This window comes from Denticeps clupeoides, chromosome 3 (genome assembly GCF_900700375.1).
Source record: "Denticeps clupeoides chromosome 3, fDenClu1.1, whole genome shotgun sequence".
NCBI classification, from domain to species: Eukaryota; Metazoa; Chordata; class Actinopteri; order Clupeiformes; family Denticipitidae; genus Denticeps; species Denticeps clupeoides.
In genome coordinates this window covers 15,629,640-15,734,158 of record NC_041709.1, presented here as the reverse complement: position 1 = coordinate 15,734,158, position 104,519 = coordinate 15,629,640, and the positions used below count along the sequence as shown (strand labels likewise).

The following is a 104,519-nucleotide window of genomic DNA, read 5'->3' as shown; positions in this document are numbered from 1 at the left end:
TGTTCTCCCCTTTGTTTCCCCTGTTTGTGACCCTCGTGCCTGTTTGAGTTGTGTTTAAATAAATCATATTTCCCAGTATGTCTCGCCTCTGTGCTTCCTGACAGCTTGCTGACGTGACAATGATAAAAATATATATTAAAATTAAAAAAAAATTCACCAGCTTTTCTATAAGTGAGCCTAGTGCAACTCTGTCAGTAAGGGCTAAATAAAGGCTAAATAAGGAGGCCTAGAGACCGGTGGCCTGGTGGAGCATGGGGAGTGGAGGCTCTGGAGCAGGTTGCTTAATATCATCCATCATCTCAGTTTTATTTTAAAAGCCAGTGAAGAATGCATCTGCAGGTTCGACAATTTTGTCTTTCACAACTTGAAATATTGCTTGTGTTTAGCAAGAACGTGACAAATATGATGCGATGCATTGTAGCCTAGGTTTTGGAGTTTGGCTTGCTCAAGATTGACTGCTGTGCTTCAAAATTTTTAGTTATAGCACATATTGAGTATGGCTGTTTTAGCAGAGAAATCTGTGTCATAGCTTTTGTGCTTTGTTCTGAAATGCCGCTCCAAATTATTGGGTAAAGCCACACTGAAATTGTCTATAAGTGTCAACGTCGTGACTTATGGGCACACATCCATGTGCCAGGCCAGAGCTTTCTGGTGTCAGTGTTGTGCTCAACACACACCCGTGTGCAAGCGAATGCTTCTGACAATTGAAAATTACTTTGTGATTGGCTGGTTGGGCATCGCTGCTTCAACCCTTCAGTTGCGGCTTTCAGCAGCAGGATACAGCATGCAGACAGTCCAGCTCCCAACATATAGGCATGACAATTTTACTAAAATTGTAATCAGGACTCTTTCACTAAGTAACTGAAATTGAATTACATATTTTCTCCAGTAACTGTAATGGATTACAATAAAAATATGTAATTAAATTACGTAAAGCCATTAACATGTAACTTGTTACTCCCAATACTGAAAGATGATTACCACACATTTGCTTCGTGGCAGGCAGAGCAGTGAGCAGGAAAAGAGGAATTGGTAAAAGGTGATGAGGAAAGCAGGACATATAAAGACATGTCTCTTGTGACACAGGTTGGGGACTCACAGAGATTGGGGGGACAATCTAAGCCTTTGTGATCTCACTCTATGCCAGTTCTGTTCCAGTGAAGGAAATCTGTGCCTTTATTTCTGTCTATTTGTATCCTCACTTAGATGCTTGGCTCAAAGGCCACGTTTGGGGGGAATATTTACAACGTGGGCTGCAGTACTAATATGTGAGTCATAATGAGGCACAGATTACAAAATCACACGTCTCTCTCTTTTAGGTCTCCTACGCACCTCTGCACCCTCTCCAGCAGTGGCAGGTATTTATACAGCAGCCACTGAGTCACACATGCCACAATTATATATTAAAAAGTTGTGAACACAACCTACTTTACTAACTTTGCTTTACTAACCTAATTTACTAGAATCTTCTAATGTGGCAGCTGTGGCTTCCAGCGGGCAATTAATTGTCATGTATTACATGCCACAGCACAGAGGTCTTTGTAATGCTGCATTGGGTGAAGGAGGCACAAGTGAACGACATGATGAAATGGAGTAGAAGTTTACTGAAGTTCAAAAGAAATGGCATGTGGGCCAAAAACACAAACCCATTTATACATGGCACACATTAATCTGTGCATATCACTGTGTGATTTTTCCAGTAGTTTCCTGTCATTTGGTAAACGCCCAGCTCAAATTTTATGGCTAAATTGTATGTGATGAAAAGGCAAAGATCACTATTTAAACGGCGGCCTGTATGGCTTCAGTGGTTAAGAAAGGGAAGGGTCACAAGATATAACTTTTCTATCTGTAGTACCGGTCATTATAAGTGACTGAGACTGCGCTGTCACATCTTAACAAGCCAAGCCTCCATGTGACGTTCGATCACCATATGCACCATATGACGTTTGGCCAAATTTCAAACAGGTTCGATTTTCTCACAGTTAGCCAATTGCCAGTCAGGAACTTGGTTGGGAGGAGTGAATCAGTACTCATACACTTTACACCGCACAATCAAGCTGTGATTTGGAGAATCACATGTTGTAAATTATCAAATGAGTGAAAAATCAGCTTCAAAGGTCCCCTATTATGAAATTTTTACTCTGTGACATTATTTGAAAGTGAAGTGATTGTCAATGTGATACAATGCAGCACAGCACACAGTGTACACAGTGAAATGTGTCCTCTACTTTTAACCATGACAGGCGATTCTTAATTCTGAAGAGCCAGTGGGTTAATAATTTTTTTTTTCTGGAAAGACATCACTCTCCACGAATGCCTGCTTAATTCTATAGGCCGCTCTCCTCTTCGTCCTGCCTCTCTCCTCCTCGTTTGCATTTAAAGATATACACACCGCCACATTCTTGGGAAATTTCATTTTGTGACTGGATGAGAGTGGCTGTAATTGTGCACCATGGGTGAATTTCGGAAAGAGACTTCTGGTATATTATTAGGGGACCACTAAGATCTATATAAAGGCCAAAGTTTTAAAAAAAGATTTACCTTCATAAAACCCTGCCGTCCATTTGTGCCACCTGTTAGCAATGCTTCTTATGAAAGCTAATGTAATACTGAAATCAGACCGTTTTAAATCTGAAACGATCAGGTCATTTGGACTTTAATCATTGTCTAGGGCTAAAAACAATTGCATCATGACACTGAGCTTTGTTAACTCTACTGCTTTCTGTCACCTTAGCCTGCTAAGGAACAGGACTACATTCTGTCATGACATGGCTGGGTGAAAAGGGAGAGTTTTTTTAGTATTTCAAAGTAAATGTAAACAGTGCCGTTGTAAAAGTTTCAGTACTTCAGGAGTACATTTTTTTGTTGGTATCGTTCCTTGCTATTCTCTTTCTTTGCACTATAACAAGCTAGCAAGTCTATATTTTCATGCATCTGTTGGAAACACATTGGTGCATGTCTCTGTAGACATTAAAACATTACATTTTGTCAGATGGATAGACATAATCGACCAACAAAGTTCATTGCAAGGAGCAAGCTAATAATTTGTCAATCAATACCATTTTTTGGCTATTATGGAATCCATCCATCCCGAATTGGGGTGTTTGATGTCTTACCTAATTTAATCACGCACTAGTTTACCCAACTTTGCATTATTTCATTAACTATCATTAAATTGCACTGTGCCCAATTCGAAATTCAAATTGCATACTAGACTCCCATAGCAACAACCTGCTCAGAACTACATTATCTAGTCACCAGTCTGTTCAATTGCCATCTGAATGAAATCTCAGAGTGGAGATTCCATCCTTTTTATACAAATACTTAACCAGGCAGAAGACATAATGAGACTGTTCGACGTGATGGGCAGGAGCATGCTTATAAATTATTCATCTGGTTTAGAACACAAATATGGAGAACAGTTGGAAGAGGGAGCTGAGGGGCGAAAAACATGAAGAGAAGTTGGTGCAAGAAAGTGGGTGTTCTGGAGAGACAGGAGGAGAGGAATAAAGATGGGGGATAGAATTAAGAGTGGACAGCTGCAAGTGCACAGAGGGGAAATTAGGCCCCACCTCCCATACCTCTGCCTAGTCAAGAGAGAAAAGGCAATTAATGTCACTGTCAAAATCCATCTATTATCCCCCGTGCTAATGTGAGATGACAAGTTCTGGAAAGTTGTGTGGAACACTGCAGCAACACAACTCGGCGATGTGATGCACCCTGACAGCCAACACTGCATTACTGGCCCAGACGTTTCACCCTGCAAAAGTTCTGCCACACATCAGCCACATGAACAGCAGGACACACCTTCACCTGCATTCCATTCCTCATATCCATGCCTCACATACTTTGCTTTTACTCTCTGTATACTTGGACTGGATTTATGACTATGATACAACACAAATTAACACAATTTCATTTCATTCATTCATGCAGGATTTGTCAATGGGCGCCTTCTCATTTGTATCATAGTGCAAACACCATAATGCAATATACGTGTGTTTAATGTCAATATATCCCATTATACTGATATTACTGCCACATAATAGATTCTAAAATTCAGTCATTGAGGGAACACTCTGAACGTTGTTAACAGCACCGCTTTCTATTATCTTAGTATGCTAAGGAATGTATTCAGAGTACTATAACTTATGCCTAGTACCAATTAGACGGAAGAAATATAGTGGAAAACAACACCTGAAAGCATCAAAATAAAACCTTTAAATGTCAAATAAACATTGTTTTAACGTCTAATTTTTTTGTGTATTGTTTTAAATACCAAATCATTCTTCAACAAATACTTCTGCTACTTTTTGCTGCTATGTTTTTTATATATATTTTTTACTGCATCCTTGACCCGGGCCTATGAAAATATGACAATAAAAGTGATTAATTATGAACCAGTAACAGGAACAGAAGTAAGTGACATCACAGTCATGCAGTTGCCCCTCCACTCCTGTGCTTTGATGGAGTGTGCATTGCATGACATGTGACTCCACTGACGCTGCCTCGGGATGCCCTCAGTATAGCTTTGCCACTCACAATTCTGGCTTTGTTCCTGTGGGTTAGCAGTATTGCGATAAGTGCTTCCTCTCTGTCTGCCTGCAGCCAATCAGTGAGTAGGGCAGTAAAAAGGCTCAAGCTCCTGGGGCAATCTGAGGGTGAATCATCATCATTTGGTGATAAAAACGAATCAGTAAATCAATAGGTCTCATCATAATTGCTCATACAAAGCTAGTTCCACATGCTCTCTTGTTCTCTGTCTCAGTGCCTTTTCAGGCTCTTTCATATATATTTAAAAAAAAACGCTCTCTTTGTCATGGTGTTCTGAAGATAAAAGACCCAGAGCAGTGGATCTGCAAATTTTAATAATTCATGTGGTAGTTGCACAGTAATGCTAAGGCCATATGAAATCTGAATGTCCTCCCCCTGGATATTTCCAATAATGTAACAATACAAGAAACAAAACTATGTCAGTGCCATGTTATTATAGAATAACACAAATAATCCATTTTTATTTGATACATTTTTAGATTAGATTAGATTAGATTAGATTAGATTCAACTTTATTGTCATTACACATGTACAAGCACACGGCAACGAAATGTAGTTTAGGTCTAACCAGAAGTGCAATAAGCAGCAAGTGCAGGATACAGGTCAAATAAGTTATGTATATATATAAAGTGATATGTGCAGGAGATGGAAAATAAGTATGAACATATTCACAGTAAAAACGTCAGTGCAATGATTATGTGCAAAAATGGGTAGTACAGTGATTATCAGGAGTGTATGGGGGGTGGGCAGAGGAGTTCATCTGAGCTTCTGCAAAGGGGAAATGCAATTAAAAGATTTTACACATCACAATGGTTGGTTCAAGAAATTAAACACTGGGTTTGAAGAGACAGATAAATTTACTCTGCCACTGGTGGTGAAAACCTACATCACCATTTCAGAAATAACTCCAGTTCCTTGTTTGTTTTGGGTCACAGCTTACATAAGACCTCCTTCTCAGAGACACTGGGGAACATTTTGGCATTTGCAGACAAAAGTGCCCATTCTCTCTTGTTTGCTTGTTGACTCAAACTGAAAAAATGATTCGCTTTCAAGGTCTTAACAGCAAAGGTTCTTTTTCAAATTCAATGAGAATACTTTTGATGCCTGTGATTGAAATAATGAGGTGATCTTAACAGTATTTCTGAATGATGCATTCGAGTGATATCAATTTTAAACACAAGCCCGCTCCTTGAATAATTGTGATTTATCACTGTCACAGCCTGGCTAGGGAGCTCCTCCCCACATTCACTCCCCTTCCATATTTGGACCGATTCTTTCTGTCCTTGTTTGTCCTGTTATTGTTGGCTAATCCCTGTGAGTGGTCCCTTTGTTGTTTAGCCCTGGTTTATTACTATATAAAATTTCCTTCCCACGATGTTTCTTGAATATTACTATATTCAGTTTGCTATATTAACATCTGGAATAATCTGAGGGTACAGTAGTTATATGTTAAATGGCAATGGAACATGTTGATTCTGTATGTGGTTTGTATATATAACGGCTAAATGTTATCAGCAGATAAAGCAAGTAAATGATTAGCAGTGATTGATCAGTGTTAAATGACAGCACACACAAAGGTACTGCTCACAGAATCATGTTTGAGCCCCATCAAACCCATATTTCAGACGTGATATTTACAACCAATAATTATGGTCAGAATTCAGGACTATCTAAAAGGAAGTTTACTTTCTTGATGGCCATTTAAGTGACATGGAGGGCCTTTTAGAGACAGATGGACTAGTGGAATATAGCAACTGGACTCAAAATGCAGAGCATGATGATGCCCAAATATATCAAATACGGTACAAACAAAAAAAACAGTTGCAAATTATTTATATTTTATTAAAGGGCATAATAAAGACTAAAGATACAGATTTTCTGTCCATTATTTCTTGGTTTAGGCATTAAAGGGTTAAATCAATTTTTGTGCTGGAATGTTTTGAGAGCAATGCATTTTACATAATTTTTTAAAGCTGACCCAGAACAGAATGTGTATCACTTGGGTATTCAGTTTTGCAAAAATAAATATTAACCTGGTACAAGCTTTCAAATATCACATTGATTTGCGAGCACATGCCTCATGATCTAATGTGCATTCATTTTTGCAGGCCTTTGAAAACAACCTACTCTGCCCCAAAAGCCGTTCTAGCTGAACGTTATTTAGTTGCAAACTACATCACTCGCATAAATATCATAAATAGCTCATTCATCCCCAGGAAAGCAAATAGAATAGAAGTGCTGGTTTTTCTTTCAGCATTTTCAAGATGTCTGTTGCAAACTTTTAATAGCATTTGTGGTTTGAATAATGCATTAGGGAGAGTCCTCCTAAAGGACTGGCTGCTCCAGTGTAAACAGATTCCTCATTAGCATCTCTCTGCAAGGGTGCACGAGCAGGAAAAGCCAACGCTTACAAAAGTCGGATGGAAAAAATGGACATCGAGATTAAATAAACGACCAGCACTTGACTTTGTTGCACCATTGCCGCATTTTCGCCTGAAATCTTTCTCTTCTCCGAGCTCTCTGTTTTTCTGTGTGTTTCCAGGGCTGGAGGAAAGGAATGATGAAAACAACGAACACGGCAGCGGGGGCCCCGAGCCACACACCTCCGTTCCTCTGTTCTAAGTGACAGATGGGTGTTAAAATATCCAGAAGAAAAGTTGCGATTCTGCTGCTGCTTTTCTCGACTTGACGGGCCAGACGGGTTCGGTAAACACCGCAGAAGTTGACTTTCATGCATTTCAGCTGCATTCCCAGAATTCATTAAAGACCAACGTCACCGACCTCCAACGCCGCCCCCCTTCTTCACCCTCTCCCCATCCTCCACCCTCGCACCCTCCCCCGTCTTCAGCTTCCTTCATGCTCCATCTTGCTTCCTTCTGTCCTCTCCTCTTCTATGACCCTCAACCTTTTGTGTAAAGAGATGTAATTAACCTTGTTGTGACCTACTGCTTTTACCCAGAGTGCCAATTTTCTTTCTGTTCAGAGTGACGTCATCGCCCCAACGTTGCCTTCTGCTGCCCTGTTGAAAAGAAGAGAAGCATAACTTTTGCTTTTTGCCCCGTGGCTACTGCCAGACACAATGGCTTAGCATGTGAGTGTGGAATTTTATCCTTAAGAAACTGGCGATTTCTTATTTTTTTAAATGGGCCTAATTACTTTTTTTCTCTGTAGTTTGATTACACATTTGTGTGAGTGTGTGTGTGTGAGTGGGGGGTGACACAATGATGCATTTGTGCAATAGTATACGCAAAATACACATACACAACATGTTAAGTGTGTATGTAAATCTGTGAAATGTGTGATTACAGGGAGGAACAATGGCGTCCATGTTATCAATCTTCTCTGTTTGGTGCTGATTTGCATAAAATTATGCATTCACTGAGCCATGTAATTAGAAATCTATTAAATTCATGCTGATGAGGTGAGGTGACAATATCATCTAAACATGTTCCACAAAAGACATCAAGTAGTTAACATCATGCAGTTGTTGCACTCTTTAAGACTCATGATTCCTGGCTGTCGTAAAGGAGCAAAATGGAACTTGTCAATCAGTGGAAAGCGAGACGCTCACTGTGGCATTTGGCTAGAGGTTTCCCAGTGGAAGGTGAAGATGATGACGATGCCCCAATCCATGGAAGAGAAGTATCTCAGAATGGTGGATGAGAGCGATTCTGATACAAAGTTGATAGAAACCCAGCTGAACTACTAGAGAAAATGCTGAGCTGACGCCACCACCATGAATACACCAATAGAGGGATTATTCTTTGGAAGCACGGTCTCCATCCCTGCCGCAGAGTAACACGTGGTTTAATGCATTCAAGTTTATTTAAGGGGGTTAGACTTTATGCACCTGGTTTTGAAATACAGCATGCACGAGGTGTGCATGAATATCTTTTTTGGCAAAGTGACAGGTAGACGGACGTGTGATGATGCTGCAAAAACTCTCTTGGGGCATGGAAGGGTGGTAGAAGCCTAGTGGGTAACACACTCGCCTATGAACCAGAAGACCCGGGTTCGAACTCCACTTACTACCATTGTGTCCCTGAGCAAGACACTTAACCCTGAGTGTCTCCAGGGGGGGACTGTCCCTGTAACTACTGATTGTAAGTCTGATAAATGCTGTAAATGTAAATGGAAGCTTTCCAGCTGAAATGATCAAATTTTATCATGATCATGTTTTTGTTATACTTCTAACACAAATATTGTATGTTGTTGCGAGTGAAACACGTTCTTCTCCAGGTCTATTCACTGACCAGGCATCCCTGCAGGAGTACTGTAACAGTGTGTGGCAGACGACTGAGCGTTAATCAGATCAGTCCCAGCTCTCTTTTATTACTAATGGAAGAGCACCGAGATGCACCAGCTGTCCAGGGGGGACGGGTTCCAGCATTAAACCCCTCACAGTCTTCAGATTCCTTACTGCCAGAGCAATTATAGAGGGAGTAGAGAGCCATTGAGAACACACTCAGCCATGTGTGTGTGTGTGTGTGTGTGTGTGTGTGTTCGTGTGTGTGAAATCACTACAAGGCTCAATTGAAACATCTGCTGGTGGATCCAAATACTAAATTAAATGCATTTTTATTTGAATTTGGGAAAATAAGGAGGAACTTCCAGACTTCCTTCCTCACATTTAATGGTTCCCCTTAGAGGACAGCTTGTTTGCATCCTAGTGAGAAGATGACCTTTTGGTAGAATGCTTTATGTTTCCAAATCTATTTTCAGCCTGAAAACCTTCAGTGACACATGCGCACAGACTGACCCTCAGCTGGTACACACAGATGCACACCTTACATTTTCACAAGGACACCTTAAATTAGAAATAATGCATATAAAGCATCAAAAAGGAATTTGTTCCACACAATGTGCTGTATTTAAAGAGTATGTCACAATCCGAAACCTTCAATGAACATTTTGACATTCACATCAGTGTAAAGTTTACTGCTGCACGAAGCGGCCCCATAATCAGAAGGTTGCCGGTTTGAATCCTGGTCCACCAAGTGTTCTACAATGACAATCACTTGTCATTTCATTTCATTTGTTCCTTTCTAAGTCATAAATACGAAACACACCAGATGATAGACGCTTTCTTTTGGAGAAATGTTATTTCTTTAGTGCTTTGTGCAAAAAGCCACTGGAAGGAGCAGCCCGCGTCCTGTCCAAGCTGGCTTGCCTGGAAACCAGGGAAATGGGGTTTCAGCACCACGGCCAGCAGCCCCCCCATCAGCACAGAATCCCCCCATCAGTACAGACTCCCCCCCATCAGTGCAGAACCCCCCCATCAGTACAGACCCCCCCATCAGTGCACAATCCCCCCCCCCATCAGTACAGAATCCCCCCATCAGTGCAGATTCCCCCCCATCAGTACAGACCCCCCCCATCAGCACAGAAACCCCCCCCCATCAGTGCAGAATCCCCCCATCAGTGCAGAACCCCCCCATCAGTACAGATTCCCCCCCATTAGCACAGAATCCCCCCATCAGCGCAGAACCCCCCCATCAGTACAGGACCCCCCCCCCCCCCACACCAGTGCAGAATCCCCCCATCAGCGCAGAACCCCCCCATCAGTACAGACCCCCCTCCCCATCAGCGCAGAATCCCCCCCATCAGTACGTTCCGCTTCTGCACTGCGCATTCTACCCACGATACACGACACGACAAAAAAAAAAGTTGCAGGGATTCGTGACAGCCCGGAGAGCGTGGTGGCGTGTCGTGCGTGAGAGGAACTTTCCTCCCCCGCACCTCGGCATCGCTGGCCACCTCTCTTCCTGGGGACTGACCTCGGGCTCCCCCCTCACCTCCTCTCCTCCTCCTCCTCCTCCTCCTGCTGCTGCTGAAAGTGCTGCAGCAGCGGCGGAAGCGGCGCGTCGCGACGCGGGAACGGCCGGGACAGCGGCGGGATAAGCGGGAAACTGCGATGGCCGCTCCGCAGTAGGAGAAGAAAGCAAGAAAAGGTCGGAACGGTGAGTAGTTTTCTAGTTTTGGGAGGAGGAGGAGGAGGAGGAAGGGTTTCTTGGTGCCGTTCCGCTGCACAAACAGCGCAAACGGAACATCCGCAGCAACGCATGTGTCGAGCCGAACCCGACACGAACGGATTGAGGAACAGTGGCCATGTTGTACGCGGCGGGAGCCGCAGTTCGTGCGCGCGTTACTGTCGTAACGTGACTCCGTGTTTTATGGGCGGAGCCGGCGTGACTTTTTCCTCTTACAGCGTCGCTAATAAACTTTTTTTTTTTCTCTTTTCGTAGTTTTAGCGACTCGCGTTGTCCTGCTCTGTGGTTTCAAGCTTTCGAGATTTACACATTTATTTCTAGTCCGTCCGAGCGAAGCCCCTGGTGCTTCCCCGTGGTCCCATCAATCAATCAGAGAGAGAGAGAGAGAGAGAGAGAGGGAGTGAGAGAGAGAGAGAGAGAGAGATAGACAGAGAGAGGTAGACAGACAGACACAGAGAGAGAGAGAGAGAGATAGACAGACAGACACAGAGAGAGAGAGAGAGAGATAGACAGACAGACAGAGAGAGAGAGAGATAGACAGAGAGAGAGAGAGATAGAGAGAGAGAGAGGCGGGGTACCGACTCCGGCGCCGTGCGTCAGTCCCGACGAGTCCCGGCTTCCCCCGGTGCCGCTCGCCGGGTGATTCCGCGGCTGGAGCGGAATACAGAACGGTTCTCTACACGCCAGGGATAATAACTATTGGATAAAGTAATGAAGTATCGTATGTCATGAATTTACAGGCGCGTTAAAACGTGAACAGGTTTACATATTTACACACGCCAGTGTAGTACCGCACAGATTGCTTTTTTTTATTCGATCACATTACCCTTAATCTATTGCATCCTTGCTTTACTTGCAACGTATTGTATTATGTATTATCCTTTCTAGTTATTATGCTCTTAACACTGATGTGTCTATTCTTAAAGTCTGTTTTCAGCCCATCAGTCGTGAGCATCCTGTCTAATGAACGCTGTCAGGGTTTAAATCTGAAAACGGTGGCAATCAGGATCCGAAATCGTCTGACCTGCAGCAAGTTCTCACACTTGTTTGCGTGGCCTCTTGTCAGGATGGTGCACGAAGTGCTCACCTGCACGGAGAACCTTCTGGATGTTAATTTGGTCGCCTTTGGCTGCTGTAGTCAGTAACCTTGGGCCGTCCAAAATCTGTCCGAATGGAGCCAAAGACAGTAGAGTCGCCTTAAATGGAACTTTTGACCCTTGTCCTTCACGCCCTGCGCCATTGGGCAGCGGCGGGAATGCAGAGGAACACGTTGTCGCATTGATTACATCATCACCGGGATGATGTCACAGATGCGCAACTGCCATAAAGAAACTCCGAACTGCGTTGCGGTGTTCGCCAGATCCTGACGAACCCAGAGCCTTCTGGTGTTGCCGTGCCGCCAGCTTCATTTGTTTACTTGCTTGTTGATGGCGGTAAGACGGGCGCTGGTGCAACGTTGGCGGCGCCACGGAGATCTCATTTCAGAGCTTGTTTCTCACCAAATTCAATTTGAATTCTAATGCCGGTCCTTAGCCTGCGTTCGCACTGCGGTGTGAAATGAGCCCCACTTGTGAGTAATGGTGCTGCTGGAGGCACGTCGGCGGCCCATGACGGGGCGACTGTTAAAAAAACATTCGTTTTTTTTCCCCGCCCACTGCTATCGCCGCTAACTGAACCAAGCTATTTATTTTAGTGGCGTTCTAACAGTCACACAAGGCATCTCTACACTGCAGATTAATTAAGAGCGTTTATTATGCGTTCGGCACGTGTCAGGGTTCAGTGGAGCCGTGCTTTTGGGCTCCGGTGAAGGAAGTTTGGCTGCCTTACGTTATCTCCAACACACAGTGTGCTCAGTGGCGTATAAATGTCAGAGTTAATGTTGGTGGGCCATATCTGACAGATGTCCAGAGGAAGTGGATGGTGGCTGTGGAATGAAATGTCACTGGGGAGAAAGGCGGCCTTCCAGGCTCAGCCGGCTGTAAAACGGGAGGGAACGGAAAGGGTCCTGTTTACCAGCGGAGGATGAAGCAGTGTGATACAAGTGAGCCATCAGAATGGCGGATTTACACGCGTGCACAGATCCTGTCAGTTCAGCCGCTGCTGCATTGCACCAAGGCCCCAGGTGTAGATCAGAAGGATGGAGCATTGGGCATTTTCTCTTGTAAGGATGCACCATAGCCTGGAAAGGCCTGGTAAAAAAAATGTACTCATCAAAAAAAAAATTATAGAGTCACAAGACAACCAGGGAAAAAAAATTCACCTCAAAACTGACCGGTAACACACATGTTGCCTCTGTACTCTCTGTTTTGTTCTCCTCTTTCCCTGTCTCTCTGACACACTCACACACTCACATAAGCACAGGCGGCATTGTGTAGCTGCTGACCTGGCGTTGGCCTGTGTTTTGGATAGTAAGACCCTTCGTGGCCGCTGGCAGTGGGCCACAGTGTCGGCCCCAAGCGCAGGCACTGACATCAGAGTAGCTGAAAATGGAGCAGTGGTATGCACCATGATCACTGCCGAGAAGGGGACCGTTAGACCGGCGAATTGTGAAGATAAGCTTAAATCTGCGACTAGACAACATCCTCACTTGTTGCAATAATACTACTTGTTCTAAGCGTAATTGCAGTGACACAAAAGAATTGTCACTGTTGCTGTAATGCTGCGTAAGCATGGTACATGGTTTCTTGCAACACGTTGTGCACAGTTCTGCTACATTCCTACTGCAGTGTCAGCTGACAATGAAGAAAAATCATCATATTGATTTTAGATGATCACAGCTGATCTACTTTAGTTTTTTTTTTCCAAATTCAAGCTAAAAAGAAGAGTAAAACGAGGGAAAGCTAATAAAAGACAGGATCTGTAATCACTTTCTGCACTGATACATAATGTACTGTACAGGCCAAAAGTTTAGACGCACCTTCTCAATTCAATGTGTTTTCTTTATTTCCATGACCATGTACGTTGGTAGATTCTCACTGAAGGCATCAAAACTATGAATGAACACATGTGGAGTTATGTACTTAACAAAAAGTGGACACCTGACCTCCACAGTCACTGGACCTGAACCCAATCGAGATGGTTTGGGGTGAGCTGCACCGCAGAGTGAAGGCAAAGGGGCCAACAAGTGCTAAACACCTCTGGGAACTCCTTCAAGACTGTTGGAAAAGCATTTCAGGTGACGACCTCTTGAAGCTCATCCAGAGAATGCCAAGAGTGTGCAAAGCAGGAATCAGATATTTTGAAGAAACTAGAATATAAAACATGTTTTCAGTTATTTCACTTTTTTTTGTTAAGTACATAACTCCACATGTGTTCATTCATAGTTTTGATGCCTTCAGTGAGAATTTACCAACGTAAATGGTCATGAAAATAAAGAAAACACATTGAATGAGAAGGTGCATCCAAACCTTTTCCCTGTACTGTATATTGCTTTCACGTCCTTCACAGATGAAGAATATGTGAGGGGTTTTGTGCTGCAGTGAAATATTCGCTGCCGCTGTGAGTAAATGAGCAAGACGGTGTGTATTTTCAGAATTCGCAGAATCTACACGGTTTAATGTTAGGAATGCTCATTAGGATAGCATAATCATTAATTATTAAACATGAAACATGGTCATTTCCATTCTGAATGTTGTGCTTTTGGGTTGACCAGCAGTGATTAAATTGTCTGGCCGGTGCTGTATTCATGCAATCACCTCTTATCTCACCTCATAGACGGTCCTTGTGTCTGTACTGAATTCTTTTCCACCAAACCGCAGGTGCAAGAACATTAGAGGTGATCCTGGAAATAGCTGAGTAAAGAAAACGCTACATTTATTAAACGAGTCGCCAAAAAGCAATATCAGCATATAAAGCATATGTACCGGGAGCGTGGACTAGTGCTCGACATCTTTAACCTGAGTTCACCTGCATTTCGCAATCCACTCCCACACAATAGTTTACCCTCCCGTCATAATGCCAAGCTCTGTTTGGTACGCCACGCTTCAGTTATGGATTGCGTCCACATTATGCTGCATAGCATTGTTGTACTAATTTGTATTACAAATTCAGATCAGAGTTCCTGGAGCCGGCTGTGTGTAAGCGGCAGTCAGTGAACCACGTGTGGTACAGTGGGAGTGAGGGGGAATGAAAAAGCAAGAACACACGAAGAGCCGTGTGTCCTAATTAATAGTCGCTGTGAATAAATAGTAAAGTGTTTGGTCTTCCTTTGATCGTCCAACGTGAGCCCTCCCGTGGCCGGCTTAGTCCTTTTTCATTTGCATTCTCACGTTTGATCCGTCATTTTTTTGTAATCTCTGGGTTTCCTTTTTTCTTTTTTAGAGCCTGCGCGTGCGGGTGGTGGCCATCTGTTCCTGTGGATGGGACGAATCACACCTTTTGTTCTTGTTACGCCAGCCATTGCAGACAGCTCTGCTGAAGTTGTCCAACTGAACCGTCGGCAGTCCTGCCCTCGCCCTGGACGATTTTAATCCTCATCACAGTCTGCTGCGATTGTGGTCTGCTTAGTCCCTGCATAGTAAAGCTATGATGGAGGACCCGTATCGAGAACAAGCTTCCCTGGTAAAGGGGGCCAAGGACATTGCGAAGGAGGCCAAGCGTCACGCCGCCAAGAAGGTTAACAAAGTGGTGGACCGGGCCTCAGACGAATACGCCAGCCGTTCCTACAGCCGCTTCCAGAACAATGAGGATGAGGAGGACAACGGGGAAGACACCTATTACCGGCAGCAGGATGGTGACGTCCCCCGAGGACATAACCACGACGAGGATGACGAAGGCTCTAGCGAGGCCACCGAGGGCCACGACGATGAGGATGAAATCTATGAGGGAGAGTACCAAGGCGTGCCTGTGGCGGGAGATGGTTTTGGCCAGGAGGGGCGGGTGGCCCTGGGGCAGCCAGTGTCGGATGGGATGAAGGACCGGAAGGAACTGGAGAACGAGCGGCAGGCCGAGGAGGAGGAGTTGGCGCAGCAGTACGAGCTCATAATACAGGAGTGCGGCCATGGCCGCTTCCAGTGGCAGCTGTTCTTCGTGCTGGGACTGGCGCTCATGTCCGACGGCGTAGAGGTGTTTGTGGTGGGCTTCGTCCTGCCCAGTGCTGAGACCGACATGTGTGTTCCCAACTCTGGTGCTGGCTGGTTGGGTAAGAGTAGCATGAATATTACAATGTTTCCCCATCTTTCTCACTTTCATAATTTTTCTTTTATATATATATATTTTTTTTTAGATATAGGGAAAAGTCAGACTTACTTCAGGCACTTGTTTACCTCTGAAACATCACCAGAAAGTAAAGGGGCAAATAAATAAATAAATAATTATTTCAATTCATGTGTAATTGAAATGAATTTAATTAATTAAAATATAGTTAAATAAAGATAATTAGATAATTTCACTGGATGCTTAAGTCTGTGATCTCTAGATTTCAATTCCAATGAAGTAGCATGGTGCTCTTGGTGATATGTTTAATCCGGAATTCATTCCATTGATTTCATTCCTGTTCCTGGTGCCGTGGTTTTCAGGTCTGAATGAGATTTTTTTTTTTACTGTAATCTCATTCAGTGTGAGGGTTGTCCCGGCGCATGCCCGAGCCATTATGACAAGGAGCCTGCGTGTTTTATTGTTAGTATGACAATTCGACAATTAGATGAATCAGCAGGTGTTTTTTTACTCATTATGGGTAGTTGTGTGGCTGTAATATATATTTCATTCAACTTCAGCTTTTAATCAGAGGCAGAAATAGGGATGTCCTAACTAGTTCTTCTTGGTGGTGGCAACTACTCAAAGATTCATACACACTAAAACACACCATTGATTGAAGCAGTGATTGCTCTTCCTCATCATGGCCCTTTTATGAAGGTCAGCTCACAGTGACAACTTGAAGTGTTTCTAATTTTGTTCCCATAAGGAAGAGTGTGTGTGTGCATTTTTTTTGCATGTTGTTGCTGCATTATCCTTGTCTTTGTGTGTGCATTTTGACATTTTACATATACAAATATTTGTATTCACATAAAAAAAAAAAGAATCTTTACCTAGCATTCTGATAGTGAGGCTGCAATGTCCTCACAAAGATAGTATGACTTCGTATTTCAGTAATAGAAATGAAACATATTGATATATTTTAATACATCCTTTAAAATATATAAAATCAGATGTGCATGCACGCACCAGGCCGGTTTAACACTAGAGCTGGGTAAGAAATAAATGCAGGTCTGGCAGATGTCTCGCTGACCTTATTAACTTGTAAGAGTGTGTGGAGGTGGTGTGCACACAGTTCACCTTTCTACTCTCTCCCTCATTATTTATGTGCTGTGTGGGGTGTTAATGTATCAAAAGATTGTCATATGATCAGCAAAATATCAATAAGATACCAGATTGAGGGGGAACTTCTCTCTTGTAATCGAGTAATGTAACATGATAAAATAGCCTAGTAGACCACAAAGTCTCAGGTTCAAACCCCACTTACTACCATTGTGTCCCTGAGCAAGACACTTAACCCTGAGTGTCTCGAGGGGGACTGTCCCTGTAGCTACTGAGTGTAAGTCACTCTGGATAAGAGTGTCAGCTAAATCCCATAAATTATTGAACAGTATACTCATATTCTGTCTATAAAACAGGATCACGATAAAAAAAGAACAGTTTCACCATGCATGTCACTGATCATTCTGCACTCATTTCTCTCCCACACTGTTTGTTTTTTTACAAACAGTGAACACATTTTCAGTAGCACATCAGAGCTGCTGGAGAGGCTTCTTCGAATAAGGAAATTACTGCGGTGATCTTGTTGCAGGGAGTTTATAATATTATTTTAGCCCAGCTTGCTTTAATGTCTTCATCCATTTCCTTTTCACACCCTGTCTCTGTCCCCCCCCTTCATGGTCTGTCTAAGTGCTGAATATGGTAGATAGGCTGTGTTGGTGGATTGGCTGTGTTGTGCTGGCAACAGAGAAAGAATCACACCGTACACTGTATACGGTAGAGCAAGCTTACTACATACTGATACACACACACACCATGCATGGACACACACCCCCTCTATCATGCATACAACACACAATGGACAATGATGCAGATATTTCACATATGCTCAGAGCATGCTAATGAGAGCATCCCTTTTCACAGTCAAGTCTTCTGTTTCTCCATCTTTCCGCTCCTTCCTCCTCCGCTTCCTCTTGTTTGCGTCCATCTGCCACACGTCGTGCTGCTCTGCTTTGTTACACCATCCTCTTGTTCTCTGTAACAATCATTACAGAGAATTGCTTTGTAGTTGAAATGTACAAACCCCATGTCCCATGTCATCTGCCTTTCTCTCATGCACACTCTCACACTGCAGGTTATTGCTAATGCTGCACAATATGACTGATGTGTGCGTGTGTGACTGATGACTATGTGTTTCAGACAGGGAGCTTATATTAAAAAGGACTGTTTCCATCAGGACTGCTGTTACCTGTATGTTTTGCAGTCTTCTTTGCAGACTTTTCATGCTACCTCACCTGCATGTTAGTGTAAGTATCCCAGCTTGGTGTATTAATAATAATTCTGTATCTTCATCCACCTGTGAGTTGGTCAGCATGGTAGTTAGAAACAGAGACAGAAACAGACCATCAGGTAGCAGTAGCCACAGCTTGACTGGACCAGAGATGTGAGTCACCAGAAGGAAATGGTGCCATGGCTCAGCATGTCACTGTGTCTGTGAAACGTGTGTGTGTGTGTGTGTGTGTGTGTGTGCCCATCTCAACTGTAGAAATCAAATTGACAGTTGAGTCTAAACACACTCAGGCCTTGGCTCTTGTAATTAAAGTATCCAGGAAACAGGACACCTGCACCAGCCCCTGCTGCCTCCCCAGCCCCGGCCTGTCAGTAAAAGAGAATTCACCTTTCCTTGAGCCAAACCATGACCAGTCGTTGTCTTTCATTCTAAATCAAATTTCATGCACAGAATTCAACATAATTACTGCATGCACTGATATTCTGACAATTAGCTTAATCAAAGATATGGATCTGTTCTTTTTAGCTAGGTCTACAAATGTGTGAAATTATTAATAATAGTCTATTATAAAGTCATGGAATAATGATAGGTATCCACCTTTGCATGCTGTTTATATGACAATGCGCACCCTGGTACCAGGGACACAGCTGGTCAATATTTATTTGTCTTCTGTAATCCCTCTGTGCAGATCATATTGGGTGTCTGTGGAGTGTCAATAACCTGCTGTAATGTGATAATGACTTTGTCATTCTTTAGAAGCTCATGGGCCCATGACTAATGACCATGCCGCAGAACAGACGAGGACTGTAGTACATGACAATCTTATTCATGTCCTATTCTTCTTATCAAAAGGGGGCATTTTAAATTAAATCTGAAATGTCAGATTACGTTTTTGATACTGTATTATACTTATACAGTACAGGCCAAACATTTGGACACACCTTCTCATTCAATGTGTTTTCTTTATTTTCATGACCATTTACATTGGTAGATTCTCACTGAAGGCATCAAAACTATGAATGAACACATGTGGAGTTATGTACTTAACAAAAAAAGGTGAACTAACTGAAAACATGTTTTATATTCTAGTTTCTTCAAAATAGCCGCCTTTTGCTCTGATTACTGCTTTGCACACTCTTGGCATTCTCTGGATGAGCTTCAAGAGGTCGTCACCTGAAATGCTTTTCCAACAGTCTTGAAGGAGTTCCCAGAGGTGTTTAGCACTTGTTGGCCCCTTTGCCTTCACTCTGCGGTCCAGCTCACCCCAAACCATCTCGATTGGGTTCAGATCTGGTGACTGTGGAGGCCAGGTCTCCACTTTTTTGTTAAGTACATAACTCCACATGTGTTCATTCATAGTTTTGATGCCTTCAGTGAGAATCTACCAACGTAAATGGTCATGAAAATAAAGGAAACACATTGAATGAGAAGGTGTGGCCAAACATTTGGCCTGTACTGTATATACATTTGTATCTTCACCTACAAATTGCTTCCCTGAAAGCAGTGTGTGCAGTAATCCATGCAGAGTGTCTATTTATATTATCCCAGAAGACCACAATCGTCCTTCGGGAATAACATAGAATTCTCTACATGGGCACAATGGATTAAAAAAGCAGAAACTCATAAGCATAGACTCAGTCAGAGAGATGGTGGACAGACAGGGCACATGAACACAGATGAAAGTAGGGCCTTATGAAAACCATTTTATTTTTCACCAAATTATGCTTGATTTTTTTTTCTAAATTCAATTTTTTCCATTTTAATTCTCCTGAAGTCTTCTGAATTTTAATTGTTCTGAATAAACATATCTATTTACCTAAACTGTGTGATTATGCAGTTGATGTGGAAAAACAAATGCAATATGAAAAATAACATTTAAATTCCTGCTTGTGCATTTACTGTTTTGCGTTTGTAAACCATTTACGTGTAAATAATATGTGCATTTCATGCAAAGAACCATTTCACAATATTACACACTTTTAGTTGTAGACTAAAAGTGCTTCACGTTTGAGCTCAACATAAAAAAATGTGCATGACCAAGAATTTGCTGAACTGCACGGAGTTTGCTGAGTTTGCGCGTAATCGGGCAAGTGGTCTGGATTCGACACTGACAGCCTCTTTGCTATCGCTGACCGCGCATTTACATTACGCTGGTGTGTGTGTGAACGTCCTGTCTCAACAGGAAACTTGTATAGTGTGCTGCAGTGACCAGAAATGTGAATTATATGCAATTTCATTTTATTTGTTGTAGTCCGCTATTCCGTCCGGAAGTTTTTCTCCTGGAAGACGGTGTGTACGTGTCCACTCATTGTCTGATTTTAAGGACAGGGAGTCTGAATGCTGTTGGTTACTACCCGGTGGACTCTACAGTCTAGTGATATTACACTCAGCGCTACATTAAGAATTTTTAGACCCCATATGAGGATTACATGAATGCCATTTTCATCTGAATGTGATATTAATGGAACTGCTTCTGGTCAACCAAATAATCAGCCCAGGCAAGCACTCGAGAGCATTCACTGGCCTAATGAGCTAGCTAATGAATTTATCATACATACTCCCTCGAGACTGTTACAGCCTATATAGCTAACCGTGGATTATTTAATATTATACCACATCACTTCATGATGTCACTTCATTTATTTACTTCACTCCAAACTGTGAGTTCAGGGTGTGTGGAAGCCATTGCAGATCACAGTACTTCTTGATCGGACACATTAATGGCACCTTATATTGCTGGCACATAAACACTGTAGAAATACACCCAATTTTGTATCTTAGCAACCAGACATAAAATATGCATAGTCCTCTGACACAGTGGTTCTCCATGTGGAATTGTACTCCCTGCATTCATGTGTATTTACCCACAACTTTGGAGATGGATAACAGGAAATTTCATATGTGGTGATATATTGACAGCTATGGTTTTGAAGAAACCGATAATGGATGGTTTTTTTTGTGCATGTAACTTTTGCAAAATATGGGTGACTTGGGAAAAGCTGACAGGTGGAAATGCATTACAAGCCCAACTCATCACGTCTGAACACCGTGATAAGTGTAACTACCTTTGGCTTCATCCACGCAATCTGTTTGAGGTGAGCTGGACAAGGCAGGAGAGATAGTTTCCTGGTTGTAGGGGTTGTGGATGGCCACCAAACTGCTTCCCCCTCTGCCTGGATTAGCATTTTTAGCATATCCTGGCTTGGGCGAGTTAAATGGATTTACTGTGCGTCTGTTGTCTTGGGGACACAATGAGTGATGGCTTTGGCATCCCCCAGGCGAACTCACACGGGTCTGCGGAGGAGGGGCGAGGGGAGTCGCTTCCTTGTGTCATGAATGATGAAGCCACAGCTGAAGCAATGGCCACATGTCAAAATAACATGTCACTACAGATAGCGTAAGACTAGGGGCCTTGTTGCTAGAGGTGTTAAAATTAATCGTAAAATCGATGCATCGCAATGCAAACGTGCACGATTCTGCATCGATGTAGTGCAGAACATAATCGATTACATCATAATGGCATTACTTGGTGATTTTCTGCCCCTGGCATAAAAATTATTGTTAAAAAGTAGCACTGGTAGTGACTGTGGCTGCCTAATCTGAGTACAGTAGGAGTTTCACGCTGCGCATGTCTGCGTGTCCAGAGATCTACAATACGTCATTATCATCACACAGGGAGTTTAGAAAAACACGCATAATTTTTTCATGCTGAACCCCCCGGCACGCATGGTGAGTGCCGAGTTCGTTCTGAAAGCAGCTTTAGATTTTCTTCAATGAGTCCGCGCTCACCAGACGCTATATATAAAGTAAAGTGAAGTGATTGTCACATGTGATACACAGCAGCACAGCACATGGTGCACACAGTGAAATTTGTTCTCTGCATTTAACCCATCACCCTGAGTGAGCAGTGGGCAGCCATGACAGGCGCCCAGGGAGCAGTGTGTGGGGACGGTGCTTTGCTCAGTGGCACCTCAGTAGCACCTTGGCGGATCAGGATTCGAACCAGCAACCTTCTGATTACGGGGCCGCTTCCTTAACCACTTGGCCACCACTGCCCCAAATGTCTGTCTGAACCAGGAGCTTTTTTGGTGTTTCTGGCTTCAGTTGTAACAGGTTTGGGTAGTGGAGGAAATTTGTGTAGTGGAGGAAACTCTGGTGAAGCATGCAGAGAAAGGAGGCCTCTGGGAAGAAAGAGATTATGCTGCTGCTGGGGTTTCCATCACACTCTCTATTTATTATGTTTACAGCACGTCATTTCCCCCACACCCGGGTAAATGTCGGTAAGCACTTGTACATGAGAAGGGGACATTACACGCACCAAATGTTACGGCTTTTATGTAATACGAAAACAGATGACACAGGACCAGTGTTACAAGGTGTCGAGATTTTTTCTGCTCATTGGAGCAAATTGTAGCATCCAGACAGTGTACAAGACACTCTTGTATTTTGAAAACATCACTTGACCATGTAGAACATTTACGGCATGCATCGTGATGCACCGATATTGAGGCACTGATAACCGTAATCGAACCGAATCGCGAGACCAGTGAAGGTTCACACCTCAACTTGGTACTGTGGGTTGAATACAGTCACAGACTCTTTACAACCTCCTGGTAAAAACTCCTCACAGTTTTTGCCTAGCGGATAAGGAAGTGGATTCATAACCAAAAGGTTGCCTGTTCAAATTCTGAACTATCAAGGGGCCACTGTGGTCCCCTTGAGCAAGGTATACTGTCCCCACACACTGCTCCCCTGGCACATTCATGGCTGCACACTGCTCACTAAAGGTTAAATGCAGAGGACACATTTTGTTGTGTGTTGCGCTGCAGTGTAATTACAATGAAAAATCAATCACTATCAATTTGAATTGTAATAATCTGTTACTGGACCAGATGGGTCTTGTCTCAGCTGCGAAGGAACTGAACAAGGACTTCCCTTTTTAATTTAAATAAATGGATCATTCATTTTGTATTTGTAAAAGCATGCCATCTTTGCCCTTTCACTTCATTTGAATGTAGTTTCCCCTAGGGATGACACATGCTATGATCCCTCTCTCTGTCTTTCTTTCTCTCTAGGTAGTATAGTTTACCTGGGCATGATGGTGGGGGCATTTTTCTGGGGGGGTCTCTCAGACAAGGTTGGCCGACGACAGTGCCTGCTGGTCTGCATGTCTGTGAATGGGTTCTTCGCCTTCCTCTCTGCCTTCGTGCAGGGGTACAGCATGTTCCTGTTCTGCCGAATGCTCTCTGGATTTGGGTGAGTGAGCATTTCTATCTATCAGGGCTCTTCTGTTTCCAACCTTCTCTGTAGAAATCAAATCATCTTCCATGGAGCTTTTAAATGCCCTGTTTAAGGAATATATTGCCGGTTATCATGTCTCTGAATAACATCTCTCTGCAAATCAATGAGGCATCTGTTATTTCTGGAAAGCCTTTTTAGGAGTTAATGGGTTCACAATTGTTACACAGATTGACCCCTGTTTGACCTGCAGAACTGAAGCTCTTTTGTAGCGAGTCTCTTCCCTGAGTCAGTGGGGACTTCCCTGAGTCAATCGCTCATAGCTCATAGACTCCCCCAGGTCGTCCATAATTTTCTGTTTTACATTGCAATAACAGCCCTTGTGTCAATGTTTTGGCCTTTACATTTCTCACCTTGCATTATAGCTCCAAATAGGGTGGACACTGAAAAAACAATGGTCTTTTGTGCTCATTTTTACACCCAATCACTCAGCAACTGCAATACTTTGTATATTTTCAAGCCATGAAGTTCTTTTTTTTTACGATGAAGTCCTTTTTTTATGGGAGGGGTGGGAAATTCTCTGGGCAGACAAAGCATGAGAAACAGGTTACCTTTCCCCTTATTATGATATTTTCCATTTCTAGCCACTGTAGGACCATAGACAGGCTTGGAGAACTCATACTAACGTTAAATAATCTAACAAAGTGAGATTTCCACAATAGGGGGCCTTTAAAAAAATTACCGAAATTGGAAATTTGTGTTTCTGTGTCATTTCCAGGCTGCATTCTGTCTGATATGAGCAAGAGCCTCCATGGTTACAGGCTCCAGAGCTCGATGCAATATTGATTTCATCTCTTTTGAGAGTGGAAGGATTGCCTCAGAAACATCTGCTGAGCCAACCAGATTTCTGAATTCTGAAAATAAATGTGTCATGACTCACATAGGCCTCATTTTGTTGGCCTTCTTTCCTACCTTCCTTAACCCCTTCTGTAGATTCATTGCATGTAGATTTGCAGAAACTATTGCACATCCCTGCCAAGAAGACCCTGATTTGCAAGTGGTCACCTCCTTCCCCAGTTGATTTTTTTGCATTGCCTTGTCACTAAGCTTCCTTATTTGCACTGGATTGCCTTTCCTGTTGTAGTCTTGCCACTTATGATGTGTAAAACTCATTCTAAAAGTGTTTGTTGATCTTGCTGTGTGCTATGTCCCTTTTTTTCTGGCCAATCCCCTTGTTTTTGGCCAATGTGCCATGTTTATTTTTGTTTATTAAAAATGACAATTTCTCCATGTTGTGCACCTCTGTCTCCTCCTTCACCCGATGTGGCATTACCGAAGAAATTACCGGAAAAAGAGGAGCAGCCTACATGCCATGGGCGGGTTCTGTCTCACCACCACCAGAGGTGTTAGTCCCTCAGAGTTCTGCCAGTAAGGGGTAGTTGATCAGCGTGACATGGACATTGCTGAGGATAGGCCGTACTTCTGCACTGACCCCCATAAAGACAAAGGCAAGCCCTGGGAGGAGTTTTGAGAGCTGTCAGATGACAGCAAAGAGGAGGAAGACTCGGGGGGTCATGACACGGAAACAGTGCTCTCACCAGCACCTGGAAAGCGGCAAAAAAGTTTACAGGCCTTTGGGGTATCCTGAGTCTTGGCTGCTGCAAGAGGAGGACTTTGACACTGCTGTGTCAAAAGTCCATGTTGTGCACCTCTTTGGTGGCTTAGGATTCGAATTGATAACTGGTCCGTTTCCTTGCCCGCTAGGCTACCACTGTCCCATAAATGTGTCCTCTCACCCTTAGTGAGCAGTGGGCAGCCATGAAAGGCGCCCAGGGAGCAGTGTTCGGGATTCGAACCGGCAACCTTACGATTACGGGTCCACTGTCTTACCCACTTACTTGGTGCGCCCTTAGAGGGGGACGGGGGATTATGTGATGCCACAGGTGGCAGCAGGCCCACCAATGCACTGTTCTGTTTTTGGCTTGATTTGCCACAAGTGTTTCTTGTTTGTTAACCTTTGTCATTCGTTTATCCTGCTGTATGATACATAATTGTTTTTCTTTTCTGTGTTTTTGGCCAACATGTCATGTTTGTTTTTGTTTATTAAAAATTTAAATCACCATTTTGCCTCCTCCTTTACCCAACATGGCCTTACAGGTTCCTTAAGTACTCATCACTTTGGAAGAAATGCATCATAGTTTCATGACTGTTTATCATCCACAATTGCCTTGAGGCCAAAAATAGAAGGCTTAAATTGTGAAATGGACAGAGAAACATACAGATTTGTGGCCGGAATACGTAAACATAGGGTCAAGTGGGATAATAGAGAAAGAGAAGAATTGAGGCAGGAGTGAGCATCTCTCTTGAAGCTGGCATGGCTGGCAGGATCTATGTGTTATGTTAGAAATAGAGACTGCAGGGGGCAGAATATGAGGGAGAGATCATGGGACAGGAAGTGTATAGGAAACAGATGTGGTATCAGTGACAGGACCAGGATCCATAGCCATTGTCTTAATTAGCCCTTCTTGGTTGATTCATGTGGATTAGCAAGATTTGATGCAGTTAAGGGTTCTAGCCAGCTAATGCTCAAAGTTTAAATATTGAGTAGGGAACATTGTCACTATGACAGAAAACATATTGGAGTTTGAAAAGTGGATCAGTTTTATTAGACGAGTGAGTTTGCACTGACTATGGAATTGGCTTGATGAAAGACAAGATACTGACATATAAACATTACGCAATATATATATACAGTTCGGAATGAAAGTGTTAAAAAATAAAGCAGAAAATCTTACATTGTAAAAAAACTAATACATAAAATCACATACTAGCAGACTAGATGGTGGGCAAACCTGTACCAGACACAAAAAATGGTTGGAAACAGTCAGGAGAGAAAGGGAATACATTGCATCTAAAAGCTTGTCTAATGGCAAAGTAAATTTCTCTATAAATGTAAAATGTTGATATTTGTCTCCCATGCTTGCATCTGTTTTCTCAACAGGATTGGCGGTGCAGTACCCATTGTGTTCTCATTCTTTTCGGAGGTGTTGGCACGGGAAAAGCGAGGCGAGCATCTGAGCTGGCTCTGCATGTTCTGGATGATTGGGGGCATCTATGCCTCAGCCATGGCCTGGGCCATCATCCCCCACTATGGTGAGCAATTCTGTTTTTAACTTACACAGTCACCGTAAACCATTTCTAACACTGTCACTGTAAGAGGAACTCTAATATTACCACATTCCTTACTAGAACAGTACCAAGCAGGTTCGGGCAGAATTGTTTGCATTTCAAATATAAAGGGCTCCAAAAATGCCATTCATGGTAAGTGCAACACATTTCTCATTATTCCACACATTCAAAGAACTAATTTTCTAAGAAATCAGGGCTGAGCAGTCATTTGTAAAGCACTGCTTCCCTTGTGGTCACATTGCTGTGTAATGAGCTACAGAGCCAAACCTTCATTTAATTTACCTTGCAGTGCCTTTATGGAAAATGTAAACAAACTGAGAAATGAGAATGGAGAATATATGCATGTAAAAGAGGACAATGTCACATGGGTGGAGTATGTAGGGGCAAAGGAGAGAGGTTGGGAGGGAATAAGGAAGGATTTGGTGCAAATTAGAGTAGCCCAGCTTTGAAATAAGACGACCAAGTGCAATCTGGTATAATAGAGGTGGATTCAGGCAAGGAGGTTCACTGAAAATGATTAATGTATTCTGTGGCAGGGATATTTAAAGGATGAAGGCACACAATGCATAGAGAGAGGAAATGGGTGAAGAGATAGAGAGAGAAGGCAGGAGAGGGGCAGACAGGGAAAGCGATAGTGTCCTGTAATTTATCACCAACCCAGCAAAGGAAATAAGCAGTAAAAAAAGATAAAACCTTAATGGTGACTTCAGAGCATGCAGTCTGTTTCAGCCACAGCCACGTGTTTCTAATCCTCTTGATCAGGCTTAATGAGGTTTTCTCCTTTGGCAAAATAAAAGTGCTGAGGTCTGGTACGATTTAAAGAAGGCTGTGTCACCCTGAAAGGTTTTATCAAATCATGGACACTCTCCTTTCATTACCACTGTCACCATGGATGTACACATCTATAATGCCTGACATGACCTATATGCAGGTGTTGTGTTTGTACATACTATATTAGTGCAATTATATATAAATACAAACGGCTCAGTTACCTGTATGCTGCTCTTTGAGTGAGCCAGTATTGTATCACCATGGAACACATCCTGAAAGGAGATGCAAACAGGAAGATATCTAATAAGATAACAAGCAAGGTCTTGTCAATAAGAATTTGGCATGAAGGACGTCAAACTCTAATCAAACTACCAAGAGGTCCCAGTTGGAGACAGATGAGTATGACAGAATTATGAAAAGAAATACTCAGGAAATGTTGAATGGCACAAGGGTCACTTTTACAGGACACCTTACCAAGGTATGTATCTGACCTTACTGATCTGACAGACCAGACAGCTTTGACCAACTAAAGAAAATCAAATCTGTGTTATGACGTTCTTATTGCATTGCAACCATGTTTTCCTTATGTTGTGTCACCACAACATGAATATTCATGAACAGGGTGAGGTTTGGTGACATCATCTCAAGATTGCTAAAATGTAAGTGTAGCCTCTGTGTGGAGTCCACAATGGCCTCCACTGTCCCCATGGGTTCCTCAGGTAGTGTAATACGCTGATTACTCTCGCGTTGGGTGCTTGGTCTCATATTTATGTCGGAACATAAATAAATTATAGGCTATATTAGCATAGTATATTAGTATTTTAGTAGGTTAAAATTGTATAAATATCTCAATTTGTATGTTATTTGATCATTAAATTAAATTTTCCTCGAAATTGGAAAAGTTCACCTACCACCAACACAAGAATTTGACAGTTTTTCTGTGCTCATTTTGTGTACATCTAATTAATAACTTATTTTTTTTTTATCAATTCTGTCAAAGAATTGCCCGAAACGAAAAAACAAATAACATTATGAAATGAATGCATTTTACTCAAGAGAAGAGTCCTTTAATTAGGAGTGAATGAGATTGATTTTCCATAAAAGGAGAGTGAACTTGTCATAAAACTCACTCTGCCCTTCTCCTCTCCTCTGCTCTCCTGTTCTCTCTCGCCCAGTCCCATAAAAAATAGGGACCGTAATTGAGGTCAATTGATTGGTGGTTCTTGTTTTAGTACCTTTTTTCTCTGCCTCAAACCAGCAGTGTGAGTGAAATTGGTGCTGCTGCATTGCTCTCCTCATTGACTGCTAGGATAAGGCTGAGTGACTTGCCCGTTAGAGTTTTATTGTGTGTGTGTGTGTGTGTGTGTGTGTGTGTGTGTGTGTGTGTGTGTGTGTGTGACTGGGTGTGCACTGAAAAAAATAATCCTTTGAATTTAATTCATTTGATTGTGTACATTGGCCCTATATGATCAGAATACAGCCAAATGTTCTTTTCTCAATTCATTGTTACTGTTCAAAGCTTAAATATGTAATTCATGTAATATAGTTTTAAAAATCATGTTGAGTCACCATAATATTCAGTTCCTTAATACCAATGCTTTGAATTAGCATCATAGAGAGCTCCTCTTTGTGAGGCTGATAAGTGACTAATTAATGGTAATGCTTTTTATGTGTGAGATTACTTTTTTTTTACCTTTAAGGGTGTCAAATTGTCAAAATATTTTTTACTAAATAGAGGTATTTTCATTGTTACACAATTATTACCATGGTCCTAACAAAGATTTATAATAATTAATAATTAAAGTGTGTGTGCATTTATATATATTGTAGCGGTACTGGTGAGTGGATGGGTAGGTAGGTGTGACAGCAATGTTTGTTAGTGGAGTGTGAAGATGTGTGTGTGCAGGGGTGTCTTGGTAAGTGGGCGTGTGCTCAGAGTCAATACATAAATCTCGGGGGCTGCTGAGTCAGTCAGCCATACGCTCCAGTCCATTATATACATAATACGAGTAATGAGATTTTCAATGGCACAGGCTAAACATGGGCCCATGGGGCTCAACCACACTGCAACAAAAAAGGCAATTACAGGGGATCGTCTGTGTGTCACAGCACCCAGTCCTGACTCATAGCCTCTTGCATACACACACAAAATGCTAGACTATATGCATTCCTGGGTGCCCTTCTTGGGTGCTGTACTCTATCCGCCTCTACTGAATACTTCACCAACATCCCAGATCACTGAGAGATGAATGTTGCCAGGGTGGTAGTAGCCTAGTGGGTAACACACTCGCCTATGAACCAGAAGACCCGGGTTCGAGTCCCACTTACTACCAGTGTGTCCCTGAGCAAGACACTTAACCCTAAATTGCTCCGGGGAGACTGTCCCTGTAACTACTGATTGTAAGTCGCTCTGGATAAGGGCGTCTGATAAATGCTGTAAATGGGTGAAAATGAGTTTTATCCTGCTCTTCCACTGACAGCATTAGGCCAGATCGGGTGCTTTACACTCACTGGAGAGATAACCAGTACCGCTCAAAAATGTGAGAAGTCATTCAGAGATAATCAAACATGCATTGCTGCCAAGTGCAACATTTTCACCTTCCAAAACCCTTAGCTCTGGAAGAAAATGTTCTAGCTCGTAAGCAGGCAGAACAAAAGGCAGCTCTGCCAGATCCTGCCTTTGCTCCCTGAGGAAACAGAGAGAACGCACTGGCTGATCCAAACTAATAGTTTATGTGCTAAATTAGTGTTTCCAAATTGATGACTGTACACCCCTTACACTGGTGAGGTGGAGCATCTGGAACTGACTCCAACATGACATCAACATCAGCACTGACAATGCCGAGACATCATTGTTTGCAGATGTTTATTTGTGACAGGCAGTGGATTTTGCGTTACTAATCTAGTGTGGCCTGATATCGTTTTGTTTTACCCCAGAACTCTTGGCTGTCTTCTTCTTCCCAAATCCAACAGGATAGGGTGGTAGTAGCCTAGTGGGTAAGACTCTCGCCTGTGAACCAGAAGCCCCGGGTTCAAATCCTGCTTACTACCATTGTGTCCCTGAGCAAGACACTTAACCTTAAGTTGCTCCAGGGAGACTGTCCCTGTAATACTGATTGTAAGTCGCTCTGGATAAGGGCGTCTGATAAATGCTGTAAATGTAAATGGATAGAATGTTGGTAACGTAAAGCACTCCTCACTCACTCAGAGGAACAGGCCGCATTCCCTCATCACTGAAGCTAACTGATAGATTTGCTGTGATAAGCTGAATGGTCGTTCTTGTGTGTGTGTCTGTTTCTGTGTGTTCCCAGATCAGCGAACAGTTCTGTTCCCTCTTGTACCAAACGAAGAATGGGTAAAAATTGTAGTAGCAAAGCTGGTGGAAACTTAGACTTTCCACTGCCCCTACCACTGTATAAGGAATCAGAAGGTTGCCGGATCAAATCCCGATCTGTCATGGCTGCCCACTGCTCAATCAGGGTGATGGGTGAAATGCAGAGGACAAATTTCACTGAGTGCACCGTGTGCTGTGCTGCTGTGTATCACATGTGACAATCACTTCACTTTACTTTACTAAAGATGTTTTTTTCTGGGGGCTGAACACAAATGCATAGTTTTTATGTGTAAAATTGAACACCATGTATAATTTTCCTTCCGCTTGACAATTATGCACTACTTTGTGTAAAATCCCAATGAAATACATTAAGGGTTGTGGTTGTAACAATGTGGAAAAGCTGAAATGTTTTATGCAATGTTCATTTGCATAATCTTGCCAATGAACATGCTTAGCGCCCAATTCTGCCTACCCTGGTCTGGCTTCTGTGCAAATACAAGTTGTGCGTTTGCTTCCAAGTCTCTAGCTTATCCCCTCAGTCGTGACACCACCCTAGGGCCCTTCTGTCTCCTTGCATTATACAAGTCCATTATTTCAAAGAATAAAATGAATTTTGCTGCTCTTGGCCAATGTCTGCATACATGATAATATTTTACATGTTCTGCCTGAATTTCTGCAGAATCACATCAGTTAACCCCATACGTTCTGATGGGTTTGCATGGGGACACATATCGCTCGGTGCCAGTTACTCTTTAATGGCTGCCCACCCCAAGGAGAAATGCATCCCACAGCTTCACTGTTGTGAGCCTGAGAACGGAGCTAAATGGCCTGGATCACTGCAGCATTTTGCATGCTTGGAGTGTACCGTTACTTTAGCTTATCCACAGGAGAGAAAGCCTCAGAATCATTTCTCAGTCTGCTGAAACAACAAAATCCGTAGAGTTTTCATTAGTCCATGTTAAAAAACATCTGTCCTTTAAATGCCTCCAATGAGCTGTGCAAAGCAACTTTCAAAAATATTTCTTCCAAACGAAAGGAAAAAAAAAACGTCATTTAGCTTCTGACACCATATGGCACTGTTTTGCCATCACTGGCATGAGCAGTCTCACCATGCACCATGGAAAAATGCTGAGAGTTGCTATCATGGTTTCATGTAAATTGAGACTGGGGTGAATAGAATGCACCAGCTACTAGTCAGCCACTGGATATGTGCTAAATACGGTTCCTGTAGTGAAATGCATTTTAACACATTTCTTTCTTTTCAAATATTGATCAAATGTTGATCATATGAACTTGAATTCCTGTGAATATTTGGTCTGGGCCAATGTTGTAGCTCGAGTTACCTTCTGCACATTTTTGTAATTAGAGGACTGTGCAGATCCTGGTGGTGCTGGCAATATAAATAGGCAAGCCAATCCAAGAGATCGATTTGGTTTCCAAATCTATGCTGATGTATTGAACTTATATTAACCTTTGTCTAATGTCTTTGACAGTAGAATTGTCTAAGCTTCCCAGGAGTCCTGGTCCCTGATTGGCTGCTGCTCTATCTGCAGGCTGGAGTTTCAGCATGGGCTCTGCGTACCAGTTCCACAGCTGGAGAGTGTTTGTGGTCGTCTGCGCCCTGCCATGTGTCTGTGCGGTTGTAGCCCTCACAGTCATGCCAGAGAGTCCACGCTTCTTCCTAGAGGTGGGATCAAGCAAACCGCATACACAAACGCACATTTATGGATGTGATTTTTTTTAGCATGTGAGCTCTTTGGTAGATGCTTAAGCAGTCTTCCCTCTCTCTGTCTAGGCGGGTAAACACGACGAGGCCTGGATGGTGCTCAAACACATCCACGACACAAACATGCGAGCCCGCGGCCAGCCTGAGAAAGTCTTCACAGTGAGTCTTTCAACACACACACATTTATGTGTACACCATCATCTCCTATTCTAAATTTGAAATCATACAACTGGAAGACAAAGCATGCATATGGATGCACTGGGCAGTGATCAGTCCAGGTGGATGGCTCTCAATTTCTCTGGCACCCCCTAAAGGTGAACCGCATCAAGATTCCCAAGCAGTTGGATGAGCTGGTGGAGATGCAGTCTGAGTCGGCCAACCCTGCGGCCAAAGTTCTCTTCAGAATAAGGATGGAGCTCCGTGGGGTGGGTGCAGCCCCAATTCCCATAGTAATACTGTATTTGCCTTTAAGTAGTATGCAAAGAAAGCAACTGATATTTATGGGTGCTATATAAAATGGGTTTACATCACTTGAGAGCATTTTTTTAATTCCCTTGTAGATCTGGCTGACTTTCCTGAGATGTTTCCATTATCCTGTGAAAGACAACACTATTAAGTTGGCGATTGTGTGGTTCTCTCTGTCCTTCGGGTAAGATATGTGTCCTTCACACATATAGAGATGCTCTCTTCTGACATGTCATGCTCTTCAGCAAATGCCTTGTCTTTATTATTGTGCTCCATAGAACTCTTCAGTGTTTATGTAACAGCATAGCTCCATTCATCATGAATTCAATGGAGACATTTACCAACAGTTTTTTGAAACATATATTTAAAAACGGCAGCCATGATTGAATATGGAGAAACCCTCACCTCAGCAGACTGGTGCTCAATTCAGCTGATTCAGCTCTGATGGGAGCGTTTTTGTGTTTTTTTTGCTCCTGTAATGAAGTGTTGTCTGTTTGTAATTACTGTCGTCACTGGAAGCCTTGGGCTTGGATGGGCCCAGAGGAGGAGCTCTGCCATAGGGCCTATTCCCTCTGTTATTACTTTATACTTTGCCTGTCAGGAGGCTGGATGGACCTGCTGTTGTGTGAGAAAGCTTTCTTCCACGTCCAACACGCTGTCATGCCCACTGCTGTAGACCTGAAGAATTTTTTGCTCAACATGCACCCTCTCATATAAACACGCATTTCAGCTAAGAACACACACACTTACACACAAATACATACAGCTGCACAGAATTAAACACTTAAAACAACAACAGGATAGTCAGAGTATTGTTTGGAGTGTTGCACTTCTTAAATGAAATATATATACAGTGGGGCAAAATCAAGGATTGTGCAAGACGTCCCACTTAGAAATGTCAAAATTTGGCGCACAGCACGAAACTCCTACCCAGAGTAGCACTGTATTCAAATCAGGCAGACAATTTTTAACACAAAATTTATGCTATCAGAAAATCACCAAGCAACGTTTTTATGATATAGTCGATTATATTCTCACAAAGCTGCTTGCCTGTTGTATATTGGCTCATCCCTACTTCTTGACAACTCTCTGCTCTTGACAACTCTCTGCCATGGTGGAGGTTGGAGTCTGACTATGTGAAGGTGTGGACAGGTGTCTTTTATACAGATAACATGTTCAAACAGGCGCCAACAAGTGAAGGTTAGAAGAACTTCTAGAAATGCTTTTTTTTTGGACCATATACAAATAAATTCTTTAAAAATCATACAATGTGATTTCCTGGTTGTTGTTTTTTTGCATTTTGTCTCTCACAGTTAAAGTTTACCTATGATGAAAATTAGCGACCTCTCTAATCTTTTTAAGTTGAACACCTTAAAAAAATTTTAGGTTGTGGCTTTTTTGCCCCACTGTAATACACACATAAATACGCACCAATACACACACACAGTCAGTCCTACCCTGAGGCTGTGTTTCAAAGACTGTTTTGAATAAGAATTAGCCCGGACGCTCATTACCATTCAATCAACCCACCACCCTGAGAAAAGAAATTAATTAAGACCTGCTGTCAGCCTCCTGTGTAAAGGACACATGCACTCACAGGAACAAACACGCACAGGCCATCTTAAAACCTAACCTGAAGGACAAGGTCTTGTGGAGCAGTTGTTTTTTGTCTATATGGTTTTGAATGCTACTCTTTTTTTTTAACTCTAGATAGAATTCTGTTTGCATTTTTCATAATTTTCACCTCTCTGTCCCTTTGTGAAGGTACTATGGTCTGTCCATCTGGTTTCCTGATGTCATTAAGCACCTACAGGCAGATGAGTATGCATCCCGTGTGAAGATCCACACTAATGAGCGCATTGAAGACTTCACCTTCAACTTCACGTTAGAGAACCAAATTCACACCAATGGAGCCTTCATCAATGACAGGTAGGAGGCAAAATGTAGTGGAATGTACATTTTCTCTGTTTTGTTGTGTATTACCAGGTTTGTATCTATCATGTTACCATGTGTGGATATGAATGTTTTTTGTGACATAACTAGACATAACTCTCATTCGTTGCTCCTTCAGCCAGGTAATATGAGCATAGCCTTATAGGAGACACCTATAAATGCAGTGCAAATTGCAATGTAACAAGGACTACAAATACTCACCTCCTCATTTGAAAGTTGGCTTTCCTATGGGGAAAGGTTTAAAAAAAAGTGCAGTCTCAGCCACAGCGCAGACTGCAGACACAGTGCAGACTGCAAGCGCCTCTCAACAATGCCTGGATATAAGACATGGTGGAGCTGAGGTTTGAACTCTGTTGTGCTGCAGTGTAAGCAGAGCCCTCTACTGGTGCAGTTGAGTCAGCGCATCCCTCTCAGGGAGAACTGAGCGCACCTCTACTCCCACAAACCTCTACTCCCACAAACAGCAGGCATCCGGACTTTATCTGCTACAGGAAATTAAACCACATCTCCTCCCATCCTCTGTGGTTATCTTTTCAAACAAGTACTGGTTTCTTTCTGCTATATCTTTCTCTTTCCTTCTGTCCGGTGCTTTTTCTGATTAAATGTTTTGTACCTTCATATTACTCACAAACCAATATGTTGTTTTTCTGAAAACATATTAACAGATTATATCTATGATAATATAGAACAGATTACAAACTACTCTGTCATAATGATACATTTGTATAAAGCAATTGGTTCAAGTCCTTGGATGAGTAAGATAAAGAATAACTCTTAACATAAACATCTATTTTAATCATAGCAAATGTTTATTTCCATTTGCCTTATAGTTTTTTCAACCAAGGGGATAGGAAGAATTCTGCAACACATCTTACGCCTTTTTACAATTTAATGAGTATTTTTTATTCTAGGTTTATTTGTGTAAAATCGTGCCCACTTCATCTACTATGGCTTCTTTTATCCTGGTACATTTAGGAGTGGTAACACTGTTCAAAATGAATAGAAATTATTTATTCTGAGGGAGGGAGAGATTATGATTGAATGACTGTGATCTACTTATGTGAATGTAGATAATTTTAGATTTACGAGTATAGACGGATGTATATAGGTCTAGGAGGCAACACTTTGTGTAACGTTCATTTATAATTCAGATGTATTTTTCTTGGTCAGGTTCATCAGCATGAAGTTCAAGTCTGTCACCTTCATTGATTCCACTTTCCAAAGCTGTTATTTTGAAGATGTCACATCTGTTGGCACCTTCTTTAAAAACTGCACTTTTATTGAGGCCTTTTTCTACAACACAGGTGAGCTGGTGAAAATGAACTTCACGGTTGGAACACTGTGTGTTTTTCTGCATGATTTCCTCCTCACCCTCACGCCCACTTTCACTGAGTCACACTGATCCTACAACCTACAAATCAGTTGTCTGTTGTCATCTCAGTATGTTTTGCAAATGAGAGAAATATTTGCATAGGCAAAAAAAAAATTGTGGTACAAGTCTATTTGTCTTTTTTGTCCAATACAGTTTACCAGATATAGGCCAAAACAATGGTACAGGGATCAGAGGATCTCTGCTATTTTCTCCATATCTGCTCCCACCACTGCCTGCCCACTCTGATTATTCCAACATCAAAGATCTTCTCTTTGTTCTGCACTCAGTGGTTTAAGTAAGATGGTTTAACAGCATCCAGTAAGAGCAACATCAAAAGCTTCAGCCGGACTGATCCAATCAATAACTGGCGAACAACCATGATGCACGATCATGATACATTACAGGCAGAAGAAAGAGGGGCAGACTTTCAGGCTACAGTTGAGCACAGCACTACACACTAATCATGGGGCTTGTTTAAATGTGTAAGGTCAAATGCACCCTAATAAACATATAAAACACAAAATAAATCTTTAATGAGTTTTGCACATGTGACATATTGATTTGCTGGTTGAAAACCAGGAAGTGTTAAAGGTGCATGGCTCTTAATGTTTTCTTTTGTGTCCTAGGTAGACAAAACCTGTGTGCGGCATGTTGCGTGAACGTCAAGCATGATACACTCGGTACAAATGTTTGTGCGCAGTTTGGTCATTTAAAATAATGCTTTGCATTTATCAAAGGCATGTATTGTCATAGGTTGCTGATCTCATGCCAAATAGTCAGTGCAGGTTACAGGCGTATAGTTTCCCAGGATTAAAGGATCAGACAACACTCATTGGAGTTGGAAAACAGGCCTTAAGTGAATACAACCAGAACTGGTTGTACGAAAGGATTCAAAATGCATATCCAGGGTATGGATGACATATAATCACTGGATTTCAAAAATGTCCGACAAAAATTCATGCCACAAGCTCTAACACAGCCAGAATTATCATCAAATTAAAAAAATAGGATACAATGTACAAAAACTATACACTTACTATGGTCGCTGAGAAACTGTAGTTAAGTGCATTTGTGGGTTGTGTGGAGGTAGGTTGGCACTAGACAGGATAAATGGGGAAAGAATTTAGGGCTAACGCGTCAGATGGTACAGGTTTGTGGGTGCTGTAAGACGGAGGTGGGGGTTCACGAAGGAGGTGGCTTTAGGATTAGAATGACTCCTGCTCAGACACCTTTTTTCCTAAATTTTCCCTCTCCATACATATCACATCTGCCCTGCAGCAGACAGTTCAGGGAGTTGAATTGTGTACAAAAATAATTAGCTCCACCTTGATCCAGACCTTTGCCTTTACACAGATATTGATGACTCAAAAATGATTGGCTCGTCAGTCATCAACAGCACGTTCACCCACAACAAGACTGGATGCCAGGTGACGTTTGATGACGACTACAGTGCGTACTGGGTCTACTTTGTCAACTTCCTCGGAACGTTGGCCGTGTTACCAGGCAACATAGTCTCCGCTCTCCTTATGGATAAAATTGGGCGCCTGAGTATGTTAGGTACGTTTACCAATGCTAAAGAACCTCTTAATATTGTATTATTAAAATATTAAGATACTCTTAAACTTAACAGCAAAATCAATTTTTTTATTGTTAGTTTTTACCAGAGAATTTGTTTAGGGGTCCTTGGTTCGTGGTTGTGATGTGATGATGTCATGTGCTCTGTAGGAGGCTCCATGGTCCTGTCAGGGATCAGCTGCTTCTTCTTGTGGTTTGGCACCAGTGAGTCTATGATGATTGGCATGCTGTGCCTCTATAATGGCCTCAGTATATCAGCCTGGAACTCCCTGGATGTTGTCACGGTGGAGCTTTACCCAACAGACAGGAGGTATCTACTACACTCAATACTAAACCGGGTGTTTGATATCAGCCCTGGTGTGATGACCATTGATATTCAGCAGAAGCAAAACTTTGCTGAAGTAGCATTTTGTTTAACACACTTTCTGTTGTCTCCTACTCAGTCTGTTTCATTCTTCTCCAGGGGTACTGGCTTTGGCTTCTGCAATGCCATGTGCAAGCTAGCAGCCGTGCTGGGCAACCTGATCTTTGGCTCTTTGGTGGGCATCACTAAAGCCATTCCCATCCTGCTGGCCTCGGGGGTGCTGGTGAGTGGAGGTCTGGTGGGTCTGAGGCTACCAGACACCCGCTCCAATGTCCTTATGTGACCATCCTCTGTCCGACCTCAGCTCCCCGTGGCAAATCGCAGGGCGCACTCACAGGGCGCACTGCCGGTGGGAAAAAGGCGTAGACCTACTGTGCAACATGTTGAGTTGACGTCTCTCCCTCAGTGTTCATCTAGAATTATTTATGTATTTATTTGCTTACTGTAATACGTCATTATTTTGTTGCTGCAATGGTGTACACTTTTATAAACCTGACTGCAGGCAGCTTTAATAGTTTATCTGATCTGTTTCCATGTTTCTGTGTAGATTTTTAAACCAAGACGTTCAAGCTTTTGCACCCTTTTCTATTGTGAGAATAAAAGGCCATAGAGAACATAATCATTAATACATCAGCCATTACATCTAAAAATACAGTTTAAAAGGTGCAGTTTGCCACATTTTCGGCTTTACAAAGATGCTTAATGAAAGAGTTGCTGTTCTCGTCTTTGTCCCATGTTGATATAAGCTCCTCATTAAGGGCTTCGCTTTCCGTTGCATTGGACCGTGCGCTGCCTCTGCTGACCGTATCACCAAAAATCCTCAGAGCTGCTAAGCAACAGTGTCTCTGCGCCATGCTGCTTCTGTCTCAGCGCAAACCCTCCTCTGAATACTGAATGGCCTTTCTTCTGAAGTGGTGCCTCTCTCCCTGTCAAGCCGCTCCCAGCTTGCTGTAGTTCTGTGATCTGTGTGCCGAGTGTGAAAACGTTCGTTTTGAATGGCTCTGACCAGCCGCTTTGAATGTGTGTGTGGGTCCTTTTGATCGCTTGATGTCTGTCATCATAATTACTTAAATTACACTATTTATTTGACTTTGTGTAATGCGTTTATTTATATATTTATGTGAGTATGTATTTATTTGTTGGTTTATTGCATTCTCGGGCCTCTGTGCTAGTGATGTCTGAAGCAATTCCCAACTCATTGCAATCAAGTGTTAAAGAAAAAGTAAAGTAATTTGATCACTATTATGAATTTCACAGCCATTGGCCAGTGAAAAGGCATAAAAACTAAAAAGCCTGAACATTCTCTTATAATCATCTACGTTGAATCTAGCAAAGAAATTGCTAGATGTTTTAAAAATACTTACACTAAAATAATTACACTTCGCCTCTTTTCTGAAGTTAACCGAATGCTTGACAAATGCTGACAAAATTGTTTTTAAAAATGCTTTCTGCTGTTGAACTTGCTCATTGCAGTACATCGTGCAGTAAACAGTCGATTTGCTCAATGGCATGTTTGGAACTAATGTCACACATATATAAATGTCTGTATTCCAGTGACACAGTAGACCATCTACAAATTGCTGCCATTGGCCAACCAAATCAACAAATGCAAAGTGTCGCCATGTAACGGCACAGAAAGCGAGGAGACATTTCACAGCTTTTCCACTTGTGAGCAACATGTTAGTGACTGGTGATTCTGCTTTGGTTATACTGGTACAAATAGATCTGTTTTAATTTACTCTCATTTTTTAAGTTGCTACACAACTGTATGTCCTGAACAAGCGTGTGTGGTCATCATGGCAGCTTAGGGCATAGGACAGGACACCAGTTCACTGTAGATAATAACGACTTATTATTTTTAATGTGTGTATGTATGTTTGTGCGTTCTTGGTTTTTCATCAATTGTCTTTATCAATGACTGGCTTTGTCATCTTTTGAAATGGCCACAATCAACACTTCACAACATAATTGTAAAAGATGCATGTGTGTTAAGTCTGGTGTCTGTTCTCTGTTCCTCTCTGAAGGAGAAATGTTACTGATTTGAGGTGGAGATGAATGTATCAGTCTTGTTGGACTTTGTGAGTAGGTGTCTCGTCTTACTAAATTGAGTTCTGGGTCATTGTGGAACTGGCATGCACTTTGTGGTGAGATGACAGTGTGGAAAAAAAAATTGTAGAGATGTGTGTAAATCATCTGCCAAAAAATGCTGTGTTATTTTGATGAAGGAAGATTGAAAGTGCTGTTTCAGTTGTATAGAGATAGATTCCAATGGGATTAAAGAGTGCTTAATAAAGAGCTTCATTCTCTACGAGATATTTGTATGATCTCGTTCATTTGTGAAAAAAATTTTTGTATGTTACTGGGAATATAAAAAAAACTTTGTCTGGTTGTTCAAATGACTGAAATAACTCACTCACTCACGTTCCATACACATGAAAAGTCCTGCTCAGGGTCACGGCTGCCAGAGCCAATACCAGGGCACTGGGCACAGGGCAGGGTGCCAGCCCACCACATAGTACATAGCACAGTTGCATGCCTGTGAATTAACCCATAATTTCACATAGTTTAAAGTTTTTTTGTGCACACATTTCTAGACCCTGGACCTGGTGTGATAATCATTCTCAGAAGGATTAAACAGCATCTTTTAGAAATGTGTGGTCAGGCTGAGTTAGCGCCATTATTGCTCTCTGTGTGTGTGTCTCTTTTGAAGCTGTTTACATGTCACCATGATACAGCGCATGTCTGTAGTGACTACAGCGTACACAGACCTGATCGGTAACAGGAAATGATGCAGAACCAGCGTGTGGTTGAAAAAACATGCCGAGACCAGAGAAGCTCCATATGAAGCTCTATGGGTGTATGATGAGATCGCGACAGTAAAAATATGTCTGACACCCAGGATACGGCTTTTATTTGTTTCACATATTTAGGCCAACACTGTTTATTAGTCCGGCATTAGTCCTGCATTCGTTGCACTGTGTACATTAGTCCTGCTGAATTGTTATGTCTGCCACTGTTACAAACTGTTACAAACTAGATGTACTTGTGTCTAGGTCTAAATCCTAGAACAGGTTTAAAATATGTTTGTGCAGCAGAAAATTGGTAGAACCACTGGAACAACTCTAAAAGCGCCACCACAGCCCGAAAAAAACAAGCCAGCAGGAACAAATTCACGTTGAAACGCTCAGCATCTTCCCTTTTCGGTTCATGAAGTAGATTTTAGAGCCGGTGGTCCTTGACATGAGCAGGAAAAAGAACGGGTCCAGGCAGCAGTGCAGACAGCACAAGCACACGGCCACGTTAAAGTACGCGTAGAAGTTCTCCTCACCGCTTGTGTACAGCTTCACGTAGTGCAGGAAGTGGATGCAGTTACTCGGCCCAAAGCACAGGATGAAGATGAAGAAGACCAGGGTGCTGGCCTTTATGTAGAGGCTCCAGTCGTGGTGCGACTTGCCGAGTTGCCAGACAACGCAGGCGTAGCACACCGTTGTGACCAGCAGAGGTAGCAGGAAGCCCAGGCAGGTGAGGACCAGTTTGTAGTGCACCAACAGCTGATAAACGTCCATGTCCAGTGGCAACACATCGTGACACGTAACAATGCCCAGCTGGAGCAGGTGGTAACTCTGTTGCACCATCAGGTCAGGGGTCATGGCGATGGCGAAGACAACCCATATGGCAAGGCTGGTCCAGGCCGTCCTGGAGCGCTTGGGAACACTCTTGTAAAGAAAGGGGTGAACCACCGCCACGTAGCGCTTCATGCTAATGCATGCTAAGGTGTACGCTGAGCAGTAGAGGTTGCCATAGAAACAGGCCGTTGCCACTCGGCAAGCGGTGTCGCCGAAGACCCAGTGGTTGCCGTTGAGGTGGTAATGGGCATTGAGCGCTAAAGTGAAGAGGAGGAGGATGTCTGACACTGCCAGGCTGCAGTACAAGATGGCCGCAGACAGAGCCCTGAACTTCGCACTGAGGCTGAGGAGGACATAGCAGTTCGCTGGGACCCCAACGGCTATGGCTAATATGTAAATAGCCGGAATGGCCCGAGTGCTCAACCAGCCGGTCAGGTACTCCCTGGTGCTGTTGCTAAGCAACAGCAGCGCTGGACGTGGCAGCGTGAAGGATGGGGCTGTTTGTGCATCTGTCCCAGTCGGTGCTGGAAGCAGCTTCACTTCACTAAATCTTCCTCTGAAGCTCCGGGGATTTATAGCGCCGGTGCTGTTTTCATCGTTCCTCTTGGAGTTCTTCCCTCCTGATGAGGAGAAGCTTTTTATTCACAGTCCGGCTCACAAGGACCTGAGATTTAAGTTACTTTTATAGAATAAAAGTATACTACTGTTACTTATCATACACATTTTCCATTACTGTCACAACATTAACTGTAACATCACATATAATCATTTATCATCACAACATCATACAAAATCATAAAAGTAATAAATAATAAACCAAATAGTGATTACCTTTCTTCATTAGTGTTAAACTTTAATACGATTTTCCGATTTACAATTGTGATTTTTGAAGTTCAGGTGTAGAGAATGAAACATTTGTTGATGTAATTATTGTAAATCTAAAAAACCTGTATTCATGTACGCTATAGGCTAGAAGTTTGGGCCCAGACATGGTTTTGAATTGAAGTGAAAGTTTTTGACTTAGTGAATAAAATAGGGTTCAACAACCTTTACATTGAGCCTTTGTGCTTCTACAGATAATGAAATGTTGAAAACCAGGAAGTTCAATTAGTTTAATATATTTCTAATGTTCTCTTGTAATATTTTTTAACACTCCATTATTTAGACTTGTTGTGGTCTCCCTCACACAATTTTATACAACTGAGCTACTTACCTTTTGCCGGAATTGCTTCGTATAACAGGAGAAAGGTTATTAATAAAAAACAGGATAGTTTTCCCATCGTTTTTCCTCAGGGAATGCTGCCGTCTCTTGCTGCCATGTGGATCAGTGAGCTCTTTGTCTCTCCGGCTCTCTGTCGCTCTTTTGCCCTGGAATGAAACACTACGTCAGACAAGTTCCCGCTTATTGCGTAACAGGTCTGGGCGGCTCTCCATTTAGAACAAATATTTCATTTGATTTATTATCTTTTATTTATTACTTTGGGCTTTTTTTTATCAATTTCTCTTGACAGTATTTAGGAGTGGAAAGGCAGGAAAATGTGATCTTCGGGGAGTTGTCTTGTGCTTGAGACCAAGTAGACATCTCAGACAGACCTGTACTGTTTACAGTGTGATGTGGAAATTGTCTATAAGAACTACATCAGCCTATTTACCATACATATAGTGCAGCGTGCACATAAAGCTTGCTAATAATTTATTTAATAAATTGTACATAATCCTGATTAATGTGAGTAATGTATTTAATCATTGTGGGAAGGTAAGTGTGAAATTACAATAATGTCTTGTTTGTTTGAAATAAAACTTCGATCCCATGGGCAGTCTTTCCCAGCGGATGCCTCACGTTTTGGAACAGGGATGGAAGCAGATGTCTCCCCATGAGATGTTTTTATTAGGCCACGTGAGCAACATGAAGTACTTGTCACTTCCTGTTATCCTGTTGCAAGACAGTCCGGTTAATCAGAGCAAAAACAACTCATTAGATTCAACACACTGCACACACAACACTGTACACAGGATGTGTCTGATCTCCACTCTCACAAACCCCAAAAGGATAAAAAAAAAAAACACTACACTAAACAGCTCGCAGGTGCCTGTGGTCCATTGGCACATTTTATAACTCCATTTTTATTGGAGCGAACAACCTATTCATGTTACTTGACTCATTTGGAGTGTAGACATTTAAAGAAAACACTGTTGACCAATCAATCGTTATTTTATTAGCTTTGTTCATTTTATTTTTACAATTTATTTTTTTTACAATGTGACATCAGAACAGCGCTTTAAACTAGCATGGAAGAGAAGTGTGTTTACACAGAGCAGCGCTGTCCCAGTTTTCTCACTGTGACCACTCCTTCTCTTGCACAACCTCCGCAGGCCTTCTCCCTGTAAAACGACGGGAGTGTGACTAGATGAAAGAGGGTGACCAGATGTGTCGAAAAGTCAAGCTCCAGTTGCAAAAGTAAATATAATCTCAGAGATGACCAGAAGAAAACAGCCGTTGTGATTTTTAATGAGGATAAGCTTTAGAGGAGAATTTTGTTCCATTTTTGTACTATATCAGTGTGCTTGACACATCTTGACAGAGCTTCATAATAGTAATGGGGCATGTTCTAGTATGGAAAATGCTGTTCTGCACTCCTCACCAACAACACCTAATTTTGAACACCAGATGGCGCCAGGATTCCATTCTAAACTATTTCAAAATCGGGCCGTCTTGTACTCTACAATACAAATATTACAAAAAATATATATATGGAATTACTGAACATTTAATGAAAGTTAATTCTGGCAGTATTCTGGTTCTTCTCAGATTGAATGGCAATTTCACAGAAAATTAAAACAAATGGGTTTTGAAAAATCTGTCATTTTTTCACATTATACAGTGCGGATATATTTTGGGTCTGTGTGATGACACACAGGGGTGGGATTTTATACTCAATCATAATCTATAAGATGTAGAATCTATAAAAAGTTCCTGCATGAGAGTGTTTCTAATGCGGGTGTGTTTTCAGCAGTCAGGCCAGGACAGACAATAACACGTGACACAGACAAAAGATTCCGTTTCACAGTATATTGCACAAAAATAGGCTGTTCACACACCCAACATTGAAATGATTAATTACATTGCAAAACTCCATGCTCTTAAATTGTGTACTGCTGTAAATTTTTGGTGCTGATGGATGGGACACAATGCTGTATTTAATAAAGTTTCGTTTACACTTTAGCCCCAGTGCGTTGGGTAAATTGTGACATTTGGTTGTTCTGGAGGCTGCAAATCCAATAAACGTCCATAAAAAGGGCAAAGTGCTGAGTGTTTAGAAAGAAACTATATAAAGCAAGATAATGTCCTACAGTTTTCCACACTTGTGCAATCAGTACAGGAGTACACTTCCCAGACAGTAATCTGATCCCTGCAAACAAGTGTATTTGTTTAAGGGTTCCATTGTTTCACCGATTGCACCGAAAATGCAGAAGTTATGTGGGCCAGCAATATTAAATAAAATTTCTGACAAATTTGGTTGTAAGCTGGGTCAGTTTGGGTGGACATGAGATAGTTACTCACCATGGGCCTGTCTATAAATGTATATAAATATAAGTATGAAGTTCTATATGTTTAAGGAAAGGGAGTTAAAGCCCACACACATTATACACTCTTTCTAAACCAATGGCTAAGTGTACATTCTAGTAAAGTGAAAGTGAAGTGATTGTCATTGTGATTCACAGCAAGCACAGCACTCAGTGACACAACAAAATGTGTCCTCTGCTTTTAACCATCACCCTTGGTGAGCAGTGGGCAGCCATGACAGGCGCCCGGGGAGTAGTGTGTGGGGTGCTTTGCTCAGCTCTGAATTCGAACCGGCAACCTTTGCTCAGGTGAAATTGTAGTGGGTGGGATTTGAACCTGTGTCTTCGGATGTTTTACCCACTAGCCTACTACCACCCTGAAGAATCCTAGTTAGGATTCTTATGGCCTATTACATCATAAAACTAGCCTTGTTGTCAAATCATGTTCTAGTTACTCAAACACAGATTTCAGCATCCCTAAGATAACACAAATTAATGTAATTCTTAATAAAAATACAAATGTTTTGCAGAATATTTGTTGCAGTAGTTGTTATGCATAACAGATTAACATGCAAATCATTCAATTCAGTTAGGCCATTGTGTGTTAAGAGTGATTCTGTGATATACAGTATGTGTTTTTAAAAGTAAAAAAGAGCTACAAGAAAAACTTAAGAAAACATTGAATGATGGTAAGAAGTAGAAGTGAACAATGTTAATATATTTTTAATTTGTTAAAAACATGAGAACTTGCTTTATGTATTTGAAACTTACTTATTTAAATGGAAATGGCAGTAACTGAATAATACACTTCTCAAAAAAAATAAAGGGAACACTTAAACAACGCAATGTAACTCCAAGTCAATTACAATTCTGTGAAATCAAGTTTTTGGAAGCAACACTTAGGAAGCAACTCTGACAATCAATTTCACATGAAAGTGAAAATGAAGTGATTGAGCAGTGGGTGGCCATGACAGGTACAGTGTGTGGGGGAGCAGTGTGTGGGGACGGTACTTTGCTCAGTGGCACCTCAGTGGTACCTGACCCGCTCGTTCCCCAGACCTGAATCCAATTGAGCACATCTGGGACATCATGTCTCACTCCATCCACCAACGTTGCACCTTCAGATCATGGGTCCGCTTCCTCATGCGCTAGGCAACCAGTGCCCCACCATACTGTTGTGCAAGTGGAACAGACAACCGGTGGAAATTATAGGCAATTAGCAAGACATCCCCAATAAAGGCGCGGTTCCGCAGGAGGTGACCACAGACCACTTCTCAGTTCCTATGCTTTCTGGCTGATGTTTTGGTCACTTTTGAATGCTGACGATGCTTTCACTCTAGTGGTAGCATGAGTCTACAACTCACACAAGTGGCTCAGGTAGTGCAGCTCATGCAGGATGGCACATCACTGTGAGCTATCCAAAGCATGGAGGCGCTACCAGGAGACAGGCCAGTACATCAGGAGACATCCTCAGATCCCTTGTGAGACCATATATTTGTGCGGTTCCTCCTAACTCAATACAATGCAGGATCTGGAGTGTGTCTTCACAAGAAAATGAAGGCAATACAAAGGCACCTATGCTATGGACTGGCCCGCCAATTCCCCAGACCTGAATCCAACTGAGAACATGTTCCATCCAGCAAGGCCACGTTGCACCACAGACTGTCCAGGAGTTGGCGGATGCTTTAGTCCAGGTCTGGGAGGAGATCCCTCAGGAGACGATTCGCCACCTCATCAGGAGCATGTCCAGGCATTTTAAGGACAGCACATCAAACTTGGATCAGCCTCTAGTGACTTTTTCCACTTTATTTTTGAGTGTGACTCCAAATCCAGACTTCCATGGGTTCATACATTTGATTTCTATCAATAATTTTTGTCTGGTTTTACATTCAGTATACTCAACTATGTAAAGAACACAGTATTTATTTTTGAGGATTGTATATTAAATAAATAAAGTAATTAAATTAAATTAAATAAATGACGTGACATCCTGATAGATTTCACATATTACAAGACAGTTCCTGGATAAAACATGTCTACTTCTTTTTGTCCTTCGACGACCGGGCTGTTAATTAAACGCGGTGACGTCAGCGGGGAGCGCCGCGTCACGTGACGTCCTCACCTGCCTGTCCGCCGCCGGGCTCCTCGCTGCGGCTCTCTGTCCGGCCGAAGGCATGAAGTCCGCCGCGCTGTGGCTCCAGCTCCTCATCCTGCTGCTCAGCCCGAGGCCATCGGCCCTGCAAGGTACCGTTTTATCTCCTGACAACGAGTCTCACTTTGTACAGCGTATTAAACACATTAAAGGTCGTGACCAATGGCACATTTTCATCATTTTTTTAACTGTGAAAAAATCGATATATTTGTCACAAGTTGCCATCTTGTATTTTGTCAGGTCTGTCGTCTAACGCAACTTTAAAAGGCTTCACTGGCAAGGAGAGCCAAGATGGAGTGTGGCTCACCGCCACCTCGAGGGCGGTGCTGGACAGCAAGCTGACCACAGTCTTCCTCCCCGTGGTCTACATCGCCGTGTTCGCGGTCAGCCTTCCCACCAACGCCATGGCCATCTGGGTGTTCCTCTTCCGGACCAAGAAGAAGCATCCTTCCTCCATATACATGGCTAACTTGGCCTTGTGCGACCTGCTGTTCGTCATCTGGATCCCCCTGAAGATCGCGTACCACCTCAACGGCAACGACTGGATCTATGGCGACGCGCTGTGCAAAGTGCTCGTCGGCTTCTTCTACGGCAACATGTACTGCTCCACCATCTTCATCGCCTGCATCAGCGTGCAGCGCTACTGGGCCATCGTTCACCCGCTGTCCCCGAACAAATGCAGCAACGCGGCGGCCGTGGCCGTCTCCGTCGCGGTGTGGCTGGCGGTGTGGCTCCTCACCACCCCTCTCTACTTGTACGACCAGACGGTCAAAGAGCTGAACCTCAACATACTGACCTGCCACGACATCACCAGGCCGAGCCAGTCGGCCATGGCCGCGGGCTACTTCCTGAGCATGGGGGTGGTGGGCTACGTGATCCCCGCCGCCGTCTGCGTCGTGGCGTACTCGCTGATGCTGCGCTCCCTGCGCAACTCCACGACGGACGCCGCCGTCGCCAGGAAGCGGCGCAGGGCCGTGGTGCTGATCGTGACGGTGCTGGTCATGTTCCTGCTGTGCTTCACGCCCAGCAACGCCATGCTCCTGGTGCACTACTCGCTGCTGCTGGCCGAGGCCCCGAGCTCCGAGTACGGCCTCTACGTCAGCTCGCTGTGCCTGTCCAGCCTGAACAGCTGCGTGGACCCGTGCGTCTACTACTTCATCTCCAAGGAGTTCCGGGACCACGTGAAGAACACCCTGCTGTGCCGCAGCCAGCGCTCCGTGGAGAGGATGAAGGTGTCGTTCAGCGCGCTCAAGTACTCCCGGAGGGGGAACGCCTACACGTCCGACACCCAGAGCAACACCCAGAGCAGCTCCTGCTGAGGGAGGAAAACGCCGCTTTATTCACCGGAGCGCTTTTAACGCGGAGGTTTCCACGTTTCGTTTGTCGGGTGGTTTTTAATGTTCTTACTTCTGCCGCTTCCTAATGTGCTCTTGTCATGTTGCACTTTTCCAAATCGTCACGTCGTGTTTGGGGTTTTATTAACGTTGCCACAATTTTCATGCACAACCGATTGGGGAGGACCGAACGTCCGGGAATGTTTAATGTGTTGAAGCGTGTTGAATGTCATTTATTTAAATAAATAGATTTTTTGTATTTTAATTTACTTCATTCTTGATTGGGATGCATTTATCTTTCATTTTGGAAAAAAATATCTGAAATATCTCATTTAGCTGATGCATGGACACATTTGTGCTTTATATTATTTTATATATGTAACGATTTTTTACAGAAAATTCTGAAATGTGTGTACCACACTGAAAATCGTCACGCTTTATTTCTTCTCAATACGTCTCCACAGTTATGATTAATTGGGAATTACTTTGCTGATTACTGATCAGTTGGGAGATTTATCCCTAAGACTGCGTTATATTGCTGGTTTATGTATGTGTATAGGAAGAATTTGAAAGAATACTTTGTTCGGCTATTGTTGTGCCATATTGTTGAAACTTTCTCTCAGTCTTAAACATCTGGGCTTTTTTCAACTTTGGGAGGGACTCCGTTTGAGCACTAGTCTGCTCCCGCAGTTTTAAAATGGACTCTTCCGAAGTTCCGTTGTGACCAGAGCTGTCAGTTCGAGTTTTACAGCCTTAACAAACAGGATCATTTAACCGGGAACCTTGAAGGACACAATGCTGCAAGTGTCAAGGCTGCTGCTGCATGGCCACATTTCTTCGTTCCAAAGGTAACGTTGTTTTCAGGAATCGCACGTTCAGAATTCAGAAATGACTTCTGTCTGCCACTCTCAACAGTCTTGTCCAAAAATCACAATTATTTCATGATACTGGCTGCAGTGTAACCATAAATTAGTTCAATGTTATGCTGCGTGAGCAGGACTCGTGCTGATTCCACCGTTCTTCTAGTTTATTTCTCAAAACAACGTACACTTTAGTTGTACTTCATTACAACTTTCTTATTATGTGATTAATTTGTACATTTGTGAAACAAAACACTGCCATCATGTCAACCTTTTGTGGAGAAAATGAGAGATCCAGAGTTTTCAAGCCCAGGCATGGATGGTGACTAACGGTTGGTGACGTAACACGTGTGTTATTTTCTTACGTCACATGCAGCTTCATTCAGAAAAGACTTCCAACACAGAAACTATAACTACTTGTAATTTACGTTCATTTTGCTGTGCTGTGCTCATAAGTATTTTTATAAAATATTTATAAAAATAAACAATAATGGAAAAAATGTATTCTGTGTGTGTGTGTAAATATATATACAGTAGAGGTCAAAAGTTTGGACACACCTTCTCATTCAATGTGTTTTCTTTATTTTCATGACCATTTACATTGGTAGATTCTCACTGAAGGCATCAAAACTATGAATGAACACATGTGGAGTTATGTACTTAACAAAAAGTGGAGACCTGGCCTCCACAGTCACCGGACCTGAACCCAATCGAGATGGTTTGGGGTGAGCTGGACCGCAGAGTGAAGGCAAAGGGGCCAACAAGTGCTAAACACCTCTGGGAACTCCTTCAAGACTGTTGGAAAAGCATTTCAGGTGACGACCTCTTGAAGATCATCGAGAGAATGCCAAGAGTGTGCAAAGCGGTAATCAGAGCAAAGGGCGGCTATTTTGAAGAAACTAGAATATAAAACATGTTTTCAGTTATTTCACCTTTTTTTTGTTAAGTACATAACTCCACATGTGTTCTTTCATAGTTTTGATGCCTTCAGTGAGAATCTACCAACGTAAATGGTCATGTAGCTCTTATGTGCACTGTATTATTTTTGGTATTATTTGTATAGCAGATAAGTGTATTTTTGTTTCACCATTCGTTTCATTATAATTATAATTATTATTATGTTGTTTAAACTGTACATTTATTTTGCGCTGTCCGATAATAGAGTGGGATAGAGAGCATGTGACAGGAAGAGTCGAAAAAGTAATTTTGGGAGAAGCGACATGAGGCAACGCGGTGGCACGTTTTTTTTTTTTAGTTTTACTGGTGATTTAAGTAGCAAAGCTGGAGTTTGGTTAAGCGCTTTGAGTTAAAAGAGCAAGTGGATGCACATGTATATATGTTTTACTGATTCCGGAGTTGAAATGCATCTTTTCAGCCATGAAGGTGCATAGCGCACGGCTGTAGCAGGTACTACACAGGGCAGAAGTGCTCGGGTGCTGCTGAGGCCTTGGACCACGTGAGCAGCGGGGACTTCTCATGCGTTATGGGTACATTACGAACTGCACAGATGACAGGTTTATGTGGGCAGCGGGTCGTGGGTACAGTGCTGGAGGAAGTTGTGAGTAAACTCAACACACATGTTGTCCACCAGTTTGACCTACACCAAGCGCGCCAACGATAATAAGAAGGTACCTAGACTGTGTGAACATTTAAAACCCGGGTATTTTATTTTTTTGAATGTTTATGTGGTGTGGGTTTTTTCCCCCCAGTATAATGGTTGGGGATGAAATTAAATGTTCAGTTGGTTATATACAGTTATATTGTACCTGTGACTTTATGTGTTGTTCTTATATGTGAATGGTGCTGGTGGTAGTAGCCTAGTGGGTAACACACTCGCATATAAACCAGAAGACCCAGGATCAAACCGCACTTACTACCACTGTGTCCCTGAGCAAGACATTTAACCCTGAGTTAATTCAGGGGGACTGTCCCTGTAACTACTGATTGTAAGTCGCTCTGGATAAGGGCGTCTGTAAATATGGTGCTGTGATATTCACTTCTGAAATATAGTATATGGGCTGTGACTTAAGCTATAATGTTACATGGGGATTGAACAGAATTATACAGTGCAAGGGAGGTGAATTGCATACAGCTATAGCCATTCCAACAGGCTAGCCTGAGCCTCTTTGACACTGTGCGAGATCATAACCCTAGACAAACGTGCTTTGTAACTTCTACTTAAACTCCTCCCTTGTGTGATACACAGGTGACTCTGGTGGTGGGTCTTCTGAATTCTTGTTATAATAAAAGCAAGTTTAGTGGGAGAGTTACAGTCATGAAAGTAAAAAAAACACATTGAATGAGAAGGTGTGTCCAAACCTTTGGCCTGTACACATACTATATAAACTGAAGACTTAAAATGACGAAGTACCCATCATGAGATTATGTAGTCTATTAAAAAAACATTGTGAACAAAGAAAACGTTTCATATTTGAGGCTCTCCGAAGCTCTCTTGTCTCCTCACAACACTTTAATTCTGGAGAATTTAAATCTTGCTCCATGTGTAAACCACAGACAGGAAATAGTTATCTAGTGTTTTTTTATTATGTGAAACAGGCAGCAGAGAGCAGATGGAAGTGTGAATGAGGTTCACTGCAGGGTCCTGTGGTTCTCTCAGCAGTTCAGATGGGCAATGCTTCTTTTTTCCTGACCCCACTGGAGCCAGACTCTCTCAAATTCAAATTTTATTTTGTCATATACATAGTTATACACGGTATGATAGGCAGTGAAATGCTTTGGCGACTGCTACAGACTACAGGATTGCAAATATTGCAAGTATACAATGATTACCAATATGCAAATATTGCAAACATAACCAAATATTACACTTTTATGTCTTTAACATAAAATATGTGTAACAGCAAGGTATAAAGTAAAAAAAAGGAAAGCGTTTACTTTACTTTAGTTTACTTTACTTAGCAGATGCTTTTATCCAAAGCGACTTACAAGAGGAAGACACCATAGATTTTGCGTTTACAAAACTAAGAGCCCTGATAAGGCCTAACTTGTCAGAAAAAGAACATGCTCAGAAATTGTTAAGTGCTAGACGAAGAAAAAAATGTTTTTTATTTATTTTGTGCAGTGTGTGCATGTGCATGTGTAAGTGTTAGATTCGTCTGAAATACTTTTTGAACAAGTGGGTTTTCAACTGCTTCTTAAAGGTGGTGGTAGTCTCGGCTAGTCGAATGGAGCAGGGCAAGTTGTTCCACCAGCCAGGGACAACAACATAGTTGACTGGGATCGGAGACCCCGTGAAGAGGGAATTTTCAGTCTCATTTCGTTTGTCGATCTGAGAGGGCGTGCAGGAGTGTAGCTAGCTAGTAGTGTATTGATATAAGAGGGTGCACTTCCATTTACGGCCCTGTAGGCAAGCATCAAGGATTTAAACTCAATGCGAGCAGCTACCGGGAGCCAGTGGAGAGAGGTGAGAAGAGGCATTACATATTTTGGCTGATTGAAGATGAGGCTGCCACATTTTGGACCATCTGGAGTGGTTTTATGGTGACTGTAGAGGCTCCAGCCAGGAGAGAGTTACAATAGTCAAGTTTAGAGATGACCATTGCCTGGATGAGGAGCTGCATTGCATGTTGTGAAAGAAAAGGCCTAATCTTGCGAATGAACCTGCAGGATCTGGAGATCGCAGCAACGTGATAGTTCAGACTCCATGGGTGTTAACAGTAGCGAGCCAATTTGAATTGAGAGTTTTGCTGAGGGGAGTTCTTGGCCGTAAAGATCAGAATCTCAGTTTTGGATAGGTTCAGTTGGAGGTGTTGCTCAGACATCCATGCCGATATGTCCGAGAGACAGGCCGAGATTTTTGACGCAATGGTGGTATCTTCTGGTGGGAAAGACAAATAGAGCTGGGTGTCATCAGTGTAGGAGTGATAAGAGAAGCCATGTGATTGGATGATGTGACCAAGTGAGTGAGTGTATATTGAGAATAGAAGGGGGCCAAGGACAGAGCCTTGTGGAACCCCTGCCTTGTGGTTACCCTAGAGAGGACAAATGTCTCACCTCCCCATGATACCTTGAAAGACCTATCTTGAAGATAAGAGGTGAACCAATTTAGTATGGTTCCTGTAACTCCTAAATCTGAGAGTGTGGTGAGATTTCATGATTAACTGTGTGAAGGCAGCAGATAGATCAAGTAGGATAAGGACAGATGATCTGCGGACAGCTCTTGCAGCACGAAGGTCATCCATCATTGCTAGGAGGGAGGTTTTAGTTGAATGTCCTTTCCTGAAACTGGACTGAAAAGGGTCGAGAAAATCATGCTCGTGGAGAAATTAGGAAAGTTGAGCCAGGACAGCCCTTTCAAGAATTTTTGAAAGAAAAGGAAGGTTGGAGACTGGGCGGTGGCTATCCGATACAGACGGGTTGTATCGCCAAGACGGGTCCGAAACAATGACAGCCTGTTTAAAAGCAGTGGGAAACGTTCCTGTTGTGAGTGAAGAATTTAAGACATGTGTCAGACCAGATGTTATGGTGGGCTGTATGGATTGAAGGAGTTGTGAAGGGATGGGATCCAGGGAGCAGGTGGTGGGGTGACTAGACTGGAGAAGTTTAGATACGTCCAATTCAGAGAGCGGAGTGAAGGAAGACAGTGTTCTGGTTTCTTCAGAGGTAACAGTGGGATGAGGTCTGGGGTTAGGGGGTAAGAATCGTTTGCTAATCTCAGCCACCTTCTCTGTGAAGAGGCTAGCGAAGTCTTGCTAGAGGGGGGAGTGGTGGAGGATTTAGGAGGCAGTTAAAAGTAGAGAATAGTTTGCGAGAGTCTTTGCAGTTGCTTACCTTGTCCTGGAAGTAACTAGTTTTTGCTGTACTGACAACAGCAGAGAAGGATGTCAGGAGAGACTGATACTTTTAACTGGGCACTTGGATTTCTTCCACTGCCTTTCAGCTGCTCTAAGATGGGTCCTGTGGCGGCGAACCTCATCAGAGATCCACGGTGAGGGTGGAGTCTGCTTTGAGGTGAGAGGGCAGAGTCTCTCGAGGCAAGAGGTTAGTGTGGAGCAGAAGATGTCTGTGGCACAGGTAGGGTCCTGAATAGAGAGGATGTCTAGGGGGAAAGCTCAGAGGAAACAACAGAAGAGAGTCGAGTAAGGGAGAGGAACTAAGGAGATTGCGGCGAAATTGTGTTAAGTGTGAGGTGGGTGTGGTGCGTGCCAGGGGGGATAGTCTGATGCATAGGGGATAGTTTGTGCAAAAGTACTGGGGGTGATTGAGTCCAGAGTGATTGGAAGTGGAAGTGAAAGTTCTGGAGTGTATTGGAGTTCTATGAAGTGATGTTGAGAGCTCAAATAGCCTGCGGGAAGAAGCTCCTCCTCATTCTCTCTGTGTTGGACTTCAGGGAGCGGAAGCGCTTCCCTGATCGCAGCAGAGAGAAGAGTCCATTGTTGGGGTGGCTGAGGTCCTTCACGATCTTCCTGGCCCTGGTCCAGCACCGCTTGCTGTAGATTGATCGAAGGTCAGTGAGCTTGGTACAGATGATGCGTTCAGCTGATCGAACCACCCTCTGTAGGGCTCGCCTGTCCTGTTTGGTGCTGTTCCCGAACCAGGTTGAGACGTTTCCCGTCAGGATGCTCTCTATGGTGCAGGAGTAGAAGTTCCTGAGCACCTTGGAGGGCAGTCCAAAGTGGTAGAGACGCTGCTGGACCTTTTTCACCACAGTGTTGATGTGACAGGACTATGACAGGTCATGCGTGATGTTAACACTGAGGTATCGGAAGCTGTTCATTCTCTCCACTGGGCTCCTGCTTATGACAGGGGTCTGGTAGTTCCTTAGTTCCTCTCCTGCTTGGTAGTAAAAAAGTCCACTCTTAACTCCTTTGTCTTGCTGACATTCAAATGGAGATTGTTCCTCTGCCACCAGTTCTACAGATTTCCAATCTCATCCCGGTAGGCCGTTTCATCATTGTCCGAGATCAGGCCCTCTTGGTGGGTGTCATCAGCAAACCTGATGATGGTGGTGGAATTTGTAGTGGCTACACAGTCGTGGGTGTACAGAGAGTACAGCAGGGGGATCAAAACACAGCCCTGGGGGGCTCCAGTGCTGAGGGTGATGGAGGCTGAGACTTGTCCACCCATCCTTATTGCATGTGGTCTCCCAGTTAGGAAGTTGGAGATCCACTGACAGAGAGATGAGCTGAGTCCCAGGTGCTCCAGCTTGGTGGTGAGTGTGGAAGGAATTATTGTGTTAAATTCTGAACTATAGTCAATGAAAAGCATTTTAACATACTTTCCCTTCCGAGTGTCCAGGTGGATGAGTGCAGTATGGAGGAGATATGAGATGGTGTCATCTGTGGATCGGTTTGGACGGTACGCAAATTGTAGTGGGTCGAGTGTCCCCGGAAGAAAGCCCCACGTTATAGGTTGCGGTGCGAGATTTCAGAGCGTCGTGGATGGTTTTATCCACCCACGGCTTCTGATTGGGAAGCGTTCTGACCATTGTTTTCTGAACTGTATTGTCCGTTAGTTTCCCTATGAAGCTCACAACCGCTTCTGTATAGTCGTTGATGCTTCGGTAACTATTAAGAAACATGGTCCACTCTGCGTTATCCAGTGCGTCCTGAAGAGCGGCCACCGATTGGTCTGTCCAGCGTGCCACCTCCTTCTGAACCAGAACTTCCTGTTTTAGCCTTTGTTTGTATTTAGGCATGAGGAAGATGGCGGCGTGGTCGGATTTACCAAACAGTGGACGAGATTGTGCCCTGTAACCGTCCTTAACTGAAGTGTAGTTGTGGTCTAATGTCCTTTCACCCCGGGTGGGGCAGGTGACATGCTGGTGAAAATTTGGCACAATAAGCGCAGCGTCCCCGTGCCGTGTTTGGTGCTATGTGAGTGCCTCATGCAACTCGCATAGGGCAGTGTCCGTGTCCGTGTCTGCTTTCGGTGGAATGTAAGCGGCGCTGATGATGACCGATGGGAACTCCCAAGGAAGATAAAAAGGATGACATTTGATGGACAATAGTTCCAGGTTTGGTAAGCATGACCGTGAGAGAGGGACAACACTGGGTTCAACCATGTCAACAGCTGGGTTCAGCCATGTCTTGGTGAAGCAGAGGAGGTTGCAGGCCCGGATGTCTCTCTGGAACTTTACCCTGGCCCTGAGGTCATCGAGCTTGTTCTCCAGTGACTGGACGTTGGCCAGCAGGATGCTAGGCAGAGGTGTGCGGTGTGCATGGGCTCTCAGCCGGTTCCTGACGCCGGCTCGTTTCCCCCGGGGCCGCCGCTTCGTGTTGCATCCTCCTATGTCCTTCCTCAGGATCTCAGTCGGCCAGTTAAAATCTTTGAAATGTAAGTGCATTGTATACTAATAGAAACAAGTGTGTCTCTACTGTATTTAATGCACTCAATGGTGGTGGCTTTGCCGGTGAAGGGTTGTTAGAAATAAGTTTAAAAGACAAAAACAAAATAAACGGGGTCGGAGCAGTCGCCTCACTGGCACCATCTTGGTTCGTGCTCCCGTGTCGTGGGGGGGGCGGGGCCTGCGGCGTCCCGGAACTGCGTGGGGTGCAGGGGGGACTTCAGTAGGTCGTTCACGAAACACTTGACGCAGCTCCTAATTTCCACGGAGAGGAACGGTGGGAAGAACGATGTCGCTGCTGTGGACCTCGTGGGGAGTTCTGCTCCTCTCCTGTTTGTTTATTGGACACTCTCAGGGTAGGTTTTTAATCACATTTTTATACAAGAGCTCATTGGAATTCTCACTGTTAACCGGAAAGTTCTTTTTATGCAAACAGTTTGAGTAAATATCACTGTAAAAAATTGTTTTGTTGCATTATATAAACAGTATGAGTATATGAAGAGTGTTTGAGACAGTCATTGGGTGTACTCATATTTTATTTAATTAACTTAAAGTTTAAGCCACAATGCTGCCCTGTTGTAACTCGCTGAAAACTCCAGACAAGTCTTTGCTTGTCCGTTGGAGGATACAGAGAAATTTGTGCCATTTTCTTATCATTACAAAGCAATTTAAGGTCTGTGCACTTTGCACGCTCCTTGGACAATACATTTTCTGTCTACATATGTCTGTTTTTCTCAAGTTTAAAGGAATTTTGCTTGCTGTAACGAGGAAACCATTTTGTGGATGAACAAGGTGAGTTGTTTTCTCTATTCAAATACTACTAATTACATTTACATTTACATTTACAGCATTTATCAGACGCCCTTATCCAGAGCGACTTACAATCAGTATTTACAGGGACAGTCCCCCTGGAGCAACTCAGGGTTAAGTGTCTTGCTCAGGGACACAGTGGTAGGAAGTGGGATTCGAACCCGGGTCTTCTGGTTCATAGGCGAGTGTTTTACCCACTAGGCTACTACCACCCTATGTAATTAGAAACTGCTGGAACATCTGTAGTTTGAAACGTGCATTTGTGTGTAAATTATGAGGTCGTCTTAAGTGAACAGTGAGCATTTGATTCTTGCAGCATTGTGCTTTAAGAGTAGCTCTCTACTTGTGTGCTCTCTACATACAGTTTTGCAAAAGTAATGTAGAATTCAAATTATTTCAATGTAGGTTTGAAAAATGTCTGTGAAGATTCTCAGTCATCCAGGTGAATTTGTCTGAAAGTTGAGTCATGGCAACTTAAGGTAGAGACGTTTCATTCTGCAACCACAGAACTTTGTCAATCTGAGGGAAGTTGGCTTGTGCCCACAAATTTATCCTCCAGGACTATGTTTGAAAAAGTAAAAACACACTTTCAACATATGCCTTTTTTTGCACTGCTAGTTTTGTTTAAAGCCACATTAAAATGCTTTGGAAATGCAAGCACTGCTCTGCCATCTGAGAGAAGAGAGCACAGCTTTTTAAACATTACAGGCTAATACATGGAACTTATGCAAGAACTGAGCCCTTTCCTTGCTTGCATCAGGAATGTATGTGTACATTTAAGTCTCTCAATGCACTCCATAGCCATTTATCCCACTTTCACACCAGAAGGACAGAACTGTGGCTGCTCAAATTAAGTTTTGCTGTTTGTCATGTGAATTTTGGTGGGTTGAAATTACACTTTTCTTGTTGTAAAGGCATTGATGGTTCGTTCAATACACAAACTTGTTCTACCACCTTACTTGTGATATTTCTCTATATGGACAAATAAACTGATATAAGATATATTTCCTTTGTTCTACATTCAAGTGTGTTTTATACCTCTTTGCAGAGCACAGAGCCAACAGCCTTTAGATGCCTTTTCCTGGGTTGACTTCCAATTATTCTTGGAGATTACGCATCTATGTTCTTCAAGAGCAGTTCTGTGTTCTCCATTGGTACCATTCAAATATCAAATTGTGCAATATACCACCTACTGTCACAACATGAAAGACACCTATATATAAAACCACACAAAATGTCTCTAATATCTTGTTTACAGTGCCTTAAATAAAACCACACTGAATTATAAAAATCATAATATTAAATCATTCTATACATCTGATTGTAGACAAATTGCTGTCAACCTGAAAAATCTGTTTTGGTCTTGTTTCTTGCACTATGTAGAGTCTTACTGAGGGAGACTCCATGGACATCCCAGTGGGAATCCTCTGCTATGAGGAGCTTAGAAAAGTTGCAAGTTTGTTTTACCAACTCTGATCCTTACTGCATAGTTGTTCTTAAGGTCGATGTTTTTAATGCCTGCTTTGTTGTATGGCACACAAAGCATACAGTGTGTTTTTCTTTTGCACATGTAGTATATGCTGCTACAGGTCAGTGTTTTTTTTTTTTCAAGCTTAAAAATTGTTCATAAAGCAAACAAATCGTATTTGGATTGAAATTGTTTAATATTTCATTATACATCTTCTATTTTCTGCATTATAAAAATATACTGTACTAAAGTAATATCTGCAGAAAAAACATTAATCACTGTTATTTTGGATTTTCATTTGGTCTTTTGTACAGAGCATCATTGTTAACGTGTGTTTCAATAAAATAAATTAAAAGTGCTGCATTGTGTGGTAATTGACAAAATAATTTAATTGGGATTTTCTTATCCCAAATATTTGAATTTGTATTTTAATTAGACCAGGATTTTAAGTGTATTTGACTTATTATATTAAGTTCTGTCTATTGTACTTTTAAGTAGCCTCCAATTTTCTTTGCTGATTACTTAAAACATAAGTGTATATAACAAATGTTTTTAATTCTGACCATTGTACATTTAAGTTGACCATACTTCCATGTACTGTCAATATTTGAGGCAATCACTTGACGAAAATGGTTCGTACAACCAACTCATCTGGGTTTACAGTGGGAGGGTTGAGGTTGTAAAATGTTCACTGTGTTAACTTGTTATTTTCGCGCAAATGAGTAAAATACAGAGCTGGACAGGTGACGAAATGCATGTAAAAATGTAATTCCTGTGTTTGTGTGTGTTTTATGGAAAATCTCTTCTTAAAAACATTAATCGGTCACAGTGGGGAAAATAAAGAAAAACGGAATATAGAAATATCTACACATATGTGCTAGTTACTTGCATGCATCTATATTGATTTATAAAAACATTACTTTCTATTATTATTCTACTGTTTTATAGCCACTTGGTTCAACCTAATTGAAGTTGGACTGTAATGTTTTTTGCTCATGATGGTTACCATAATTCCACCTATTCATCTTCATGTTCTCCGTTTTTAGTGGAGTCGAGGGGATTATTTGGAGCCCGCAATAAAAAAACGGGGGAAGCTATGATCAACCTGGCAGCCACGGACCTGCTGAAAAGCAACCTGACCACCGTCTTCTTCCCCATCATCTACATCTTCACACTTGCCGTGGGCCTGCCAACAAACGCCATGGCCATTTGGGTGTTCCTCTTCAGGACCAAGAAGAAGCATCCGGCCGCCATCTACATGGCTAACCTGGCCCTGGCGGACTTGCTCTTTGTTATTTGGCTTCCGCTGAAGATCGCCTACCACCTCAACGGGAACAACTGGACTTACGGCGAGGCCATGTGCAAGGTTTTGGTGGGATTCTTCTATGGCAACATGTACTGCTCGGTCCTCTTCATCACTTGCCTGAGTGTTCAGAGGTATTGGGTGGTCGCTCACCCGTTGTCCCAGCAGAGGTGGAACAACCGCTTGTCCATTGTGGTCTCGGTTGCAGTTTGGGCTTTTGTCTGCGTCAGTACGACTCCTCTGTACCTTTATGATCAGACAGTGAAGTTGCAAGACCCCAACGTCACCTCCTGCCATGACGTCAACTTGATCCACAATGTCAAAGAGCCCTTTCAGGACGTCAAACACCCGTACTACTACTTCATGACCATGGCAGGTCTGGTGTGTTTTCTGCCCTCCGTTGTGATCATCGCAGCATATGTCCTGCTCCTCCGTGCCTTGTCCCGCTCAGTGGAGGACAGCAGTTCCGGCAAAAAACGTCGCAAGGTTGTGGTGCTCATCATAATAGTGCTGATCACTTTCCTGGTCTGTTTCATCCCCAGTAACATCATGCTGGTCGTCCACTATGCCCTTCTTAGCTTTGGGGCTGCAAACAGAGCCTACGGCTTCTACATCACCACACTCTGCCTGAGCAGCCTGAACAGCTGCCTGGATCCCATCATCTACTATTACGTGTCCGAGGAATTCCGGGAACACGTGAAGAACACACTGTTGTGCCGCAGCAACCGGACAGTCGAGAGAATGAGGATCCCCTTAAAGTACTCCAAGAAAAGAAACGAATACACGCCCAGCAGGAGTGTTTTGGAGTGTTTTGTTGCAGAGAGACGGTGAGACGCTGCTCTCGGAGGTGTGTCCAGGTATGAAATATACTGCTCTGTTCTTATTTCATACCTGGACACACCTCCGTCAGATGGCTGTGACTTTGGGGTGAGTGTGGGAGTCACATGAACTTTTTTTCTTTTCCTGACTGAACGATTGCAGCTTGTCTTCTTTAAGTTGTGCCATCTGGGACTAAAGAAGACATTTATTCAATCAACTGTGAGTTCATCTTTTAAGTATCTAAGTATCTTTTTTTTATTCATATATTGTTTTGCCTCATTGGACATGTCATGTCTGACATCTTTGTACTAGTTTTTCTGTCTTTTTTGTCGTTTTTGTGGAACCAATCCTTGGCACCATATATATACAGAGAGCAACTTGGCAGGCTAAATTTTATTAGCAGCTTTAGTATTATTATTTTTTTCAGTTTAAAACGTACCCTTGTTTCTACACCTTTGTTACTTTTTTTTTTTATTGGAGTGTATATACAACACTTTTTGTTTATTTACCAAAATTATCCCCAGGATTACCTTTGTGGAATTAAAAGTTTTTGCTGAAAAACGGTCACTTCCTGTGTGATTTCTGTCACGTGCCCCTTGGTGACGTGAGTCACCGTTTTGTAGGAGAGTGGAGACAAGATGTCATCACTCACAAGTGTGTCAGTGTGCAGGACCCACGCTTCTCAGTATCGCTAGAAACTCATTAACTATGTAGAGGCTTTATCCACATGCTTTAACCACACAACCTCCTGGAATTGTAATCTAAATGGCAATTAGTTATTAAAACGTTTAAGAATGTTTCCTTGCACGGTTCCCATGGTAACGGTACTGTGGAATCCCAAATGTTTTAAGGACAGGTTAAAACACAACAGCGAACATAACGAATCTTGGCAGGATAAGAACAACATTCCTCAACCCCACCATTCAGTCAGTTATTTATTTCCTCTATTGCATAGAAATCTTTAAGAGATTTCAGTGATTTGTCAGTGTGAGGCAGTCTCACCGGGCTCTTTTACAATGGTCTTTGTCTCCGTTCAGTCATTACAATGCCTCAGGCGGGGCAGCTCCCGTCCTCTCTGGTGCGTTCGCCTGTAACTACTTTAGTCCTGACCTGCCCAGTCCTCCCTCTATTTTCATTCCTCATGCTGTTCATCTTGTACACTTCAAACAGGCAGGATGTAGGCCGTGAATATTTCTCAGACAGCCAGGAGTCAGCTGGCACCAGCCAGGGGTGCCGTAAACAGTCAGCGGAGGGTCCGGGTCCTCCTCCCTGTGCGATGCAGGGAGAGAAGCTGGTCGCTCTGCCAGCAGGAACGTGCAGCAAGAGGGGCTGCATGTGCCCAGAAGGCACCAGCCAGGGGTGCCGCAGCCAGGGGTTCCGGGACCGCCTCCCTGTGCGGGGCAGGGAACAATGCAGGATGTGTCCAAAGGGGACGTACGGAGACAGGGCTATGCGGGACGACATCTGGGAGCCAGCCGTAGGGTCCAGGTACTCCAAGGGGAGGACACAGCAGGGAAGGAGCCCTGTGGTTGCCGCCCCTCTCCTCGCCTCCTCTGCTGATGGTACTGCTGGTGCTCAGAGGATGTAGCCCTTGGAGGGGGGGGCTCTGTCAGGATTGGCTGCAGCTGGAGACATCACCTGTGCCCAATCCAGACAGTGGACCTGGCAACTGTGGACCTGGCAACTGTTTGGTAGAGTTAAGTGTTGACTTCTGGCAATTGGCACATGCCTGCGGGCTAGTTTTCATTCTCCCCTTTATTTGCCCTGTTTTCGGCCATCTCGCCTTGTTGATTTGTGTATTATTTAATAAATCATTGTTTCCCAGAATGTCCTGTCTCTGCGCTTCCTTCCCTCGTCAGCTCGCCGACGTGACAGGCTCAAATGATATTTTAGAACGTATTTAGAACGTAGTTTTGTTTTTTTATTAGACTCAAAGCTTTTTTAGACTCAAAGCTTAACAACAACTGTTCAATTTTTACACTTTTTCCCTTTGGTCTTGCCCTATTGATTACGGCCATACTAGCCGAAGAACGGCCAATCTCATCTGATCTCGGAAGCTAAGAAGGGTTGGGCCTGGTTAGTACTTGGATGGGAGACTGCCTGGGAATACCAGACGCTGTAAGCTTTTTTTGAGGCTGTGGTGGCCTAGCGGTAAAGGAATAAGATAAGATAAACCTAATAAGATAAACCTTTATTAGTCCCACAAGTGGGAAAATGCATCGTCACGGCAGACAGTGGATAGAACAAAGGTAAGAGCAGCAAAAACGTAATAGGTATATGTAATTATCTACACATGTACAATGGAGTTCTCCATGACTACCAGTAACTCTCCAGTAACTACCATGATGTACTTGATGTGTGTGTTTTTGCGTGTCTGTGTGTGTTTGTTTGTTTGTTTGTGTGTGGCCACCTATGAGGTCTTTTTTTGTACAGTCTGACTCCATACCCTGTCCATACCCTGGATGTTCAGTGGTTGCAGTGGAGAATTTTTGTGCCTGCGGAAGTCTACCACCAGCTCCTTGGTTTTTCCTGTGTTGATGTGGAGGAGGTTCTGTTGGCTCCAGTCCACAAAGTCCTGTGTCAGTTCTGTGTACTCCCTGTCGTCCCCATCAGTGATGAGGCCGAAAATTGCAGAGTCATCAGAGAACTTCTGCAGGAAGCAGTTGGTGGAGTTGTAGGAGAAGTCTGCAGTGTAGATGGTGAAGAGGAACGACACCAGAACCGTTCCCTGCAGGGCCCCCATACTGCAAACTACTCTGACACACAGGCCTGAGGTTGCCAGTTCAAATCCCGATTTGCCAATGACTCACAGATAAGCACCGATCTCATCCTAAAGACTCACGATTTGCTTTTACGTCTGATCTTGTTATAAAGGCTCACAAATTATTTTTGTGGTCTTGGCTCACAGGACCTAAGCCTGTTCTCGCCTCACACGGAGTACTCTATTAAACAAACAAATGGGAAAGCGACACCCCTTTACTTGGATTAAATCAAGCAAATATGCAATTTTCCTATTTATTAACCTTCTAAATTCTCCTGGTTTCATTAAATGTTTAATAGGTGGAGTATTTTAGCTCACCGGGCTTATTGTCCTCAGATGAAAAGGAAGATCCCTGTTCGTGGTGCCAAATGTTGTGGAAATGAGAGGAACTGCAATGAAGAGAAGGTCAACTGATTTAATAGCTAAGTTTATTTAACGTGTGCACGTGGGACCTCGCAATGAGAACTCCAAAGTCTTGAATACAATGCACAAGCATTTATACCACTTTAGGTGATGTAAGGTCGGAAAACAGACCAGTTTGGGCAAAGGTGCCAGAATCTTCCTTATATCAGCTTGTGCGAAGCACAACACATTATGTTAGGAAAACATTTCCAGTCTTGTACGTCAACGAAGTCTGAATTGAGATACAGCTGTCTTCTAACTGTTCCGTGACTAAAGGTGAATGTTAGACCGTATATTTTTCCTTCACAACTGAATGTCCGGAAATGTTTAATGTGTTGAATTGTGTTGAAGGTCATTTATTTACTTTTTTTTTCAAATTAAATTAATTTTATTTCATTCTTGATTGCCCGGTAGTATTTGTATTTCTCCTTCATTTTGATAAAATGTCTTAGGTTTTCAAAACCACTAAATATCTGAAAAAACACTCTGATGCATGGACACATTTGTGGTTTATATTATTTTGTATATGTAATGATTTTTTACCGAAAATTCTGAAATGTGTGTACCACACTGATAATCGTCATGCTATGTTTCTTTTCAATACGTCTCCCCAGTTATGATTAATTGGGAATTACTTTGCTGATTACTGATCAGTTGGGAGATTTATCCCCAAGACTGTTGTGCCATATTGTTAAAACTTTCTCTCAGTCTTAAACATCTGGCCTTTTTTGAACTTTGGGAGGGACTCCGTTTGAGCACGATCATTTAACCGGGAACCTTCAAGGACACAATGCTGCAAGTGATTAAACAAAACAAAACACTGTTTTCATGTCAACCTTTTGTGGAGAAAATGAGAGATCCTTCTTCCAGAATTTTCAAGCCCAGGCATGGATGGTGACTAACGGTTGGTGACGTAGCACGTGTGTTATTTTCTTACGTCACATGCAGCTTCATTCAGAAAAGACTTCCAACGCAGAAACTATAACTACTTGTAATTTACGTTCATTTTGCTGTGCTGTGCTCATAAGTATTTTTATTAAATATTTATAAAAATAAACAATAATGGAAAAAATGTATTCTGTGTGTGTGTGTGTGTGTGTGTGTGTAAATATATATACAGTAGAGGTCAAAAGTTTGGACACACCTTCTCATTCAATGTGTTTTCTTTATTTTCATGACCATTTACATTGGTAGATTCTCACTGAAGGCATCAAAACTCCACGTGTTCATTCATAGTTATGTACTTAACAAAAAGTGGAGACCTGGCCTCCACAGTCAAAGGACCTGAACCCAATCGAGATGATTTGGGGTGAGCTGGACCGCAGTGTGAAGGCAAAGGGGCCAACAAGTGCTAAACACCTCTGGGAACTCCTTCAAGACTGTTGGAAAAGCATTTCAGGTGACGACCTCTTGAAGCTCATTGAGAGAATGCCAAGAATGTGCAAAGCAGGAATCAGAGCAAAGTGTGGCTATTTTGAAGAAACTAGAATGTAAAACATGTTTAAGTTATTTCACCTTTTTTTTAAGTACATAACTCCACATGTGTTCATTCATAGTTTTGATGCCTTCAGTGAGAATCTACCAATGTAAATGGTCATGAAAATAAAGAAAACACATTGAATGAGAAGGTGTGTCCAAATGTTTGGCCTGTACTGTATATACACATACATGCTACAGTCATGTGAGAAAATTAGGACACCCCATTAAATAATCAGCTCTTTATTAAAGTGAAGTGATTGTCACATGTGATACACAGCAGCACAGCACACGGTGCACACAGTGAAATTTGTCCTCTGCATTTAACCCATCACCCTGAGTGAGCAGTGGGCAGCCATGACAAGCGCCCGAGGAGCAGTGTGTGGGGACGGTGCTTTGCTCAGTGACACCTCAGTGGCACCTTGGCGGCTCGGGATTCGAACCGGCAACCTTCTGATTACGGGGCTGCTTCCTTAACCGCTAGGCCACCACTGGAAATATATCAATGTCCAATCATGTTTTTATGTATGTCTGGAAAAGAAAGTGACTTAATTAAACAATAATTTTTTTTAAAAAATGTACACATAAAAAAAAAGATATGAACCAAAATGTGTACACCCTACCCCCTAATAACTAGTGTTGCCCCCTTTGGCTGATATAACTTCGATGAGTCTCCTTAGGTAGCCTTTTACCAGTCTCTGACATCTATTAGAAGAAAGTTTGCCATCTCCTTAATGCAGCTGTGAGTTATTTGAGGGTTTTCTTGCATGTACAGCATGTTTCAAGTCACCCCACAGCATCTCAATGGGATTAAGATCAGGGCTTTGACTTGGTCATTCCAGAACTCTCCACTTCTTAGTTTTTAGCCAGTCCTTGGTGGATTTGCTGGTATGCTTTGGGTCATTGTCATGTTGCAGTATCCAGTTCTGCTTCAGCTTAAATTTTTTTGCAGATGGTTTCACATGTTCTTCAAGCACCCTCTGATACACAGGAGAATTCATGATGGATTCTATGATGGAGAGCTGGCCAGGTCCTGCTGCAGCAAAGCATCCCCAAACCAAGATACTGCCACCTCCATGCTTCACAGTTGGTATGAGGTTCTTTTCTTGGAAGGCTGTATTTGGTTTACGTCAAATGTGTCTTCTGTTCTGGTGTCCAAATATTTCAATTTTAGACTCATCTGTCCAAAGAACATTATTCCAGAAGTCATTGTTTTTCTCTACGCTAGCTCTGGCAAACTTGAGTCTGGCCTTAATGTTTGAAAGTCAAACTTGTGTAGTCTCCTTCTGATCATAGAGTCATGCACTTTCACATTGACAGTAGCTAGAGCCTGCTGTAGTTCCCATGATGACATTTTAAGATTTTTTATGACTTCTTTGATCATCTTACGGTCTGCTCTGGGGGTCGATTTGCTTGGACGGCCAGACCCGTGCATGGTGGCAGTTGTTTTGAATGTCCTCCACTTGTAAACGATTTTTCGAATGGCTGATGTGAAATTATTTTGAGATCTTTTTAAATCCCTTACCAGACTCATAAGAGGCACAATCGTCTTTCTGAGGGCATCAGACAGCTCTTTAGATCTCACCATGGTGCTCACTTCACTAATCTGAGGTTTAACAATGCTGGGTAACGATGTATTGATCATATGCACTTGACGTGATGCAGCTGTGTGGGATTTTAACCATTTTAAGTGGGATAATATGTGGGGGTGTCCTAATTTATTCCTCACCAGAAATTGCATTCTTTTTAAATTACATTTCACAGAAAGTTTTTAAAAGGCTTGAAATATATTTTTGGACAATTTTTAATTGTTTAGTTATATTATTTGGATCCCGAAATATCATTAAAATTGATATTAAATATCCATATGTCCAAATATATTTCAAAATATACAGGCTTCCAAAGGGTGTCCTAATTTTCTCACATGACTGTATATGTTAACTGAAGACTTAAAATGAGGAAGTACCCATCATGAGATTATGTAGTCAATTAAAAAACATTGTGAACAAAGAAAAACGTTTCATATTTGAGGCTCTCCGAAGCTGTGATGACAGAATTTCACTCTCTTGTCTCAACACTTTAATTCTGGATCATTTAAATCTGCAACCCCCCCCCCCCCCCCCCCCCCCCCCCCCCCATGTGGAAAATACGTTTTTTAAACGTGAGAAACGCAGCAGAGAGTAGGTAAAAACGTGAATGCGGTTCGCTGCGGAGTTTTCCCGACCCCACGGGAGCCTGACTCTCTCCTGCGCTCCCGTGTCGTGGAGGGGGCGGGGCCTGCGGCGCAGGTGAAACTCCGGCGTCCCGGAACTGCGTGGGGCGCAGGGTGGGGACCTCAGAAGGTCGTTCACGAAACGCTCGACGCAGCTCCTCATTTCCACGGAGAGGAACGGCGGGAAGAACGATGTCGCTGCGGGGGACCTCGTGGGGACTTCTGTTCCTCTCTTGTGTGGGTATTGGACATGCTCAGGGTAGGTTTTTAATCACGTTTTTGTTGTCTCCATTTAAGGTATTCAGGCGCTCGTTGGATTTCTGGAGGTTTGGGGTTGTAAAATGTTGACTGTTTAAACTTACTATTTTCGCGCAAATGAGTAAAATACAGAGCTGGACAGGTGACGAAATGCATGTAAAAATGTAATTCCTGTGTTTGTGTGTGTTTTATGGAAAATCTCTTCTTAAAAACATTAATCGGTCACAGTGGGGAAAATAAAGAAAAACAGAATATAGAAATATGTACACATATGTGCTAGTTACTTGCATGCATCTATATTGATTTATAAAAACATTACTTTCTATTATTATTCTACTGTTTTAAAGCCACTTGGTTCAACCTAATTGAAATTGGACTGTAATGTTTTTTGCTCATGATGGTTACCATAATTCCACCTATTCATCTTCATGTTCTTTGTTTTTAGTGGGGTCGAGGGGATTTTTTGGAACCACCGATGAAATTACGGGGGAAGCCACGGTCGACCAGGCGGCCAGAGACCTGCTGACAAGCAACCTGACCACCGTCTTCTTCCCCATCATCTACATCTTCACACTTGCCGTGGGCCTGCCAACAAATGCCATGGCCATTTGGGTGTTCCTCTTCAGGACCAAGAAGAAGCATCCGGCCGCCATCTACATGGCTAACCTGGCCCTGGCGGACTTGCTCTTTGTCATTTGGCTTCCGCTGAAGATCGCCTACCACCTCAACGGGAACAACTGGACTTACGGCGAGGCCATGTGCAAGGTTTTGGTGGGGTTCTTCTATGGCAACATGTACTGCTCGGTCCTCTTCATCACTTGCCTGAGTGTTCAGAGGTATTGGGTGGTCGCTCACCCGTTGTCCCAGCAGAGGAGGAACAACCGCTTGTCCATTGTGGTCTCGGTTGCAGTTTGGGCTTTTGTCTGCGTCAGTACGACTCCTCTGTACCTTTATGATCAGACAGTGAAGTTGCAAGACCCCAACGTCACCTCCTGCCATGACGTCAACTGGATCCACAATGTCAAAGAGCCCTTTCAGGACGTCAAACACCCGTACTACTACTTCATGACCATGGCAGGTCTGGTGTGTTTTCTGCCCTCCGTTGTGATCATCGCAGCATATGTCCTGCTCCTCCGTGCCTTGTCCCACTCAGTGGAGGACAGCAGTTCCGGCAAGAAACGTCGCAAGGTTGTGGTGCTCATCATAATAGTGCTGATCACTTTCCTGGTCTGTTTCATCCCCAGTAACATCATGCTGGTCATCCACTATGCCCTTCTTAGCTTTGGGGCTGCAAACAGAGCCTACGGCTTCTACATCACCACACTCTGCCTGAGCAGCCTGAACAGCTGCCTGGATCCCATCATCTACTATTACGTGTCCGAGGAATTCCGGGAACACGTGAAGAACACACTGTTGTGCCGCAGCAACCGGACAGTCGAGAGAATGAGGATCTCCTTCAACTCGCTCACGTACTCCAAGAAAACCAACACCTACACGTCCAGCAGGACGGAGACCAGCACTTGCTGATGTCCTGGAGTGTTTTGTTGCAGAGAGACCGTGAGACGGTGCATCTTTATCCTATGCTGCGCTGTTCTTATTTCATACCTGGACACACCTCCATCACAGATGGCTGTGACTTTGGGGTGAGTGTGGGAGTCACATGAACTTTTTTTCTTTTAATGACTGAACGATTGCAGCTTGTCATCTTTAAGTCGCAGTTGCCATCTTGGACTAAAAAAGACGTCTATTCAATCAACTGTGAGTTAAATTTGATGTTTCTGAGGTCATCTATTTTTTTTATAATTCATTTATTGGTTTGCCTCATTGGATATGTCATGTCTGACATCTTTGTACTAGTTTTTCTGTCTTTTTTTTTTTTTTTTTTGCTGTTTCTGTGGAACCAATCCTTGGCACCATATATATATATACAGAGAGCAACTTGGCAGGCTAAATTTTATTAGCAGCTTTAGTATTATTATTTTTTTCAGTTTAAAACGTACCCTTGATTCTACACCTTTTGTTACTTTTTTTTTTTTTTTTTTTATTGGAGTGTATATACAACACGGGGCACTAAAGAGATTTTGAACTTTTTGTTTATTTACCAAAATTATCCCCAGGATTACCTTTGTGGAATTAAAAGTTTTTGCTGAAAAATGTTTTATTGTCTAAACGGTCACTTCCTGTGTGATTTCTGTCACGTGCCCCTTGGTGACGTGAGTCACCGTTTTGTAGGAGAGTGGAGACAAGATGTCATCGCTCACAAATGTGTCAGTGTGCAGGACCCACGCTTCTCAGTATCGCTAGAAACTCACTAACTATGTAGAGGCTTTATCCACATGCTTTATGAACACAACCGCCTGGAATTGTAATCTAAATGGCAATTAGTTATTAAAACGTTTAAGAATGTTTCCTTGCACGGTTCCCATGGTAACGGTACTGTGGAATCCCAAATGTTTTAAGGACAGGTTAAAACACAACAGCGAACATAACGAATCTTGGCAGGATAAGAACCACATTCCTCAACCCCACCATTCAGGCAGTTATTTATTTCCTCTATTGCATAGAAATCTTTAAGAGATTTCAGTGATTTGTCAGTGTGAGGCAGTCTCACCGGGCTCTTTTACAATGGTCTTTGTCTCCGTTCAGTCATTACAATGCCTCAGGCGGGGCAGCTCCCGTCCTCTCTGGTGCGTTCGCCTGTAACTAGTTTAGTCCTGACCTGCCCAGCCCTCCCTCTTTTTCTCTCCTCTATTTTCATTCCTTGTGTTGTTCATCTCGTACACGTCAAACAGGCAGGACGTAGGCCGTGATAGTTTCTCAGACAGCCAGGAGTCAGCTGGGGTGCTTCACTACGCGTCCACAGATTGGAAACCTCTTCTAACGCGCCTGTTTCATGCATTAGTTGAATATATACATTCACTGGAGGTATAAAGGTGTCGTTTTTGGTCTTTTAACCTGCTGTGAGTTGTAGCCCTGAAAGAAGAGGAGAGCACAGTATGCATGAAGAGCCCCATCCTGAACCCTGAAGTTCTCCATGAAAATCTACGAAGGAATTTTTCAGAAGCACATATTATGAGGGCTGATGACCATTTAGCCTTGAGTAATGTTTAATGCCTTTTGTGCACTTTGCCCTTGGCCAAAGATTAACAGCAGCAACACTGGACTACTGCTGCTCTGCCGTTGGGGGCGAATTAAAGCCTTTCTTGTAAAAAAAATAAAAATAAAATGGTCTCCAGGTTAGTAGGGTCTGGTTAGAATGTTGTGGTTCCTCTGTGTGAACCGGCTGAAACAGGAACAGACAGGCTTTTGTTATCGATAGACGCTTAACTCTATCTTCCTGTCTGTCTCTTGCGGTGACAACACCACTAATGGCCCCACAATAAATTGCAGCTTTTTCTTGTCTCCGAATCCGCGTCGGGCAGCCTGTATGGGAGATAAAGTTAAAAATAGATTATAATGCTGCTTTCATGACAGTACTGCATTACTGTGTCTGTCGAAACTGTGAGACAGCTTTTTTTTTTTAAGAGAGAGAGAGAGAGACTGGGAGGGAATGTGTGAGCCACACTTGTTTCCACACACTTCCACTTTTGACAAAACTTGCACTTGCCTGATACACCACAGCAGCACACGGGTATTCAAAAGGCTGCCGAATGCGCCTAGACAGGCCAAACTGGTTTGTCCACCGGCACTGACAATGAAAACAGGTTCCAAGTAACAGAACAAGAAGGAACTATGATTTCTGTTAATGCTCTACACTGTCTTTATTTTTCTCTCTCGTATTTTTACACTCAGATCTTCAATGTGGTCACGGGCCCACAGTTTCAAAAGATGGGGTGGTAGAAGCTTAGTGGGTAACACACTCGACTGTGAACCAGAAGACCCAGGTTCAAACCCCACTTACTACCATTGTGTCCCTGAGCAAGACACCTAACCCTAAGTTGCTCCAGGGAGACTGTCCCTATAACTACTGAATGTAAGTCGCTCTGGATAAGAGAGTCTGATAAATGCCGTAAATGTAAACTAACACCTCAGTGTGGTGCTGTTATTCTTGAACAAGATGCGTGCATCTGCATGTCTTTATTTTTACCGTTGCTATTAATAAACATACTGAGAATGAACATTCAACATAAGTTTAAAAAGAAAATCAAAGATGAAATATATGGCATTTAATACATCTAAGAACAAGCACGTTCATGTGTTTGTGGTGTTAATATCTGTAGATGACCTACACAGGCCTTAACTGGTATTATTTGCCGTAACATTGCAAATAATACAATTGCAAACAGTGATGGAAAAAAAAAGAAAACACATTCACTTTGAAACGACTGAAAGGTTAATGGTTTGTGGTCTGTTATGTCTATTAATAAACAAATGCAGCAAATTTAAAAGTGAAGTGATTGTCACATGTGATACACAGCAGCACAGCACACGGTGCACACAGTGAAATTTGTCCTCTGCATTTAACCCATCACCCTGAGTGAGCAGTGGGCAGCCATGACAGGCGCCCGGGGAGCAGTGTGTGGGGACGGTGCTTTGCTCAGTGGCACCTCAGTAGCACCTTGGCAGATCGGAATTCGAACCGGCCGCTTCCTTAACCGCAAGGCCACCATTGCCCCAAATAGCACAGTGGTTAGAAAGTGAGCTCTAACGGAAAAAGGAAATACTGACTCGTTTGCATGGCATAAAACTATTGTAAGAATCATCTTACAATAAGTTTTGCATTTCACTGAATATTATACTCTTCCCTCAGCAACTACAAATGTTGATTTTATCACTAAACACCAATATGACCAGTAAGATTTATGATCCAAACTGAAAAGTAAAATGATGTTAAATACTGTTATCCCTAGACTGTAGCTCCTCAGCCCAGATTGTGCTAATGTTCATCTAAAGACTGAAGGGTATCCAGGAGTCGGGAGTCAATTTATAGGATATGTGAGATTAGTGCTGCTTGAATTATCTAATCGCAATCGTAATTGCGATGTCAGTCTGTGCGATTACATGAACGCAAAAAACACGATTTATATGATTAGTACATGGATTGAATCGGCAACATATCACTCATTCTCTCAATGTTTGCGAGCTAACTGAAGTCTCACTTCAGTCGAATGTGACGTCGGCGCCATATTGCGAGAGGCTCTGCTGTGGCGTGAAGCATATACATGTCTATGGAGAGAAGTGCATAAAAATGCCTCACTCTTGTGCTGCTTGGAGCTGTACAAACCGCTGTACGCTCCAAACCAAATCCTGGGGGATTACATTTCATAAGTAAGGCTAGACAATTGTTTTGAATATTTTTGACCATTATAAAATCCCGTTTTATAAGTCTTATCCTTAGCTAAGCTAGGCTAAGCTAGCGAAGCTATGCATTCCTGTGTTCAAGTCAGCCTCCAAACAGCGTTTTGGTTAAACGTAAGAACTATAATACGGGATTTTATAATGGCCAAATATAATCAAAACAGTTATTTAGCCTTACCAGGGTTTATCGTTCGACAGTATGTAAAGAGTTTTTTGTGATTATTTAATTTTGTAGAATATTGCATTTTGAAAGCACTGGGCATTTCAAGTTGTTATAAGTAGTTTCACTTTGAAATTAAACATTTCACTATTAATAATTTCTATGCGACTTTTCATTGATATACAAGCAAGTGCCCTTTATCATATCGCAATCACATATCGCAATATTGATCTCAATAATTGCAATATGTCTTTTTTCCCCAAATCGTTCAGCCCTATGTGAGATCTTCCAAAACAGATGGATTAAAATGATTTTGTTCAATGTCTGTTATTTGTTTCCTTCTCTTCATTGTTGAACTGTGCCACTAGCACATCGGGAGATGGGCCAGCCTGATATCAAGACAAGACCAACAGGCTTTTATACCAGCGCTGAGAATGGCTACCACAGCATGGTTACAAATAAACAAATGTACACTTCACAGAGACAGTTTAAGTAGGTCAAGCAAAGTGTCTCAGTCCCAAACTGCTGTAATAAACCTATAACAGCTATAAACCTATATTTCGGTATAATGTATACATTCTGTATGCATTGTATGTTGTCATCATGTGTGTGAAAAATACCCGAAAGAGTTTGTTTACTCTTTTGACATTTATCATTAAAAAATGATTTACAAGCATAGGACTTGCTTTATGTACTGCTATATGTTCAGTACACAAAATGGTGAATTTTTTTTTATTTACTCCTGACACCTAGTGGTGTAGAAAAACAGCTGCATTTTTTATTATTGTAATTATTGTGTGTAATTATTATGACCTTTAACAGTAAGATGAATATGAACTTTTTTTTACCAGAACCACCACATTCCTAAAGATGATAGATTCCTATCTCTTTTTGTGGTGATAAGAACATGCATAATTCAACATGCACAATATCATTGATCTCTTGTTGCTTTTGCATCTTTAAGATTTTTTGTGACTCTGATTGCATGTGGAATACATTTATCAATGATCAGTTTATTAAAGTTGCTTAAAACACATCATGCATTGCATCCTCGTTTCCAATTTCCCAAAAAGCTCTCTGTTTCTACGCCAAAGAAGGAGGCACTCAGTGCAGAACATGGGGGCGAAAGTTTTCCTTTATGTGTTGCTGATAACATGCTTGCTTTTCAGGAATACCAAGCTGTGTGTCTTATTCACTTGTTTCTTGGTCACCTGCCAGTAGCCGCTCTTCAAAGACCGCTGTCTCTGTTGGGTCTTTGTTTCCTTCCAGATGAAGCTCATTGATTAGTGGAGAGTTTTGTAATAGGAGGGGCATATTTAAGCTTAAATAAGCCTGGGCCAGCCAGCTGGCAGTGCCTTCTTCAGAATGAGATGATGATTAATTAACATTGGCACTGCGCATCACACATACATCCTAAAAACAGTGGGCTGAGATGTCTGGCATGGCTGATGATCTGGGACCAGGCTGCTTTCCCCACATTCTCATTGCTCTTCATGTATAGTCAGACACTGGACTGACTCTGGACCTGGTTCATGTTGCTCTGAAAAACAGATCACATATGTTTGAAATGACATTCGTATCAGAGTGTGCAATGACTTGGAATATCTGCAAACACTGTTTGCAGATATCGATAGTTCATCGATAGTTCAGACCTATTAATTTCGATGTTTAACGTCTATATAACGGTTTATGACACCAGTCCAAACGTCTTTCACACTTTTTCTAGACTGTTCTGTTTTCTAGAAGTTTGTTTTATTGTAACTATTTGGCAACACCATTTTGTTCAAAAGGTGAAAAAACATATATGCATAGATTCATTTATATATATATAATTCTTTATTTCTAATATTGACACAGAAATTCACATGAATGTACATCAATTTGACACAGAAAATATATTAATTCTAATATAATAACAGCAATAAAACAGCATTTACAGAAGCAGAAGAAGCAAAACCTGACGGTCAGAGGTCAGAGTAACTAACCTGAGTCGACCTTTCAAGTCTAGAAGAGTACATATAAAGAACAAGGCAGCTTAAAAATACACATTTTTAAAATCAATCACTGGATAAAGAGCTTGAGGCAAGGCTGCACGTACCGAGAAAGAGAGAGAGGAACCTAGAGAAAGGGAAGGGTGGCAAATGGTGAGAAAAATAGCCACTGGCATTCAAGCGGCTTTGTCTTTCTCGCCTTTAAGTGGCACGGAGAGGGTGGGAGAGAACGATGTGCCCCCCAGCCAGTCCCAGTGAGAGAAAAAGGGAGCAAAGTTTGTACCGGGCTTCTGATGGTGGACATCATGTTTCGGCGCGCCGCCCCACAGACCGAACGGCACAAGGTTGTGCATCGCCCAGGGGAAGTCGTAGCCACAGTGGTCCTCGGTCGACACCCAGATGTTGAAGACCATGAAGCCCCAGGTGGTGAGGCAGTGGCACTGGAGCAGCACGGGGTCCACGGTGGTCCAGAAGCCCACGCTGAAAAGCTCCCAGCCGGACAAGTACTGCGTGACCAGGCTGAAGGACTCGGGGTACTGGTGGTGCACCGCGTGGAAGGTGCGGTACAGCCAGCCCACGCGGTGGTGCAGCAGGTGCCACAGGTAGTACTGGAAGTCGAAGATGATGGTGCAGCCGAGGATGCCGAGCAAGAAGTTGGTGAGAGACGGGGCTTCCCGAGGCATCGGGATCGGGGGTCTCCACAGCCACTGTGCCACCGCTGCTGGGAAGATGTACACCAGGTGGTTGTAGGTGGTGAGACCCAGGGTCTTCCAGATGCTGGCCCACGCGATGGGCTTGTCCGGGCGGATCTTGTACTTGTTAATGCTGGGCCAGGTGGGCGCCAGGATGTCCAGGACGGTGTAGAGAGCCACCAGGATAAGGTAGGTGAGGACAGACAAGACCACCGGGAAGAGAGGCGAGCGCAGCGTGCTCTCGTAGTTTTGGTGCAAGTAATCCCACGCAGGTTGCAAGATTGAGTCCTCTGGCAATTGCAGACTCCCATTAGTCATGTCCCAGACCTTGCACACTACTCGATTCAAGCTGCCAATATTCATAACTACCACGCACATCCTTTCACGACCCGTTTGCCAATTCCGAAGGCTCTGCAACAGATATGAGAAGCTGTCAAGGATTGCAGTGGATGCTTTTAACCTGCAAATGCATTCAGGAATTTCAAATTATCTGGATTTCAATGCACGGCACAGGACTGACAGCTTTTTTTCTTCTCCCTCTTCTCTCCTTAATTAAGTGTAAGCGCCACCTCCTCTTCTGTGTGGCGTTAGGAAGCGGAGAAGACTCTGCCTCTGTGTGTGAAGGCCCCTTTTATCGGCAGAGGCAAGAAGAAACGTAGCCAGCGACAGAGGGCTCCGATCACAGCAGCCTCACATATCTGACCCAAATATGAGATGGGTTGGGTCGGAATGAGGGTACACATACTAAGAAGGAAAATCATACTAACGAGGAAAGTCATTCTCATTCATTTCATGAACAATATCTGTTAAATTAATTCAAATTAATTTAACGGATATTGATTCATGATAAATATCAAAATGAATAAATCATTTATGATGTCTTCCAGAGTTTCAGTGTATAGCTAATTAATTCTATAGTCTTGCACTGACACCAGTTGCATGAGCACAGGAACAGAATGCTTTTACATAAGCGAAGAAAGCCATTGCATACATCATTCAATACAGAACTGAACCTTCCCCTTTCTGTTTTTTTTTTACATGAGCAGCAGATAAAGCAAATGCATTCAAAGGCTTGCCTCAGAAATGAAAGGCATAAAAGCACCAGAAGTGTTATTTTCCCGCACATTTCCTACTGTGTGAGTGTGTGTTGTGGGTTATGTAAATGAATTACATTCTTCCTGCTACCCCCCACTCTTGCACATATGATTCATGTGTAATAAATCATTGGAAGCTGTCAGGGATATGGTGGCTTTCAAAGCTTCTTTTATTATTTTATTCTGATAGAGTTGGCCCACAACACTGGCAGCATGCGAATCAAAAAAGTTATTTGTTTTATTTATTTATTTATTTATTTTTTTTTACACTGTGTAACAAAAGAACAAAGTCATTCACAGGCCGCGTAACCACAGTAATAGCACAGATGACTTACAACAATGTCATTTTTGATCCAAATTATTATTGTACAAGCCACATCAACATGAGTAAAGAGGTCTGAACACAATGGGCAAAATTAGCATAATTCTTATTTCATTCTTTGTGCGGATTATTTTTGATTGTTTAAATAGCACAGTTTTACCATAAGAGGAAGTGCACTAGGGCATGGGGCTTCTTTGCTTTTAAATGCTATTAACAAAAACATAATAAAAAATTATGCTCTTGGTGACATAAATAATTACACAGTAAACAAATTGGGTAGCTGCATCTTCAAGATGCAGGTTGCTACCAAAAACAACCTTACGCTTGTGAACAAGCCCCATGCCTGGCACTGAGCTTAGCACCGGTTCAAAAGTAGTCCCAGAATTGACACGACAATTACAGGTTCACCGAGGACACTGCCAATTCCTCACGAGAGGTCATGAATTCTGTCTGCTCTTTATATGGCACCTTTTGAGCTGGCAGATTTCGCTATTGTCTCCTTTGTTCTTCTAGAGCCTGAAGACAGGCGGGCGACTGACCCACTGCCCACCAACCAATCCCAATGTGAGAAGTAAGGTGCGAAGTTTGTGCTAGGCTTCTGGTGGTGGATGTCGTGTTTTACTGGTCCACCCCATAGTCCTAGAGGCACGAGGTGATGCAGAGCCCAGGGGAAATCGTAGCCGCTGTGGTCATCCACCGAGGCCACAACGTTGAGGACCATGAAGATGTAACCAGTCAGGGGGTGGCAGCATAACAGCACCGGGTCCACTGTGGTCCAGAAGCCCAAGCTGATCAGCTCCCAGGCCGACATGTACTGCGTGACCCAGCTGAAGGGTCGGGAGAACTCGTGGTGCAACGAATGGAACAGGACATACAGCCATTTTGACCTGTGGTGCACCAGGTGCCACAGGAAGTACTGGAAGTCAAAGAGCAACAGACAGCCCAATAAACCCAATAGGAGCTCACTCAGACCTGGCGCGTCCTTCGGCAGAGGCAGAGGGGGTCTCCAGTACCACTGGGCCAGGGAGGCAGGGAACACCAGCACCATGTGATAATACAGGGTAAGTCCCAAGGCCTTCACCACATCGGTCTTCTTGATGGGCCGCTCCGAATGGATACGGTAGCAGTTTGTACCTGGGAACACACTGCTGAGCACATCCACCGCCGAGTAGAAGAGGCAGGAGAGGAAGTAGGTCGAGACAGAGAGGTAAACGGGCAGGAGGGGGGACCGGAGTGTGTCCTGGTGGTTGCTACGGAGATAGTCCCACGCTGGTTGAAGGAGAGAGCGCTCTGGCCCGCCGTACGTCATCCCGACGCCCACATCTTCGCAGTTGTCCCCCAGGGACTTGGCAACATTAAGCCTCTCCATATGAGCTCATGCAGGACATAGGACTCGATCTGATGCTTGATGCTCGCACTCCAGATTAAAGTGGATGGCCAGCCTTTGTATATGAACCCTCTAAAACCCTGCTCTTATGTAATGCTGTTGTGTTTCAGCATTCAACACCAACCCTGAAGAAAGAGCTACTTTACTCAATGCCATTACAACATAACCATATAAGCAAAACAGTTTCTTCCTCTCATTTGCAGAAACCACACCATTTAAGGCTCTGCAGTTTGGATACAGTGTGGAACCTAACAGAAAATCCAGTCTGATCATTAAATATTTATACCTGCCTCAGCACATATGAAAAGTTCCTTTTTGAACCTCTAGGTGTCAGGCAAGTACCACTTCAAAACAGACCAAGGTCAGTGCTGAGGCGTTTTAATTTTCAATATAGTTATTGGAAGATGAGATATTAGTCCTGTGTTATTTCTGTTATTTAGCTTTTCTTATGTGTGTGTGTGTGTGTGTGTGTGTGTGTTACTCTGTATCAAGACTATGTGCATCTATAAAATGCGTTGTATCTGTGTAATACTGAAAAAGTGTAAATCATATGTGCTGTGTTCTAACAACTATATCAAGTAAAAGCATTAAAAGGCATCAGTTGTGCATAATTATGCAATGTGTAATGCATGCTTTTTGCTGAAGGCCCTGTCCATGTGGGTGGTGTACGGATCCACATAACTGTTTAACATGTGTAGGGAGGTCATAAGAAACTTCACTTTGAAGGCGCCTGCCAAGGTTACAGAAAGGGCTTGGAAGGCACTGAAAGGAAGAAATGTTGGCTTGGGCTGTGATTAGGAAATCATAACTGCTGTGCTACAATGGGTTGCTATTGCAACGATGTCTGCTGTCTAACTATCACCATTTTTGGATTTTATTTGAAACGGTAAGGATGTTGTAGCTCATTGGGGTGTGTGTGTTTCTGGCAAGACTGACAGGTGTAGCGTGTGCTTGTGTGAGTGTATTTCATGCACATGAATGCACAAATGTGTTTCCTAATCAATTTTGACCCCCAGCCTGCAATCATGTAGCAAGTGGAAAGTGGGCTGAAAGCAGTGTGTGTGGCTTCACGGGCGGCTGAGCCGGAGATCTCAGCACATCTGGGATCCCGACAGTGCGTTTCAGTGTTGCCTCAGCGTCATGAGGCACAGGCACTACGGTTTCATCATCCTAATGAGTGGAAAGCACTATGTGTCTGGAAGGGGAAGGAGATGGAGGTGGGGGAGGCGGAGACGGGCACACTCCCTCACACACATACACACCTAATGCACACCTGATATCCCTCCCTCAGGTAAAGGCCATGGGCAATAGAGAGACAAATATAGCCGCATTTTCCAGAGAAAGCCTCTGTGCCATAGAACTACATCCTGAGCTAAGAAACCTTGTTATTTTACTCTATGTACAGAGTAGGAGAGTTAAAGTTGACACATTTTAAGCTGGCTGTGAACGCACTGTGAGATGTGGCCTGCCATAGGAGGAGCATTTCAAGTTCAGCTTTAATTGTTCACACATCTGAAAGTGAAGTGATTGTCACATGTGATACACCGCAGCCCAGCACACGGTGCACACAGTGAAATTTGTCCTCTGCATTTAACCCATCACCCTGAGTGAGCAGTAGGCAGCCATGACAGGCGTGGGGACACACACTGCTTTGCTCAGTGGCACCTCAGTGGCACCTCGGCGGATTGGGATTCGAACTGGCAACCTTCTGATTGCGGGGTTGCTTCCTTAACCCCTTAACCCTTAACCCTGCTTCCCTAGACCACCACTCCCCTGTACATCTAGGGGCAAGGCAAAGTTCTAACAAGAGAAAGTGGCCATAAATCTAAGACACATTGAGGATGAATTAAGGAAGGATGATGTCAGATGAGACTTAGAAACAAGTACATGTTAAGAAGCCTAACTGCTGAACTTTGGACTAAATGTAATATGATATACATTTATATTCTTTGTGAGCAAAGCCGAATAATATTTTATATTTTAAATTCAATCTAGGGCTGTATGTCTCGAATAATTTATTTATGCTGTACATAAATTCATAAACTTAAATCATACATATTAAACCAGAACGGGCTGTAAAATTGAAACATTTATGCTTTATGGTTATAGGTGCAATCTATGTAATTATTATTAATGGTTAATCTGCAATGCAGCCTACTGAGACCACGGAAAAATAAGGTCTGATGATGGCACCAGGCCTCGCTCTCCTAGCTGAGACAAATTCATAATCCTGGCCATGCCACATGGGAGCGTAATGCGTAATGTTGCAGGTGCATGTTTTCCACCTCACATTTTGATTAACACAATGTTACCATGGGCCCTTCACCTTGAGGAATTAATTATCATGACGGAGGTAGTAGGATGGCCTTTCGATGCCTCGCGTCTCTTCATAAACAATTAAGCTCACAGGCCTCCAAGCTTCCATATCCGCACAGGTCTCTCATCAGGTAAGTTGTTTCTCCCTGTGTGCTGCAACTTCTAATTTGCTTTACACAAGAGATGTCAGGATCAATTTCTAATTTGCTTTACACAAGAGTAGTCAAGTCTGGTTTGGTCTTGGTTTCTTTGGTATATAGTTCTTAAATATGTTTATTTTGTGAATCATCATTTGTATATGTTTCACTGGATTTTTGGATATTCTGCTAGAAACTGGCAACTGGTATTGAAAACAATCCAATCTTTATTAGGATGCCATTTGTGGTTTAAATGCTTTTACTATAGCCTAATAACCAGAATAAATTGAATTTAGTCAGTGTTATGCAAGTGCGACCCATTTAGACATTTTTAGTTGAATTGGTATGCTGTTTTTACGTCAAATCTCTGTGATGTCCCAGGTTGTCAGTGTCAGTGAACCACAGCCACCATGCCGAGCAAACTGGAGGGAGCAATGGACGCTCTAATTACCGTTTTCCACAACTATTCTGGGAACGAGGGCGACAAATATAAACTGAACAAGGGCGAGCTCAAGGAGCTTCTCAACTGCGAGCTCACCGACTTCCTCATGGTAAGAGTTCCGGAGGTGAACGACTTCGTAACACTAACTACAGCCAAGTTTCAGCTCATCTAGATGCACTGAACTAAAGTTAGATGTCTGCAATTGCAGCTCATTATCATAATTGTTTTCACCAATTCATCCAACCTGAATATTTAGGGCAGGCAAAATAACAATCAGCCTGCCAGATGTTGTTTGCTGCATTTAATCACCAGCACCACCAACATGTCATTTCGTGTGTGTTGGAGTCAACTGAGCTGCCTCTGCATGCCAAGTCTTTAAAGCAGAATTTATGAACTTATTAATCTAACTGACTGCTTTTTGAACCAGTGATAACAGAATGAGACCTCACCATTTTGCAGATCTGAGAAAAGAGATTAGGGACAGTACTTCTGATCAGTGAACTGTGAATAAGTCAACATAATTTTTTGCATTATTATTTAAATGTAAGTGTAAATGTGTTATAAGCATTTGTGTTCATTATGTCTTTATGCTAAGCCATTTTATAGATTGTATATATAATTGATTATATTGAGCTACTTTTTGTGAATGATGGCTTTCATCACTACAGATTCAGTACCTTTCAATGCACAATCACTGATAAAGGCAGGCTTTGGAGTTTCTTTAAAGGCTTAGGCTTCAATTTAAGTTTCAATGTGTTGTTAATGCCATGTTATGGCATTGGCAGACTTATGTAGCACCTTGCAAACATCTGAATCATTCATTCAGCCCCGCTTGGGCTCATTCGTATTCTGCGTTTCAGCTCACGTCATTGGTAGGGCGATAGCGTTCTCACCCTCCTCTGATGTTCTCCTATGGGGGGTGAACACGCTAAACTGTAGAAAGTGCCAGAGTGACAAATTATCTGTGTGTGTACATGAGAATATGGATAGGTAGAGGTGCAGTGTGTGTGTGTGTGTGTGTGTGTGTGTGTGTGTGTGTGTGTAAAAAGCTTCCTCTCAGCAGCTGTGTTTTTATTATCAAGGGAAATTGTTGTTTAGTAGCCTTGCACTTGCTCTTCCCTTCTCTCTCTCTTCCTCTCCTCCTTCTCATACAGTACAGGCCAATAGTTTGGACGCACCTTCTCATTCAATGTGTTTCCTTTTTTTTTCATGACCATTTACATTGGTAGATTCTCACTGAAGGCATCAAAACTATGAATGAACACACGTGGAGTTATGTACTTGAGAATGAGAAGGTGCGTCCAAACTTTTGGCCTGTACTGTATGTGTTTGCTACTTTTTGATCAGTCTCTGTCAGATGTCCAAAACTCTTTACTTTTCCAGCTAAAGCTGGAATTCACACCTTTTCTACTTTTCTAATGCACATGCACCCCATTCCCTTCCACTGAAGCTCAGGTCCATTGAACACATCGCTAACAACATTCAAATCATTGTTTAAATTCCTGCCTGTCACTCAGGGCGATTGGCTCAATTTGCTCGGTGACGTAAATCTCGGATGTACGCCTCTGGGTTCGGGGCTGGTGTCAGAAAAGTCATTAAGACCCAAGGATCAGCTGTGCCATGCAAACCCCAGGGGTTAAACCCCTGGATTATTTTTGTCCGGCTGGCAAGATGAAAGCCCATTACTGGCAGAACTTGTGAGGCCGTGGGATCTGATGGAATTGCGTTCATGGATCATTAGGCACGCGCGTCACTTCGAGCCTCTCCGGACCGCTCGTTACAATCTGCGGGAGGCCGTGCTGGAGGTGGGGTGTCAGTGGGACAGTAAATCTTGGTGGTTGTGTTGTGCTTGGTTTACCACTACAGGCAGTTGTCTGCTTTTCCAAATGGAAGAGGAACTGACTCATAATTGATGTCTACTGACTGGGGGGAACATATTTGTCTTCCTGCCAGAGAGGTCTGATCGATAGGTGACGAGAAGCATGAGTGCAGCCAATCTTCCAGGTCTACGCAAAATGTCCTTCACATACTCAACAAAATAAAAATGTTAGAAGTGCCTCCTGAGACCAGAATAAGTCCATTTTGAAAATAAGTATATCTGTATCACATGCTAAAAATGTTGTACCACTGGAAAGAATTCATTGCGTTTGATGAGTAATATATAGCAGTACCAGCATTCAAGCAAGATGCCATTTCCTTGTAAAGCAATTTCAGTCACAATTCTTTAAAAACTGAGATCAGAGGGGGTTGCCAGAACACGGACATGCCCTAATGAACCCAAATGAATGAAATCCAGGCCTCACGGGTCCTTTGTGATGATTCATGTCATTTCCCATCATCATGCCAACTCTCCGGATCCCCGTCAATTCCCGTCTCCAGCTTGCCTGATTGCCACTGTTGCCACACACAGAAGCTACCCTGCTGTTCCTTGACCTATTCATTTTGTATTGGTAGTGGTTGGGCCTCGTGCCCATGTAAATTTTGCTATGGCATTTCTTAAATGTATATAGAAAATTGTATTACTTCATAATTTTTACATTAATTTACAAGAATAAACATTTTGGGTTTGTCACATGTAAATCTTGTCTGTATTTGTGTGTGTTTCCAGTCTCAGAAGGATCCAATGTTGGTGGAGAAGATTATGAACGATTTAGACTCCAACAAAGACAATGAGGTGGACTTCAATGAGTTTGTGGTTTTGGTGGCGGCGCTTACTGTGGCCTGTAATGACTTTTTCCAGGAACAACAGAAAAAGAAAGCTAAGTAGGCTGTTGCAGAGTCAAAATATGGCAACATGATGAAAATCGTCATAAAATCATTAAACTATTATAGTTAAACTACTGCTCTACAATTCACTTGTCAAATCATTATGTGTCAACCTTCTGACCATATAATTTTTTATTCAATGCAAATTTTGGAATGCAATATTCATATATTTTAGTTGACTGTTTAAAAATATAATACAATATAAAATGTAGAAGAATGTATGCTAGAATACATGTCATTTCCCATCCCATTCCCAAGTAAAATTTACACCAGAAATAGTTTAGCAAGGCAATTCTTAGATTTTATGATTGCAACACACCCTTTTTTTATTATTATTATGTATTTTGAGTGCGTCTATCATGAGATCACTGCTCTTACTATAGAAACATCCTAGTTTTACACTCTGTCCACTGTGCTAGTTTTTTTAACTTTCATTCTTTATTAACTGTACTGTACTGCTGGTACAAGTTCTGTATTAGGGCTAACTCAATGACACTCATTCGGGTCCCTCTGTACATTCAACTTTTATTCCTCTGCACCTCGGTGTGATATTGTCTGTGTGTCTGTCTCGATATGCTCCAGTGTATGCTGTACATGTGTTCACATCCGTTCTGTACCCTGCTATCTCTGTATGTCTGAAATAAACAGCTCCTTTGTGCAAGTGACCAGTCCAGACAGTTTCACCACAAGTCTTAATTTTTGTTCCTTTAGTGTGATTAATCATGAATGGGCAGATAATTTTTCAACAAATGCCAATGACTGGTTCTAATTTTTTCCGATGGCTTGAATTGTATCAATCAGAATCGCATTGTGATTTTATTACATCTCAAGAAAATTATGAATGTCTGGAAATCAATTGATTAGGCTTTTCTGAACCAGTGGAATGAGACTGGTCTGGTTTTGTTTTTAATGACAGTATCATCCTGGCTGTACATTAAATGACATATTTTAGAAAACATGAAGACTGTGCCAGCCTGATAAACTGACATAACCTTGTTATGTTAAAAAAATGATCATTTAACAGGCACCTAAATGTGCACTGAATATTGTGATGTTGTGCATTAAAGTGTGATGAATTTAGTTGTATAAAATGACAATTTCTCGAATTATGTAATGAAAATAAACAACTCAGCAGGAGACTATGTAATTAAATCTTTTTAGAAATTAGCACACCATAAAATATGAGAGATTCTCACTGCATTTTCCTGTTGTGCGCTGGACTGAAAAATAGAATTAATGAATTTGACAGTCTGTTATTTCTGCCGCCAGAGCTCTGCAGTGTGCCAGGGTGACAGCGCACATAAATATCTAATTTCATGACCTTACAGGAAACACAGAGGAAACAGGGTATTTAACATCAAGGGGCTTCAGCACTTGATTGAATATGATCCTTTTTTTTTCATGTGTTTTTTATGGGCAACGTTTCATTTTTCTGTGTGTGTGTGTGTGTGTGTGTGTGTGATGCACAGTGACTCATTCCAAAAACACACCAGTCAAATAACCCCCCCCCCCAACTATGCATGGCAGCCCCCCAGCTGATAAGGTGTTTGTGCATTTGTGTGTATCTCGTTGTGGAAAGATATCCGGAGTCCATTACAGATAATTTAAACGTTGATTGGCTGTAATTGAGTGAGATAATAGCTGCATCTTTCTGTGAATGTCATTCGATAATTATCTGTTTTTGTGCTATTTTTAATTATGCTATTTTAATTATGTTTCTGCTCAAATTCAAAAAGCCTGAATCTCCTGTTACATATTTAAATGTATCATCAATTTAGGAAAGAGTCACAACATCCTCAGTGATATTTCACATTTAAAAATTACCCACTCACACAGTTCTTTCTTTTGTGACATTCCAAATATATGTTCGATTTGTGAGTTTTCATCTATTTGAAACCAACTATTTACATCCATGCTTATATTCAAAAGGAAGCAGTTTCATTGGGGACAAAAGAAAACACTACATGCTGTCCAGACGGGGGTCTGCCATCTCTTTGTAGCCATAATACAAATAATTGGATCGCCCTGAAAAGGGCTTCAGCTCTCCAAGCCTCATCATGAGCCTGGTCTTATCTGTCTGCTTAAATTGCACCAAGCAGATGAGCCATAGGATCACAGTGAGTGATACCAGGCTACAATTTCAGCCCGTTTGAAGAAAACCACCCACCCAACATTAACCCAATCGGTTTACTGGCCTTACGGCTCAATTCATCAGGGAAATAGAAAAAAAAAAAAATTATTCCCCATGTGCTTATCTTCCACATGCTTCCCTTCTCTCCTTCGTCACCAAGTGTATCACACCCACTGTCTACAAGTCCTCATTAGGCCTGAGCGATATGGGTGCATGGTGGGTGAGGACCATTGATCTCTTGGAGCCATCTTTACCGACAGGTAATCCGTTTTATCGCCTGAGTTATGGGCCTCCTGCCCTGGTGCTGTGAAACCTGCCTGGCTATCTGAAGTGGAGCAGGCCCTAGTAAAAGTTGGTGAACAGCTTTTATTGTTCCTGGAATCACAAGAGGAAATCAGATGCTGCTTCACAGACATCATGCTGCAAATGTTTCATTCTGTTGCTTGCTTTGACTTTTTTCTTATGTTGGATCAATTAAAAAAAAACATCTCTACCATAAGTAGCATGACTTATGGTCATGAATATGTTCAATGGTCAAAATATGCTTTGTTATCTAGTTCAATGTTTTCCTAAAGAATAGACATAAAGAATAAGAAACAAAATTCCTCTGCTCTCGAAGAGCTACGACGCTATTCTACTGTATGCGTCACTGCAATTTTCACACTTCTCGGATGCGGTGTGAGATTGTTCGCTTTTATCTTTTCTCCAGGACAGCTTGTGTCTATGTGGTTACCCTGAAAACTCTGTTAAAGGATGATACCCAGAACACAGATGCCCATGTGTCCTTCACTTCCAATCTCCTCTGCTCTAATCTTTGGCTGAAAACGGATGGCTTGTAAAAGGGTTTCTGACTCTGTGTCGCCGTATTGCTTCACATGATTTGTGGCTTTGAGCAGTGGACACACTGACAAACTAACGGTTCATGAGTGTCACAATTCATGATGTCAAAATGCAATATCCGGATGCCAATATCCTGAAAGAAGTTCACAGCAGTGCCGAATGCATTACTGTGCTTGCAGCGATGCAAACTATTTGTACATGAAACATATTGAAATGGCTAAAAGCCTGCACCCTGCTGATAAAAGAAAACTTCTTTTCCCCCATGTTTGCAGATTGTCATTGATCCACCAATATGTGAACGATTTGTTTACGCAAAATGGTGATAAGATTTTGAAGGCTGTGCTCCTTTAGTCCACCAACATAAAAGATATGGAAATGTGAATAGGGAAAAAATGGACTGTACACTTGTGAGATAACCACCGATGAGTAAACACCTGCATTTATCAGCACTCCCGTTTGTATGGATTTGGGTGCATTCTGCATTCTCTCGTGTGTTAATGCATCTTTTAAAGGGTAAACGTTTGAAAATCACAAATATATTTTAGGCATTATGAAAGATTAATATTAGTTTATACCAAACAAATCTAATTAAATCAATGCAAGTGAAATGAAGTGATATGTTACCAGTTAAATAACGGTGTATTTTCTCCATTTATTCGCACAATGCATGCAAAGTTAAAAAAAAAGGTAAATAAACACATAATTTATCAAACAACTTATATATTATTCACTGGATATACAGTTTTTTGTCATGGCCAACGCGCCTCCAGCCTGCTAGAGGGCGCCTCACCAGCCTGGGAGACGACGACCCGGAAGAGGAAATGGAAGCGGGCGGTGGCAAGTATAAAAGTGAGGTAACCCCAAGGAGACACGCCCGCTCTTTGTATGAGTTTACTCGCCAGAGACGCTAGCTCTCTCACCCACGCCCAAGATAATTGTGATCCCTGAAATACGACCTTCGCCTGTACACGACTTCGAGAATTGCCTGATCCCCTGGAAACCACGAAAGAACCCCGACCGGAACTTCCTGGCTACGACCTCAGCCTGCCCCTGGCCTTGAACCTACCTGACCCATCAGTTAAGACGGGATTCCATGCTCCCCTACCTTCCTGCCGCCCAAGACCTACTCCCGTCCAGTCCAAGATCCCGGACCATCCTGAAACCCGCTGTCTTCCGGTTCTCCTCTGCCCCGGTACTTCCCAAAGATCCCGAACTGACTCCCCGCTGCGCTGCAGCGCGTCCATTGTGTCCTCATTCCTCGCCGGCCAGGCGCCCCCGGTCCTCCTGCCCCGCTCGCCCAGTGTCCTCTACCGGTACGACGGCTTATCCCCACGCCCAAAGTATGTCTGCAAGTACGTCATCGAATTCCCCCTGTGACATTTTTAGACAACATTTAGTGATGAGCCTACTTCTCTTGGCAATTAGAAAATATGAATTCTCTACAGAGGTGCCTTTGTAAAAAAAAAAGTGATTGTAATACACTGCAGCACAGCACACGGTGGATACAGTGAAATGTGTCCTCTTGTCACGTCCGCGGGCGGTATGGGCTGAAATCAATTAGGCTTGATGGACCAGGACTCCACCCAGGAGGTGTGGATCCTGACTGCTTTTTGGAGGTCGGTGTTTAAAATGGTGAACCTCACACAGATTTCTGTTTCCTGTTCATCTTTATAGTAAAAGTGAAATATGAAAGGAATCAACATGCCCCCTCCGAACCCAAGCTGCCCCCTCCACCACAACCACAGCAGTAGGAAGAGCAGCTGTGCTTACCTCTCTGGTATCTCCTGTGAGAAATGGAGATGGTTTTTCAATTATACCTCTGAGGCTCTGCAGGGGAGCCGACTTCAACTGGGAAAATGGGATTCCCGACCTTTAATCAAGCAAAGGACAACCGAAGAAAAAGAAAATGTTCATTTTCATTGCAATCAGTAAAGTAATTACACATCATTCAGATGTACTTATCAGCACTTTCCTAAGCACTGGAAAATAGTCAGATCTTATCCTTGGTGTATCCAGTCTGCATGAGGTACATCAGAAAGTGTAAGTACAACTTAAACAAGCACTATTTTGCAGTTTCATTCATTTCGTAGAATTAACCGTTTTGTATACAGTTTGATGGGCCATTTTTCTAGGACATGCCCAATAATGTGTTCCCCACTCCACTATGGACCACATTACTGATTGAGGACCCATGTAAACACTCCATGGATCTAGAGGTGAAGTGATGTGCAATTCAGATTGGTTAACTACATGTAACTACAAGTTTTTTTTTTTATTTACGGTTTTAGAATACATTTGGACACAGGCATTACTGTTTTTTCTGCTTTCTACATTCCACTATGTACAAGATTGTCAAAGTAGGACCACGCATGTTGATGCATAGTTGTGTGCATTACCATTCATCCTGTTTGTCTTGCTGTAAGCAGGAATTTTACCTGAGACAATTCTCATGGCAATGTTATGCTTGCTGACCTGTTTTTCAAGGCCATATAGATTTCTTGCAATGTTAATCTCTTTTAACATGCTGTGTGCAAAAATTGTTTCCAGAGTGGTTTGTGGAACATTACAAAGAGTTTGTCATGTTCATTTTGGTCCTGTGCAAGGTGAGAATTTTAGATGCTGTGAGCAATCAAGTACATGCAATCTTGGAAGGACCAGCCAAGAAGCACTCAACATTGTGCATGCTTTCATTGTTGCAACTAACAACTAACAAAACGTTGTTCATCAGAATGTTGGTTTATCAAGGCTGGAACTGTTACTTCCAAAAGACGTCTGCAACAAGGACCTTCTTAGGTCCCTTCCATTCTCGTGCAGGTGATGAGTGCTGGTGTTGACAATGGAGGAACGACACACACCATCGCTACGGATGGTGTGTGTCGCTACGGAATCGCTTATTCTTAGAATTCGTTTCATGAGTGTTACCACACATTACGTTATTACACTGGGTGGCAGAAGCTCTGGTCCTTTGTAGCTCAGAAAAAATGACCTCAGCACTTCTTTTAGTTTTTCATCATATGCTTAGACTGTAAATGCACTGCATTGCAGAGAAATAATTGTTTTTGTGTGTGCTTCTGTGATCTCAGAGTGCCAATAAAATTTGGCACGTTTACTTGGAATAAATAAAAAACTTAAAGGTGCATTCTCATGCGATTGTTTTATATAAAAAAGAACATTTTTACATACTGCACTGAACAGTACTACTATCAAATGAATCGATCCAAATCAAGAATCAGAATGAGCACATCCAGTGCAAAAATCTGCATCCATTTAACAAACATGAAAGGCCTGAGGTTTCTTTCTTTTCTTTTTGCTTTTAGGGAGGGTGACAAGTTTTCTGAACTTAGAAGCATACCAAGAAAAATTATCAGTGCCCACAAACACAAAATAAGATTTTATTTACTTTACATTGGCCACAGAGTCATTTTACACAAAACAACTGACAAGTGATGAGAAGATGAGGTAAAAAATAAATAGCGCTCGTAGAAACAAAGAACCAACAACTTAATACAATAAGAATCCAACTGGCTCGCCGACAGCAGTCACATGGTCATTTGGCTTTCACTAGTCCCATCTGAGACACAGGGAGATGAAGAACGGCCTTAAAGCTTATTCAATAAAACAAAAGTCCTCCACACTGTTCCCTTTGAGCTTCTGAAGTTCCTGGCGGTTCAGCAGCCTGTACTGAAATGTGACTCGGTTGATAAATTTCCCACTGGACACCATCCTCACCACAGTGTTGTCACAGCCGATCTTCATCTGAGCTGTGTAAGGCAGGAGACAAGGACAAACCAGAGATTAAATTTAACAATTTCACATCTGTTTCTTTGTAAATGTGCTCTCATGGCGACGTGAACGAGAGGAAAAGATGCTTACCGGGTCCATTGAATGAGTAGCAAAGGTCTGCAACAGGGTACATTTTAGAGGTGTCCACACCATTACCACCCAGCAGTTCAACAAAGTCACCTGATCCAGCGCATCCAGGGAGGGACCGCTAAAGCAGAATGCAACCATCAGACACCAAACAACAAAACATTTCCAATACACACAATTTTAGACACACACACTCCAAGCCACAGGCGCCACAGGCGGAAGACTAAACTGACCTTAAAATCATTTATGTGGCCCAGGCTGAGTTCCCCAATTTGGATCTCCACAGGGTAGATGATTGAGAAACTGCAGTTCTTGTGCTGCTGGGGGATCACCATTGTGAAGCTGCCCTCTGGAGTCTGGGAGATAATATTGCAGGCTGGAGATAAGGAGGAACAGGAAAAACAGCAAATCAATAACGGGAAGATGGTAGAAGAGATTGGTGGTTGAGGAAGTAGAGTCAGATATGGCATAGGGAGGTAATTGTTTATGTCAGATGTGATGAATAATAAGCACACTGTGTGTAAAGCACACATTCCTGGACACTAGGGGTTCGAAAATAAATCCAACATATGCCAGCAGTTGGTTAAGGCATAAAAGATTACCGATAGATGTAGAAAGTGCCGTTTACACTTCTTAGCAGCACCATGTCAGTACTACTGGTTCAGTTTATTAGGGAACGTGCTGAAAAAAGCGCTACTTTGCTCATGAATGATTGGAACTTGTGGGAAAGCGGCGATGGATGTGTTTTTTGTGATAATTACGTTAATTGTGCATAATGGAACAACCTTCTGGTTGCATTTACAGAGTAGACGGCACTCACGAAAGGGGTTGCGGAGTTTCCTGACGGTGATGGTGAACCCACTCCCGGGTTGGTGGAGTCTGAAGAAAATCATGGCCACGTTCTGAGAGGCGTGGATCGTCCGCCTCACAGACCCGCTGTCACAGTAGTCGACGTAGCGCTCAAACAGAGGCAGCTGATGGTCCTGTGAGCTTGGAAACTTTTCGCCTTTCATCACCCACCCGTCAAACACCTGAGCAGAATAAATAAATAAATACAGATGAATAATTGAAATTATTTATTAAACTTAAGATTCTGTAACAGGGGGTAGAACCCTAATCTGAATAAGATTTATTCAACATCGGCACAATTCACCCAACATACTGTTATTATGCTGTTATTAATAACATACTGTTATTATTACGGATATCAGGGGGATTGTGATCAGTTCTGGTTGCCAGTGACTTTGGGGAAAGGGGACGAGAGCTCCCGTGTGGCTTCAGATTATTATGAGTGCAAGACAATCTGCGAGGTCGGCGATAGAGCTGTCTGTCCGCAGGGGACGGTGACGCAGGCGGGAGACACAGGGCGGCCGGACAGGAAGTGTGGCTGGATGCGGTTACCTTTACGAAGTCCCCTCCCCTGCAGTCAATGTCAACGGCGTTGTATTCCACGCTGATGACGTCTGTGGGCTCGCCGATGAAGAAGGCGGCACAGTTCAGCTGTGGACGGTCTGCGCTGAAGGTGAACTGACCCTCCACAGATATCATGTCCAAACACCCTGAGCAGAAAATGCACACAAAAAAAATGGCAGAGATTTTAGCCAGCAGTTCAGTGGTTAAAATGAATTTAGTTTTTATTACAACTTTTTATGCACGTATAACATTTTTTAAACCATCCTTTACCTGTAATATTCCGCCTGATAATGACTTCCACGAGTTCTCAATTTTTATCATTTTGTCGACCTATTTATCTGTGTGTGGTTAATGTTTTTTCAATTAAAAGTTATTTTAACGCATTAAAAAAAAAAGAAAAAAAACATTAAATTCCGTACTTACTTAAGGGCCGGCGGTACACGACGTCGTCCGGTAGTTCTCGCTTAAGTTCCGAGTTGAGAAGTGAAAGTAATCCCTCCGGCGTGATCTCATTTTCCTGTGAACGGAGACACGGACAGGCGCACCTCCGTCAAACAACCACGCGGCGCGGAGAGGTAGAAAGACGGCGAGAAAACGAGAGGTCACCTGCACGTCCAGATATCTGCCCTGTCCCCTGAGACTCGTGAGGCACAAGAAGAGGAAACCCACGTGCGCCCTGAAGGTCCCCGACATCGCGCCGCTGCCCAGAAGACGGGAATACGGACGCGCCGCCAACTCGCCCCCTTTTATACGGAGCCGCGCCGCGTCCGACCTCATAAATTAATAAAAAAAAAAAAAAAAAAACCCGCGACGCCCCGGCGAGATCAATTGACACGGGCTGCGGCCGCCATAGGCTGCTACGGTTACGTGGCTTGTGACGAAGGGCGCCCACTTTTCTTTTTTTTTTTTTTTTTTTTTTTTTTCTCTTCCTCCCAAAGGTGGACTTTTCGAACCTTTAATCCCGACCCTTCTGCGTGAGGGATCACTGATGGTAGGCGAAAACACAGAAGAAGGAATAACTACAGCAGGAACTGTGACAGAATCCTCTGGATGTGAAGATGACATTACTTTATCTTTTACTTTTTACAATCTTTTATTAATAAGTGGGAAATTAGCATAATGTAATGCTCAAAGAATGGATTGTAAAAATTCCGCCCGTTTTAAACTTATATATAATACATTAGGAGAGAAAGGTATGATTTTTTTAAAAACATCTTAACTCAATGAACATTCATTTTCTTATTGAAAGTCAAACGGCCACCAATTCATTATCGCTGAATCTAAAGGACACATATTTTCTGAAGAACATTTGAATGTGTTTTGCTTATTTCTGTCAAGTTCTTTAAAACAGTATGTCTTCAAGTTTCATGCTTATTTCTGTCAAGTTGTGGCCTAGCGGGTAAGGAAGCTGACCCGTAATCTGAAGGTTGCCAAGGTGCCGCTGAGGTTCCACTGAGCAAAGCACCATCCCGACACACATTTCATGCTGCCCACTGCTCACCAAGGGTGATGGTTAAATGCAGAGGACACATTTCGTTGTGTCATTGTGTGCTGTGCTGCAGTGTTTCACAATCACTTCACTTAAAGTGTTTTGGTTTTTCCATTAGTTTTCCCACACAAAAATGCCCCTTTATTCCTCCATCCTGTCTTAATAATAATACTTTACTTTACTTTACTTTACTTTACTTTATTTGGCAGACGCTTTTATCCAAAGCGACTTACAATGGGAAGACACCAGCAATTCTCGTTCGATTTCTATAGAATATCAAGTATACAAACTAAGAGCCCTGATAAGGCTTAGACTTGTCATTGAAGAACATGCTCGGAGAGTGTTGGGTGCTAGACTAAGAAAAATTATAATGTATTTATACATTTTGTATTTGTTTGTTAAATGTGTATGCATGTGTATGTGTTAAATTTGTCTGTAATATTTTTGGAATAAGAGGGTTTTCACCTTCTTCTTAAAAGTGGTGATAGTCTCGGCTAGTCGTGTGGAGGAGGGTAGGTTGTTCCACCAGCCAGGGACAACAATGGAGAACAGACATGATTGGAATCGGAGACCCCGTGAAGAAGGAATTTTTAGTCTCCTTTCGTTTGCCGATCTGAGAGAGCATGTAGGAGTGTATCTAGGTAGTAGTGTGTTGATGTAGGAGGGCGCAGTTCCATTTACAGCCCTGTAGGCAAGCATCAAGGATTTGAACTCAATGCGAGCAGCTACCGGGAGCCAGTGGAGGGAGGTAAGGAGAGGTGTAACATGGGTGTATTTTGGCTGATTGAAGATGAGGCGGGCTGCTATATTTTGGACCATCTGGAGTGGTTTTATGGTGACTGCAGAGGCTCCAGCCAGGAGAGAGTTACAGTAGTCGAGTTTGGAGATGACCATTGCCTGGACGAGGAGCTGCGTAGCCTGTTGTGAGAGAAAAGGCCGAATCTTGCGAATGTTGTAGAGAGTGAACCTGCAGGATCTGGAGATCGCAGCAACATGATGGTTCAAACTCAGTTTGTTATCTATCCAAACCCCAAGGCTTTTTGCAGATGCCGTGGGTGTTAACAATAGCGATCCAATTTGAATTGAAAGGTTTTGCTGAGGAGAATTGTTGCCCGGAAAGATCAGAATCTCGGTTTTGGATAGGTTGAGTTGGAGGTGTCGCTCAGACATCCATGCCGATATGTCTGAGAGGCAGGCCGAAATTTTTGTTGCTATAGTAGCATCTTCTGGTGGGAATGACAGATAGAGCTGGGTGTCATCAGCATAGGAGTGATAGGAGAAGCCATGTGATTGGATGATGTGACCAAGTGAGCGAGTGTATATTGAGAATAGAAGGGGGCCAAGGACAGAGCCTTGTGGAACCCCTGTGGTTACCCTAGAGAGGACAGATGTCTCACCTCCCCATGATACCTTGAAGGACCTGTCGTAGAGATAAGAGGTGAACCAATCTAGTGCGGTTCCTGTGACTCCTAAATCAGAGAGTGTGGTGAGAAGAATTTCGTGGTTAAATAATAATTTATAAGTCTCATCAGTAACTTTGTACCAAGCATGTAAAAGGCTTACCTCTAGTTCTTACTTTCTTAAAAGGGGTTAGTTGCCAGTTCAGATAAAAAAAAAAATAGCTCACATTCATAGATATATCTTTAAGAAGTTCACAGATCATCAAGTAAACTAGTTTTATTGTTCAATCCAGTAAAGATGACGCCTGTGTAGCACTTGCCATGCTGGGTGTTGGTGCACAACCTCTACAAGCTAATTGATTCGCTACAAAATTCTCATTCTGTTCAAGATATTTTTTGTCCACAAACTGTATTTTGTGGACAGAAATAAGTAATTGGCACCACATACTTGAAAAGATATGTCATGGTAGCCTAGATTACTTTATGATATCATAGTTTATTCAGGCAAAACATTCACTGTAATGTGGCAAGCAGTAGAGAATCAATGATATTCCCTGAGCCTGTATAACGTAATTTGCAGGGCAATGACATCACACTGCTGCTATTGTTATGTCAGGGCAGAAGATCAGCCCTAGTGTCAGAGAAAATAAGGACTGAAATGCTCGACTCACAACCATGGGGTTTTAATAAAATAAATTGGGCATGTGACTCCTGGCACAGACATGAAATATGAACAAATGAAACAAGTGTAAAATGACAAATGACAGAACGAAGACGGGACATGGTATGGATACATTTATACTAATTCTAACAGATGAACAAAACCAGGGGAACACAAGACAAAGCAAATAGAAAACTCTGGTAAGGAAGACATAGAACCAGAGCACCGGAAATGTGACAATTATGCTCTGAGAGTAGGCGCTTTCATACCAAATTGTTATGAGAATGTTGTCACAGGAAGTAGCCATCTGAGGACTAATTTCAGCTCAATCTGTTCCCAATGATCAGAGTTCCTATAACTGCAATCATTAATTGTATTAATTGCACAAGAGTTGCAATTAAGGTGGGACGGCATGGGGAAGGAAGTGCAGAGGCAGGACATCAGGGCAAAAGGGATTTATTATATGCAGAAATGGAAAACCAACATCTGGTGCCATGGCCGGAAAAAGGAAACAGAACGTGCCAAAGGAAACAGAAACTGACCCGCAGACGTGTGTCAATTGACAGGGAGGGAAACGAACACAAGGTAGCAAGTCCACATCCACATTGGAGCAGCACCGTTGTCTGGTTGCTGTCCACTCCATTTCACAGGGCCCTAGTCACGGATGCCAATTCAGCGGCAGCTGTACGTGATCAGGGACCCGTTGTCAGGCTGACAGCTGCATCCAGCCGTGACGGCCATCAAAATGTTGGATTATGGAGAGGAGGCATTGGCTAGCATAGCATGGTTTTGTACAGTTATGCATGGTCTTGACCTGACTTGCCTGAATCAACTCTCTCAGGTGCTTTCCAGGTTGGTGAGGTCCAGGCCCAAAATATAATCTGCCACTATGGATATCAAGACCAGGGGATCAAGCACGAGATGCCTTCTTTAGGTCACTCAGTGTAAACAATGATCCTCACCTGAGGATACCATCTCCCACAAAATTGGCAAGCAAGGAGAACCCTAGAAGCCTTGGTCATGTTTCTCAGAACTGTTGCCCAGCCACCCAGAATATCGGGGTGAATGCTTACTGTTGGCTGAATAGACACATCATTTATTTACCCCAAGGTGCTACTAAAATTTCTCCCTTTTAGTAACGGTCAGCTCTGTTCCTAAGGGATACCAGAGCTTATGTCCGGACACCTATGCACGAAGTGCACAAGCTATGAACAGAGGTTGCTGGAACTGCCTACTGTACCTGGTGGGCAGTGGTCTGTGGTGAACATTGACCTCAAAGATGACTTTTGTCCTGACAGTTCAGCCAGGCACGGGCAAGCCCTTCACTTGGTTTCACCTATCACACCTATCACATATTACCTAGTCAACACCAGAAGCGCCTGAACACTTTACCACTGCAAAGTTAATCAAAAAAATAAAGGCCCAGCAGCTCAGAGGGGACCTTGTTACACAATCTTTGCTATCTGCTTCTAATTGTGAACTCAGGACTGTTCTTCACCAATTTGGTTTTTCTGGGCAATGCTACATAAACCACTGTTCTATGATTCATGGATAAAATGTTTCCAGTTGTCATCATGCTTAACATCAGCATATGTTTTCAGTCTCAGTGGTGCCATTCCAGTACTTTTCCTCTCATACTGTTATGTACCATAGGATAGATTTGGAATAAGTATAGCTATTCCTGTACAGTTAAGACTGTGTAAAATGTAATCATGTATAAAGATAAACAGTGATACTTTAAATGCACTGTCATGTCCATTTGTTCATTGCGTTCATGCAAATTGATAGTCTGACCTTTTATAAAGTTCAGCATTTTTACATACAGACTCCATGCTGTCCACTGTGGTTATGACTTTATACTGTTTTCAGCATTGAGTGTTTGCCTACTGGATGAGAGAAGTATGGTCCCCATTTAATAAAATTACATTGCATGTTGGAACAGAGTCCCTGGGAGTCTATGTCAACACAGCAAAATGTCCAGAAAACATATTAAACATTTATTGCTTGTTTTGCAGGAACATGATATGCAGGAAAGTGATTTTAAACAGTTCTTGGAATTTACAGTGTATCATATTCCCCAGTGAATTATCATGACCTATTTGTTAAAACCTTAAATCCTCTGTCGTTTTTTTTTTTTTTTGTAAAAGAAAAAAAAACTGCATCTCTATTGTAGTGACGCACTTGGCTGCTCCCCGCTGTTGTTTCAGTGTAAATCACTTATATCCCTTTGGGTCAGACTTTTCTCCCTCAGCACCAGGCCAAAACTCACAATGCTGTCTGGTGTTATAGGCAATGAGATTTTGCCAGATAATTCGCTGGCCAGTTAGATAACCTGCATATTCGCTGGCCACAGAATGACCTGCTCAAGCTCAATGAAGTTGAGCTACAACATACTTTGGTGTCTTACTCAAGAGCACATTGAAGGGGAGGAACAATGCATACTTGACCTCTCTGGCATCCCTGCGTTCACAGGTATTGCATTATGTCTTTATTTTGTGATGGATTACAAGGTGTGGTAAATATTCATTTTCTCCAACTGCAGCCCTTGAGTCGCTCAAGGACAAACCATAGCAAATGTAGAAATATGAATAAAACAAGAATGTCAAGGTCAATGTCAACATTGTCTGCCCTTACCCCAAATTGTATGGACCTGTTGTTTCCCATGCCTGCCACACCGATCACCTTCACCTCATGTCAAAGAAAGGTCAGCTGATTGCTCACATCATGTTTGTATCATCAAATATTACTCAGACCTCACTGAGGTTTCATATTAATGACTGATAAATAGTTTATCTACTGAAATGTTTAGTTTTGTTGAGTATTTATATATATAAAGTACTTAAATTTATATTTGTCCACATTGGTTTACACCAAATCTATGTTCTCTGGTCCTAGACAGTAATTTGAAAAATTGTGCCTGAATGTCAGGATATATTATCTGGAAGAACGGACCAGTGACAGGCAGTCCAGAGAATGTGTGATTTGACATGGAATGACCTGACTCAGTGTAGTGTAATACCCTGGTTTCTGCTGGATTCTGTTCAATAAAAAAAATTAAACAAAATTCCTGCTTTTAAATATTAATGCATGACATTCAAGTGGGTTTGTCTGGAATCTCATTTCTGCGAAAATATCTCATATATCAGTGGCTGTATAACTAGCAAATATCAAAAAATGTTTAAATTAAATAAAAAATCAAAAACAGAAATGCTCAATCAAAATGCAAATATAATGATAATGCAGCAATGGACACAACAAGATGATTAAAAATAAGCAGTATGATTAAATTACCAAATAAGTCTCACCATTTTGGTGAGAGCGGCCATTTTGGTCCTACGTAGCTAAAGTGATACTTCAGGTTTTTAAAAAAGGCACTGGCCTCTTGCGTGGCTTGTGACATATGATGAGGTTTTCAACAGACTGCGTGGGTAATGGCAGCCATTAGGTAGCGGTGACGTCAGTGGGGAAATTATGAAGATGTGCTTTTACACTCGTTCTCGCTCACACTCTCTCTTCCGTCCGGATGTATACCTATTATATTTGGCCGCTGAAGAGCTGAATTAGAGCTGTTAAGGGAAAGTGTAGCCTTCACAGGCGCTTCATATGCCTGTTTCGTGAAAAAAGGTACGAGGGTGGGACAAAATCTGAACAAACAAGGGTGCTGCTATGCTGACTGATCACACAAGGTGAAAGCAAAGCATCAGCCTTGTTATCACACATTGTGGTTCTAAATGTGTTGACATTAATAAACTGGGTCAAGTAGTTTGCCACATCTTTCATTCACAGGCTCATTTTGCAGCAATTATTCTAATTCTGAAGCGGAAAGGTACAATGTGTGAGTGGGGAGGCATGTAGATGCCGAGAAAGCGTGAATCCTGAGATATATGTTTGTCTTTATTAGTGGTTCGTGCTTGCATGCCTACTTCCTATATCAGACCCTGGTAGACCTGATATGCCCCCATGAGTCCATATGTGCCCTGGTCACTTTACAGATGTAATGATGCTACAAATCCTTCTCACAAATAGAAGCTGCATCCCCTAAATAACATACATACATTTTCAACCATATAAGATAACAACTGCTTTCATCTCTTGCAGAATTACTCATAATTCAAACTGAGTGCTGTCTAGAAAGAGTAAAGGAGAAGCCAGAAAGCCTGAGAGTCAAAGGCAGATTTGATGGTTTTATTTTAAGTCTCTCTCTCTCTCTTTAGCTCTCTCTCACACACATACACACACACACACACACTTCCCTTCTGCACAGTGCCCTCTCACAGAGCCCCCAACAACCGCTGGAGGCATCGACAGGCTCTGGAGCAGCTGTGAAGCAGAGCAGCTATCAAACGTCACAGGGAGAAATGCAACGTCTCCAGTCGTCTACTCAGCAAGGGCAACCTGACAAGAGCCCTGTCTGTCTGGCGATTCAGAGGGCATGACTGCATGGCTACTTCCCTCAAATAGCCTTCAAGGTTTGAGGTTTGCATCCACTACGTGACCACTGCAATAAGCTGTGGTGGTTTTCAAAAACAATGCCAATGGGACTTTCAATCCCATTCATTCAAGACATATGGACGGTACATTTAACAAACCAATGTGTTCTAAATACAGCTCTATGCTTACCCTATGTTGAAGTGTGCTAATGCCTTCCCACGTGCTCTGCGTTTGACTGTGAACGTCATAATTCCCCCAAATGAAAGTGAGCTGCTTTCATTTGGGGTCCTCAGTTGGTTAAGAAACTTCCTCTCACTGTGATAAAAAGAGAAAAATTCAAGCTCCAATAAAAAAAAATAATAATTGGCAACAAATACAGCAACAAATTGTAGAAATAAATAAATGCTAGAGTTGTGTTCGCCTTCACACTTCCCCGTTACACATTATGAGTCTAGCTGTTGAGGAGAGCTCAGTCACCACGCCTGCTCCTGTTTTTGCTGTCACTGCACTGGTAGATCGTCAATGAGACAAATATAAAACTCGAGTTCATGGGTGATAAAACAGTGGGGGTTGCTGCAACTGCCTTGGGTTACTTCTGCCATCCACTCTGGCAGGCTGGCCTCACTTTAACTCATCATCACCACCAACGTGTAAAATTACATTTGGACCGTTGGATTGCTCAGATTGTTGTTATACAATCTGCCCTGTCTCTGGAAGTGGCAGTAAGGCTGAACGTCAATTACTGTTTGGGTTTAATAAGTTAAATGGAGCAGACAAATACTGGAGCGAAAATAGTAAGTAGGACCATCAGTGCCCAACTGTGTAGGTGTGTGTCACGTTCTTTCACATATATTTTCTTTTCACGTTATTTTTCACATTAATTAGATATTTAAGCAAAAAACATGTAGTGACTAGAATCAATAAAAATCTATAACAGTAAATCATTTAAACTGTGGAGCATTGAGTATTGAGAGTGAGGTAATTGACATGCTGCTCTCCTGGAATTAACCACTAAAATGATCTATTTGATTTGACAATGAAATGCGGCGAGTGATGTGCTCAGCACAAAAGATGTCAGACTTGTTTAGAATGCCTTTGAAAACAGGAAAAACTCCTGTCCAGACATAATTCATTGTTGCAAATGACTCTGGTGTGAACAAGAGAATGAATGGAGAGGAACTTGATTATGTCAACCCAAGAGTGTCATTTTGACTATTAGAAAATCTCTCAGTATCTAGAGCATCAGCACAAATGGGTTTGACCACATCAATATTTCAAAATGTATTCATTATTCAACTTGTAATAGGGAATACAACATTTCTAAATATTAGAATAATATAGAGTAGCCATAATCTCAACACCAGTGAAATGCACCAGAGATATCAGTTCTATCAATTAAGTACTATACACTGCAATTTTTTTCAATCAGCCAAAATACACCCATATCACGCCTCTTCTCACTTGTCTCCACTGGCTCCCAGTAGCTGCTCGCATTGAGTTTAAATCCTTGATGCTTGCCTATAGGGCTGTAAATGGAAGTGCACCCTCTTATATCAATACACTACTACCTAGCTACACTCCTGCACGCCCTCTCAGATCTGCAAACGAAATGAGACTAAAAATTCCCTCTTCACATCCCAATCAACCCTATTGTCCTTTATAGTCCCTGGCTGGTGGAACAACTTGCCCTGCTCCATTCGACTAGCCGAGACTACTACCACCTTTAAGAAGCAGTTGAAAGCCCACTTGTTTAAAAAGTATTTCAGAAGAGTCTAACACTAACACACGCACGCACTCTGCACAAATGTTTTTTTTTTTTTCCGTCTAGCACTCAAAATCTATAGAAACCGAATGAGAATTGCTGGGGTCTTCCTCTTGTTAGTCGCTTTGGATAAAAGTAAAGTAAAATGCTTTTTAACAGCTGTAGATATGCTAAACATTTAGATAGGGTTACTACCAGTGGAGGAGAATATAAATACAGTGTTCAGTTAAGACAGCTCTGACTGGCCAGCCCCCAGGTCAGAGGCTGACCCCATGGATGATGTTGCAGCACATCTGTAGATACGCCCCAGGAGGGTATGGTCACACTCAAGCGAAGCGACAGTCCCCTCCTCCTCTCATCAGTCCTTTTTAAGGTCTTCTAAAGGTTGTTCCAAGCTTAATTGTATTCAGTCCTATTGCATATTTGTCATTTCAGGTGTGGTTTTGTTCCAGTAGCAAATACTAGAGCAATATTTGTTTTAACCTATGACAGTCAGTTTGTAATGTCTCTTATTTAAATCTCTTTATGTGCATACATGCAACACTACCACTTTAAACAAGACAAACCAGGGCAGCTCAATTTACATTTACAGTGTGGATCCAAGCAGCTTTACAATTGATTCAAATGAACTGTATTGAGCAAATGTTTTTTTTCCACTTTTTGCGTGTATGTCTCTCTTTTGTGTCTGGTCCTTGCTGTGAGTTCCACAAATACATCGGTGGGTTTTATGCTGATTCGGTGTGTTTGTGTGTGTGTGTGTGTGTGTGTGTGTGTGTGTTTGTTATTGCCTTTACAGTTACAGGTGAAGTACAGTGTGAATAGTGAATTATGAATCGAAACTAAATGCAATGGCACACTTCCTTTTGCCAGGGATGAGCCCCATTTGGATTCCAATGTGCATTTCCTCATTGTGCCACTTGAAATGTTCCGTGTAGCATGTCAGTAGCATTTCACACTTCCTGATTAATTTATTGGCTGTGCATTCATGCTGCTCTATTGGAGAAGTGTTCTTTAGGACAGAAACATCAGGATTGTCCAATACACTGTGACATTCAAATGCCATTCAGTTGGTATTTAGGGTGCAAAACAACAATCTCCACCCTGAGCACCTGACTTCAACCTATCATCTGCATATCACAGCAACAGGATTCATTTTTCCAGTCTTCTGTTCTCAAGTTTGTACATGCTCTTAGCTGATAAAAGTTGAGCCCAATGTGGTTTTCCTCTGCTGTAGTCATTACATTAAAGGTCAAAGTTGTGCATTCCAGTCTTTATATTTATTGTAAAGAGTGCTTATATGAGCAATTGCAGATTGACTAATTCTACCAGTTCCCCTCTGACCTCTCTTAACTGTTAACTGTTTACAACCAGAATCCACCCACCACTAGATGAGTTTTTCCATCAATCTGTTCTTTTTAAATGCTGCAGGTCACAGGAGTTCAGCAGTTTGTGAGATAATACAGCTACTACGTTTGAAATTGTCGGGAAACTGTATGCATTCAGTTGCTGTCAAATTGCAGTCATTTGTACCAGCCTCACCATGTGCACACTC

General features: G+C 42.6%; 9 protein-coding genes and 1 pseudogene across 15 annotated transcripts; 6 read left to right on the top strand and 4 right to left on the bottom strand.

The window, feature by feature from the left end:
* The first annotated feature begins 10,202 nt into the window (after positions 1 to 10,202).
* On the top strand, positions 10,203 to 40,325 carry LOC114786740 (synaptic vesicle glycoprotein 2C). 2 transcript variants are annotated; one of them, XM_028974138.1, is made up of 13 exons: positions 10,203 to 10,514; positions 14,865 to 15,684; positions 23,103 to 23,283; positions 26,267 to 26,418; positions 32,113 to 32,246; positions 32,355 to 32,444; positions 32,600 to 32,710; positions 32,846 to 32,934; positions 34,515 to 34,679; positions 35,874 to 36,007; positions 37,429 to 37,632; positions 37,801 to 37,960; positions 38,114 to 38,297. In XM_028974138.1, the coding sequence occupies exons 2-13, from the start codon at positions 15,069 to 15,071 to the stop codon at positions 38,295 to 38,297; spliced, it is 2,220 nt and encodes a 739-aa protein (XP_028829971.1). In that variant the 5' UTR covers positions 10,203 to 10,514; positions 14,865 to 15,068. The 2 variants fall into 2 exon arrangements, with proteins under 2 accessions (XP_028829971.1, XP_028829972.1); XM_028974139.1 differs by lacking the exon at positions 10,203 to 10,514 and having other exon boundaries at positions 15,069 to 15,684; positions 38,114 to 40,325.
* A 583-nt stretch (positions 40,326 to 40,908) lies between these two features.
* Positions 40,909 to 43,008, bottom strand: LOC114786628 (proteinase-activated receptor 3). The gene is made up of 2 exons (XM_028973885.1): positions 42,854 to 43,008; positions 40,909 to 42,260 (listed from the first exon to the last, which is right to left on the bottom strand). Exons 1-2 carry the CDS (start codon positions 42,918 to 42,920, stop codon positions 41,185 to 41,187), a joined length of 1,143 nt encoding a protein of 380 aa, XP_028829718.1. The 5' UTR covers positions 42,921 to 43,008; the 3' UTR covers positions 40,909 to 41,184.
* A 3,555-nt stretch (positions 43,009 to 46,563) lies between these two features.
* LOC114786627 (proteinase-activated receptor 2-like) lies at positions 46,564 to 50,026 on the top strand. Its single transcript, XM_028973884.1, has 2 exons — positions 46,564 to 47,448; positions 47,597 to 50,026. Exons 1-2 carry the CDS (start codon positions 47,379 to 47,381, stop codon positions 48,673 to 48,675), a joined length of 1,149 nt encoding a protein of 382 aa, XP_028829717.1. The 5' UTR covers positions 46,564 to 47,378; the 3' UTR covers positions 48,676 to 50,026.
* A 7,041-nt stretch (positions 50,027 to 57,067) lies between these two features.
* On the top strand, positions 57,068 to 61,823 carry LOC114786227 (proteinase-activated receptor 2-like). Of its 4 annotated transcripts, XR_003749186.1 has the most exons (4): positions 57,072 to 57,212; positions 57,596 to 57,648; positions 58,715 to 58,820; positions 59,050 to 59,492. XR_003749186.1 is itself a non-coding variant. In XM_028973164.1 (3 exons), exon 3 carries the CDS (start codon positions 60,231 to 60,233, stop codon positions 61,266 to 61,268), a length of 1,038 nt encoding a protein of 345 aa, XP_028828997.1. In that variant the 5' UTR covers positions 57,072 to 57,212; positions 57,596 to 57,648; positions 60,181 to 60,230; the 3' UTR covers positions 61,269 to 61,823. The 4 variants fall into 4 exon arrangements, 2 of the variants coding, with proteins under 2 accessions (XP_028828996.1, XP_028828997.1); XR_003749185.1 differs by lacking the exon at positions 59,050 to 59,492 and having other exon boundaries at positions 58,715 to 59,041; XM_028973164.1 differs by lacking the exons at positions 58,715 to 58,820; positions 59,050 to 59,492 and adding an exon at positions 60,181 to 61,823.
* A 1,439-nt stretch (positions 61,824 to 63,262) lies between these two features.
* Positions 63,263 to 63,381, top strand: LOC114787264 (uncharacterized; annotated as a pseudogene).
* Positions 63,382 to 68,099: 4,718 nt separating this feature from the next.
* On the top strand, positions 68,100 to 70,248 carry f2rl1.2 (coagulation factor II (thrombin) receptor-like 1, tandem duplicate 2). The gene is made up of 2 exons (XM_028973572.1): positions 68,100 to 68,366; positions 68,811 to 70,248. The coding sequence occupies exons 1-2, from the start codon at positions 68,300 to 68,302 to the stop codon at positions 69,890 to 69,892; spliced, it is 1,149 nt and encodes a 382-aa protein (XP_028829405.1). The 5' UTR covers positions 68,100 to 68,299; the 3' UTR covers positions 69,893 to 70,248.
* Positions 70,249 to 75,138: 4,890 nt separating this feature from the next.
* Positions 75,139 to 77,038, bottom strand: LOC114786159 (cholesterol 25-hydroxylase-like protein 2). The gene is made up of 2 exons (XM_028973024.1): positions 75,922 to 77,038; positions 75,139 to 75,363 (listed from the first exon to the last, which is right to left on the bottom strand). Exon 1 carries the CDS (start codon positions 76,882 to 76,884, stop codon positions 75,991 to 75,993), a length of 894 nt encoding a protein of 297 aa, XP_028828857.1. The 5' UTR covers positions 76,885 to 77,038; the 3' UTR covers positions 75,139 to 75,363; positions 75,922 to 75,990.
* A 558-nt stretch (positions 77,039 to 77,596) lies between these two features.
* Positions 77,597 to 85,643, top strand: s100z (S100 calcium binding protein Z). Of its 3 annotated transcripts, XM_028973026.1 has the most exons (4): positions 77,597 to 78,983; positions 79,513 to 79,670; positions 82,144 to 82,313; positions 84,813 to 85,643. In XM_028973026.1, exons 3-4 carry the CDS (start codon positions 82,173 to 82,175, stop codon positions 84,969 to 84,971), a joined length of 300 nt encoding a protein of 99 aa, XP_028828859.1. In that variant the 5' UTR covers positions 77,597 to 78,983; positions 79,513 to 79,670; positions 82,144 to 82,172; the 3' UTR covers positions 84,972 to 85,643. The 3 variants fall into 3 exon arrangements, with proteins under 3 accessions (XP_028828859.1, XP_028828860.1, XP_028828858.1); XM_028973027.1 differs by lacking the exon at positions 77,597 to 78,983 and having other exon boundaries at positions 79,621 to 79,643; XM_028973025.1 differs by lacking the exons at positions 77,597 to 78,983; positions 79,513 to 79,670 and adding an exon at positions 80,952 to 81,756.
* Positions 77,825 to 79,384, bottom strand: LOC114786158 (cholesterol 25-hydroxylase-like protein 2). Its single transcript, XM_028973022.1, has one exon. It carries the CDS (start codon positions 79,289 to 79,291, stop codon positions 78,380 to 78,382), a length of 912 nt encoding a protein of 303 aa, XP_028828855.1. The 5' UTR covers positions 79,292 to 79,384; the 3' UTR covers positions 77,825 to 78,379.
* A 5,662-nt stretch (positions 85,644 to 91,305) lies between the features above and the next one.
* crhbp (corticotropin releasing hormone binding protein) lies at positions 91,306 to 93,981 on the bottom strand. Its single transcript, XM_028973743.1, has 7 exons — positions 93,831 to 93,981; positions 93,648 to 93,741; positions 93,213 to 93,370; positions 92,632 to 92,842; positions 92,045 to 92,187; positions 91,815 to 91,932; positions 91,306 to 91,702 (listed from the first exon to the last, which is right to left on the bottom strand). The coding sequence occupies exons 1-7, from the start codon at positions 93,915 to 93,917 to the stop codon at positions 91,548 to 91,550; spliced, it is 966 nt and encodes a 321-aa protein (XP_028829576.1). The 5' UTR covers positions 93,918 to 93,981; the 3' UTR covers positions 91,306 to 91,547.
* Positions 93,982 to 104,519: the final 10,538 nt, after the last annotated feature.

Excerpts from the sequence above, each read along its gene's own strand:
- LOC114786740 (XM_028974139.1), top strand. The coding sequence starts at position 15,069 with ATGATGGAGGACCCGTATCGAGAACAAGCTTCCCTGGTAAAGGGGGCC. Across the intron at positions 32,711-32,845 it reads TAAGGATGGAGCTCCGTGGG|ATCTGGCTGACTTTCCTGAG; the intron begins GTGGGTGCAGCC and ends ATTCCCTTGTAG. Across the intron at positions 34,680-35,873 it reads GGAGCCTTCATCAATGACAG|GTTCATCAGCATGAAGTTCA; the intron begins GTAGGAGGCAAA and ends TTTCTTGGTCAG.
- LOC114786628 (XM_028973885.1), bottom strand. The coding sequence starts at position 42,920 with ATGGGAAAACTATCCTGTTTTTTATTAATAACCTTTCTCCTGTTATAC. Across the intron at positions 42,261-42,853 it reads CGAAGCAATTCCGGCAAAAG|GAGGGAAGAACTCCAAGAGG; the intron begins GTAAGTAGCTCA and ends TCTCCTCATCAG.
- LOC114786627 (XM_028973884.1), top strand. The coding sequence starts at position 47,379 with ATGAAGTCCGCCGCGCTGTGGCTCCAGCTCCTCATCCTGCTGCTCAGC. Across the intron at positions 47,449-47,596 it reads GAGGCCATCGGCCCTGCAAG|GTCTGTCGTCTAACGCAACT; the intron begins GTACCGTTTTAT and ends GTATTTTGTCAG.
- LOC114786227 (XM_028973163.1), top strand. The coding sequence starts at position 57,146 with ATGTCGCTGCTGTGGACCTCGTGGGGAGTTCTGCTCCTCTCCTGTTTG. Across the intron at positions 57,213-60,180 it reads GTTTATTGGACACTCTCAGG|TGGAGTCGAGGGGATTATTT; the intron begins GTAGGTTTTTAA and ends CTCCGTTTTTAG.
- f2rl1.2 (XM_028973572.1), top strand. The coding sequence starts at position 68,300 with ATGTCGCTGCGGGGGACCTCGTGGGGACTTCTGTTCCTCTCTTGTGTG. Across the intron at positions 68,367-68,810 it reads GGGTATTGGACATGCTCAGG|TGGGGTCGAGGGGATTTTTT; the intron begins GTAGGTTTTTAA and ends CTTTGTTTTTAG.
- LOC114786159 (XM_028973024.1), bottom strand. The coding sequence starts at position 76,884 with ATGTGCGTGGTAGTTATGAATATTGGCAGCTTGAATCGAGTAGTGTGC.
- LOC114786158 (XM_028973022.1), bottom strand. The coding sequence starts at position 79,291 with ATGGAGAGGCTTAATGTTGCCAAGTCCCTGGGGGACAACTGCGAAGAT.
- s100z (XM_028973026.1), top strand. The coding sequence starts at position 82,173 with ATGCCGAGCAAACTGGAGGGAGCAATGGACGCTCTAATTACCGTTTTC. Across the intron at positions 82,314-84,812 it reads AGCTCACCGACTTCCTCATG|TCTCAGAAGGATCCAATGTT; the intron begins GTAAGAGTTCCG and ends GTGTGTTTCCAG.
- crhbp (XM_028973743.1), bottom strand. The coding sequence starts at position 93,917 with ATGTCGGGGACCTTCAGGGCGCACGTGGGTTTCCTCTTCTTGTGCCTC. Across the intron at positions 93,742-93,830 it reads GCAGATATCTGGACGTGCAG|GAAAATGAGATCACGCCGGA; the intron begins GTGACCTCTCGT and ends CTCCGTTCACAG. Across the intron at positions 91,703-91,814 it reads CTACTCATTCAATGGACCCG|CTCAGATGAAGATCGGCTGT; the intron begins GTAAGCATCTTT and ends TGCCTTACACAG.